This window comes from Gorilla gorilla, chromosome 4, assembly GCF_029281585.2.
Source record: "Gorilla gorilla gorilla isolate KB3781 chromosome 4, NHGRI_mGorGor1-v2.1_pri, whole genome shotgun sequence".
Taxonomy (NCBI): domain Eukaryota; kingdom Metazoa; phylum Chordata; class Mammalia; order Primates; family Hominidae; genus Gorilla; species Gorilla gorilla.
In genome coordinates, this window is record NC_073228.2 from 139,218,916 (window position 1) to 139,362,568 (window position 143,653).

General features: G+C 46.2%; 3 protein-coding genes across 6 annotated transcripts; all 3 read right to left on the reverse strand.

Moving 5' to 3' along the window:
* Window positions 1-14,100: 14,100 nt before the first annotated feature.
* Window positions 14,101-79,102, reverse strand: MACROH2A1 (macroH2A.1 histone). 4 transcript variants are annotated; one of them, XM_004042535.5, is made up of 9 exons: window positions 78,896-79,102; window positions 68,709-68,913; window positions 49,799-49,905; window positions 49,169-49,366; window positions 40,242-40,352; window positions 30,565-30,655; window positions 25,711-25,800; window positions 22,988-23,162; window positions 14,101-14,859 (listed from the first exon to the last, which is right to left on the reverse strand). In XM_004042535.5, the coding sequence occupies exons 2-9, from the start codon at window positions 68,878-68,880 to the stop codon at window positions 14,694-14,696; spliced, it is 1,110 nt and encodes a 369-aa protein (XP_004042583.1). In that variant the 5' UTR covers window positions 68,881-68,913; window positions 78,896-79,102; the 3' UTR covers window positions 14,101-14,693. The 4 variants fall into 4 exon arrangements, with proteins under 4 accessions (XP_004042583.1, XP_018883126.1, XP_018883125.1 ...); XM_019027581.4 differs by having other exon boundaries at window positions 40,242-40,349; window positions 78,896-79,098; XM_019027580.4 differs by lacking the exon at window positions 30,565-30,655 and adding an exon at window positions 32,686-32,785 and having other exon boundaries at window positions 40,242-40,349; window positions 78,896-79,098.
* Window positions 79,103-123,848: 44,746 nt separating this feature from the next.
* Window positions 123,849-131,982, reverse strand: TIFAB (TIFA inhibitor). The gene is made up of 2 exons (XM_004042538.5): window positions 131,840-131,982; window positions 123,849-129,580 (listed from the first exon to the last, which is right to left on the reverse strand). The coding sequence occupies exon 2, from the start codon at window positions 129,568-129,570 to the stop codon at window positions 129,085-129,087; it is 486 nt and encodes a 161-aa protein (XP_004042586.3). The 5' UTR covers window positions 129,571-129,580; window positions 131,840-131,982; the 3' UTR covers window positions 123,849-129,084.
* On the reverse strand, window positions 125,998-126,732 carry DCANP1 (dendritic cell associated nuclear protein 1). Its single transcript, XM_019026783.3, is given in 1 exon segment — window positions 125,998-126,732. A coding segment is annotated over 1 exon segment (735 nt).
* Window positions 131,983-143,653: the final 11,671 nt, after the last annotated feature.

Genomic DNA, 143,653 nt, shown 5'->3' on the forward strand with positions numbered 1-143,653 from the left:
AACTTGAAAAGCAGGAGGCTGGAGCCCGTGTTTGAGCTTTGTCAGGTGGGTGCTATGAAAGATTGGAGTGAGGCATGGCCACCTGCTGTGGGAAGACACAGGTTAAGAGGTACAGGGCCTGAGCCCTAACCCCTGCAAGGGAGAAGGGCCCAGCTGGCCTTGGGACTAATCCAGCCACAGGAGAGGGGCTCTGTGCTCCCTTGGCCAGCAGGTGCCCTCGCAGTCCCAGTCATCCTGAGGGCACGGGATGCTCCTTCCAAGGGTGGACAATGCTGGGAGAAAGAATGGGGAAAGCAGAGCCTCATCTACTGGATTTCCTTCTCTCTGAGAAGAGAGTGCATAGATCCCATTACCTTTCCTGATGACGACACTTCATCCATCTTTCTGGTGGTGTGAGGCACACTTATGCCCCAAGGACCTATGAGGATGTCATCATCCTAAAGATGTCCACATCCTAATCCTCAGAATCTGTGCCTGTGATCCCTTCCATGGCAAAGGGACTTTGCAGATGTGATTAAGTGAAGGACCTTGAAGCGGGAGAGTATCCTGGACTTTCCAGCTGGGCCCAATGTCCTCCCCTTGATGGGGTGTCAGAGTCAGAGAAGGAAACATGATGACAGTGGAGTGAGAGAGGGAGACGTCTGAAGATGCTCCACGGCTGGCTTTGAAGATGGGGGCAGGGGCCATGAGCCAAAGAATGTGAGCTGCCTCCAGAAGCTGAAAGAGGTGAGGAAACAGATTCTCCTAGAGCCTCCAGGAGAGCATAGCACTGCTGACGCCTTGATTTTTAGTAGAGTGGGGCCTATCGTGGACTTCTGACCTCCAGAGTGATGAGATATTTTGTGTTGTTTTAAGCCACGAATTTTGTGGCAATTTGTCACAGCAGCAGCAGGAAACTAGTACAGTCATGAAGACCCAAGGATAGGTTAGAGGAGAAAAACAGCAGAGCCCAGTCCTTGACACGCACCAGAGCTGCCTCCCTCCAGGCCCCGCTGCCGTACACAGGCCACTGTTCCTAAGCGCTCTTTCTGTGGAGGCCCGGTCCCCCCTCTTGCTGCCAGCTGGCTGCCCAACCACCTGCAGTGCCTCAGCATCTGTCTCCTTTGGAATTACACCTGACAGTGCATGGAGCAAACAGAGGGATACAGTTCACGGGGACAATTTCTGCGTCACCGCTGTGGGAAGGTGCCCCTTCTTTCCTATGGAATCACGATTGTGAGCATTGTGAGTGATTTCTCTCCATTTGGCTGCATTTCTCAACAATTTCTTGCCCCGTGGCTGTGCTCTGGAGAGCCGGGGCTCCCAGAAGGCTGACTGCCAGCCAGAAAATGGCTTCTGAGCAACATCAGGGAACAGGAAGGAGAATTCACTCTACTTTTGTCCCTGTATAGAAAGCCAAAACAGTGGTGGGATGTGTGAGCTTTTTTCAGAAATACCTTTTGGCTTTGTTGTACTCAGAGAGCCAGCACTAAACCAACACCTTCATCCACAGCTTTAAGAAGAGAGCGTGTGATCGGCAACTGACTTTGATGAGAGGGACTGTTAGGCTGTGGTGATGGACACGGGGGCAGGGTGGCCAGGGACAATCAACTTTGGTGTTCTGCTTTGTTAAGGGGGTCGGGAATCTTCCATGAACAGACCAGCCTTTGCTCATAGTGGGCCTCCTCCCAGAACCCATGGATCCACACATCCCCAGACCTTTGAACAACTTAGAAAAACAAATCACCTCTTCATCCAGAGGAATTTAGCCCAGACAATTGCCATGGGATTTGGGCATTTCAAGGCTGTTATAAAAGAGGCACAGACAGAAAGCCAAACGAGACTGTGACACCTGTCTCCCGGTGCTGACAAGTGTCGGTGATGGGCTGTGGAGCAAGTCCCTCTGCACCCTGGGCCTCAGTTTCCCTACCTGCTCCGCAGTTGTTCTCCATGGAGCCATCCATTTCTGACTTGTACAACTGGTTAATTCCAGGCTGGAACATAATCCCAGTCCTAGCTTTATACGTTAACACTGAGGACTTCTTGATGCATTCAGAGGTAAGGAGAAACTCTTTCATGAAGAGTCCCAACAAATTCCACAAAAAGGCTCAGCAGACAGTCCTTAAAATTTGCAAAGAGATCTCAGTTTCACAGAGAATTCTGGACCAGGATGTGGCAGAGCAATGACAGCTCTCTGAGGAGTCACTGGGCAGCCTTGACATCTGCCTGCAATGCTTCCCTCTCCACCCCTCCCTGGGTGCACGGCCAGTCAGAGACCTTCTGGTGGCCTGGCCTCTCAGGAGCCATGTCCAGTTGATCTGCATCCGATAAAAAATTGGCCCTAGACTCCTCTAAGCATCAAAAACATTGTAATACTACTCCTACCATCCCCACTATTGCCAACCCCAGACAACCAACACTGAACTGTGACGCTGAAATTAAAATAATCACTTTGTAGATTTGATGATTGTAAGTTTATTGACACTGAACTTTTCTCACTTATCGAGGGACCTGCATTGCTTCTCAAGCCTGGAGTGTTTTGCATGACAACGTTTAAGGTTGTGGGCTTTAGAGTCTGAGAGGACTGGGACCCAAGCTCAGTTGCGTCTCTTTGTCCCTGTGTGACCTTCAGTAAGTCATTTAACCTTCTAAACCTCAACTCCTTCATTCTCAAGAAAGGGATAATGGCATTTCCTATTTCTTAATCACAGGTTTGTTAGAGTTCCGCATGACCATTCACTGAGTACTTAACTGTATGCTGGGCACATATACCGTGCCATTTAATCTACGCAACAGTCTCACGGTGGTTGTGTGTATGTGTGTGTGGGGTAATTATTGCTCCTATTGCATAGATAAGTTATAGATTCAGAGAAGCTATGTGACATCCAAGGTCATAGTAGCAAGTGACAGAGCTGGGACTCAAAACCCAGGAACTGACTCTGATGTCTCCTTTCTGAACCACTGAGCTAATACCCACCAAGTGCCCAATCGGTGGAGGCTGCCGTTAGCATCACTCATTTGTGCCTGGCACATAGCACATTGGTACTGTGCTCAGTACCAATGACTGAACGGAAAGCTGTGTGCAGATGTATGCAAACCCAACCCTGGAGCATGTGTTGGGTCTCAGTCATAAAATCTGGGTTCCCTTGACCTTGACAGGGTGGCAAGTGGGCAGACGATGTCCTTAGGGACTGTTCCAGGACAAGGCTTGGCACGAGAATGCCCTCTGGCGTGCCCTGAGCAGTCTCTTTCTCTTCCTTCTGGGTAGGCAGGCACTTTTGGAGTGCGAGTCTGGACCCTGGATCCTGGAGGCGGGCACAGGGTTGCTTAGCTTTAAGGGGTAAGTTCAAAGCAAATAGGAAGCTCTCTTAAAAATGAAGGGCAGCATGAATGTCGGGGCCACAGGAGGATGGTTGAGAATTCCTAGTAAAACTTTACAGCTTCCGTGTTTCCCCTCCTCTAAATCTTCGCATGAAAATCATGCGTCTGGGGGGCCGTCTTGGCTGAACGAGGGCGGGAGCCACCCATTAGCCCAGCTGAAGCGGGGGCTTTCTGGCGTCATTAGTGCCCACCCATGGCCCTGGTGGACAGACAGCCTATGAATTGGGGGCCATGCTCCAGGCCCATGGGCAAGGAGAAGCAGCCACAGGTGCCCACCAGAGCTGGATGGCACTGACAGTGTCCTCCAGCCCTGCTGGACTGCAAGTGGGCAGCGGAAGCTCAGCTGCTGTCCCTTTTATGCGTATTGACTTAGTGGAGTGCAAACATGTTAAAAGTTCACTTTCTCCTTTATAGGAGTCTATAAAAAGTCTCTTAAACTGGAGCCCTAGGGCTTCAGCGAGACAAACATAGGATCAGCCTTTGTGGGGGTGCAGTGCTTCCCTCAGCCTTCAGCACAGAGGTGTGAGCCTATTTAAGATACAGCTGCGGCAGGCTCATGCCAGTGGGCAGAGGGGTCTGGATGTGAAGGCTGCTCTGAGGCTGCCAGGCTGTTTCTGGTGAGTCCCTGCTGGAGACTGACTGGCTCATGTGGCCCTCTGGGGTATGAGGGTGAGAGAGTTCTCATGCCCGGGAACATTGGGCCGGGCCTGCTGGGCCGCCTGGCGTTTGGGGTTTCTAAACAAGCAGGTGTCTGTGGGAGAAATGTCCTGTGTGCAGTACTCGGGCCAGATGAGCTCAGCAATCATCCTCCCTGGTGACTTGGGTCCTAGGGTGGCCTGCAGGGGTGAGGGAGGATGGCAGGCCTGGGGCAGAGAGGAGGGCACCTGGAGCTGTTCCTCTGGTGAACTTGTTTGGCCTTGGGAGCCATAGAGCCCACAGTTGCGCGCCTGTGGGACACACCCTGGAGAGGACGGCTGAGGGAGAGGTGACGAGCCTCATGGACAAGCCCCAGGAGGCAGTCATGGGCTTTGGAAACAGCATTTGCTCACTAGGTCTTAGTTTCCGCATCTGTCAAGTTGGAGGGTGGTCCCTACTCTGCATGTGAGTCTCTCGGGGTTGCCATGAGGATATAGTTAGAGGAGTTTGGGGATGGCAGGACAGGCGTTTTGTGGCCCAGAGCGATGAGCTCTGCAGAAGGCTACTGCAGGGTGACCAGGTGACCCCAGCAGGTGTTGAGACCAGAGCCTAACACTCATTAATTCACCCACTAGCTAATGGGTGGCCTAGTGGATGCAGGTGCAGGGCTCGCTCCGAGGGCCTGGCCACGGCCACCCTGTCCTGCTCTCCATGCCTTCGTGTGTGCCACACCATGGCGTTGAGCAGGAGCATGTGGGCCATCGCTGCTCACAGGCACGTGCGTATGCATCGGGGCATCCACCTGACATCTGCGTGCCTCTCAGCTCTGCTGACCTGACCGGTGCAGGGGGCTGTGTCACTGAATGGGTTTTGCAAGTACAGCTGTGGCCTCAGTCCATCAGCTCTCACTCCCCAGGGTACCTGGTACCTGGCCTCAGGTGGCTGAAGCCAGGCAGTGAGCAGGTCCCTCTGGAAACTGGGGATGGTTGGTGGGACCAGACTGGCCCCATTGGCCCCTTGCAGGCCTGGCTAGGGCATGAAATTCCACACCAGCCCCTGAGTGACCTTTAGCCCAGGTTCAAACAAGTCTGAGCTTTCCTGAGAGGAGGAGGTGTTCAAAGCTAAATGAAAGCCAGGAAGGGAAACACAGATGCCTTTTTAAAAGGACAGTCATCCCTCTGGGTGCACATCTATTCAAAACACAGGAAGAGGTTAGACAGGTTCTGTGCCTGAGAGGCAGGCTGGCTTTGAAGTCAGAGCTAGTTTCACGACACCGCCTTGCTGGAGTTCCTTAGCTTGTCTGAGTCCGTAAGATAGAGGTGTGTCACTCATGATAAAATCTTTTGGAGGGAGTTGAATGTGATGTGAATGTCGGGCACCCAGCACTGTGCTGGGACATAGAAATGTTCAGTCCATGGGTGTTATGGTTTCTAGCATCATAATATCACTGTCATCATTATTACTAGCATAGAACCATTTGCTTGGGGGAAATCCCTTGGTTGTGGCTTTTGCTCCATACACTGAATCAAATGATATGGAAAACATGGGGTGTCGCCCTGAAGGGCTCCATGGCTAAGTGTTCTAGAACAGAGCTAACCAGTGCAATTCCCTGCAATGCTGGAGATGTCTATAATCATTGCTGTCCAACATGGTAGCCACTAACCACATGTGGCTGCCAAGCATTTGAAGTGTAGCTAGTGTGAATGAGGAACTGAATTTTTAATCGTATTTAACTTTAGTTTAAATACACGTGACTAGTGTCTACTGTATTAGTGCAGTTCTAGAATGTTCCTTCCAAGTGGATGTTGCCCAGCTCCCCTCTGAGCTGTGACAGCGCTGCATGGAGGGGCTGGCCGATGCCTCCAGCACCCTTGGCCACATGCAGTAAAGATGGGCTCTGATGGGGTGTGGTAGTGATCGCCACCTGGGCATGAGCTGGCTGCTCTGGAGCACAGACTGCAGCCAGACCCTGGGTTTCAGATGCGGCAGTTACACAGCTTCCACCCTCCATGGGAATCAAAGTAAGAGTCGCGGTTCCCATCCACTAAGGATTTCCGACTGATGCTGTGTGGCCAACTCAATTTTACAGAAGAAAACATGCCCTGAAGAGGGGTGGTGACTTGTCCCAAAGCGCACGTGATGGTGGCCTACCTCTTCCTGCCTCTAAACCAGCTCCTCATATCAGAGTAAAGGACCAGCCGGGTTTCCTACTGAAGGAGAGCCAAGCGCAGAGGCTCAAGGTCACCGGTGCAGATGCCCAGTGCTTCCCTCACCTGGCTCCCTCCTGGCCCCCCCCACCACCACACCCCACCCAGGCCACCTCTACGGGGCCCCCTGGATGGTGAGACGCCTCCCTGTATCCTGTTATCTATTCCTGGCAATGCCCTTGACAGTGGGGTGGCCTGGGCCGTGAGTAGCTTCCCATGTTACAGCTGCGGGGATGGAGGCTCCGAGGGATGGAGCGACCTGCCTGAGATCCCACAGGGAGTTGGCCAATCTGCCTGCAGGGAGGCAAGGCCGTCTGGGGCCTTTCTGTTGCTCAGCCCAGTTCTCCCGCCAGGCAGGTCCTCCCTGCCTTGTTGGACTTCCTGTGGCATTCACTGGGTGGATGGCCACACCCGGGACACATCCCCCAAAACTGGCTTCAAGCTGTACCGTCCACAGAGGCTGGCCAGGGCCCGGAGTGGGGTGGTCCTGCTCAGAGGGCGGGTGGGTCGGCGGGGGGGAGGCTGACAGGCCTTAATGGGGACATTGTCCCCTTGCTGTGAGAGCGCCGTCCCGCCACTTCCTCACACGCGTCGTGCTGGATGAGCTCATGTCTGAGGCTGTGGGCGGCACGGGGCAGCCGAGCCGGGCTGCAGGGAGGCCCGTCCCGGAGAAGCCCGCGCGGGCTGGGGCAGGCGGAGCCGTGAGGCGGAACCTTGTAATGAGCGACGCCGGCTGGATTTATGGGGCTGCGCACGTGCGCCTGGCCTTCCTGCGAGGGCCTCCGCATGGGAACAAAAACAAGTCCTGGCCCGAGAATGGCGCGACTGAGTCTTAACAAGGGCGCACTAATTACTGGAAGGCCCGGGCCGGGACCCCAACCTGGGAGGAGCAGAACTTGGGCCCCGTTCTGTGTCCATTTGGGCTTTGCTGGGGTCCCTTGTCTTTTTACCCAGGAGGCCCAGGAGGAAGCCCAGACTCTCAGGGCCTGCCCGGGGTCCTCCTCGCTCCAGCTCTGTGGTCTTGGACAAGGTGCTCATCCGAACCTCTCCTCCTTTTTGAGGCCCTTGGGAGGCAGCATACCAGGATGAAAGAGAGTTGACCGCAGAGTCGCTGGTCCCTGGCTGTGAGTCCTGGTTCTGCCAGGTTCCTGCTGTGTGGCCTGGGCAAGTCACTTCACCTCTCTGATCTAAGCTCCCTTTACCTAGAAAGCAGGGCTGTGATGTTCCCTCGGCAGGGCTTTTAGGAGGATTTGATGAAATGATGCATGCAGACTCCTCAGCTTATTGCCCACCCACGCTGACTGGCACACAGGCAGGGATCTCTGCTGCTGTAATTCACAGGCATCTCCTGCAGACATTGCCCACTGTCTTCCCTGTTGATTGACACTGGATTTGGCATCTATCCAGGAAGGTCCCATGTCCACTCCCTTTTCAAGTCAGGAGCTTGCAAGAGCAGAAGCACTAGATGCCATGAGACCCCGGCTGTGGTTAGCAGTGGCAAGATGGGGCCGAGCTGTGGCCTGGTGCCAACATCAGACTCCACTCTGAAGCCACCATGCACCTGCTTGAAGCGAGAGGTCCAGCATGATGGGTTACCCCCAGCTGTCACCCGGGCTGACTTTCACATGGGCATGTTATTCCCATGCTCCTCTTTCTGAGTCAGGCCCTCTGCCTGCTGCTTGGCCTTTGAGTCCTGTTGTTGATTCTTAGAGCCATCAAGAGAAAACCCCTGCCCTGCCCTGTGCCCTTGGGGTGAGTCAGTGAGGGCGCAGCAGGTGTGCGGCCCCTAGCTTCTGCCTTCATGGAGGGCAGGGTCTCCTTTGCTTGTCCCCAGAGTCTATTACAGAGCTTGGCCCAGTGGGCTCATGGAATGTGTGCATGAGTGGTGCTCAGCGTCTGATGGGGCAGATGGCCACATAACCACATGACAGCTGTTCAGAAGGCACAGCACTGTGGCTGGCAGCAGTGCAGGGTGCACTGAGAGAGAGGGCACCTCCCCACCGACAGAATGGTCAGGGAGGGCTTCCTGGAGGAAGCATAAGGGATGTCTAAGAGCAGAGCCCTGCAGGGTTGAGTAGGATTACAAATGAGTGGAGGCTGTAGTGTGTTCTGGTGGGGAACTGGTGGATGCAAAGGCCTGAAGGTGAGATACGAGTAGCCCTAGGGAGGAAGTACAGTAGAGAGCATGCGAGGGGATGGTGTGAGATGAGGCTGAAAAGGACCCTCCTTTCTCCATTCCCAGGCCTGCCAAGGTGTTAGAAGGCAACTTCTAAACTTCCATGCACCTCAGATTCCTCAGCTATCAAATGGAGACACTGCCATCACTATCTGCAGGTGTTGTAGGATTACACGGGCAGGGTGAGTGTGGGTGTTTTGTATGTGTAAAGGGCTGAGTGGGGTGTGGCCCTTTGAGACGACCTGGAATGACCAGGGACACATAGGAGGACAGGAGAGGGCCCCCTGGAAAAAGATGCCCCTTGAGTGGAATCTCCAGTGGATTTGCCCATAATTAAATCCTGGAGGGGCTGTTAGTGACTGCGGAGAAATATATCATAAGCACCTTGAGCTCAGTGAAAGTTCCTTAAAGTTAGCCCAGCAGTGGCCCAAGGTGGCATTTCCCTCTAGAGGATGTGGCCTCGCGGCCAAGTGCATTCTCTCTGGGGTCCAGCGGCCTCCTTGAGGTGGGAATCTGCAGCCAGGACCTCCATGGGACCTAATGAGGAGCTGCTGGCTTTCAATTACGTGCGCGGCCCTGGCTCTGCGCCGTTTGACTGACAGCTCATTACCCCACTGCCATTTCTGGGCAGTGGAATTTAATCTCCCAGATGGGAAGCAAATCAATTTGCCCATCCGCCGCAGCTGAGCCTACTTGAACTCAACTCTAATTTATTCTCAAGCTTAGGAAGCCTTGTCGTTTCAAGGTACAGAAATATCAGGTTTCCCAGCCAGTCTGGCCAGAGAGTGAACAGAGATGAGCTGAGAGGGTCATGCCTGGGGCCCGACCTGGGTGAGCAGTGGTGGTCAGCAGGGGACGTGCCATCACCCTGTGTCAGAAGAAGCTGGGCTCTGGCCTAGCAGGCCAGGCTGGTGGACGGGAAGGGTGTATATGGGAATGGGGGATAGTGTGACTCCTGATGTGGGGATCCCGGGTGCCTGTCCCAGGGCTCAGGACAGGAAGAGACTCCCCAGCAAGGCAGATCTGACCTCCTGCCTGCATGTGTTCTAGGGCCGTGCCAGTGATCATTACTCAGTGATCATTGCTCTGGCTTCAGGGCTTTGAACATAAGATTTGGAGGGTGTCTTTCTGGGATTTTCAGCTTTTTACTCTCCTCAAGGAGCAGTTACAAACCTGAAGCCAAGGCGGTGACCTTTAACCTGTGACATTGGGACTGTTTTCCTCCTCTGGCCCAGCAGGGCCATCAGAGGGCTTCCTTGCCAGGGAGTACACGACCTGCTAGGAGTGCTCTAGGGCACATTCATGCAGACACTGAGTGTGTGCAGGCTGTGGTGGTGAGTGGCTGCTGTCCTCTGCTGTGGGTGCTGGGTCCCCCATCAGACGCTGGGGAGTCCCGGCACCCTGTTCTAAGTTAGCCAAGGGAGTTATTAGCAGAAGATCTGCAGACAATTCTGGTCACTTCACAGAGCAAACTAGGCCAAGGAGGGCCTCTCGAGGAAAAATGTCAGCTATGTTTTGTGGGAGACAGAATCCTGGCTGCTCTCTGCCCAGGTTCAAAGGGTGTTTGACTGCATGCTCTTCATTTCTATACTCTGCTAACACAGAGGGCTCTGGGGCCTCGCTGTGTGCACGTGAATGTATGTGTGTGTGCGTGTGCACCCATGGAAATGGGTGAGTGTGGAAGGGGTGGGGGTCGCTTAGTGGGGAGAAGGGGAGTGAGGAGGAAGTGCTTCCTATGGAGAGAGTGTTTCTAAGACACTCTTCTGTGAGTTTGACAAGGCAGCCCAGGCTGGGTTGGTTTCCAGGGTCAGGGAAAGGCCACTCTATTTACACACCTTTGCGGAGGAGCATGGAGGGCAGGGCGGGGGCTGGGGATTAATGAGCAGTGTTATTGCCTGTCAGGAGGCTCATGTGATATTGTTTTGATATGGGGGGCCCCCAGAAGCAAACACAACAGGCAAGGTTATAAATGGAAGAAAAGGCGAAGAAAAGGTGGCCTCGCCCCAGCCATTGAGCATTCCCCTTCTCAGCAGGGAGTGGGTCCCAGGACTCCCTCCTCGCCCCATCGCCTTCAGGTGGATCACTGGAAGGCGGCACCAAGGCCAGCTCCCAAGATAACATCGGCCAGGAGTGCCCAGCAGCAAAAATTAAACATCATAGTTGCTAATGAGTAAACTGAGCAAGCCCTTTTTCCAGGACCATTCGGGGTGATGGACGAGGCAGCCTGAGTGACAAATGAGGAACTGAGAGGCTTGCCTGACCCAAAGTAGACAGGCCCAGTGAGGGCTTCCGCCTCCTGAGAAAGGCTGACCACCCCCAGGACTGGGAGGGGCAGGACGCTGGGTGACAATGGGACACCCACCTCTTCTTTTTTTGCCTTAGTGTAAGCCAATTCCTCTGGCAGGGCTGACTGTAGTTATGACCAAATACAGTCACCTGACCCTGAATGGGAGGGGGAATTCTGCCACAGACAAATCCATGGATAGACAACTCCAAATGCTGGGGATGGCGTGTAGCGAGCAGAGGCCAGGGCTGAAGTGGCTGTCCTAGGTGGGAAGCGGATGAAGACTGAGATTCTCCACAGAGAGGGTGCAGGAGCTCCCCAGCTGGGGCTGATAGAGTAGCCTCTATGCCAGCTTGCCATCTGTTACCCATTGCTTTGCCCTCCTGACCTGGGAGATTCCAACCTTTCCTATCAAATTCAGCACTAGGTTTTCTGCTCCAAGAAGCCCTCCCTGAGCCTGCTCAGCCAGTGAGCAAAACTCCCTGCCCTGAGCCCCTGCCTTTTTAGCAGGTACTTCTCTGAGTTAGTGCTTGCTGGACAATGCTTGCTTACCTGCCTTTGTAAGAAACCCTTAATCCGAGGCCTCTTTCATAGAAAGCATTTAGTAAGTCCTTGTTGACCACTGGATTGCTTTAAATGCACATTCCTATTCATCTGTCATCCAACAAGTTCTGTTTATGTTCCCAGGGCCAGCCACACAGGAGCTCTCAGTGAGCAGGTAAGAAGCCCTGTATAACCTGAAGAACAAAATATTGGGATGGATAGCAAAGGAGAATTCAGCTCCAGGGAGCTGGTTGTAGAGTCAGAGCTGGGTTCAAATCCCACCTCCACCATTCATGGCTGTGTGACCTTAGGGAATACACTTCACCTCTCTGTGTCATAGTTTCCTCGTCTGTAAAACAGAGATAGTATTACCTACCTCATAGGTTTGCCATGAGAAGTCAATGATGTATGTAGAGGACACACACATACAGTGGCTGTTATTGTCAGTTCAGTACCAGTTGGAGCCACAGCATTGCGTTAGATCTCAGATGTCATTTAAAGGGGCCCATGGAGGAGCACTGAGAAAATCGTCTGGATTATTCAGGGCAGGGCCCAGCTGTTGAGGGCAAGAATTGTTCTTGAGAAATGAATGGGAGTGGGTATTGTCTGCCTAATGCTGCTGTTGGATCACAGGGTTGCATGGCTCTGAGTTCGGGGGAGGCTGGGGGGACTCAGCACAGCGACAGTGGATGGGACAGCTCTGTCGGTGGCACCCAGTGCAAGCCTGCCTCTGAAGGCTTACAGTGAAGAGAAGGGCTGGGCTGCAACACTTAACCTCTCTAGAACCTGCATGATTTTACCCCCTCACAAAATACTTGCATTTCTGTTAAGTTTTACTAAGTACAAACTTGTCTTTTGAATAGAGGCATGTGTGCATTTCAAGACGTTCCTTGCAGTTGCACCAATTTTTTAAAAGTAATAAGCTTTTTTCCCCCCTTAAAGCATGAGGCTGACATCAGAGAACAGTTTTTGATCCCAGTTTTAAAAACGAACTGAGTGGCTTAGCAATGGTGGGAACCCCAGGCAACTTGTTGGCTCACTTTCCCTCAGTTTCATTGAAAAGAATTTCTACAGTGTGCCCACATCACAGGGCATGATGCACTTTGGATTATTCAAAGTTTAGAAACATTTGGGTGATTATGGTAAATCATTCATGCAAACAGCGATAAATGCAATTTATTCTTTTGTGCAATCTTACAAGGGGAGCAGAAATCGCAGCCCTTTTCTCTAGTTCTCAGTCCTTTTGGCGACATCTAGTGGAAGATCTTTGAAAAACATATTTGCTTCTATGGTGTTCCTCCAAAGGTAAGCCCATCCAATTAAGTCATTTAAACCTTGGTTCCATCTACAAGTCCCTCTGTGTTTCAGTCTCCGAGTTAGAAATTCCAAGGCCAAATGGACTCTCTTTGACTGCTGGTAAGCGCGTGCCGTCCGGGACCCTATATCACAGTAGTCAGAAACTGCATTTGAATCTGGTTGTCACTTTTCAGCAGTGTGATCACCTCCAGCTAAAAAATGTATCTAATAATAGGACCTGCCCTATAGGGTTATTGCAAGGACCAAACGAAATGATACCCATGAAGGACTCAGCACAGTACCTGACATACAGTAAATATCAGTCTGACCAGCTAACAGTGGCCACAATTTTCCATTACCCTCCATCCACACTGCAGATCCTACCTGCACAAACAATGCTCTTGGGTGGAGGGCCGCATAGTATGGTTTGACTAAGCAGTTTGCTGGTATTAACTATGAAGTGGTATCATTTTAAGATCAGCTTCTTAAAAAGATAATGCAGTCCCCCACCTCCTCCACCATTCTCTCTCATTTCAAATCAAGAAATAGGAATACATAATCTAGACCCAGCAAAGATCTTGGAAAAGAAACGTAACATAACTCCTTATGTTCAGATAAAATTTTGAAAAATCATCTTTCAGGTTTAAGTTGGAAATCTTTGCCTTTCATGGAAAAGATTGGTTGTGTGATGGTCTAGGACCTTCTGTTTTGAGGAGTTTGTATTAGGCACAGTTTGGGAAGGAAAAATGATCCTTTACATTCGGCCACGATATGAAGTATACTGCATATTTCTTCCTGGTTAAAGTCTGCTTTAGACGCAGCCTTCTTTCTTTCTTTTCTTTCTCTTTTCTTTTTTCCTCTTTCTTTCTTTCAAGAGACGGAAAGAGTCTTCTGTGTATTTTAGGCAAATTTAGGTTAAGGTGTAAGTGCCCTTTGAAGCAAAAAGTGTCCATGTTTTGCTAACATATATTTTAGCTACTCTGGCTTGGCTGAGGTCTTCCTAGATAATCAGCATCCCTCAACAGCCTTGGCGGTGAGAAGGCACGTGAAAGCTGCCAGCACATCCCAGGAGCCTTGGCTGTGGCGGCTTCTCCTTGGAAAGCTCCACGTACCCTTCTGCCAGGGATCCTGTCCTGCAGGGATGACAGACCCAGCAGCCTCGGCAGAGGGAATGAGGCTCCAGCAGCTTCATCAGCAAGTGGCCAGGCCCAGCCCTAAGCCACAGACTGTCAGAAGGGGACAATGGTAGGAGAGAGCTGGGCTCAGGGTCTGGAGCCTGCCACATGCCACCTGCACGGCTTTGGATACACTCCCTCCTTCATCTGTGGAATGGGGAATGGGGATAACACCCTGGCCCAAGGGTCACACAGAACCAAAAGGTGAGACTTTATAAAAATTCTCTCTACAAACCACTGGGGCCAGCAGATGGCCCACACCCACCCAGGTTGCAGTGAACACTGTGGAGCATCCAAGGAGTTGTGGGAGCAGGGTGGGGGTTGAGGGGGATGGACTGCCCTGCCCCCACATCCTATGACTGCAGAAGCCGACTTAAGACCTGTGACTCACGGGCACAATAACTGAAACGCACCAGTCACAACAACGGTTTAACATTTTACTAAATCAACTCACACAAATTCCAAATTGCAAATATAATTAAGGACAACAGATTCTGCTTTGCCTTATTAAATCTTTCATTTTCAAATCCATCAATAAGACAAAAAGTAACCAAAAATTAGGTCTGTTGCAAATTCGTGATTCTTCTGAGGGGGGAAACAAAAAGAACATTAGAGTAAAAAGAACGCCACTGGATGTACGATAAAGCACCACAACACACGGTTACAAACGGGGCTTCCTGGCTTCGGTGACAGGTAAAAGACGCTGTTCTCCCCACTGCTGTGCGTCAATCAGGGTTTCATTAAAATAAAACTATAAAATCTCCTAGGTTACACTAAGTCAGACACGGTCTGGAACACAGTGCTTAACAACAGTAATGCCAACTATCAGTGCTAACATAAAAACATTTTAGAAGGTCAAAAACAATTAAACTGGAAACCAAAGCCTTATTTTCCCTAGATGAGCAAAACTGAAAATGAAAGGGGTCCCACCTCCCAGTAGGAGTGAAGGGGATTTTTTTTTTTCTTTTAAACTGAAGGTGGGGTACATGGTGCAGCTGGTTCTGTCGTTGCTCAGCCTAGTTGGCGTCCAGCTTGGCCATTTCCTGCACATAGATGCCTATACTCTCGCTGTCAAAAAGCACGAAGTACACCGTTTTGATGGAAGAGGACATTGTGGACACGAAGTAACTGGAGATGGCCTTCAGAATCAGCTGAGCTGCTGTCTGCTTTGGAAAACCGTTCCTGGAGAAGAGAAGACAAGCACTCAGCAACTGGGATGCCACGGGGCTGCAGGACCTGCCCCACCTTACAGGCCACCTCCCTCTGTGCTGCAGCTTGCCTTGTGTTGGGTCGGTGTCTGTTGAGCCCCGTGTCTGCTTGTACACCAGTGTGGGAAAGCCCAGTGCCCAGAAGATGGGATGGGGGACAGATAACTGGGCAGAGAGCTGGCACCTGCAGAAGGATGTGCTATGTGCTTTTAGAGAAGGCAGTAGCCAGCAAACAGAATAGTGTTTTGTGGTGTGCATTAAGCCCCCGAAGTACAGTGTAAGCTCCTGATCCTTTTTCCATGATACCTTTGACTAGCACAGTGCCTGAGCCATAGGCCAGGCTCTTGATGTCAGCCCCAGGGGATGGCTGCAGGTTCTCTGGGAAGGCACTGACCTCTATACACCCACACAGAAGAGTTACCCCTTCACACCAGGGGCCACCGCCCAGGAATCCACCCTCTAACACACACCAGCGGTACCACCCCAGAGGCCAGAACGCAGGGAGCTGGGCTCTTCAACTCAGGTCTATCGTCCAAGTTTCTAAGCCAAATGTGTTTGAATCCACACACATTTCCACTTCAAATAAATGTCGTGGCAATTTTTGGAGGTAGGTGCTCTGGACTTAAAAATGTGAAATCAGGACTGGCAAGACTGGCCCTCACTGCTCTGTGGTGTGCCTCAGGCTGCTCCTGGTCAGCATGGCATGTGGGTAGCCCAGGGGACCCAGGAGGAGATGGGCAGCTTGCCTGGTCTAGTGAAAACCTGGGTTTACAGCCAGTGGCCCTGGATTCACATCCCTTACTGGTCCCATTTTACAGTTAAGGATACTGAGGGTGAGTCTGGGGCCAGCTCTCATGGGTAGCTCTTTGTTCATTGGCAGATCTACAGTCACAGATCCGCCTGAGCCTGTGGGCGTGTTGGTGTCCAAAGCGCTGGGCCAACCCGCCTATTTCAGCTGGAGCTCTCCCTCACATGAGGCACCTGCTGCCAGGTGGAGGGGTTTCCAGAGGTGTAAGGTGGGTATCTACTGTAGTACTGCTAGCTTCACTCACTGCATGCCTGTGCACTCTGAACCTCCTGGCTTGGCCCTGGAACATCTCAGCGATCCACTGTTGACAGTGCACAGTGCATTTCACAGCCACAGGGGAAACCCTCTTGTGACTTGCTTTTGACCACACACGGCTTCACCCGGCTGGTGGAGACTTAGGAGCTTCTGGATGCCTCAGGAGTGGAGTTCACTCTTAGAGGACAGGAGATGTGCCCCCAGCCTATGTGAAGGAGCCTGCGGGCAATTAGTGGGGGGCAACCCAGGGTTCCTTCACACACAGGCGGCAGCTCCTCAGCCACAGAGCACACCCACAGAGCAGCCAGTGCATACAACTCTTCCCATGAGAGGGGTCAGAGCTCCAGAGCCGCTCTGGCCACGAGAGTGGTGTTAGACCTGCGCAGCTTCCTCCCAGGAGACCCTGGTGATTCTAGACTAATAGGTGGGCCAGGATGGAGGGTGGCATGTATAGTGAAAGAAAAGGGCTCTGCTGAGAGTGGGCAGGTCATTCCTCTGGCACCAGTGCTGTTTGCAGATCTGAAATCTTGGCCCACACCAGGCGGAGCTGCCCTGACTATATTCACAGGAGTCAAGGAGCACAGAGGACAGGTTATCTGGAATGAGCCACGTTGAGAATTGCTTGAGGAGATAAAAACTCAATCTTCCATTTTTGGGGGGCATCTTTCCAGCAGCTCAGGCTGCTTCCAACTGTGGGCTGGACTCCTTGGTCCTGTTGCAGCCTGTACTTGGGCCAAGGGGCCAAGGGCTTCTGGAGCAGGCAGAGCCCAGTCTGTGGATGTGACCTGGATCAACGGGGGCTGCAGGGTGCTGAGAGGAGCTGTGAGAAGTTGCATTTTGCATGTGAATCCCAAGACCATGCTCTGCCAGCTCCAAGGTCCCTACAGTGAGGTGCCCTCTTGCGTGTCTCAGCCTCACACGTGCACAGGGAGCTGGGCTGGGCTGAGGGCCTGTGGAGCTACTGCAAACAGCAGTTGTCAGGTGGCCTGATGGTCTGCCTAGCTGAGCTAGCCCTGGGGCAGGGCTTCTGTAGCTGCAGCCGGGCTGCATGCCCAGGCAGCTGTCTCCAACGGTTAGCTACATCCCACACAAGCTGGGTGAGATGTGGTATGATGCACAGTGTAGCCTGGCCCATGCCCATGCCATGCCATGCTGACTGGGAGGTCCCAAGGGGTCTCCCTGGAACACACCAAAAGTGTGCCAGTCACTCCTGCCTGTGACCAGTGCTTTCTGACACAGACCCCTCCTGGGGCTTTCCTTGCCTCTGCCTTGGACCCTTACAAAAGGGTATGTGACTTTCAGTGAGGAAATATTCTTTTCTATTCCTCTACATCAATAGCTCTCAAGCTTTAGCCTGCATCAGAATTCTGGAGAGCTTGTCAAAACACAACAGTTTGATTCAGCAGGTCTAGCAGCTTTTGAGAACTGCTGTTCTACAAATAGCCAGCATGGACTTCATAATCCAAGCTGGCAGGGTGGACCCAGATGTTGAGGATCTGCAAGTGGGGGAGAGAGGTCAGTATCAAATGTTTTAGACTTGCAGTGCCCACACCTGCCTACCATCCCGTTAATAGAGAGCAGACGGTTCCACCGGAATGTCCCTGGCCTTGCAAGCACTTCAAGGTTGTTGGTGGGTGAACATGAATCTGGATTTGTTTCCAGGACAACGCTTTGTTGACAAATCCATCCCTCTGTCCTAGGAAGCTACAGCCTAAGGAAGAAACCCTGCTATGGGACTGTGGCTGCTCTGGAAGAAACCCTGCTATGGGACTGTGGCTGCTCTGGACTGCGCAGGCTGCCAGGAAGGAATGGCGGAGGTAACGGCTTTCCTAACGTTTTCTGGTGGGCCTCAAAATGTCTTGCTGCCAGTTAGAATGCTTGTAGCAAAATGGAATGTGTAGGTGAATGCCCTGCAAGAGCACTCCACACACAGCCCTGCAGCCTCCAGACAGAGGCAGCGGTGGCAGGTCAGACCCAGGTCTGCCTCTGAGGCATGGGTGGCCTGACAGCCCTACTCCCTCCAGGGTAGAGAAGCAGAGTGGTTAAGAGCTCAGGATTTCCCGGAGTCACACAGGATTTGAGTTGTGGTCCCACTTCGGTGCCTTGTTTCCCCATCCTGTGAAATGGAATCAGAGTCTGGGACAAGAAAATGCAAAGCACCGGGGCATGGCACAGAGAGTCTTCAGTTAAGAGGAGCTGTCTATAAAGTAGGTGGCTTTGAAGGGTCTTTTAAAAGGCTCATGCAGTAGAAAACTGCCCCCTCCACCCTCGTCCCTGGGATAGCTGTGACTGGGTGACTGCTGTTGTCCTTGCAGTTACACAGTGCTAACAATGTTGGCCTCAGACCCCACAGAGCTGCTGGCCGTGACCGTGGGCATGCAGCAGCAGGGGCTACACAGAGGCTCCCCAGCGCAGTGCTGACTGCTTTCAGGAGCAGTCATGCCCACTGGTGTTGCATCTTTGGCTTCTCAGCTGGGTTCACTTGCTACTTGCATAACCACGGCCCCTCTGAATAGCCATTCCTGCCTGGCCTGGCCTCTGTGCCAGCCACTCTGTACTACAGCTGTGCTGCCTATCTTTCAGATCAGATGTTGCAGAGCAAGAGGGACTAAGGGCTTCCACTCTAGAGTCAGAATTGGGTTTGAATCCCAGCTGCTTTGGGCCAGGGTGTTAACCTCTCTAAGCATTAATTTCCTCCACTAGAAATTAGGTGTTTCAGGGGTCTGTGCAGCGATGACAATGGTGGTGATGATGAGGCTGCCAGTACTGCGGCCACCATCAGCCCTACCTGGGAGATGAGTGCACTGTTTGGGAGATGAGTGCACTGTTTGTTGTTTCCACTCTCTCTCTCTTCAGCCCCTGACCTGGCCTGTGGGTTGTGTTTATGGCATGTTCCTTAAGTTCCTCTGGAGTCAAGTGTTTCCTACACCATAGGGCTAGGACCTTAAGCAGACTAAAGAGACATCTGAGCTTTCCCTAAATTCACTCCAGTTGTGTCTGTAATGCCCTTTGCCTTTCCCAAGAGTCCTGGACCTCAGTTTCCGAGGGCCAGTGCAAGATGCCCTCTTGGGTCAGCCTCCTCAGTAATGGCTGGGGGGTGTATGCATTGGATGCTTGTCCCACGGTCCTGTCTGGACACGCAGGGACTCTAGGTGCACCAAGGACCACATCCCAGCTCTTCTCAGCCCTCTCCTTGAGTGGGACTTCACTAAGCACCCCTGCTCTCAGTGAGCTCACCTTCCAGGGCTGGGGCCAGGCAGGTATGCAGCAAATCCAGGCTAGGAGCTCATTAGGGACCTCAGAGAGTCACAGCAGGAGAGGCTGTATCCTGGGAGTCCAGGGAGATTTTTCTGGAGCAGACAGATTGCGAGCTTGCCCTTGACGGCTGGGGAGGAGTAGAGGTGGATTCTGGTATTCTTTGTCTGTCACTTAGGGTGTAGACATTCTTCTGCTAAGATTAGGTCCCCCTCGCACTGTGCTGTGGGCTGCTCTTAGGCCTTTACCATTTTTTAGTAATTGCCAGGTTGAAGTTGCCCCAGCCACAGGCCACTTTGATCCAAGTCATCAGGATCCTGAGCCGAGAGCAATGGTATACAGGAGGGAGAACATTCAGAAGCGATGGTGATGGGGCCACCACTCCCCTGAGCTGTGCCCCCTGCAGCTAGAGAGGGGATGGGGCAGCCCCAAAGTGGCCTCTCATTCCAGGCCCCCAGGCTTTGGGTAAATGAAAAATTCTCCCCCATTCAAAGGTCTCTTGAGTTTCTGTCCTTTTATCTCACCTCTGAGGCCAATGCTTAGGAGGGGAAAGAGGCTAATGGCTATACTTGGGCAGGTCAGGGAGTTCCCAGGTAGTGTTTTATGCACAGAGAGTACGCAGGCAGGGGGCAGTCCTATGGTGGGATGAGGAGGTGGGACCTGGGGTCTGGCTGACCAATGGAGATGGGAGGCAGGGGTTCCATGAGCCTAACAGCTCTGAAGCGAAGGGCTTCTGATCAAATTCTCACTCTACCAAGTACAAGTTGAGTGACCTCAGATGAGTTACTTAACCCCTCTATGCTTCAGTTTCTTTGCCCTTGAAAGGAATAATGCTGCTCACCTTGTAGGGTTGCTGTGAGATAATGCAGATAAAGGGTTTAGCACCGCGCCTGGGGCTCAACACATACCCATAAATAGTAGCTTGAAAAAAATAAACCAGCTTTTCCTTTTAAGCTTATAAGTCTAAGGAAAGTTTAATCAAAGCCCCAAACTAGTATTCTCTATGTACTACCCCTCTGGAGAGGGGTCACCCCTAATGTGAAACAGAGCTGAGGGAGTGGGGGTATCCATAAATATCGTGACCAGAATGGCTGAGGACAGGATGTCCAGATGCGAGGGCCTCACAGGCTGGAGGGAGCCATCACACAGGTGTGGTTATGGTCATCTTCCATCCATGTAGGCTGTGCCACTGGGCCTCAGCTAAGAGAGTGATCCTTTACCAATGGCTCTTTCCCAACATGCTTACCTTTATACTGTTTTAATTCCAACATTACTTCCGTGCCAGAGACACTGGATGCAACAAACAAACAGTTTTATTTCCCCTCCTAAAACCCACTGTGATTTACTGGCCGGCTCTGGTGTAATCCCATTTTTTTTTTTACTCATGAAAGAGAGGGCAGCTGTTTACACAGCTCTATGGGGTGAGGTCTGCCTGGCAGATGTGGCCTGGGTAGCTGTACACATGTGCTGCCTTCGGCATTTCCCCCTCTTCAAGCTTTCAATTGATTATTTTTATTCCTACTTTTTACTCCATGAAAAATGTAAATAAGTTTGTAATAACAGATGCTCTTTTATGAGAATTACTTTTATGCTTCAATTAAAAATTTCCCAATACCCATATGAAAGGGTGTGAAATTATTACCTCCAATAAAGTTTCCTATTGCCTCCCTCTGCGGAAGCACCTTTCATCAGAGCAGATCAAAGTGCATCGAAAGCACTAATTAACTGAGCCTCAGAACCATTTGTGAGGATGGGCAGTCCCTATAGCCTCACTTCCTGATAAGGCAGACCAGGGCAGAGAGGCTGATTAACCAAAGGTCACACAGGATAGGAGAGCTGAGGGGCCTCACTCACAGAACCCCAGGACCAGACAGCCCAGAGATGCGAGGCCAGGGAAGGGGGAGGCAAGCCTGCCCATAGCTCAACAACTGGTGAGGGGTTGCTGGGGAAATGCTCATTCTGCTGTTTTGCCCTTGACTGGGAGAAGTGGGGGTGGCGGGCAGTGATACAGGCTCCAGAGAAGGTTCAGGTGCAACCGGAGATCTTTCCCCAGAGCCTGGTACTGGTGGGTCCTGCCAGTCACACATGGCCTTGGCCATAGAAAGCCCTGGGGAATGGTGGCAGTGCCCATCTGCCTGTGGACAAGGCCTTTTACTAGGCAGAATGTCAAGTGACAGGAAGCCCACTCTGTACTAGTTCTGCCACCAGTACTTGAGGTGTGGGACCTCAGTGATGGCAGCATGCAGGAGGCAAAATCACGAGGCCTGCCTAAGCGGAAAATGGCAAAATCTACTCTCTATCCTCTAGAAAGTTTGGAAGGAAAGTGTTTTGCAGAGAGCAGCTGTCAGTTCAGGACATGGTTCTGAGGACTGTTGCTCAGGCTCGCCCAGAAGGGACAGCCTGCAGGGTCATAGGCAGTTGGTGCTGCACAGCCCTGCCTTCCTTGGGTGCTGGGAGGGGCTGATGGGCAGAGACCCCAGAAGGCTCACAAGCTGGGATGGGAAGCCCCAGGAGCAGTGGCAGGTACTCTGTCCAAAGCAAGCCACCTGCCAATACAGAACCCCAGGTTATGGCTCCTCTTGGGCGCAAGTTGTTAACAGCTGCAGCCTCTAAAGGCCAGTTTCTCTTTGCTTCAGTGCCCAATGCAGACCTCGAGCCTTCCAGAGGCCTTGGACTCTTGGACTTAGACCCTTGGTAGGGAGGACCCTAGCAATGGGCAGTGGGACACAATCTCAGAGGTGGCTCTGCCCTGACAGGTCGTCACGTCTGCATCATGGGACACACTTCTAAGAGGTCCTTTAATTTCTAGAGCAACCCTGAGATACTGCATGGGGGGATTATTATGCCAACTTCTCAGAATGGGGGTTAATTTACATGTCATCACTCACCGGGTTAGTGGCCAAGCCAGGACGCAACTCCAGGCCTGACCCCTAAGCCAGAGTGCAGTGCTGCTCCAACAGGCAGGAACCTGATAGGTTATGTGCTGACATGTGTGGGGTGTACAACCAGGTAGGTATTGTGGGGGTTGCCCTGAGCCCTACCTGCATCATCAGCTGTCGAAAAACTAGACTTCTCCTGTGGTGGTCCTCCGGGTATGTGTATGTCTTAGGGGCAACTGTGTTGGTCGTGAAGACCTTGGTGAGTCTACCTGGGGATTTTCTGGGACAGGAAGTGGAGTAGGGCCCAGCCCTGTTTAAATCTCACGTAATTCCCCATTCTGTTCCACCAGGTCCCATTACCTCATTAGCAGGCCAGCAGGGTTACCCTAGGGCAGTAAGACAGTGAGTCAGGTAGAGATGCAGGTTCTCAGGAGGTGAAATATGCTTGTGAGTAGAAAGGAAAGGGGCAGAGGGCTTTATCCAAAGAACACTGTGGTTTGGGGGACAGACCATAACACAGCTATAGCCTTATTCTGAGACAGCCAAGCTGTTCATTTGTATCCCTGTATTCACACCTCCAGATCTTCTCCACCCAAGTCACTGTGCCCCCTCAAAACTTACTCTCTGAGGTGCCATTTCTGTGGTCCCAGTACACACTGGGGTCCCCTTCTGTGATGACATTTGCTATCAAAACTGAAGTTTTATATCATCCTTGGGATTTGGGTCTCTCTAATTGTCCCTCACCATCATTTAATGTCTGCATTCTTCCCTGTGTTGTGCTTCTGGTCTCCTTGGTTAAGGCAGCCTCCGTGGGCCTTGCACAGAGTGAGAGCACCACAATTATGGGCCATGTGTGCGCAGAGAGACACACCCACGACCGATACGTAACAAGCATGTGCCCCTACCTGCCGCTGCCGATGGATGGAAATGCAATGGATTTCAGCTTCTTATCATCAGCCAGGGCCAAGCAGTTTTTCACTGTCTTTTCCAGAAGTTCTTCACACTTGTCTGCACCCCAAACAGGACTATTACAGTGGATCACAAACTTGGCAGGCAGGCCATGGCCTGCGCTGACAGCAGCTAGTGGTGCGGGGATGAAACAGAAACAGTGAGCTCTGGTTCACTGCAAAGCACAAGATGCCAAACACAGACCCACTCCCCTGCCACGGTATATCTTCCTGGGCCCTCCAATGACCTGTGTCTGAGGAGTTCCACAGTTGTCTGCTGCGTTGTGATTCCAACGTGAGCTGGAGCCAAGCCACAACCTTGGAAAGTTGGCATTATGATGTGTCACCACCAGGAATTTTGACCAAGTTCGTAGTAAGCCTCTCTCCACTCTCAGAAAGCATACACGGTTCTCCCAGAGGCAGAGCCTTACCCATCAAAACTCAACTGAACGCAAACTCAACTCAACGTGTCAGAACATTTGCAGCCTCAAAATAATTGTTTTGAGTTTCCAACCCTTCTTCTTCAAGTCGACTGGTGTGCTAATTATCGACTTGCACACCAATATGATGTATTTGTCTCTACTATGATGTATTCTCTAAATCTCCCAAACCCAATTCAGGACAAAGCTACTAGGAAAGCAACTGCTTTAAATGATCTGCTAAGCAACCTGACCAGCATCTCCACTCTGCCATTGTCTTCTCCCTGCTGAGGATGGCCTCACTGTGTGAATAATGGATCCTGTTTATTTGTGGCAGAATTAGATTAGTTTTTAAGGAACTGTGTTTTTCTTTTCCTAGAAGAGGGGCCCCTTTCTAGCTATACATCTCCACCAAAGACTTGCCTTTCCCTTGCCAGATCTAAGGACACAGGCCTGGGGTCTGCCACAAACTACAAAGTACCATGTCTCCCAGAGCATGTTCCAGAACCCCTGTCCACAGATGCTCTGCAAAGAAGGTTTCCAGGGCACTGGGTTTAGCTGCATGCTACGCTTCTATACAAGAGCACACTAGAGTCTCCACACCACTGCTAAAGTAAAACATCCAAACTTTTTGTATTTGGTTGGCTATTTCTGAAACTTTTTTTTTTTTTAAGGAATATCTGTCCAAGGGGTATGGTTTGTTACGGTCGTGTCATAGATACTGGAGAAGGAGCGATTTGTGGGTAGTGTCTCATGGTACTCATGGTACAGTAGAAACAGCTCAGTCACAGGGTGTGAATTTGAGTCCTGGCTCTGCTTTGTGACTGGGCTTGAGAACTCTGGGCTGACCTATAAAAACCTGACATTGGGGGGTTGAATTAAACCAGTGGGTTTGTCCCCATGAGAAGTCATGGCTAAACTATGCATAGAAAACGACTGGAAAGAAACATTAACAGTGACTATCTTTGCACAGTGGAATAGGAGTATGTTTTATTCACCTCTTTATACTTTCAAAAATATTTTAAAGCAGTTTCTAAAGTAGCCCTTAAAATCAAGAACAAAAGTATTATTGAAACAAGCAAAAATATCTTGAACCATGCTATACCTAATGGGTTTGCATCTGCTGTGGCTGAGGTTTCCCCAGCAGAGTTTGGTACATGGCAGCACCAGGCTGCCTACCAGGCCTTGTGCCAAGGGCTACCAGCAGGACTCAAGCGGGAACCCCGATGGGAAAGGACCCACAGGCTGGTCATACAGGTGTTTTAAAGGGCCTGGGGAAAGGCCAGCTGCCCCTGGCTAGGTAGTTAAAACTGTGTATGCCTTCCCTTGTACAATGTGGGACTTTGGTGGAACTGCCTGGGAGAACTTTATAATTAGTACCCTGTATGTCATGCCCCTTGCAGGTAAAACAGAAGTGGCAGAGCAGAGGTCAAAGGCACAGATCAGCAAAGGGAATCCTACTGGATCCTGAGACTAGCCTGGAAGGGGTGTCATTTGTCACTGGGAATAGAGGGGCAAGGCCTGGTGGACCCTCCGAGAGAGCTTAAGATTCATTTTTAAAACAGAGGATTTAAAAGACACAATAGGCATTGGAATTGGGTTGTAAGAAGAGAAAACCAGAGCCCCAAGTGAGGAAGTGGGTGATCTGTCCTCACACAGTTGGTGGGGGAGCTGGGCCTCCCCACTGACTGGACTCTCAGGTCCTTAGGAAGTGCTCTGTCCTGCACACCCCAAATGACCACCTAAATTCAGGCCTGAAGCAGTAAGAAGTACCCTGCCTCCAGGTCTTAGCAATAATTCTCCCCACATCAGATGCCAAGTCGTTTTCTTCCCCTTATACCAGGGAAGGTGTAATTGGCAAATGAGAAATGTGTATTTATATGTTTCCTCTTACACATACAGATGGCTGAAGATTTTTAATTTGCATCTCTCACCAGCAGTTTTGCAGATGGCTCAGTATCACTCACTCTCAGCTCTTAGATGTACCAAACTCAGCTCCTATAATTTCTTAAAATTTGTGATCTAGACATCAAACATATAGGAGCTATTTTAAGTAATAAAAAAAAATGCAAAGGTGATTTTCCCAGACAACCTGCATGTGATGAAACTCTAAGATGTAAAGCTACAGGCTGTCCTTGGCCTCCATCTTGAAGATGTGGCTGTGCTGCCACACACCTCTGAATTCTAAGCCCTCTCACAAAATGGCTTTCCTAATACTGCATGTGCCACAACCAGATAAGCACGGTGGCTTTCCCACCTCACCTCCAGCTACTTCCAAGGGCCCGTTCTTTTTCCGGAGTTCCAGGACAGCTTCCACAAACTCCTTGCCACCTTTCTTCTCCAGCGTGTTTCCTAGACAAGGACAGGGTGGGGTCAGGTTGCCATTCTGTGTCTCTGGCACACACAGACACTTAGCATGTCAGGTGATTACATACTTCAAATGATCTATTAAATTTCCATCAGGCTGCAAAACAGGAACTAAGCCTTGGCTAAGTTAGTAAAGTAAAATTGAGAAGGGCTTTGTCATCACCAGTTACTACCCTCAAATTGCTGCTTCATCTGGCTGTCTCTGCTGCCCCTTATTTGGGTCTGACTCAGGGTGATCATGGATGTGCCAGAGATGTGAAAGAGACAGGACATGCTTGTTTTTTGCAAACATGCTTGTCCTGGATGCTTTTCATTGGCATGAGATACTAGCTGGTACTGGTTTCCAAGACTAATGCCTGCCTTAGGTTTTCTTCTCTGTCTCTGGGGAGAACCCCCAAGTAAGGAGGTTTCAGCAGCATACAATGCTCCCATCAATACGCCAGCTCTCCTCCTGGCAGCAGGCCTAGAAGGAAGTGTTCATACCTGGCCACCTTTGGACCAGCATTGTTACCATGCTTAGTTCCTGTTTTGCAGCTTTGGTGTCATATGCAAATACAAAATAAAAATGGCCTCAGACGGTATTTTCTTAATTACACTAATGATTCAGAATTGTTTTCAGTAAAGAAGGGCAACATCAGAAGCAGAGCTTAAAGATTAATCTGTATTCTATAAAAAGCTTGGAAAGGAGGATGTCTAACTGCTCAGGACCAGATTTTTTACAAAAGCCAATGGAGATTGGGAGCAATGTGTTTTCTTCAATTAGGGTACTTGCTAAGTAATCAATTCCTGCTGTGAAAACCAAGTTCCCAAACAAGATCACCAACACCTATGAGAACTCTGGGTTGATGCTCATGTGGGATAGCAAGTGGCAATGAAAGTTAGCAACAAGATCAGCCTTTCAAGTTTGGCCAGAATGGGGTCTGAGTCTTCCTTAAGCTCTGATTCCTCAGTTTTGCACATTTTAAAGTACTTCTCCTCACGAGAGGACAAAATACTCCCCTTAAGATTCACATCTGTCTTGGAAAATTCCAGGTGCACCTGGCACAATTCTGGTATGGGACGGTCAAGGTGCATCGGAATGCACCAGCCCAAATTCTCTTTGGAGTCACCCTGCGATGACTAGGGTTAATTATCTTAGTGAAACTTGCCTCCTTTGAATGTTTGTTCTGCAGGGGTGAACTAACCCCGGGAGGTGTCTGGGAAGAAGAGTAAATAGCCTGGGCTTTGTCCCAAATAAGAACCGGGCTAATGGCTAGGACTGGGCCTGTACCCACCCGCTGTGGGAAACCTGGGGTGTGCAGATGAACATGACCAGCAGCCATAGCCCAGGGGAGCTCTCAGCTGTGTCCGAGAGAGGGTGGTACAAACTTAGCATCCTTGAGGTGGGATTTTGTGTTACTCTTCATGATCTCAGACTGCCCTCCTGCCTCTACCTGTCCTGGAAAGCAGCACAGGCTTTAAATGGCAGAGTGAGAATGTCACACCTGTTGCTGCTGCATGTTTCTAGTAAAGTCAGCATCAGAGGTGGCAGCTGAATGGGGCATGCACTGGAGGAAGCAGGCCGGGGGCTTAGAGCCCAACTCCACCACTACAAAGTGGATGCAACCCAGGCGAGTGAGACCCCAATACAGGTTCACCTAAACTATCCCTGCAGCTGAGAAAAAGGAATCTGGAGCCTGAACCAGCTGGATTCCACACACTGCTGCCCCTGGGGCCCAGTCTAGCCTTCTGTCTTAAACCCATTCTCCAGCTCGAGGCAGGGCAACAAAAATGCTGGAGGCTGGACTAGTTAGCGTTCTCAGTCTTTATCAGATTAACTCTTTGGTGAGAACTGAGAAATTTGAAAGGTAAAATAATGTTTTTACTTTATCATGATTACCAACTCCTTTCTAAAATATTTAAGAAAATGGGCTGATTTATAATTAAAGGTGTTTTATCTTAGGAAGAGTGTTTAAAATTTTTACTTATAAATATTGCTTTAATTAAAAGTGAAATTTCCAAGTTAAAATACACTTAAATGCATTTCCCAAACTTAAAAACTGAACCCTAGATTGCAGGCAATCAACCCAGTCAGGACTTGACTCCTACACACACATATGTATGCACATGTTCATGTAGACACACGTGTACTTTTTAACAAGAAACAGGCCCATTTTCAACCATATTGTCAACACTCTTATTGTAAGACTCTTGCTTTTTAGGCTTAACTTCAGGGTTAATCATAAAGCAATTGGCTTATTTGCCCCCAAGCATAAACATGTGTTACTCCCATGAGAACAAGGACATTATTTCATGCTTAGAAAGCAGGCATAAGTATCAGTGTTCAAAACAGCCTAAGCGAAAATTTAGGCTTGGACAAATGTCAGGCTAGGCCTGTGGTCTATTTCACTGTTAGAAAGAACTTTTGATGGGTAAAAGTTAATCACTGGGGCTAAGCATTCCTGCACTCGGATTCCTTCTTCCAGCAGTCTCAGGACTTCACACCAAATATGAGAAATGGAGTGATTACTAGCTTCCTCTTTTCTCCTCTCACACATCAAAGTGGGAGCTGGAACCAATTGAGGCCATGTAGGAATCTGGTTTATCATTGGGATTGTAAAAGATATCTGGGGTCAATACTGGTTTGGACTGGTCCGCTGGGCAGAAAAGCCCTGAAGGGCTTTGGAAGACTGGGTTCTGACCTGGCAGTCTTTCTGCCTTGGCCAGTTGGGGTGTCTGAACCTGCTGAGGATTTCTGCAGGTGTTACAGTGTCGGTGAGTGATGTGTGCCAGGGTCCTGGGCCCAGATTGCTCCTGTGGCTTGGAAGCTAATAATTCCCCACCCTGTGCCTATCAATGGGTTGTAGGTGAACATGTCAGAGGAAAAGCATTAGCACCATCCTTATTCTAAAGAGACCCATTCCAGTCACAATTCAGGAAGGACTGGGCTCTTCTGGGTGGCACAGCTGGGTCTGCCTGTTACTTCCCCAAGGCTTCAGCCCTATCTCAAAGCTGCAACTCTGCCTCCTGGCATGGCTAATCCTGCTGGGCACGGCCTTCCTCAGGCTGCAGCAGGCAGGCCAACTTTCTCCTCTCCCTGGACCTGGGTAAGATACTTTTGCCTGGAAAGTTTCATAATTCCCATTTCACCAAATGTCCTGAATGGCAGGATGAACCCAGGCCTTAGTCACTCCCAGCTATGCCAAAGACAAGCCCTTAGCTGTTCATTTATTTTTCTCTAAATAAGTACTTCCCTTCTATCAAATTTTCATTTGGTTTAAAAAGGAAGCATCTTTCCCTTAAGCTGCCTGACTTTGGAGCTCTTTAACTCCTCCAAAGTCTTGTGAAAGGGGAGTTTAACTGCTTACAGCCCGATTTCATTTTGGCCTGGCAGACTTGGCAAATTCTGACTTTCCATCCAGTTTGTCTTCCCATCCATGTCCAAAATCCAAAGTGCCCAGGAGAGTGATTAGTCCAAATTGCAGTGGCTGGGGAAGACTGAACAGCAGTCTTTGCTAGTGATGCCAAGCAGAGCCAGGCAGCCAGAGATTGTGAGCTACTGCACATCTAGCATCCAGGACCCTTGTGAAAATCCTGATCTCCTCATCCTTCCAGATGACTTCACTGTCTGCTGACTGGAAATGTAACCATTCTCTTTGGAAGCTGGTATTTGAATCCACACTCAGAGGGCTGCTCTCAGGACCAGCACATTTACTATAAAAATTATATATACACATGAGTGATACCTTACAGCAGGCACCAATCATGAGCCAGGCTTTACAAAACAAGGTGCTCTGCTTACATTTAATGTAATTCCCATCATTACCATTACTTAATAGATAGGGAACCTGAAGCACTGAGGAGTTAAGTGACTTGACCAGGCCCCATGATCAGTAAATGGTGACAGTAGGATTCCAGTTCCTTCCACCTAGCTCTAAAGCTGTGCTTTTTTTCTATCACACATGGGTGCCTCCTCCTCAGGCCCCTCAGTGTGTTCTTAAAGCAGGACACTATTTTATACTCCTGCCAGGAATCTGCAGCCTCAGGATATGGCATCTCAAGTGCCCTCTTTCTTGGCCACCCTCAGCTATTTAGCACACCAGGAATCAACCAACAATGCCTTATCAGCTGCCAAGGGAAAGGAAGGTACTTTCTGGGTCTAGGATGATGTTTCTCATGAGTGGTCTAAGGATACCATGTCAGATTGAGGTGATTTTCATGCACCTGAAGTCTGAGAACCCTAAGTGTGGGCAAGCATTTGGAAAGGGTCCTCCTTGTGCACCTGAGGCTTTAAGGCCATTTTCAGGAACAAGTGTGCTTCTGACATGGAGACAGATTGGCGGGGGTCAGGGGGGTGGGGGTGGTGACCTGTGCACAGGCATATGTGTCTGTCTGCTCTTCAGAGTGCATGGAGGTGGTCTTGGATGTCACTCGGTCCATGTGACTGTATTGTTCCTGCAGCTGAAATCATCTGTGAACCCAGTCTCCAACAAAGCTGTGCCTTGTGGGGCAGGTGAAGAAACGATTCTGCTGAACCAGTTTTCAAACCAGAAATGTCCATTTGTGAGCTGCATCAGCCAGGATGCATGACATCCTGGCTGACAGCTAGCTTTATTACTCAGGTTCACAACCCAGGGACAGGAGACAGGGTCAGGACAGCTGGAAGTGTGAAATGAATGCAGCCCTGCATAGCTGTCAAAGGATCAAGCTGTCTGCAGCGGCCGACTGACCATGCACACACACACTCGGCAGCACCCGGCTAGGCATTACCTACTTCACCACCGATGTAGAAGTCAGTGTTTGTCGGGTGAACGACAGCATCACTGTCGATCGAGGCAATGTCAGCCTGTACAACTTGCAACTATAACAGGTAAACAAATGTATATCAACTGTGTTGGACCGAGACCCACGCACAGGCACATTTACTAATGCCCCAATGGCAGGGCTGGCCTACCTGGTCGATTCCAACATATGAGCCCAAGGGGCAATCAGTCCACGCAGTGTGCGCACATGTGGATGGGGGTGAGGACAGGAGGAGGAGGAATATCAAATGTGACATGTTTAAATTAAACATTTGAATGACAAGTCCAAAAAAAGAGAAACACACACATGAGATCACTTCCAAAGGTTAAAAGAAATAAAATGAATGCCCCGTTTCACTTTGCAAAAGCCTATAAAGCTGGCATCCCACTGAGAAGGCTACTAAAACATGGCATCTGTTTTTAAAAAAAAAAAAAAAGTGGACCATCAGGCCAACCAAAACAACAAGTTTCTCCATTCTGTCTGCAGCAGTCAACTTGCAGGCTTTGATTTTTATTCTTGTGACATTTACCATTTTGTCTACCTTCAAGGGATTTCTCTTGAAAACCCAGAGAACAGTATTGATATATGTAGAGGACTGCCTTTATTTTTTCCCCTCAACATATGGGCCGATCTCTATCAATATTTTTCCAGGCCCATCTCTTACTCTAGCCTATCTTATTTTTATGGTTTAATTTTTTTTTTTTTTTTTTTTTTTTTACAGATAGGATCTTGCTGTTGCCTAGGCTGGAGTGCAGTGGCACAATCATAGCTCACTGCAGCTTCGAACTCCTGGGCTCAAGCAATCCTCCTGCCTCAGCCTCCTGAGTAGCTGAGACTACAGGCACGTGTCACCAAGCCCAGCTAAGTTTTTTATTTTTTGTAGAGATGAGGTCTCACTATCTTGCCCAGGTTGGTCTCCAACTCCTGGCCTCACTCAATCCTCCTGCCTCAGCCTCCCAAAACGCTGGAGTTACAGGTGTGAGCCACTGCACCTGGCCTTTGTATTTTAGTATAAAATGTGCTTTGGATAGAATCCTTGCTTTTTCTAGCTTGTGGCCTTTTTTTTTTTTTTTAAGTATCTGTATAAGGCAGTTGGAAAACAAGTTCAAGCTGGACACTCTTGAGTCCAGTCCTCATGTTTTCAGCCCACTGTTGCACCCAGTTCGTGTGGGTCAGGCCTGGGCCCATGGAATGAGTGTATCTCCCAGTAAGGAAGTCTGCTATCTGACAAAAACAGCAGAAGCTGAGAGCTCAAGGGATACAAAATAGATTGCAGTTGAGGGTTAGGAAGGAGGCTGCATCTGTGTGCCTATTTCCCCTGGCAAGCCTCTACATCGAAGAGCAGCAGAGCAGCCCTGTCGTGCCATTGAGCTGACAGTGCCACATATGCAAAGATAAAGCCATAGAGGCAGGACACTTGAGGGGCACCTCTCAGTCTGCCCTGAACCATCTGCCATCTTGAACAGGGAGACACCATGGCTCTGGGGCAGTTTTCCTCCATAAGAACTCACTTGGAGATATTGCCCTTCTGTTTAATACCATCCTCTAGCCAAATAATTCATGAAGGTGGCATTCAGTCATATACTGTTTTCAGTTCTAAAAAAAAGTTGAAGTGATGGTAGTAAATTGTGGACTAAAGACAGCTTAATAGCATACTGATGTGGCTTGTCTTCTCTTTCAAGCTTTGTCATTTCTAATTAAGGTTTAAATGGAGAAACTATCATTTTGTAGTTACCTGAGATTTTTCAGTTCTAAAGTAAAAACAAAAAAACAAACAAAAACCAACACGTTTAAAAATCCCTCCCCAAGTAACCAGCAGTCAGTTTGATCATTATGGAAGAGAATTCAGATGGCAATATATTTGCAATTGAGGAGAGAGTAGCCAATCACACTTAATGAAACAGACCGTTTACACTTGGAATGGCCTGGAGTAAGTTGATATTCAGTGTCTACACTCAAATATCAATCTTGGATTTGGAAATTTGGCTTGACCACTGTAATAAAGTCTGGGAAGATGAAATGCCTAAATTCTGGGTTCCATAACTTTTCATCTGACAGCTGGTGGTGCCGAACCCCGTCCCCAATTACCTAGGTCATCTTTAAGGTCAATGTCAGCATTGGTAGGATTGATTATGGCCTCCACCTCAAAGCCGGCTAAATTACTGATTTCACTGTGAATAAGGTTCAGCTGCAAAGAAAAGCATGAGGTGGGAAATAACAGGAGAGCTGGGAAGTCTCAGAGAAGGAGCCTTGGGATACAGGTAAAGGACAGTGGACACTCCAAGTGCACGAGGCACAAAAGGGAAGCAGGGAGTTGCTGGCTCAAATGAACCCATTTCAAACATAAGACTCAAATGCTGCTCGGGATGCGGGAGCAAGCAAACTAGGATGAATGTTCAGAGCCCGTGGGTGGCAGCTGGGACAAAAGGAAGCACAAGCCACAGTGGACGAGGAGGTCAGCTTTCCTTTAAAGGGACTTGTGATCTGGGGGCCAAAGTAAGGCAGCTATCAGGACCTAGAATGAGTACTCATTGCTGAGGGTTGGGGGCTGGTGGATGTGACTGTCCTCATCCTTGAGCGCTAGGCTGGTGCTAACATCCTACCTGGCTTGGGCAAACCCCTAAGGGCTCTGCCATTGTCTTCCAAGTGACTATGGGCCTTTAAGGCTGTCCCCATCACTGTGACTGCTGGCTGGCTTCCCTGCCCTGCTCAGGGTGGCAAAAAGTGAGAATAGTCTCTTGCTTAGTAACATCTAATTTACGTGCCCATTAGTCATGTAATGCTGAAGTTCCATGGTGAAACCCAGGGGAGGAAGGTTCTCCAGCAAGACAATGTGTCTTTTAAATGGTTTTCACCTTGTTGGTCAGGTTGCTCTGAGACTCAATGGGTGGCTTATTGAGCATTTTCCTTAAGTGTTATATCCACCCAGTGAATTTGTTCTTTCTGAAGAGCCACTGAATGGGTGTCCCCCAGCCACTGTTATTCTGTTACAATGGCAACCCTGGCATCTGAGTATTCGAAGAATCCTGAGTTCGAAATTCTGTCAGAGGCGCAAGGGGAATTAATGGGCCTAGGACTGCTGTCCCAGGTCCTACTATTCCCCTTGCTTTTCTTTAGGTATTGCAGGAAAGCTTGCTCTTGCACATGCTCTCACAACGACATTGCTCACTCTTCAGTAACATAAATTCCTAACACCTGCAGACAAGTGCAATGCCTGAGTAGCCCTAGCAGAGCTGGTGCTCAAGACTATGACCTAGGCCAGAATAGTGGCTGCAGTCTGCAGGGTTTACCAGGGCATGAGGCTTTGTCCAGGTGCTCACCCAGGAGAGGGCTGTGCACAAGACACTTGGCAGGGAAGCTCCTGGCAACAGAGCAAGTTGCTGCATTTCTAGGGCCAAACATTTTGTTGAAAACAAAACCAAACAACCTGGCACTCCAGAAGTATCGGAAATATAAACCCACATTTTTGATTCCCAGAAACAGTCAGATTCTCAAAGAGGGATGTGCTTACACTAAGAGTCATCCTCTGGGAGGAAACAGTTGTGGAATTAAGTTTTGTCAAACAGCCAAGGAAGAATTCTGGCCAGGGCAGTGGACTTCATTTTTGGTTAAAGACTCAGAGAAGAGGACCAAGTACTATTCATATGGACTTTCTGGGTTATTGCTCCTCGCACTATAGAGTGATTTAGAGGCCACCCACACCATTGAAGCTGAAGGAAGCCATGGGGGTGATCTCACAAAGCGAAGCTCTCAGCAGCTCAGAGCCCTGCCACCAGGACAGAGGCACAGAAAAGAGACAGCATGGGAGCTGGGGCCTGACTGCTGCCACTGGGGAGTAGGGGTGTGGGTGGGCACAGAGTGGGGGGCCTTAGGGTAAGGCAAGTGAACTCTCAGGATTTAGAACAAGGCAAAGGATTTTACTCTATTATTTAGTTCTGCATTTGGCTCCAAGCAAATGCTATTTACAAAAACTCAAATTAAGCCAATACTCCCCACCACACACCACCAAAACACACCCCACACAGTGTGAAGAGGCAGGAGGTTGGTGAGGAAGGCAGGCAAAGGAGAAAAAGACTTGATCTACTCAGTATAATGTGGATGTGTATGCTTTTAAGGCACCTATAAATTCCTATGTTTAAAACAATACATGTTCAATCCTTAAAATTCACGCAATTTTTTCCAATTGTATAGATGCTTCTGGTGTTATATTCAGAAATGTTTCATTGGAAAAGAAGCTATTTTGGCGGGCTCTGCTTCAGCTAGCCAGGAAGACCCCCTCAGTGGCCTGTATCTGACTCTCTTCGCGGGAGAACCACCTGCTTTGTCCAGGGGAATGGGATTCTCTGGGGGAAACTTGGATTTGCTGAAGGAAGGGAGCAGCTGCGAACAGAACTCAAGCTCATGGAGAATTCTCAGCTTCCTTTGGACTCACTACCTTCCCTTCTGACCAGAGGCATCCCCACTCTTGGAAGTGCAGACTACAGTACCTCAGGGAGCCACTACTACTCAGCATTGAGGATTTCCTGCCAACCAAGTGCTGTTTCACTCTTCACATCTGTGGATGAGGCTAGAGCTGTGATTTTCCAACTATGCTCTGCTATGCACTGGGGCTCAGCAGAAGTCCTCAGGGTATGTGGCTGAGCCACGAAAGTTTTGTTGCTCTAAAATGTGTACAAATATGTATTTTTAAACAATCTTGACTAGAAAGTGTGTGCTTGGGATGTGTGTATCAGGGGAAGAGAATGGGAAGGGGAGAAGACAAATTAATTCAAGTACTTTGGAAGGACAAATGGGTAATCAGCTTGGCAGGTGGGCCAGTGGGCAGAAGCTGACAGTGAGATGATCATGAACGAAGACAGTAGCTCCACTATACAGAAGAAAGCCCATGAGCATAGCGTGCAAATGGACCAGGTACACATGTGTCTGGACAGGCTCCCACTGTCCAGTCACAAATGAATAAGCGAGATAGAGCCAAGACAGAGGTCCAGTCCTAGGAGGCCCCAGGGTCCCCTCCCACCAGCCAGGGTCAGATCCAGTGGGGTTTATCAGCCAGAGGGGTGTGTGTCCATCTGAAGTACATGGCAGAGAAGTGGTCCTTGTGGGTTAGGAAATCAGATTTCTGGGAACTGTAAAAATTCCCAAAATTAGTCTGATTTTCTGGGCGGAATAAGGATCATTAATGGTTTCAGAATTTGAATAAGGTGACTGCTTCTTTGTACTGTCGTCAGGAAAGATGGAAAACTAAGTTTTAAACCACAGCATGAGGAATTTAAAGCAGCTATGAAGACTGTTAGCCACTGAGGAAAGTAATCATAGGGCACTGCCAGTTATAGAGCAGAAGGGGGTCCCCACGTGGCTGCGCAGTTGGCAGAAAGGGTCGTAGCCAAGGGACCTTCAAGATCCCTTCCAGCACTGGGATCCGATAATCCTAACCTCACTGGCTCTGCTGGGCCAGCTTCTGATACAAGCAGTACCCGAGTCTTCCCTGTGGTGAGGATGTCCGTGGAAACCCTTGTTCTTTACTCATGGTATATGCTCATCAGAGTATAATCTCTTTGAAGGCAAGAGTGGGTGTGGCCCCCTAACCCTGAGTGCTGCACAGTGCCTAAGCCAGTGCTGGGGTTCCCCTGGGCATGTAGAGTTAGAACTGAACATCAAACGTCCTCAGATATAACTCAGTTAAAATGACTGCCCCTGCCTGCTTTCCTTTAAGGCATGGTTAATGGAAATGCCAGAGCTCAGAAATTGAGCCCTGGGCCTGGCTTGTATCTGAGGTGGCTCAGAGCCAAGCTGTCCTCGCCTGGATGGGAGGCTGGCCCCCACCATTTAGGGCAGGGCAGGAGGCGGTCTGTCGATGACGACAGGGAAGGAGTGTCTGGATGGACATGCAGACTGCCTGACCTGACCTACTTGGCTACAGGAAATAGTACATTCCTTCTTGGTTCTTTTAAAAAAATATGATTAGAAACCCAATTTTAGTTAATGAAAGTGACTGTTAAAGATAGTGCCTGAGTAGTATGTTAAATCTAGCCTGTAACTGTCAGATTTTGGTGTCTCTCATTTTCTCATAACAGATAAGGAAGGAAGCCTGGCTGACCACCTAAAATGCAGTTATTTTCCTGTCCCCAAAGTTCACTTCAACGAGGGGAATGGGAAGGGCAATGTCTTCCATAGGACCCTTTCCAGTCTCCTCCTGAGAGCTGTGTCTTCCCTGGGGCACACTCCAGGGCTGGCTCCTGCCCTCACAGCTGTGCTGTGTGGCTCTCCCTGCATGCATGCATGCCCAAGCTGGATTTCTCCAGAGGCCTTGGGCCGGGCAGCAGAATCTAGTGTGTCCAGCTAGAAAGAGCCCCACAAAGATAAGGACATGGACAGATACTGCTGGATGTCCAGATGGTCGATAGCTGAGCCATTCCTTCATGGCTTTGTCAGTTTCCTAAACTGTCTCAGAAGCCAGTCCTCAGCCACAGTGGGGGGAAGGGGTGAATGGTTTTTCTCTGTCACTGATGCTTCAACTTCAAGAGCTCCCTTTCTCCTCACAGTTCTTCCAGCTCCCAGGAGAAGGGTATGTGGATCAAAGGGAGAAAACCCATGGTACGTTATGCCCACCTTGAATGGCTTGCGAGCTGGGGTTGCCATCTTGATCATTTGGGAGGTAAGGAGACTCATCACAGCCTCAGACTGCCTTCCTAACTCCTTCAAATAATACTGACTCTGACAAGGAAACTTAAATCATTTACCATTTACCATTAAGTCAGTGTTACCACTGACACATTAGACACATTAGAAATGTTTTTTCTGAAAATTTTAAAACCTCTGAAAAAAGGCTGCAAATCTTGGCTGAACACAAAGCAAAAGCATTTAGTTGACTCAGATTCACAGCACTGATTTTTTTAAAACAATTCAACAATGTGTGTGAACATTGGGCAAAATCAGAGAGTAATGGCTATGATGACTCCTGAGACTTCAGTATGTGAAATACATCATTAACATCAATGGTCAGGCTCCTAAGCTGGGCCATGCTTCCTGAGTAGCTTAGCAACCATGCCTTACAGGGCTGTAGCATGCACAATATCACCTTTCTCCACCCCAGCTTGCTTGCAATCTTCAAGCACTGGTTTCAATGTCACAGATAGAAAAATGAGATTCATAGGACACAGGGTACCATATAGTCACCATTCTAAAGTACCCCTTTTGAAACATTTCCTAAAATCCAAGTCAAAATTAATGTCTATAATATTTTAAATGTGCTTTTTGTAAAAACTGTGTGTTAGTTTCATGATTTTTGCCTTTTTTAAACTATATGCCATGATTTTCACCTGACAGTAATAGCCAATAAAAAGCCAGAAAGTAATGCTTCAAAATAATGCTCTAATGTATCAATGCTCACTCCATCTCATGCTGCAGGGGTGTAGGATTCCAGAAAGGGCAGTTGGAACCCTAGTTTCTAACACTGGTGCTTAGGCTGACTTAAGATGCTGCTTTATTTTGGAAACATGGAGTTTATTCTGCTAAACAGTGTCTGCAGCACTAGATTTTTGGGTACCTCTTCCTGGATATGTGAATCTTGGATCATAAAGTCGCAAGCACATTAAACAGGAAGGGCAGTTTCTTGGTAGCCTGGTGTTTTGTTTTCACCACTAAAAAGGGGGTGATATGGGAAAGAAGGCTAGGTGGTCTGTCTGGGTCTACATTCAGCCCCTCTTATGGCTGACCATTTTATACTGGGTGGCAGCTTAACCATTCCTTTCAAATTTTCCTTCCAAAAGTCAAGATAAGCACATTAATTTCACTGTTAAGCTAAGCTCACTGCTTTCATTCTCCATTTTTTAAAATAACATTAAATGATATGTTTGTAATTTATTATAGAGTATCAATACTTTTCTATGGTTTTTTGTATCCTCACCCTACCAACTCTGAGTAGGGAACAGTCATTATTAGCCAAAATTTTACTCTACTGTACTTTATTTTTATTCGTGTGACGCCTGGCCCTGAGACCAGATGTATCTGAAAAGGAAGAGTTGAGTTGCCGAGAGCTGACATGTTCCTGGCTCTTGGGAGAAGCTAGCAAGATGTCTGTGGTGTTTGCCGCCTCCCCTCCAGGGCTAACTAACAAACAGAGCCCAGAGGAGGCCGTGATCCCATTTCTTTCAGAAGATCACAGCAACAAGAAGGGCATCTGCATTTTGCATGGACATTTTTACAGCCATATTTGCTGCTACTTTGGAAATATTTTAGTTCATCCAGCAAGGGAGGTATGAGGAATTCTGATCTGAGGCTGCCTTTGGAGTGCCTGGTAGGAGGTAACAAGAACATAGGCAGGGGAGAGGCCAGGGTGGGAGTGCCTAAGGGCAGAGTGGGGAAAAGAGGGAGAAGGTGACCCCAAGGGCTGAACTGCTCTGTATTTCAAACGGAAGTAATGTGGATGGGTCACGTTAACTTTCAATACATTACCCAAGGAATACGTTACAGGGGTGAAAGTAGACCCAGGCAGTTGTCTTCACTGCTGAGTCGAAATTTTTAAAGGAACAAAAAATATTTTAAACAAAACCTTTCAAATCCCCAGACCTTAAGATGACAACTAGTGCTACTTTTTCTTTTGAAAAATGCATACAAAATACAAAGAATGGTTAAAAATGTAAACAGTAATGGTTATTTTCTGGAACACAGAGTCCACCACAGGAATTGCATCATGAGAGAGAGTGCAATTAGTGACAGAAAGAGGGAAAGGGGTAGGAGGAGAACTTGCAATGACGTGAGCGAGGGAACCGTGTCACTGTGATGCAAAAGAAATTGACAGTGAGGGTTTAAAAATGATGCAGCTTCAGATCCAAGTTTGTTACCACACTCAAACTAAACACAGATTAACTTGGAAGGTCAAATTCATTCCTTTAATTTTTTAAGTATAGGATTAAAAAATTAAGAAGAGTTTAATTCTTTCTTCCCACCCCTTTTTGATGTCAATAAAGAAATATTAGTTAACTCTCATTCTCAGGTCTTAAAAGCCTTTGCATCATTTTTATTTTCAATAAAAGTGAATTGTCTTTTACAAAACCATGGCGTCCTGGCAAAGTTGCATCACTGGGGCGGCTGAAAATATATTGCCCATGGTTAAAACAAACAAACAATTAGCTGGAAGAGTCATCTGGTGGTTCAGTGAAGAAACCCAGTGCACCCATCAGTACAGTCTGAAAACAATCCCCTGTAGAGCCCTGAATCAGACCTGAGGCTCTACCGTTAGTGCCCCCCAGGACAAGCAGGCTGCCGGCTAGGTTGTTCACCTTCCACCACCAAGGCTTGACTTCTGCCTGGTTCCCTGGCTGGTGCTATCTGATGACCAGTTTATCCCACAGAAGCAGCTCCTCCTCCAGACTAACCAAGGGTCCCCATCTCCCACAGGAGCTGCCTGCCCTCTTCTTTTTTACCACTGTCTCCCTTCCCCAGCTGCCAGGGTCCTCCCTCAGCATTGTGGCCTCCCCAGCATCTAGCCCTCCCTGAGGCCACTCCCAAAGCTCACAGCCCACTCTGTCTACCCACGAGGCTGGGAGTGGCCCCCGGGATCCCCCCAGCCTTCCAGTGGAGGTAGCCTGTGCCCATCTGTCCCTTGGGGCCCTCAAGTAGACTGAGGCCACGCATCTGCCTACCTTCTGGCCAAGGAAGAGGCTCTTGGTGGAGAGGACTGTGAAGCCGTCGGCAGGTGTGCCCTCGGTTGTGCTGTCGGCGCTGGCTGCTTTACTGACTTCACCCTGCTTCTTCTTGCACAGACGGAAGGGTCAGAATGTGGGCCACACAGACACAGGCATCCTAATAGAGAGGCAGCTCCCAAGCCTCACCCATAACACCCAAGGGGAAACAGGAAACTAAACCACAACCAGTTCTCAGCATTTCTCCAAGGGGGAGCTCAGACTCATTTTGAGGTACAAGAGTTCTGTGGAGTGTGTTAAGTTATATGTTAATCACTTTATGATTATAAAAAAAAACCAGCCACTTAAAGGTAAAACTTCACTTTACAGTGATCATTTAAAATAGAACCATTTTCATAAATTCAGACCAAGTAAATGTCTCTTAATTAAGGATCTTTAAGTGTCTTTCCTTTCTAGATGTCTGTAATACTATTCAAGCTTAAGAAGAAAAACTGTTCTAGGTCACTAATTCTCAAAAAGCCAACTAAGGACTATAACCCTCTAACCTTCCTGACTCCAGAAGGTCAGACTCACTTCCACCCTTCCTTCATTAAAGCCAGTGTTAGAGAAGGACGCATGTGGTGGCTGTGATGAACCATCTGTCTCCCTGCAGACCCCTTGACCCATGGTTCTTGGCTTGGTCTTCAGCTTCTTCCTCAGCATTATTAAGACTGAAATATGTATGCCCTGGAGTTCCCAAGGATCTTCTGAGAGAGGTACATGACATGGAGAGTTTAAGAAAACAACTTTCCGATCCTCTACTTCCTAACATTTTCCTACAACTGATCTGCCGTAAGAAGGATCTACACCTGTGGTCAAGGTGCCACGCCAGAGCTCCTTTCATAACTACCCTCCTCCCACTTCCCAGAGTAAATACTAATATGGCACACCACTGTGGGAGTAGGGATGCGTGTTTTTGGCATATTTCTATTAAGGACAAAGCCTGTATTAGAAATGGATACTTTGGCTAATTTGGAGATTTTCTGCATTCAAATAAATTGTAGAGTAAGGATAGTGAGAACAACATTGGTTTTCATTTAGAGACTTCACCTTTCCCTTCCCCAAATTATTAATAAAAAGTACTTCACTCCTGAGGGAGGGTCTAGTGGGAGAAAATCCAGAAAGAAGGGGTGAGAAATATTACAGATGGCCATGCCTTCCTGAAGGATAAACCTGAATAAACTCTGGGCAAGGCCTGTGTCCTATCCATTTGCCTATTTAGGATTCTAATTCATTAACATGAGCATATTAACATTTTTTACTTACAATGAAAAGTAAGGTCTAATTTTGCTAATGGCTTTTAACAATAAGGGCTGCTTTAGCAATTAGGTTATATGGCAAACATTTTTCCTAAATTTAGTGAGCTAAATCTGAAGTTCCAAGGTTATGCTATAAGTAAGAGAAAAAGCACTTTATCAAGAAATATAGTACTGGCAAATATACATTACAAATTATCGCTATTTTGATTTTCCTACTGAGTGTTTAACATTTGATGAGTGAAAGAGAAACAGGTATAATCAACAATTATATGGTAAATCTTAGTGAAGCCCTTTTTGATACACTTTTCAGGAGCCAAGAATAGGAAAGGCTGCATAACAGACTTTCACAAGTCAGGTGTTTTTAATCCTGTGCTTTCAACAAAACTGAAGCAATACCTAATTGAGTTAATAGCTGATAGATCTTCAGAAAATAGACTGGTGAAGTTAACAGTAATGGACCAGTGTTGATTTCCTTGTTGTGACCATGTGTACCACGGTTATGTGAGATGTTAACAATGGGGAAACTGGGTGAGGGATATTCAAGAACTCTCTGTACTATCTTTGTAACGCTATGTAAATCTAACACTATTCTAAAATGTTTATTAAAACAAATTGATGAGGTTACACTATGCATTGTTGGCATATATCAAAGAGTTCAGAGGACTGAATGATGTTGCTATAACAAAACCCTTTCCATTTCAATTTTTTTTTAGTGAACAAGATTTTCCAGACATTCATACCTAGAAATATATAAAAATAGGATGCTAAGCCCTGTTTCATTTCAACAATAAGTAATATTCATCTGAGGATACCTGAACTAGTTAGGGGGAAAAAAAATCCACCCAGCCCATTACAAGATGCTTTTCCAATAAAATTTTACCTTTTCCTTAACAGTTATTAGAATTTGTAATGCATTTGTCAGTTTGATCAATTGTATATTATTAATAAATGTGCTAACTATCCAATCTTGTAGAATCTACTACTTAATGCTTTTATAAAAGTCAAAAAACACTTTTTCAAAATTGAAATTTATATACATTATTTTTGTTGCAGAACTAAAAAATAGAATAGAAATGTGTTACATTAAGATGAAAGTTTGTGGGGCAAGCAAAAGAGAAATAAGGAGAAAATAATGTAAATTTTCCAACTGTTAAAAATGGTCACAGGACATAAAAGTGATAGTACTCTGAAGTTTGAACTCTGAAGTTCTGTATTTGGGTCCTGGCTCCCCCAACAGCATGACCCGAAAACTGCTCCCTTTCCCTAAGCCTTAGATTCCTTATTTGGAAAATAAGACTGGGTCTGGGAGTGGTGGCTCATGCCTGTAATCCCAACACTTTAGGGGGGGCCAAGGCAGGAGGATGCCAGCCTGGGCAACACAGCAAAACCCCACTGCTACCAAAAATACAAAAAAAAAAAAGAAAGAAAATGAGACTAAGACTGGAGAGTTCCTGATTAAACGACTGGCCTTAGAAAGTAGTAAAGCACTCCAGAGACAAGCCATCACTGCCTGGTCCTATATAGCCTGCCCACTTGGCAAAAAACTTCTGCCTTTTCCCTTCAAGGTTCCCACCCAACGGGACAACAGGGCAGGTGCTTAAGGTCGGCACAGTTGCTTATGAGGTGTTAACGCATTCAAATCATGGCAACTATGCCCAAGTTTTTCATAAAGCCTATTGTCTGAAATCATGTCTCTTCCTAATGTTTTGGTATTAAAATGCCCTTTCTTATGGCTGCATAGTGTTCCATGGTGTATATGTGCCATATTTTCTTAATCCAGTCTATCATTGATGGACATTTGAGTTGGTTCCGAGTCTGCTATTGTGAATAGTGCTGCAATAAACATATGTGTGCATGTGTCTTTATAGTAGCATGATTTATAATCCTTTGGGTATATACCCAGTAATGGGATGGCTGGGTCAAATGGTATTTCTAGTTCTAGATCCTTGAGGAATCGCCACACTGTCTTCCACAATGGTTGAACTAGTTTACACTCTCACCAACAGTGTAAAAGCATTCTTATTTCTCCACATCCTCTTCAGCACCTGTTGTTTCCTGACTTTTTAATGATCGCCATTCTAACTGGTGTGAGATGGTATCTCATTGTGGTTTTGATTTGCATTTCTCTGATGACCAGTGATGATGAGCATTTTTTCATGTGTCTGTTGGCTGCATAAATGTCTTCATTTGAGAAGTGTCTGTTCATATCCTTTGCCCACTTTTTGATGGGGTTGATTTTTTCTTGTAAATTTAAGTTCTTTGTAGATTCTGGATATTAGCCCTTTGTCAGATGGCCTTTGTAGGGACATGGATGAAGCTGGAAACCATCATTCTCAGCAAACTATCACAAGGACAGAAAACCAAACACCACATGTTCTCACTCATAGGTGGGAAGTGAATAATGAGAACACTTGGACACAGGGCGGGGAACATCACACACCAGGGCCTGTGGGAGGGTGTGGGGCTGGGGGAGGGATAGCATTAGGAGAAATACCTAATGTAAATGACGAGTTAATGGGTGCAGCAAACCAAAATGGCACATGTATACATATGTAACACACCTGCACATTGTGCACATGTACACATATGTAACACACCTGCACATTGTGCACATGTACCCTAGAACTTAAAGTATAATAAAAAAAAATGCCCTTTCTTCTATGAAATGGAATCTACTAAGTGGTAGATTATTTTCATATCTCAGTTTGGGGGAAATAAAAGTTAGCAAGCAATTCTGTCAGCTCCAAAAAGACTGTTATAATTTTATATTGTCCTACAAACCCATAAATTTCCATGTATTGGACACTCGCCCAGCTTTGTTCTGAGCAGCAGAAAACCTGTTAGGTCAGAGTCAGCTGGGAGACATTTAAGAACCTGTAGAACTGAGCATCCAGAAAGACTTATGTAAAATCATCACCCCACGTTTACCTATGTTTAGTCTCTTATTCTAATGTTTGAACAACCTAAAATTTCAATAGAAGGCCAGCAAATTTTTCTACTAGTAGCTTCTCAAACGAACCAATTCCTTTCTCTGGCTTCCCTTACCAGAACATTAATCACTCAATTTGCAGTTTAAATATTTATTCCTCAACAAGAGAAAGAGGCAGTCTACTAAAATCACCTTGGGCTTTTGCCGGGTGGTAAGGAGCAAGCCTATATTTATGATCTAGGAGGGTAGTTTTCACATGGGGATAGGGTGAGGTTTGTTGATGGTTTGTGTTTGAAAAAATCCCTGGTGAGATCATTATTTATCCAAAAGTTTGGCAAAAACTGGCTTCTTAGAGATCCCCTGAAAGTTATCCTATGATTCTTAGCGTACATCTGATGGATCTTAACCTGAGGGACGAAATTAGGCATAGTTTCCTTTGAATTTTAGGTATTTTATTTTATGCATTTGGAATCTTTATCTCGAGCAAGGGTCCCCAGGCTTCCCTCACTGCCAAAAGTATCCATGTTATAAAAACGTTAAGGATTCCACAGGCGAGTCCTATCATGTTCTCTTAAGAGGGGCCAGGCATGCTCCCACCTCAGGCCTACTTGCCATTCCTCTGCCAGGAGCTCTCTGCCCCCAGTCACTTGAATGGCCAAATACCTTACTCTGCTGGGGCTCTGCTCCAGTATCATGAGAGTAACCTCACCTCACTGCCTATGTAAAATAATACTGGCTCTGCCATCACGCCACTTTATTTTTGTCATAGCAGCTACTCCCTCCTGCCTTCTGTAATGAATCTGCACCTCCTCCCTGAACACTGAGGGAAGGCAGGGACTTTGTTCTCTGCCACATCTCCACTACTGAGAATAGTAACTAGTGCATACAGACTAGATACAAATTGGTCTAATGAATATTCATTTTTTAAAAACTCAGTATTAAATGTTAAAAAGATGAGGCGGTTTTTGAGATTAATGTAGTTAAAATGCCCTAAAAGTGAGTAATAGCCAAAGCTAAAAATATACTCACTCTTTGCCTCAGTAAGTTTACTTTGAGGACTTTATCCTATACATTTACTTGCATGTGAGGACAGAGATCCACAAACAATGACAGTTACTGTTTGTCAGAATGAATGCTAGAACAATCTAAAAGTCCACTTGTAGAAGGGTGATGATATGGTTTGGCTCTGTGCCCCCCACCCAAATCTCACCTCAAATTGTAGTCCCCATAATCCCCATGTGTCAAGGGTGAGACCAGGTGGAGGTAACTGGATCATGGTGGATGGTTTCCCCCATGCTGTACCCATGACAGTGAATGAGTTCTCATGAAATTTGATGGTTTTATAAGTGTCTGGCATTTCCACTGCTTGCTCCTGTCTCTCCTGCTGTCCTGTGAAGAGGTGCCTTTTGCCATGATTCTAAGTTTCCTGAGGCTTTCCCAGCCATGTGGAACTGTGACTCAATTAAACTGCTTTTCTTTATAAATTGCTGTCTTGGGCCTTTCTTCACAGCAGCGTAAGAATGGACTAATTCAGCTGGCTACACTGTTTTTATATATCACATAAGTGACCAGTCATCCCATGCAACACTAAAGCAGCTCTACATGCAGAGACATGGAAGGACTGCCCAGAATATGACAGGGGCAGTGAACACAGGTGCCAGACATGGTTCTATGCACTTCCATGAATTCTGTTAAGCCTCACAACCACTTGTGTTACATCTCCTTTTTAAAGATGAGGAAACTGAACACCAGAGATGTTCTGCAACCTGCCAAGATCATGCAGCTAGGAAATGGCTAACCCCAGAGCCTGCACCCTTAATCACTATGCCACACTGCTAAAATAGGGGGCTCATACGATTTTTATTAAAAAAAAAAAAAAAAAAAAAAAAGAGCAAGTAGGATGGGGAGGGATTTACATCTCTATATGCTCTTATATGCACAGACTTTCTGAAAGGAGACATAAAAACTCACTGAGTGTGCCCTGGGGAGAAGTAGGGTGAGGGACGACAGTGGGAGCAAAATTTTTTTTACTGCATACTCTTTTGTCCAAACTCATACATGTGCCCTACTCAAAAACATTATGTAATATGCATAGTTACTGAATTGTAAGGCTGGAATGGACCTGATCATTTTATAGATGGAGGTAAATTGAGGAATAGAGAGGGAACAGACTTGCCTGAAGCCACCCAAGTAGAGAGGAGCCCTAGTGTACAGCCAGGCTCTGGACACCCAGCCCCTGGTGCAGTTTGTTGCCTTCTCCAACCATTTCCACTACAGCTGACTCAGCTGTCACAATTGGAGATTTTCAAAACCTCCAAATTATGTAGAATTGTGGGAAAAATTATGATTTGGAATTCAAGTGTTGACATCTGAAAAATACCAACTCTCACTACAAGTGCTTTAGCATGTTACTAAGGCTTTCTCTGCATGTCCCTGGAAAGGTTATTTTCAGAACGTTCCACTTAAACCTAGAGATGCAGGCTTTTCTGCTATTTCTGGGAGCTGACACCACAATTTACATTAAACAAATGTTTTGAAAATTAGCTGTTCACGGTTCCAATTTCAGCTTCCCCCAGGGTTTAATGTTAGCCAAATACTGGTACAGTAAGCAGACAATGTGTTTTATTGTGTGGAAGAAAAACAGACCACCATAACAGGCTTCCTGCTTTTGTAATCAAGGGAAAAGTTGAGTGGTCGAGTGATTATTGGCATATGGTTATTAGAAACACTAAGTTCCAAATATAGCTACTAGGAGCTAAAGACACCCCCACTCCAAATACTTCAAGTCCAAAAAGTAAGATGAATTCCTAGTGTTTACTAAATTGGAAAGTTCAGAAAGTCATAGAACAAAAACTACTAGGGGAAGACTAGAGTAACAGGAACAAGATTCAGCCCAGGTTTGCCAGCAGACACTGGCATCTGAGAGACCCACTCAAGTATCAACAGTGAATGCATGAAGGAGGGTGATGGCTCAGGACACAGCCAGGGCAAAGGCTAAGCTGAGGACGTGGTCCTGCCCCTGCTGGTCCTCAGCACCAAGGGCCCTGCTCTGTGGGCAGCCAGGTCTCTGGGGCTCATAATCAAAAGATGATAGATTCAGTATCTTCGTTGCCTTTTTAACATTTTAGAAAGGGTTGCACAAGCACTTTCCTCCTGCCTTCCCTTCCCCGCCCTCCTCCCAAATGCATATGTTGAAAGGGAAAAAGAAACTTTCCAATCTGCTAATTCTATAGTTAGCAGGAATGAGCAGTGGAGCTTTCTGTGAAATCCCTGCCTGGCCTCAAGCCTCTTCCAGGACTTGTGAGCTAGATGGAATCCAAGTGTCTGGAAATAACTTACAGGATACTCCTCAATATTGGGTTTCTCTCTCAAAGAGCTGGGAGTGATTCTGGGCCTAAGGGTGGGTGGCATGTTGGCAAGAGGAATTTAGATTTTGTGCATGCAAAGAAATACAACCTCTTTCACCTCAACTAAAGAAAGCTCCACAAACAGTGTGGATGCAAGAAGGTTGGGGTTCACAGATGTCCCTGCATGCGGGTGAAAGCCAGTCTGCCTGAGGCACAGGCAGGCTCAAAGGAGAGGACATGCTGACAGGACAGGAGGAGCTCTGTTCACCTGGTCACAGCTCCTTGAGCCTGTCCTGGGAAGGTGTCCTCACTGTCTCACTCAGGTGAGAGGATTTGGGCTCATGTAGGAAGAACTTCCTGACACTGCATCATTAGATTCCACAGATGCATTTCCAGGGACTTCTTATTGAGGGTCTTGCAAAATACAGAGGTCACCTTCTGCCACGGGTAATTTCCTCCTGATCTGGCTGGAGGCCAGAAGGAGGACTCCTTAAGGGGTACCTCAGAGCAGGGCAGCCTCAAGATTCCATTTTCTTAGAGACCATGCTTTGGTGGCACTGTCCATTGTTTGTTGGCTCTGGTGGCCGTGACAACTGCTGACAAGTAGGACTGGGCAAAGAAGGAACAAAGAAAATGTATCCCAGTTGCCTTGTAGTCTCCAGCTCATGCTCAGACAGGTGAGCACAGCAATCACAGGCCTGGACCTCCGGAGGGTGCTCCTCCACACTGAGGATCATGACCTGGAGTCTGCTGGCCTTCTCCACCCAAGATGACATTAGATAACACTAATGAGAGGGTTTCCAGCACCTAGGACCCAGCCAATCCAAGTTAGGCCCAGAAGAAGCACCTGAGTAGTACATCCATTTTCCTCCTTGACAGAGGCAACCATTCTGGAGTGAACTGTCTAGAGCGCCCTGATGGAAGACATGCAGCCATGGCAACATGAGAGTTCTGCAACTGAGCATCAGGGTATGCAGGCAGCTGGCCACAGGACTAGACAGTGGCTGTCCCCTAACACAGGGAAGCCCCCTTCCCACAGGTGTGTGCATCTCCCTGGAAGGGCCAGCTTGGGAGTCCTTCCAGCTTGACACTATCCCTGAAAGCCCACCATCCATCCCCCTTGCCTACAGGGGTTCTGTCCTTCAACTGGGTCCAGACGCTGGGAGGGCCTCCTGACTCTCGCTACTTGTGTTGGACTAACCCCTCTGGAGTGTAATCAGCTCCTACATGTTCCTCCTTTATTCTCCCATCAGTGGGATGAGCCCACAGGGGGAATGAGGGGGGTGCCCTGGTAACCCTGTTTATCCATACCCCATCCTATCCCACTTCATACATTCTGGCCAAATCACATACCTTGGATTTCCGGGCCCCTTTCTTGCCTCCTGCTTTTTTAGATACAGGCTTCTTCTGGGATGGAGACTTGGCCTTTTTGGCTGGGGGTGGTGTGATGATGGCTTCCAACTTTCCTTTGGATCCCCGCTTCTTCGCTAGCAACTCGGGGTGGATGTTGGGTAACACACCCCCACTGGCTATGGTGACTCCTTTTAGCAGCTTTCAGGAAAACCAGAATAGCAGATAGTGAGCCAGATACCCTGCTTCTAACCTTCAAGAAGCCAGCCCTGCCCAGGACAGTCTTGCTTTGGGTTGGTGCAGCTCCTTCCTCCATGGCATCCTCCATGAGGATGCTGCCAGGACTCAGGCTCACTGCTCAGGGATCCAGTCCCCAGAGTCCCTCACTCAAATGGAATTTAGATCATCTCTCTCCTTTCGGGAGAGCCAAATACCTTGTATTATCCTGCTTCCCCCAACACTCCCAATAAGGCCTTGGGGAAAAACTGCCATGGGAGGCAGGGAAGCTGCTAATTAATCCAAAAGGCAGTCCACACCTTTCATAACCAGCCAACACCAAAGCCTCTCAGCTATGTTTCTTAGGCAGTATGACCACCTGCTCAAACATCAGTGGGAGATGGGAGAGGCCCATACCTGATTCAGCTCTTCATCATTGGCCACAGCCAGCAGGATGTGCCGGGGTGTGACCCGTCCCTTCTTGTTGTCTCTTGCTGCATTGCCAGCCAGCTCCAGAATCTCCGCTGTGGGGAGCAGAGATGAGTGTATGGTCATGTTAGAGGACCACGTGTCCCCGCCCCGGTCCCCACATTCACAGTGCCAGGAATGGGCAGAGGCAGCTGCTTCAGGAAGCAGCTACCCTGAGGTGAAAAGCTGTGGGCAGAGTCACAGAGGTGCTGAATGGCAAAGCTGAGTGGGACCTAGGAAGCCCCAGGTCCAATGCCCTTGTTTGGGAGATGAAGGAACTGAAGCTGAGGGAGAAGGGACCAGCTGAAGATCACTAAGTGAGTGAGTGGGAGGGCTGAGATCTGAACCCAGTTCCAGCGCTCTCATTTCCCAGAAAGGGTGCTTGCAGTTAGCACTGCAGATGTCACCAGGGCCAAACCCAAAGTCCTCAGTGTGGTCCCTGAGAGTATACCATGCCTGCTTATAGGGTTTCAAGGACAGGATGGCTTGCTATTGAGGAGGCCTGTTAAATCTTTGTTGATTACATCAATGCTGAATGCCTGCACATCTGGATGCAAAACTGGAAGGATGTGACTGGATTCTTTACAAAGTCAATGTCATAAATACATTTTTTAAAGTGTGTGTGTGTGGGGGGGGGGGGCGGGGGTTGTTGTAGATTCAAAAGGTGAAAAAGATGTAAAAGCCAAATATAATGTGTCACTCCTCGATGAAATTCTGATTCTTTTAATAAAAGCTAGGAAAGTCATTTTGGAGACAACTGAAGAGCTCTGAATGTGGACTGGGTATCAGACACACGGGATTATTTTCTTAAGTGTAATAATGGTATTGCCATTCTGTAGGGAGCATCCTTGTTCTTAGGAGATACATGCTGATGTATTTAGGGGTGAAGCATCTTGATGCCTACAACTTGCCTTCCATTCTGAAAAAGCTCTAAGGAATAAAGCAAATATGGCAAAATGTTAACAGTTGTTAAATCTAGGTATATGATTATAAGAACATTCCTCTTTCAAGGAAATTCTGTCATTTGCAACAACATGGATAAACCTGGAGGACATTATGCTAAGTGAAATAAGCCAGGCACAGAAGGACAAATATAGCATGAATTCATTTCTCTGTGGAATCAGGGACTGGGGATGGGGTCGGGGTGAATGTTGGTCAAAGGACATTAAGTTTCAGTTAGAAGAAGTTTTAATGATCTGTTGTGCAGAATAGTAACTATAGTTAACAATCATGTATATTTAAAAATTGCTAAAATAATAGATTTTAAAAGTTCTTAACACAAGGAAACAAATATGTAAGGTGATGAAATAAGTGTATTCTTGACATTCTGTATGTTTGAAATTTTTCAAAATAAAATGTATGCCAGAAAATAAAAACTAGAAGGGCTATGAGCATAACCCATAGTTAGTACTAAGTTAAGAGTTGATTTACCTGCCATCTGGGCACAGTCTCACAAGACAAGACAGGTTTTCCACAGCACCAAAGATGGTGGGAACTAGGAAGTACCCTTTGGCAAAACCTGGTTTTCTCCTTGGCATTACAGTTCTCTTGGTAACCTGTCAACCTCATCACTGTCTCCTTGTTTTCTTAGTGAGGCATACAGATAGACCCAGAATGGATCTTATATTCTCCACTTCTGCAATTCTGCCCACACTGGGATGTCATTCTAGGCTACCCTTCTGGGCCCAACTCAAGTCTGACCTCCTCCCAGTACTAAAAAATTTCTAATATTTAGTTATGTTGTAAACACTAGATTTCTCCAGCAACATCAGCACTCAGAATCATTATGAAATAACTAGGAAGAAAATTCTAGCTGCATAAAAATCATGTGTTAAAAATTTACGGTATGACACAGGGCATGCATTTTTAAGAGGTACTAACAGCTCCACCCAATGCAAATAACCTGCTGTATGTGTGTAAAGCTGAAAAATTGCTTGGCTACTCAAGGAAACTCTCATATTAGCTTTGGGGGCAGGGGCGGGAGGAGATCAGACACACTTGAAATAGCAGGTTTCCCCCTAAATCCAAGGCAGGAATTCCTTTGCTCAGTAATCACCATACTGATGACACACAACTCTGTGCTTGGCAGGAGGGACCCAAGGTACCAGGAGGCCCCTGTCTTCTCAGTGTTCCCAGGCCTGCAGGGCTACACATGCCAGTGATACAGAGAGTGATAAAGAATGCCACAGGGTCCCTTACCTGGGCTTTATACATGTGAGAGCCACAAAACTAAGGCAGGGTGGAAGGCAAGATAGCCAGTGCTTACATGGAATCTGGTGGAGGGGCTCACATTTCCCACTTTCACCCATCAGTCTCCACAAGGCTATTCCCTTCCCTGTACCAGTGTCAGCACAGTTTAGTTTACCAGTGGAGGAGGGAGATGGCCACCCAGCATTTTCACTGAAGCTTCCCTATCATTGATCGTGGTAGTGTCCCAATGCCCAGCAGTGATGGGCCCACCTTGGCCAAGCCAAAAAGGTGCCTGTGATGCCTATGTGACCTTGGGCCCTGGGTACTGTGAATGCAGAAGCGCCTGCCTGGCCAGCCCAGCTTGGCCTTCATTCTCCTGTGTTCATGGGCGGGAGACCACATCCGTAATGCCACTGTCCTGCCCACGGCCCAAGAGGATGCCAAACCAAGAGTCTAAGCCCAACAAGAACACAGAGCCTGGGAGCAATGGAACAGGAAGGAGAGTCAGCCACGATGGGCGCTGGGCAGAATCCTCATGGCAGGAAGGCCTGAGAGGCATATCAAGCACCACTGAGCTGTAGCCCACTTTGCTGGCTTCCCCTCCCTTCCACAACCTTGCCCTTTTGGAGGCCACAACGAAGTTTTGGGCCATCAGTATCTGCAGAGCCAGAATATACAGGAGGAGGCTGATGGATTACAATCTTCTGACCATAATGTGCCAAGAATGCTTTATCTGCCCCCTCATTAACAGAGAGGAAGGGAGGCAGAAGGAGAATGCCCACAGTGGTGACCTGTTTTGCTAAGTCCTAAGCCCAACCCTTTGGCAAGAAAATCGTTTGAAGGTACAGTTTCTCAGGAAAGTGGAGGTGGCCTGTTTCCTCTTCCTGCCCAAAACATTGGAGGAAGGCCCTCCCTGAGAGAAGGCTCAGTGGCCGTTGGTGGTCGGGGAGGAGGGGAGGGATGTGGTCTATATTTTCTGCAGTGCTGCCTTCACTTTTTTTTTGTGCAGGAAAAATGAGAATGATGGATAAAAAGACCTGAAGAGTGTGGTTGGGCCCCTGACTTGGGTGAGGGCAGGTAGTATGTAAAGAAGAAAAGAAAGCAATAGAGTAGCCCAGAAGTAAGCACATCGGGTTGAGAAACCTGAAAATGGATTCTCCAGGAGCTAGAGGACATTATCCCTGGCTTCGCAAGCTTTACCCCTTTATGCTCTTACTTTGTGACTGAAAAGTTCAGTAGCCTCAGTTTCTCCATTAGAGAAACTTGAAGGACCATGCTTATGTTTTGCTATTCAACTGGGAATCAGGGATGCCACACTGGACCAACCTGTAAGTGACAGTGAGTAGCAAGGTGGATAAGGAGGGGCAGAAGGAGGAGCATCTCAGCTCCTTGGAAAGAGCTGGGCAGGGATGTCATTCTGTTGCCTTCTTTACCAAGGAGCCCCAGAATCCAAGACTCTTCCTTTTTGCAAAACCCCAGCTCATCTTTTATCTGCACAAGCCAAAATTACTGCCTCTCCATACTCCTACCGCCATAGGGTGGGCCCTCAGCCCTGTGGGTAGGGAGGAGGGAGCTGTGTCAAGTAGGGATAACAAAGAGGGGCACAGATCCACCTTCCAGCTAGTTAAGCAAGAGCTTTATCTTCTGTTTACTCTTGCATTTTTTTCAGATGGATAGTTACCATAGTAACCCCATCATTAAGGGACACACAAGACAGAGCACCTCAGAAACACACCTTTTATGAGAAGTATATTCAGTGTCCCACCCCTCTCCTGTGCTGCAGCAGCAGAGGGCCGGGGCATTTCACCATGGCCAGGGAAGATGGAGGGTGCCCGACTTAACAAAAGCAGTAACCCAGAATACACACTCATCCCCTGCCAACCATCAGTAATACCCACCCTCTCATCCTTAGTCCAGGTTTAGAAAAAGCCATCGTAAAGGGCTTTCCTGGCTAAGAAAGAGTTGTCTGCTGCAGAGACAGTAGAGGTGCAAAATGCCAGCAACTCAACAAGATGGAACGGTTCCCATCTGCTCTCCAGGGCATGTTCCTATTCAGGGGGGAGCGGAGAGGGTGACTGACTGCTGAGGAATTGGGACAGGGCACACGTCACCAAAGGAGATGTCCTGATGTAGTTTTCTTCCCTGTGAGTGATCCTCTGCTTTGCAATAATATGGAGGGCAAAGTCATGGAGGCCCCAGGCTCAGCGCTGTACAGCAATGCCTGCCTGCCCCCCATGCACACTGGGATGGCCCTCACATTCCCACCAGCAAGGAGGGCTTTCTCCTAGGCTAGAACAGAGCCAACTTAAGCCTCTGCCTCAACGTGAATGGAGCCGATGCCTTCCTACAAGGGGGAGAGTGGGTTCTTGCACTCAATTCATTTCATGTTTTGGAAGGTTTTGTGAGTCTCTGTTTTGTCTGTGGCTGGTCTAAAAGAAAAGCGATTCTGAGAAAGATAACCAGGAAAACACCAGATCTATGGACACAAAAATCCTTTTCTCCAGAGTTTCCACAGCTCAGCCCTTGGATTTTCCCTTGAAGGGAATTTTCAGGAGCCACAGCCTGGAGGCTGTAACCAAAATAAATGGAATCCATAAGAAACCACAGGAAGAAACGGAAAAGAACAATTAGGAGAAGAAACAGAACCCCTTACCAGGTTCTCCACCCCATCAAGCCAAGTATTCTCAGTCGGTGACAGTCTAAGTTTTGTTACCAATGACCAATACTAGACTGATTTGAGGCCCAAGGCGCTTAGGGTCTGCTCTGAAAAGGACTGTAAGTGTGGTAAAGTTCCCAATTATAAATGGTGCAAAGGGAACAAGTTGAATGGTGAGCAAACTGGCCAGCTCATTAACTCTTCTAAGATTTTTGTTTTTCAAAACACGTAAGCCTCTGGTTCTCACTCCTGGCCAGGGCCAGTCTCTGGCAACTAGTGAGTGGCTGGCACCATCATCTGTAGTGGCCTAGATGATGCAACCATATTCCCTCTCCTCAGAGCTGCAAGCCCTGCAGGGACATCCTGGGCCAAACGTTCCCCAGCTTCATTGAACATGACTGTTTTAAGGCCGCTTGACAAAATTCCCACATCCTTGGATAACAGCATGGTTTGGCAGCCTTTTTGACTACAGACCAGCCGTCTGAACATGAATACCTTTGACAGGTCTACTTTGCAAGTCCACCCAGAGACGAAAGGCTTAGGGTCCTTTTTCTTTTTTCCAAATGTCTTGAACTAAAACATATCTGTTGTATTGAAGCATTTTGTCTATCTTCCTTCAGCAAGATGAAGTCATGGTTTGCAGAATTAGACTCCTAACAGCTAACAGGTGATGTGTTGAGGCCGAGCCAAACTCTAAACACAGCCCTTGCAATAGGAAAGAGTCAGGGGCTTTAACGGAGCTGTTTGAAGCTCTGTAAAACAGAGCTCATTTAACGAAAGAAATACTGAAAATAACAACCAGAAATCAAAGAAAAGCAAATGTTCACGTAATCCCAAGGAGAAAACATGTTTGCTACAAGGCCAACAACATGACAAGGAATCTGTTTATTGTATTTCTTTTGATTCATCATCCTTCCATCAGCAGTCCTTTGAGTTCAGAACTGTTTTACACCATCCCAGAAGGCCTTAACCCAATCAACCCCAATCGGAAGGTGACTGCTAAGAGCTTCCTGCATTCTGACCACACCACAACCTCCTCCAATTCCCTTGGTGGCTCTGAGTGTTTGCAGCCACATCCCAGAATCCACTGCCCCCATCCCACCTTTTCAGGAGGTTGAGTGGCAGGGTCTGAAGCTTGCCCAGCCATCAGCTGGGAGCTCTGGGCCATAGCAAAGCTCTCCATCTGCTTGTCCCAGGGGCCTCAAAGGAACCAGAATTCCATAGAGAAAATAAAACCTACAGCAGTGATTGAAAGTAGTATTCCAAAGATGGTTCCAAGTCTGACACAAACTCATCTACTGTTGTTAAGCCCACTGCAGACTCCTCTGAAAAGTCCAGGAGGAGCCAGGGGTCTCAGAGACAGCATTTGGTCCAGTCTTCTGCCTTCCCACAAAGTCTCCCAATAAGATGGAAATGCAGCTTAATTTGGGAATCTGTAAAGTAAGTTCCACTGACTGGAACTTTCAGCCCTATTTCAAAGTAAAAAATAAATAAGTTTACATTATACATAATAACACAAGGGAGCTATGATTCTTAGCAAACGTTACCTTAATCTAACCCACCAACCCAACTCAGTGCCCGAATATCTTCCCTGTCAGGAAGTTTTCCTCTGCCTTCCTCACCTCTGGTGCTGTTTCAGCTATCCGCTCTGTCTGCAGGGGAGGGCAGCAACCGCAAATGGCACTGTGGTGAGAGCCCGGGGTCTGCTGACAGACCGTCGGGGTTTGGATCCCAGCTCCTGCAATTATCTGTAAGATGTGGCCAAGTGCATCTAAGCCTCAGTTTCCTATTCTATACAGGGGGAGTGATACCTGAGGTTACCTCTAGGCTTATGAGATTAATGAGTTACCAAGTAAAATGCTTAGTATACTCAGTAAATTCAAGCTACTACTGTTGAGGCTACAACTGCACTGTTAAAAAAGTGCGACAAGCTTGATTACCAGGAGAAAACTGCACTTCCTTTGCCTCGATTTCCTCTATCTATAACTGGATGATTTCGATGGATGGATTTGTGCCAAAAGGAGGAAAAAAGCAACAGAAAACCTGGTGTTTCCTCTGCCAATAGTTTACTCTTTGCTGTTATGCTTAACAGTTAACATATGTTTGAAAAATGCACTTGAACTCGATTAACCTCGGTGCTGCCAGACCTGCTTTGATGGAACACAGCACCCAGGGCGCCCCCACAGGCATCTCTACCTTGGAATGAGGTCTGGGGCTTTTGTCTGACCCCAGCAGAGCGTGCAGAGCCAGCGGCTCAGGCAGTAGAAGTCAAGGCCCTGGGAAGGAGAAGGTGCCTGGGGAGGCCCTGAGAAACCTGTTCTACTCCAAGGCCTGGCTGGCAGCTGGGCAGGACCTCTGACCCACCAATCACTTGCTGTCAAGGACTATCAATTAAGTTACAAGGAAATGGTTAATATGTATGTTTGTTTTGATAGGGAAAACCACAGCCATTTGTTCTTAATTCATCTCAGGAAGGGGTGAACAATCAGTGATGTCTGCTGAAATGAAATGATTTGAAGAGTATAATGTAAAGAGGAAACTCATTTAAGGAGCCCTGTCATGGTACCATTTCCCAGATGGACTCAAAGGGAAAGAGCGAGGAGCAGAACAGTGAGTTTCGTGGGCTGCACTGTGTTGGGGGAGGAGGCGACGTCTGCGATCCGGCTACACATGTTCATCAAGACGGGGGAGCAGCTTTGCCCACTGGGAGCAGAATCAGGGACTTGGTCAGAGGGAGACGTTTTGCTCTACTCCCTTTTGTGCTGTTTGAATTTATCTTCTGCATATTTTCCTTTCAAAATGAAAATAATTATAACACTGGATAGATGAGAAGCTGCAGGCACTTCTGCTATCGGCTGCCCCAGCTGGCCTTTGGTACCACAGGTCACAAGCCCCCTTACCCTCAGACACTGTCCCCAGCCTGCTTAATCCTGCTTCTCCCAAAAAATGGTTTTGAGCATGTGAAGACTTTCTAGGTTCTTTTTTCATGGCTGTTTTTAGAGCAGTGTGAGTGTGTCATAGAAAGGGAGGCCCCTGAGAGGGGACTATAGCTCCTGGGGTCTTTACCAGCCTGGCCTCTGTGCTGTCTGCCCGTGTGGATTCCCGATGCTGAGGACTGCTTGTCTAAGGATTTGCCTAAGCTCCAACACCTAGGATTCCACCTCCTCTTCGCTAAGCGGACAATGAAAAGGACATTGGCCAAAAAGCTTCCCACTCTCCAGCCCTCCTCAGTGCCACTGAGTGACACGAGCTCCCCATACCTGACTGGGCACTGCCCTCTCCGATGCCTGCTGTGGCTCCTCAGGGCAGCTCTCTGCCCAGTACCTCGCTTGCTCTGCCACTGCTACAGCAGCTGCTCTAACATGCACCAGACCGCCCCTTCCTCGCGGGCCAGCACATGTCACTCCAGGGGACTTCACCCCTCCTGTGCTCACACCCACCTCCTGCCTGTGTGCTCTAGACTTTCCTCATCCCTGTCCAGGGCTGCCTATCCTTCAAGGCCTATCTTGCAGGACCCCTGTCCTCCCTGCCCATACGAGGCCACAGGAATGTCTCTGGCAATCACCCATGACTGTTGCAGAGTCTGTCCCCTCAGGCTGTGTCTTCATCGAGCCAGCCTTGGGGACCAGGCATTTACCAGTCTTCCTGAGGTGTATGGTGGATGCTTCAAGACAAAGGAAATGCCAAGTGGATGAAGTGCTCTGGGGTCCAATTCCTGTGACTGCTAAGGTTTCTGTGCTGTGTGATTTTGGAGAAGTTACTTAAACTCTGAACCTCAATTTACTCCTAAGAAAGCTAGGTGCTTTGAGGATTCAATGAATTACCAAATGTAAAGCATTTAATCAGTGCCTAGCACACAGTAACTGCTCAACATACGGCAGATGTTTTGGAACTTAACTGTTCCACCTTTACCTAGAATTCAGAGCACTTCCCCCAAAGTCCCTAAAACTAGTATTACAAGCCACAGTTAGAATATGAACTAGAGACTGCCAGGGCCTGGGGTGGGAGTGAAAGGGCAAGAAAAACAATGCTACTCAAGTTAAGTACCCTCATTTTCTGAATGAACAGCAGATACTGACTTTTAGCAGTCAATACTCAGATTTATAGAGGCAACATAAATGTGAACCAAAGACTACCTCAGCTACTAGTTACCACAAGGAACATCAATCAGAATATCGATGGCAAGGGAAACCAACACATTAGCCATTTCCAGAGGCCTTGGGTTTGTTTCCACATGGCTCCCACAGCTCTGCAGGGAACGCGCCTTCTATAAAATCCCAGAGTGTCCCCTGTAGGCAGATGGGGTGATGTCAACCCCGTGAGAGGATATCTCAGCACCAGGCGCTACTATCGGCCTTTAAAGAGCCCAGCACTGGGTGCCAGGGAACCCACATGTTCTAGCCACTAAATGGAAGATGCACTTGCCTAAAAAGGAAGCAGGTGGGGTGGGAAGAGGAGGAAGAAAGGGAGGGATCCAGGGTCAGAGCGTTAGGCTGAGTGGAGCAGCCTGGCAAACCCAAAGAGGTTTTATGTCATCTTCTTGGCAACCAGAACTGGAAGAGGGTGGTGGGAAGAGACGGAGGCTGACAATGATTAATACCCTTTGGGTTTGTCTTCTTGCTAGAGTTTATTTATAGCTCTGAGGAGTGGCTCTTTGCTTTCAGATTTGACTCTGGGTTGACTTGACTAGACATAGAAGCCTTCAGGCAGGAGAAAGCAAGCAAAAACACTGTAAATATGTTCTATCGGTTGCTGGTATTTTAACAGGAAGACAGAAAAGACATTTGCGGAATTCTTACCTACTTCCTTCTCCTTTCAGTGACAAAGTGTTAATAGCTCTTTTAGAATCCCGTCCTGATGGTCATCCACGGAGGACACCTGGGATGCTGGGTCCCACTCCTGGGACACTGCTATCTCTAATCAGCTGGGCAGCTCCTGACTTCCTCTGCTTTTCAAGGTATTGCCGAGACCTCCTCCGTGGCTTTTCTTGGCAGACATGAGGATCAGCCCTTGCTACATTTCTAACGCCCTCCTGTTTGCCAGCAACAGCTGCCCTGCTGCGTACCTCCCCTCACACAGGTGTGGCCCACTCTGCCCCCGTGTTAATCCTAATCATGCTTCATTTAAAAATCCAGGGGTCTAGTTTAATTTTCATCCTCATCAATTTCCTGGTAGCATCTGACATTACCAATACTCCCTCCCCCTGAAACTCATCATTCCTCTAACTGGTCTTCTTAGCCTTCAATAAAAAACTATTTACCATGTAGCTGCGGAATATCTGGCCTTGTGCTGGGAGCTGTATACAAAGGTGAGGGAGGGGTGGGGAAGGCCTGGGATCACTAATGTGGCTCTGATGTGAGGCACGTCATAGGTACCCTACAAATCTGTGGAAATCAACCATGATTCTTTTGACCCCAGCACCCCGCTTGGGACTTTGCACCTAACTCTTTCATTAATCAATCATTCCAAACGAATTACTAAACAAGTGAACCAAGCACTGCAGTGGTCAGTGGTGATTAAGGATGGCAGTGAAGGAAGGTTGTCCAAGGCCCAGGCCTAGTTTCATGTTTTAGAACACACACTTGGGTTCCGTGGCAGGCAGCATGAACTATAAAGCTATCATCCCAGGGAACGCAGCCCCAGGCTGGGCCCAGGATCCAGGCAGGCCTCAACTCACAGTCCCATGTCAGCCTCGAGGTTAGCTGAGGGGTCTAGGGGTGTTGAGGGATTAAGGGCAGATCAAAGATCCTCATATTCTCCCAAGATCTTGGCCCAAATATAAATAAGACAGCCTCTGCATACCACATGTGCCCATTATCCTTTTGATTTCCTGTATTTTTGCATTTTATTTTCTAGATTTATTTTTAAATAAAAAGGGAACAGATTATCTTTAAAGAGATATATAACATATGTAAGAACTAGTAACATGGATTATCTCCTGGGAAGAGAACTGAAAATGCAAAAGAGCCGGAAGGGCAATGCATGTCTCACTGTATATCCTTTGACAGCATGTGGATTTTACCATTGGTGTTATTACTTATTAGAGGAAAGAAGTTCAACAAAAGTAAAAAGACAAAGACCTACTGGATATGGGAAATAAGTATACAACAAGACAAACAGATAAAGCAGAAAATAAAAGTCCAGAAATAGCACTAATTATATCTAGAAATTTCATGTCTGATAAAGGTGGCATCTCAGATCACCAGGAAAAAGATGAAATATTCAATTGTGTTTGGATAACTGCATAACCATGTGAAATAAAATTAACTTGATCTCTATCTCCCACCATATCACATGGTAAATTCCAAATAGGTCAAAGTATAAATGTGAAAAAATATAAAAATATTGAGCAAAAGCATGAAGAGAAGTCTTTATAGTTTTGGAAGGAGGTAGGCTTTCCTAACAATGATTCAAAATTCAGCAGAAATAGATGCAAAGACTCCATATATTAGAATTATTTAAATAATGAATATAAAATAATCATGTGAAATATATTTAAATAAAACTTAAAATGAAGAGAAAAAAGATGATAAAGAATGGCCAAGCATTAGCCAGGCACAGTGGCATGCACCTATAGTCTCAGCTACTCAGGAGGCTGAGGTGGGAGGCTCACTTGAGCCCAGAAGACGGAGGCTGCAGTGAGCCATGATCATGCCAGTGCACTCCAGCCTGGGCAACAGAGTGAGATCCTATTTCAAAAAAAAAAGGCCAAGCAGATTCAAAAAAGAATGAAATAGGACTTCTATAAATGAAAATATGGCTGAAATTTAAAATTCAGTGACTGAATCTGTTTAATACAGCAGATTAGATACAGCTGGAGAAAGAGTAAACACGAAGATAGCTCTAGAAGACAGATGAAAAGTAATTATCCAGAAAGTAGTCCAGAAAGACACGAATTAACAACATGACTGAGATTAACAGATACAGAAGACAGAGTAAAATACTAACATATGCTTAATCTGTGTTCCATAAGAAGTGACTAGTATAAACTGTTTGAAGAAATGATGGCTGAAAACTTTATAGATGTGATAGACATGTTCAAAAACCGAAGTGGAGGACACTTATCACCAAAAGACCCTCACTAAATAAAATTCTAAAGGATGTACTTCAATAAGAAGTAAATAGATCCCAAATGGAAGGTCTAGATGAAAAGAAGGCACACTTAGTTTTGGTCACACCTTTTTCCTTGCCTGATTCCAGAAACAGGTTTTGTGGTGCTGTGTGCTTGTCCATTGGCCCAAGCAAAAGCAGAACCCTTCATATGGAACTTGTCTACCAGAAACAGGTTTTGTGGTGGTGTGTGCTTGTCCGTTGGCCCAAGCAAAAGCAGAACCCTTCACATGGAACTTGTCTACCTATCTGCAGACCCTGATGGTAGAAATAACAGTTGCATTTTGCCCTTCAAAGTGATATCATGAGACAGCAGTGAGACTCCTTTGACTTTTGAAGATTTCCAGGCACCACGGCTTATCTTCAAGATAGCAATGAGATTTTCAACAAATGGTGCTAGAACAACTAGACATCCACATGCAAAAAAGCCAAGTCTAGACACAGGCTTTACAAGCTTTACAAAAATTAACTCAAAATGGATCATAGACCTAAATGTAGAATGCAAACCAATAAAAATCCTAGAAGATAACATAGGAGAAAATCTAGATGACTTCAGGTTTGGCAGTAACTTCCTGGACACAACACCAAGGGTACAATCTATACCATAAATAATTACTAAGCTGGTCTTTATGAAAATCAAGCATTTCTACTCTGTAAAGGACATTGTTAGGGGAATGAGAAGACAAGCCACAGAGTGGAAGAAAATATTTGCATAAAGAAGCAATGAGGTCTTTCCCCTCTCAGATCCAAGTATTATAGTCTGACCGCTGGCCTTGGGAGAGCAGAGGAAAATGGGCCCATTGCTTCACAAAGTAGGCCCAGATCATGTTTACGCTCTCCTGAACAATTTCATGGACTCTTTAGAAGGACCGTGAAGAACCAGATAAAAACTGTTTTTGAGCTCTACAGCTGGATTCACATGCCCTGGGAGAAGTATGTTATCAAGCTATGCTGCACCTTCACGTCTTGGTTAAGATAGAGAAGTACTGGTAGAATTCCACCTCCTGGTGGCTTCCAGGCTCTAGTCTCAAACCCTGAGGCCTGACCCACTTGGGTCTGTTAACTTGCTGGCCATATAATACCACATCATCAGGGAAATGTCAAAGGCACATAGTGTTGAACTGATTCTTTTTCAAATGCTCAGTGAATGTTTATCCACCATCGAATCATCTATTCCCCAGGCAGACTGAAGGAAGATTGGCAACTTAGATTATGTGGGGAGCACCTCCTAAAGTACTTCACAATTTGCTTTGTAAGAGTATGCACTGTGATGTTTCTGTGACTGGCCGTCAATGAAGGTCATCAATAGCGTATGTTAATAACAACGAATAATTAGACTAAGGTCTGTCTTTTACACATACACAAAAGGCATTAAGTGTCAGCTGCTAAATCTGGGTAGTGGGATTATGAATGAGTTTTAGTTTCTCAATTTTCAAACAAATTACTCACATAACCAGAAAAGGGAACATGCACTTAAATATAGTCTGCACACTGTGAGTACCCACTTAAGTTTCAACTTCAGTGTTTTTTCTGTAGCTGTAAGCCCCTGGCTCCTTTCCTGTGTGATTAAGATAAAATTCTTAATTTTAAGAATTCAGATAAAATTCTTTAAGAATTCTTTAAGAATTAAGATAAAATTCTTTAAGAATTCTTTAAGAATTAAGATAAAATTCTTAATTGTCCCTTTCCTGTGTGATGTGGTGTGGGTGTGTGTGTGTGTGTGTGTGTGTGTGTGTGTGTGTGTGTTTTAATTTTAGGAAAACAGGGTGAGGGAAGGGCTTTGCAGAACACAGCAAATGCTGTGGCATAAGCCCCAGTGCAGCATGAGTGTCCAAGAAGGTACTAGCAAGCATTAGCTGGGTTCTGGCCTGAAGCGTCAGTTAGTCTAAGGGAGGTGCACTCATGCAAACAAGCAAGGATGTGGGAGCTCCTAGAGCCTTGGAGCATCAAAGAGCCAAGCCTGACTGTCCTCTTCTTCCTGCTCTATTTTTAGCTGTCTGAGTCCAGGACACATTTGAGTGTCCCGGATAGGAAGGTGGTAAAGAGATTTGGGACTTATTTTCAAGGTAAGTGACAGAACCAACTGCAGGCTCTGCCTACCTCAATCTTCCAAGCTTGTAGGATTCCGTCCCACATCAGAAATGCCAAGTGAGATGGATGCTGGCTGAAATGAGTATCAGTGTAACAGGATGTGCTGCTGACAGGAACAGGCTCTCTCTACCCACTTCTAGGAGATGGAGGCAGGGATGGGTTGTGGCCCTATGACTACCACCAAAGGGATATGCAACATCTGACCTGAGTTAGAGACTGGAAGTCAAACAAGCTGAAACTTGGGATGAGGACAATCACTTTGTTAGCCAAAACCAGATGGCAAGCAAGATGTATTTCTAACAACCATCCCTTTTCCTTGGGGTTTTATTTCAGGATATAGTCAAGCCCAACGGCTGGGCCTCATCCAGTCTGTAAAGTGGATAAAGATCACTCATGGGACCCACTCTGCTTCTTCCCCAGGTCAGGAGCTGGCTCCATAAACTGCACAAGGATTGGCCAAGTACCCACAGGCAGCTTCAAATTGGGACATCTGCTATCAGAGGATGCTGGGTGCCTTTTGGAGGAGTGTGAAGGCTCTGGTCATTGACAAGAGACAGGAAAAAGAACAAGATTACTGGAGACTCCCTTCCTCTCTCATACTTTAACCCTAATGTTAATAGTTAACAGCTGGGCACTTACAATGTCCAGGAATGGAATAAGGACTTCACGTGCATGCTCTCACATCAGCCTCATAAGAACCTGATGAGACAGTTACTGTGATCCTCATTTCACAGAGTATAAAACTATAGCATGGAGATGTGAGTGACTTGCCTAAGCCACAAGTAAGAAGTGGCAACTCTGGCACCAATGCCCATACTCTAAACCACCCAGCTCTAGAACACAGTGGACCCCAAGTGGTCCCCAGAGCTGGTCACCAAGGAGATGCCAGTTCCCTGCTTCAGAAGCACCTAGTCCTAGGTTGGCACTGCAGCTCAGCAGTCCTCTTAGCAATCCCTGGGCATCCAGACCCCTCCCATCTCTCCCACAGGGGCCTTTGGAAGGCAAAGGGCCTGGCCCAGCTACTTCAAATGGGCCTCCATGTGGCACATCCCATCACCATGCCTGCAATTGTCATGCCAGGTGTTAGGCTTGACTACATGCCACCTGTAAGAGTCTGGGCCATGCAGAGAAGAAAACAATCCCTTCTTAGGAACTTCAGTGACGCCTAAACAAGCAGGGCAGCTCTGGTAACTGGTTAACAAGCATTCTCCAGACAGCATTTCCTGACACCCACTTGCGGTCCTGTCTCCCCCCTTGCAGCACGGGTGGTCCTGCATCACCACAGCTTTTCTCTTGCCTATACCTGTTTCTGGACAGGAAGCCCTTTGGGGGTGGGGATGGGTTGGTGTATAGCTGTGCAAGGGACATCACAGCTCTCAGCAAGGAGAGCTTGAGTGGGTGGGACTTCCCTCAGATGTCTGCCTAGTGTTGGGGCACAATGTCGGGGTCACATCCTTGACCAGACCCTAAGCTGCTTGAAGGCTGGTACTCCAGTTTCTCTCTCTCTCTGTAGCTTCCCCATGTTCTGGGAAGGGGCTGGCCTGGCACCCAGCAGGCGCATCAAGACAGATAAGTGGTGGGCAGATCCCCTTTCCCAGTTTTTGTGGGGCTGGCTGGCACCTCTCCAGGGCTCAGCTGATTTCTCCTCCTCAGAGAAGCCTTCCCTGGCCAGCTCATCTCCAAGCCCCCAAGCAGCCTGGGCCCTCGTTTGGCCTGCTTTTACTCCTTGCAACACTTTCAGTCTCTAAACTATCTAGGTTGGCTGGCTGTCTTTTCCAGACAAGAGTGTGAGCTCCATGAAGCAGAGGCCACTCTGCCCTGATCACTCCTGCACTCTCACACAGAGCCTAGCACGGTGCCTGGCAGACAGCATGTGGAGTGAATGAGAAAAGGCCTTTAGGGAAACAAAAGTGAAGAGGAGAGCAGAAAGAGGGCCTGGACACACTTCCTTCTCACTCAAGGGCCAAAAAACAAAGTTCTAAGTGGGTGTATACCCAGAATGTCTAACATCCACGTGCTCCCACATCCCCGCCCGATCGGCTAAGGGCTGGTCCCCTTCTGAGGACAGTCAGTGTGGGTGTGTGGCACTGTTCTGAGGGGTGGAACAGAGCAGCATTCTCACTAGACATGGCCCCAGAGTCTGGCTCCTCTCCCATCACAAAACAGGACATAAGTAACCACAGCAGTGACTGGGCACCCACTAACTGCTCAGGACATCCTCCTAAGGTCAATTGGGCCTGGTTCCATGTTAGGGGCAGGCATGGTCATGCCAATGACTCAGTGCCGCATGCAGGCAGAGGAAATGCTTCAGATTCAGCCAACTATAGCCCTGCTGGAAGGTCTTCATAAAATTTAAAAATACATATTATTATTTAATATACAAGAGCTGATGTGGCTGATGCCAGAGTAAGGATCTGCTCTGAGCTACTTTTCCAGTGATAGTGATGGGCTCTCCTGGCCAGTCCTATGCCCCACTGTGACCTCTCCTACACACCCACAATAGCTGGGGATAGGGATGATGGATGTGTGAGCCACTGAGTCAAGGTCTCTAGCCCCCATGGGAATGGACTGCTGACATCCACCTCAGGAGCACTGGGCTCAGATTCAGAACCAGCTATGCCCAGACCAGGAAAACACAGATTTCTATGCAGCACCGGTAGTAGTTGCCTGAGATATGACAAAGCAATGGTATTCCCCGTTCATGCCCTTCAAAAAAGAAGAGAAAGCTAGATGGAAGAAATGACACTGAGGTTGTACTTGACCTAATGATGGTGTCTGTGAACACCCCAGGAATGGGCATCATGGCATTCGGGAGCCAGGGGCTGCCTGGGTTTGTGTAGCACATTAGCTTTCCCATTATGTGCACAGCACCTTTGGCCTTCACAGCAGCCTGGAGTTGGAGTAGGGACAGTTGACTCCATTTGAGTTGTAAGGAAATTGGGGTCCAGGGAAGTTAGGTGGCTCCCTCTAGGTCACACAGCACGTACACTAACTAGGCAAGAACTAAAATGTCTTCTGTTTCCTATCTAGCAACTTCTCCCAGTCTCCCTGGCTGACTGCCAATGCTATACATAGCTTTCCTGGGTGTGTCACCTAAGTCCTGGGCTTGTTTCCTCATCTACACAGAAGAATCATGCTTAGTTCACATTACCAGGCCTGCCACCTGTAAGAGTCTTTGCTAAGCAGAAAGTCAGAAGTCCCAAAATATGTACAAATACTTAAATCTAACACTATTACTTTTCATGCCCAGATGCTTTCAACAGAACACAAAAACTTTACCTTCCTGATGACTGTGTTTGCTATGGGGAAACCCTTGGCCTTGCCTTACTGAGAGAGCAGGGAGTGCAGGAAGCAACCCAGCCCTTCCGCTGCCTGGTTGTATCGCTTTGGGAGAGGTACCCAGTCTTACTGAGTTGCCCGTTCTGGCTGTAGCACAGGTGGCTGCAAGAATCAGAGTACTCTTTCCTGATCAGACCCACCTGATCATGTCTCAGGCAATACACAGTAAAAGCATTACGACAGGACAGCAGGATTTGGGTCTCTTCTCAACCCCTTGCAGGCCGTATACAACCCCAGACAAGTCCTTTATGCTTTGAGGCCTGGCTTTCTCATCACTAAAAATGGGGTTAGTCTCCCTCCCTTCCCAGCTGGCCTTGCACAATTGCTGTGAAACCACAAATAAGATTGTATCTGTGAACAGGACCAAGGACCCCTTGGAGAGAAGGCTGAGTCCCGGACTGGGGCAAGGGAAGTCCAGGGTAAGGCTGGAGTATCTTATTGTGTTAGAAGGCAAGGAAATGTACAGAAACTGATGGAGACATGGCAAAAGGATATCAGAACCCGCTTGAAGATCAAATTTGAGGTGATGTGACCATTAAAGTGAGTAATGAAATGAATATAACTTACTAAATTTTAAAAAATCTGTAAATTGACATTGATACTTCAAAAAAAAAAAAGAGGAAGGGCACAGGGAAAGGTTTTATTACAAAAGAATGCCAACTAAGAGATGCAGAAATACATTTTTTAAATCACTATTTTATAACCACCAAGAAATGAAAAAACAACCCACTATTTTATAACCACCACTGTAATATCAAATTCAGGTAAGATCATCAAGGGTTGCTGAAGCCACTGGGTGAAATACTGTGGTACAGGATGTGCAAAAATCCAACAGATACCACCTTAACTGAATGAGCAAGCAGAACATCTCCAGTGACGGGACAAACCATGTCAGATGCCTCCCGACGTGATGCACAGAGAAGGATGCAGCATCTCTGATGCCATTCTCCTAAGAAAATGCTCATCCTGAATCTAATCCTGAAACCAACCCACATTGGAGGACATTCTGCCAAACAACTAGCCTGGACTCTTCAAAAGTATCAATGTCATGGAAGATTTTTTAAAAGCTGGCAAACTGTTCAAAATTAAATAAGACTAACAAACTGGCAGTCAAATGCAATATATGATCCTGAAATGGATCCTGGATCAGGAAAGAAAACCAAACAAAATTATAAAGTACATTATTGGGACAGCTGAGGAAATTTCAAAATGGACTATGTAACAGCCAAAAATAAATACAGAAATATCTACACATATGCCTGCATACACACACACAATGAGGGGAGATAAGGCAGATGAGGCAAGACGTTAACAACTAGAGAATCTAGGTGAAAATGTTCCTTGTACTCTTCTTGTAACTTTTCTGCAGGTTTGAGCTGTTTCAAAATAAAAGAAACAAAAGTGGTCTTTGGAGAACTATGAGAACTTCTGCATCTAAGCCAGTGGTGTCTGGGTTGACTGAGGTACACTCACCTGTCAGGTATTCCAGGACAGCGGCCATGTACACGGGTGCCCCCACTCCAATCCTGTACTTGGGGTGGCCTTTCTTGATGTACCGCAGCATCCGCCCCACGGGAAAGATGACTCCTGCTTTGGCAGACCTGGACGTCTTGGTGGACTTCTTCTTCCCACCGCGGCTCGACATGGCGGTGGCCCTGGAGGCGGATCAGTGAGCACACTGTGAAGTCAAGAGGCACACCGGTCAGGGTGGCTGGGGACAGCACATGTCCCCTTTCCAGGTACACTCTAGTCCCCTGGAAGGTGCCAGGCCTGCCTGCAGATGCCACTGTCTGTAGCTGCGGGGCCCTCCGGGTCCAGGTGATGCACTCCACTGGAGCAGTTTGATCCCTGAAAAGAAAGGCTTGGCTTTGCACAATTTATACCATGACATCAATTTTATTGGCCACTTCCATTTAAATGTTACACTGACAATGACTGCTCTTAAGTGTCTTGCCATTATGCCACATGATGAAAAAGGAAATGGGATTTCTTGGCCACATTCTATACACTTGTTTAATAATTGCATTTTCATACACTTGAGACTGGGGCTGATAAACTTACCAAAGGCTTCATAAAAGAAAAACAGCTATGACACCTTCCCCTAAAAAGATGATGTAAAGGCAGATACCTAGATTCTCTGATGAAAGCAGTGTCTCTATCTTAGATTCTTTATCTGTGAGAGGCAAGAACAGCTTACAGGAGTCAGTACAGTGTATAGTCAGGTTGCAGTAAGAGGCCCTCTGAGCACTTCTAGTCCACTGGATGGGCCAATCTTTAGAGAAGAGAGAGAGAGGTGTTTTTTCCTTCCTTGCTCCCAATCCCCATCCAGTCACCCAGTCCAGAGGAAAACCCTCCTCTACACCTCTTGTGGGGCTCTTTCTCTCCACCTCCAGCGATGGGATCCTGGTCATCACTATTTTAATCAAGTGGTCACAAATGTCTCCTGAAAAGGTCTCCCTACCAGAGCCCCCTCTCCTCTAATCCACCCTCTACCCCATGGGTGGGGCAATCTGGGTACACACCCACCTGAACATGCCCCGGCCCTGGCCTGAAAGCTTTCTGTGGCTGCCACAATTCTCATGATAGAACCATGACTCTTGGCCTGCCATGTAATGCCCTAGAAATCTACGCCTGGCACACATGTCCAGCTTTGCCTTGGGCCACCTGTGATCTAAACTAGGACACAGGGAGCCACACAAGGTTCCCCCAAATACCCTTCCACTTCTTTTCTCCCTGCCTGGGCAGTAGCTGTTCCTTTGGCTGGGACCTCCATTATCTCTCACACTTGCCTCTGCCTTCTGCCAGCCCTCCCAAATGTTGGAATCTGGCTGTTTCATCCTCAGGGCCCCATGTGCTGCACACCACAGCATTGATGCACATGTGTCCATTCTCCCATCAGACTGCAGATGGGTGGAGGGGTGCCCCTAACTGTATTCCTACTGTAGCACCATCCAAGGTCTCGAATGTTTACTTGGAGCATCCTGTTCATTTATGCATTCACTTCAGGTATTATGCTGGGCAGATGTGGTCCCTGTGGAACTGGTGGGGAAAAAGACAATAAATAACCCCCTAGTCATTTAAAAGATAAATGTAATGCATGCTTCAAAGGGTCAGTGCAGGGTGCTGGGAGAGGGGATATGAGGGGCCTTGGCCTGTTCTGGGGCCCCCTAAAGTCTTCCCTATGAACATGTTTGCTCACTGAACCAATTGGGCAGGTCTCCCATGTACTGATAAACTGACGTCACGCTCCATGGTGTTTGGGGCCTTCCAGCACCAGCAGTCAATGCTGTGACCACTGGAGGCCACAGGGATAGGAGTCCCTGTTACTCTGATGCTCAACCTATACTAGGGACATTGTCAGGACATGCCACGGTCCACACTTAACACCTCTCTAATCCCAGGTGCATCTCAAATCATCTGGGATGAGCCACAGAGATGGCTGTGAGGACAGAAGACAGAATTCTGGGCACTCTGGGGCTAATGTGTAGACAGGCCCAACAGAGGTAAGATGGCAGAGGCCCTGGCTCTGGAGTGATGTTAGAAGAGTAAAGGCGTCTGTCATGAGCGCCCTGTCAAGGAGCACCCAGTCTTAACTGCTCACTGAGGGCTAGAGAGACCCAGAAGGGTCTGGGTTTTTCCAAAACAATTAGTTGGATCCCTTCCTTGCTGCAATGAACTCCATTTTAAAACATTCCTTGCAAAAAGGTGCCTGTGCTCACTCTGAGCAGGAAATGATATGTGTATATGTATGTGTGCCTGTGTTTTCAGGCAAGGCTGTCATTGGGTTTCCTAGCAGTCTTTTGCTTTACTACAAATGTGTTTCACAGACCAACAACCATGATGCCTTTGGACTAAGAGCTTTTAAATCGGAATGTCTCCCCCTTTCAGCAGGGGAGGCCTGTGGTCAGTGATGATTAACAGCAGCTCAGCCCTTTTCCTACTAGAGCACAGACTTCAGCTTTGTTTCCCAGCTGACCTGCTGGGCATGTCTGGGGCTGCCTATGTGGGAACTGGACAGTGGTCTCCTCCAGAAAGGAGCCGTTAGCACTCAGAGACCTGGCAGGTCCTAGACACACTGACTCCTTAAAAGTGGTGCTCCTTGTCTTTCCCTCCTCTGACTCTAGCTGAGTCTTTACATCAACATGCCAGTGACTCCCAGGTCTCTATGCCAGTGCAACACCTGGCCGCTGAGCCTCAGAGCTCTGTTCTGACTGCTGATGGCAAGGGCCCACTTACAAGTCCCATGGGTGCCTTGAACTCCTCTGGGTCTCTCAGCCTCATCAGTGGCAATGTCATGCACCAAACTAGCCAAACAGCAGTGAACCTGGCCCAGACTTCTCTGTCCACCCCACAGCACCCAAGCATTAGCCAAGCTCTGCTGAACCGCCTGCAGAACCTCTCAGGCCTCTTCTCATTACCCTCCCTGCGTTGGTTCAGCCTCTTTACTTCTGACCTATTCTCAACCGCACCAGTCTTCATCCATGGACACCAGAAGCAGCTCTGCCTACTCTGATGATTCCCCGTCAGCCTGAGCTTCTGAGCTAGCCACAAACAGCATCCTTCAGCTACTTTTGGTGGCACTGCTTCCTGTCACCCCAGCCCTGGCTCACATGCCTCAGGCCACCCCTGACTTCTTGAGCCTGTCACACTGTGTTCAGGATGTCTCTGAACACGCAGTTCTCCTGCCTGGAATGCCCTTTGTCCTCTTGTCAACTTGCTGAACTGACACTCACAGCCTCCCTCTGCCATAGAGGCTTTGTGGACATGACCACAGCCTGGAATTGCTCACTGCTCCATGTTCCCATAGTATATATATCCCAGCACATGCCTCTCCAACTTGACTGAACTGCAAGCCATTCGATGTGAGGCACTGTAGTCAACTCATCCCAAGAAAGGTCTGAAATATCACAGCTCCTCCAGTGCCACCCTGCTGGCAGAAGAACATCTTCACTTCTCATTCTGAGTCAGGCTCCTGTCCAATAAAGCGGCCTCAAGTCTGTCTCCCCACCAATGGGGTTGTCTTGCAGAGATTCTGTACTTTACCCCTCCCCATGTTCTTCCTGCACTTCTAACTATAGTTCCCCAAGCTGCAGCCACAGCTATGAAAGAATTCTGACTAAGCCATGAAGCCTTATGACATCCAGCAATGTGTGGTGGTTTTCAAAACACCCTTTTGAAAACCAACTCATAGTTGTGCAGTCTCCAGATAAACCCATGAATGTGCCAGGTCCATCCTGCTCTTCAGAGGTTTATGCAGGTGTGGGTAGCTCCAGTCAGGCACCCATGACAGGGGGGAGAGTGACTGTGAGGCCAATGGCAATTGAGCATTATGATTAAAAACTAGAAGTCCAAAGCCAGACTGACCTGATTATAACCATGGCTCTGCCACTTACTGGCTGTGCATTTTTGAGCAAGTGATTTAACCCCTCTGAACCTATTTTCTTATCTTTCAAGTGGAGATGATGCTAGTAAGGGCCTCAAAGGGTTGGTGGCAGAAGTGGATCAAAGCATCCATGTAAGGGCCTGATACTCACTCACTGGGCAAGTTCTCAGTAGTTAACAAAAACAACAATGTGAATAAGATGAAAAAAGGCCATCTTCTTGCAGAACAGATCTTGGACATTTGCGCTGAAGACATTGCTAGCTGCTGTAACAGATAAGTCTCTACAACTTATTTCTCACTCCCGAAAAATCCAAAATAGGTTTCCATGATTGGCTGGTGTTTCTTCTCCACATAGTGATTCATGGATCCAGATGCCTCCCATCTTGTGACTCTCACATCTTCAATACATGTTTCCCAGGGTTGCCATGGAAAGAAAAAGACCATGGATAATAACCTATGAGGGTTTTAAGGGGCCAGGCCTGCGAATGGGGCACATCACTTCTGACCATGATCCATCAACTAGAACTTAGTCACGTGCCCACAACTAATTGCAAGAGAGGTTGGGAAATGTACTCTGGCTATTTACTCAGAAGAAAGGAGGAAACAGCCAGTCTCTGTCACATGATAAACCAATCTGAACGCTGACCCTAACCCCAGAATGAGTTACCAGCCAAAACCTGTTGGGCCCTGTTTGACCCATGTTCTGCATCCAGCCTTGTTTGAGAAACAGACAGCCCTACATCATAGACAAAGCAGCTTCCTAAGCACTCATCATCTCTGCAGGACAGTGAAGCTGGTCACGGGAGAACAGCTATACTATCTGGTCAAACTTGACAAAGATGTGTTCTTCCTTCCTTCAGTAAACGAGGAGGCTTCACTCATGGCTCTGCATGCTTTGAAAACAATGATAGGTCCTCAGGCAACTGTGTCTGTTCATCATTGCACATTAGCTTGACTGCCCTTTTGGCTGTTACTGGCCTAGAAAATGAAGGTTCTGTGATTGATCTTGAAGGGATCTCTGTGGTCTTTATTTCTGCAACTCCTCCAATTATAAATCACAATAAACATTAACCTTGTTTATAAAACCTCAAAGCTTACCCAAAGACAAACTTTTATAGAGGAGCTGGATGGAGAGATAAGTCAGGCTACAGTGAGAAGCAAGAGAGTCTGACCACAGGCCCCTCAGCAATCGAGATGCGACTGGAGCAACGCAGTCAGTTCTTTTAGCACAGGACTAATTAGAAGGCTGACTATGTAGACCCCGTGAATAAGGTGGACATAAGAACAACAAGCTGTGTACTACTAGGAGGGGCAGTAGGGGCAAGAAACCAAAGTGCCATGGAGGCCCTGCCACACCCTCCTATCCCTTCCCAGCAGGCATCCTAACAGGCTGCTCCCTGCACTGCAAACCACCTTCATTCCCACTGGCACCTTCAGCACACCCAGCACGCTCAGTCTGAGCATCTCTCTAGCCCTTTGTCTGGAGTAATCCTGCCTACTGGTCCCAATACCTTCTCTGGCAATGATCCATCAATGTGCTCCCTATCCTGCATTCCTGCCATGGCCATGCCTTCTGTCAGTCACAGTCTAGTTTGGGGCAGCTGCATGTCCAGACTCCAACCTTGTGCACAGGCCCTGTTGACCTCCAACACATCTCTCTATTTGCAACAACCAGAGATCCACCAGGATGAATCTCTCCCTCCCAGTTCCCTCAATGGATGTGGCAGCTGCAGACCCAGGGCCCAGCTAAAAGTGCCTCACAATCTCCCTCAGCCTGCCCCTATTCTTTAATATACTCAATTATTTTTCTTAGTCTTATATACAGTACTCTGCAAATGCAGTTTCCAGCCCTTCCTTCCATCATGATTGCCAGTCACTCTAGATCCCATTTACATATAAATTCTGAAACCAGCTATCCCATTCTTAGCACTCAGTGCATGGTATCATCATTGCCTATTTACCTGTCCGTCTTGATGAAACGAACCAATTTGCTCTACTCACCACTGTATCTCCAAGCACCCACCACCCTGCCTGGCACCCGGTAGACATGCACATGCCAGCTACAAGGTAGCTGATTAGTTGGCACTGACAGTGGATAGGGAGAAAGGAGAGGGCAGCATTTCCAAAGCCCACAGGACTGGGAGCTATGGCTAGTGGGACACCAATCAGAGACCTTCTCTTGGACATTCATGTACATACACCTGGCAAAATCCCTATAGGAGCCCAGACACTCAAAATTCAGGGAGCTTGTAGAGCTACCTTGGGGATTCTCAGGAAAGGAACACTCCAATTGCCCTGATAGCTGGGCATAAGGCACACAGAGGCCTTATTATGACTCTGTGACAGTTCTATGGTTCCAGTGACCTCTCCTCCCGCCTCTGGCTCAGTACCATAGACTGCAGGAACTTAACCTTCCTCACATCTATAAGAGATTGACTCCTGTTAAAGCTACAGCACAGAAACCCCTTATACAATCAGGACATTCATGAAACCGCTGGAATAGTCAATCATGAAGTATTTTATTATCTAAACAATGAATATATGCCTATTGATCCCATGCAATATTGATTAGAACTGCTGGGGAGTTGCTAGTCAAAGAGCCCTATCTCCAGCCCCTGAGGATAGAGGAGTCTGAGCTATCAGTGCTCAAATAACTGCTGATGAGGAAGAACCACCCCATCCATTCTGGCAGCTGGATAAATGCCCGCATATCCACATGCATTTGTCACCTTCCCATCAACTCCAATCACAAAGGCCAACCTGAGAAACTTAATTCTGAAGGACAGGACACTAATCCTGTTTACGGCATTCTCTTCCCTCTTCCCTCTTCCGTTTACTCCTATCACACCAAATGATTAACGGTGTCACCCGCTGTCATGTCCCCAGAGGCATGTGGATATACTAGACAACCATTGCTCACAGAGCTGGGGTTCACAAGCTGCACTCTGATTGGCTTGGATCAGAGACCTGTTCTAGTATTCTAGCCAATCAGGAAAAATATCTCTCTCCATTCATAAAACACCATATCAAAAAGTGAGCCGGATGATTAAAGAACCTACAGTCCACTCTCAGTGAACTAGGGGACTGCAAACAGAAGAGACAGACCAACTGAGATAGTAAATAAATCATAAACCATGCATTTTGTTCCAGCAGATGTGTCTTACTCCTGTTATGTTTTCAGTGGCAGGAAGAAACAAAACACAAACACAAATGTCATTCACCACAAGCAAGAAACAGTTTTGGGGAAGCTAGTCTGGGATGGAAATTTCACCTCTGCAAACCCATTCGGTGATGTGCTTCCCGAGATGCACTGAAGGAACTGTGCAGCTTGCTACATTTTAACAGCAAGTTACTGCCTGCCTGCTTTACAAAAAAACTTTTCTACATACTCCTCTCTCTTTTAAAGGTTGTGCCAAACTCTAAGATAACCAGTCTCACGGAAGGCTATTTAGAGAAAAGTTAAAGTGTGGGCTTCAGAGGACAGGACTCTGATAAGGCTTAGCATGTAGAATCCACTCATTATTTGCCGAGCAGACGTGTTCCCAATAAGAATAAAAAGAACACCTGATCCTGTCTCTCCCCTGCTCAGAACCCTTCAGTTGCTCTTAGGATAAAGTGTGGGTCTGACCAGAATCCTTTGTGATTTGTCCTGTTTGTCCTTCCCTGAAGCCTCACCTGACTCCGCACCAGGACTCAGCCATCCCGAGCCTCTGGCAGTTCCCCACATGACCTCTGTTCTTTTCTTCTAAGATGCACACATGGGGTTCCCCAGGCCTCAAACACTTGTCCCCATCTGCCCTCCTTTGCCCAGCCATCTCCTGCTTGACCTTTCCAAGCCAGATAAGGGCTCACTCCTGGCTAGGTTACTGTACCTGCTGGGGGGCTACGTGGGGCCTTCTGCACTGATTTTACAACGGCTACTTGCCTGCCTTCTCCCAAAGTCAGCTCCCCCAGGGTAGGGGCTAGGCATTTCTTAATCACGGCTGTGTCCCCAGTGCCTGAACAGGAGCTGATTCTCAGGAAGTCTTTATGGAAAGACTCTGAGACACTGACCCGACAGGTTTGGTCCAAGCAAACAAGCTATACAACTCTTTGGAATGAAGAGTTGACTCACTCAGGCTCACTTGTAAGCGCTGAGGCAGGGCCCAAAAGACCTCTAAACCTACAGAATATGGGAAGGACCCACAGAGATCTGGGCCCCAACCACTCCTGCCCCTTCCCAGCCCATGTTCTAGGAATGGGGCTCTGAAAAGCCTGTCACAAATCCTTGGGGACACTCAAATAAAACCAGAGGCTGTTGCAATTCTGATGAACAGCACATATAGAGTCCTGTTGGATTCTTCGGCTTGAGGTTTTCAGTTTATGCTTTTATTTAAATAAATCTCCTTTAGGTGACTTGGGGCCGCATTAGCTCTGAAGGCAGGTCCCAGAACACATGCCCTCTGAGCTTCTCAATGGGGAAGGAATGCGAGGCGCTCCTCAAGTTCACCTCTCTCAGGGACCAGAAGAAACATCAGATGGAGATGTGTCACTCCCTGACACTGGCCCATTTGGTAAAAACTAAACCAGTGGCATGGTTGTATATTAGAATGTCACATGTGAAGTTCCAGACAATTCTTAAAGTTTAATAAAATGTGAGTTAAATTATGCCTCCTCCTAAAGGCCTGCCTCAAACAATTTTCATTTAGACAACCCTCTTAATGCCTTATCTAGGGATCAGCATTAACAATGGTAACAGATCGAAACCAAAGAACAGACTGGAAAGATTTCTCTCTCCTTGTAAAACTAGAAGGGGGAAGAATTTGAAGTCTTTCAAGAGTTTTGTTGTGTTTAAGAAAAAATAAGTTTAAAAACATACTCATCCTCATCAGAGAGTCTCTTGTGCAAGACTGAGATGCTGCTGCCCGACTCTAGTTAAATGTGTACAATGGGTATTAATTCCAGTTGCAGGCAAGAGGTGTCCATTTCAGAGTTAACACCTCTGACAACAGGCTAGTAGCCTAAAGGTGGCCTGCAGTAGGTGAATTCCACCTAATTTACAACTCGAGTCTCCCATTCAAACCTAAGACTGTTAAAAAATGCCCGACTCCCTGGAGCAGGGAGCTTTGGAACAAAACACTTCCCTCACCCCCTACTTTAACGGTAAAACCTCAAACCACAAAGGTGGAAGAAAAGAGGGAAGCTAGCAGGAGTGCCCCCTCTAATTGTCTATTCTTCTGTGCTGTTTACTGGGTGATTAAAATCTTACAAGGCCTTTATAGTCATTGTAATTGTTGAATTCAAGGTTTGTCCCAGTTGTTTGTACAGAAGTCTCTCACTTTGAAACTCAGAAACATTTCCGCTAACATCTTGTCTAAAAGAACCTTTCAAGCAATGTACTGACCAGCTCCTTGAGTGATCTGTGGCCCCTGCAGGAGTGGGGGTAGGGAGCGCCATGTCGCACACCTGTTGTCAGGTGACACTGCCAGCAGCATCCTGCACACTCACCTCCCCACTCCACCCCACCCCCAGCGAGGCTCTTTCCTGCTGGCCTTCTCCACCCGGGGAAGCCTACAGCCTTCCGGAGCTACCTTTTAAAAAAAGCAAACCCTTCCTACCACAAAGCAAACAAAAGGCTGATACCGAGACAATCGGGAGCAGCGGGGGTTCCCGTGGCCCCTCTCCAGCCCATCCTTGGACCACTCCCCAACCCGGTCCCCCGCACCAGCCCGGCTTCAGTCCCGCGAGTAGCCCCCGCCTTCCCCTCCCTGCAGATAGCGAGCCAGACGCCTACACCTCGGCCCCCCGGGGCTCGGGCCCGACTTATTGTGCCGGGGCCGGCAACCCGCGGGCCGGCGGGGGCCTCACCAAGTACAACTCTGCTCACAGCAGCTCCCGGGTGCCCAGGCCCAGACCGCCCAGCCAGCGTCGCGGGGCCTCCTGCGGCCTCGGGCCTGACCCGTGGGCCCGCCCCAGGAAGGGTCGCCAGGGTAGGCGCCAGCGCCGCCTTTTTCCCACAAAAGCGCCCAGGCGCGGGCAGGGGGATGCGTTTCGAAGAGAAGTTGGTTTCCAGGTTTCTTTTTTGAACAAAATCAAAGGGAATCCCGCGCGGCCCGACAAGGCCTGGGAGGACGTAGTGCACGCGCGAGGACCCGGCGTGGGCCACACCGAACCCGGCGGCCCGAGCCCGGCCCGCACCACACCGGTGAGCGCCAGGCCGGGCCGCTCCCGGGCACCCGCGGCCGGACCCGAGCGGCGGGGATAGGGAGTGCGGCAAGGGGGCCCGCGCGGCACTTACGCGGCGGCTCGGTGGCGGCGGCGGCAGCTGCAAGGTGTCTCGGCCTGAGCCCTCCTGGCCGCTCGCGCCCTTTCTCTCCGCGCTCCTCGCTGGCCCGCCCGCCTCTTCGCTTCCCGCCCGCGCGGCCCGCGCTCTCCCCCTCCGCCCGGCGCCGCTGCCGAGTGAACTGGAACCAGTCCTCGCGGCCGGCTTCCCACAATGCACAGCGCGCCGCTCGTCACATCCCTTCGCGGCCCCGAGCGTCCGGCCTCCGCGCCCGCGCCGCCCGGCGTCCCGGCCGTGACCCCGGGCCCGCGCCCTACCCGCTGACGCCGGCCGCTCTGCGCCCAGGCACCAGCCCGCACCCCGGACGCGAGGTCTGACCCATGACCCCGGGGACGCCCAGAGCCCAGTCCTTGGGAAGGGCCAGGCCCCTGGAGAGGAGCTTCTTCAGGGCGCGTCCCAGACTCTGCGTCTCGAGTGAACGCCTACTGTGTGCCTGGCTCTGAGCACGGGACTGTCGCTGCCACGGCATCCTTAGGAACCTTCCCACTAACCCAGTGGGAAGGCACAATGGCTGTTACCAGCGATCGCTCTTCCCTCCCCAGTCAATGCCAACTCCCCCCTGCCCCGCCTCAGAGACCCCGCTGTCTTTAGATACAGGCCACCGCCAAGCCCTGGTCTGCCCCAAGATCAATTACTGCGCACCCGGTTCCCCTGGGGTCCTTCAGTTAATCCTCCTCACCCCGAAGTCTGGAACCTGCCTTGCACATGGAAGCGGTTAGCTACTTCGCTTCAGCAAAAGTTCACTTTCGGACCCAAGTTGGGAATTACTAATGTAGACAGTGATTCCTTATCATCACACACGTTTTTTAAAAACTGCGGACAGGCCGAAAGAGGAGGGGCCGCCACAAAGCCCGCCACGTCTTCCTAAATTGGTTTACCGCCTGAAGGCATTGGTGCCCCATCCCGGGTACTTAAATGGGGGCCTGCCCTCTACTCCCCTCCCTCCAAAGTGTGGAGCCGGAAGCCACTTCTCCATCCAGCTGTGAGCTAAATTTGGATAATAATACACATCCCTCAGGGTTGATGTGAAGTTTAAAGTGCCGCTACTGGGGATTATGGAGGTAATTAGAGACCCCCACCCCCACCCCCAGTCCTCAGGCTGCGCGGGAATCGCAGCGGCAGTAACCTCCACCTCACCGGGATGCTTTACACCTTACTTTAAGAGTTTGCAAAACAATGTCCAATACCTGCCATTCATGCATTCGTTAATTCGATTAAGTACTGAGAACGTATTTTGTGTCATACATCGATTTGGGTGCTGGATATGAAACAGCCAAGAGAACAGGCAGAAATCTCTGCCCTCCTGTAGTTTGCAGTCTCGTGGGGGAAAGAAGACAAACGGGAGAAATGTGTCAGAGGGTCTCCATGCGGTGGAGAAAAATAAGGCGGAGAAGGGGAATAGGAAGTGTGAGATAAGAGTGAGGCTCAAATACAAGAGAAGGCCTCTATGAGAAAGTAACATTTAAAGCCTGAAGAAATTGAGGGAGCAAGCCGTGTGGATGTCTGGGGAAGAACTGCGCCGAGCATGAGGAATAGCAAGTGCAAAGGCTAGGGGTAGGAGTGTGTCCAAAATAGTCAAGACAGAGCGAGTGTGAGGTTGGAGTAGAATGGGTGAAGGGGAAAGTAACAGGAGATGGAGCTGGAAAAATGATGATGCTTATGATGCTTCTGGTCCCAAAACAAAGCATTATGGATGTATGAGGATCTCCCGAAGAAAAGATGTCAGGAAAGGTGCAGAGACCCTCCCCCACACACCACATTGTTGTTCCATCCTTCTCTGTGCCTTTGGGCAAGGACTCTCCGTTCTGTAGGGACCACCAGGTGGAATTAAAGTCTACACTCCTCCAAGAGCTGATCTTGGGGCGGCCCCACCTCCATGCCCCTCTACAGCGTGCCATTCTCATAGAACACACTAGGACCTTTGTCCTCTGGAGCTGTTCAGTGCAGCAGCTCTGACCTCATCCTTCTCCAGAAGCCTCCACCTTCTCTCCCCTCTCTCCTCCTGCGCTTTGTGTGTCCTGTTCTTCCACTCCGGTGACCTGTCTCCTCCCCTAATCTGGCTCAGAGAGGTGTACCAGCTGCTGCTGCTGCTATTGCTTCTTCTTCTGTTAAAGGTTTTTTATTTTTTTCCAATGACAAAGCTATGCTCATTCTGAAAACATGAAAAATAAAAATGCTCAAAAAATAAAACTCACTCTACATTCATTGCTAGGAGAGAACAGGCTGCTCCCATTCCAGCCTTTTTATCTATATCCACTTAACATTAAACATATAGAGTTTCTACTCTATTTAGTGATTGTCACCTGCATTTTAAACTTAATGGTTCTTTATGAGCATTTTACTGGGTAGTTGTTCTACAATAACATTACTGGAACTGTTTGGGTTTCCCTTGACCCTCTTAAAAATTACTGAGAACCCTGAAGAGCTTTTGTTTTATAGGTTACATCTATCAATATTTGCTTTATTAGAAATAAAAACTGAGAAAAAGTAAATATTTATTAATTTATTTTAAAAATGTTAACATGGAAAGAAATTATATTACATAAATAATGTATTTTAGAAAAATAATTATACTTTCCAAACAAAAATAATTAGTGGGAAGAGTGGCATTGTTTTACAGTTTTGCACGGCTCTTGAATGTCTGGTCTAACAGAAGATAGCTGGTTTCATGCCTCCTCCTGCATTCAGTCGGTCACTATATGTTGTTTTGTTTGAAGTATGTGAAGAAAATTCAGCCTTATGTAGATATGTATATGGGAAAGAATAGAGGATTTTAATCGCCTTTTCAGACAATTACAGATGTTCTTTTTTCATACCACACCAAAATGCAAGGAGTCGTTTCTTAAAGGTTAAGTGCAATGTAGAACCTGAAAAAAAAAATCAATAAACTTTTGAACTCAGTTAATACATTAAAATCCATTGGCCTATTTTATATCTTGACTGGTCCTTTAGCTATGCATAATTTGGTAAAATCATACATTGATCATTTGGGAAATATCAGTTCACTGATTTATACGGATCTTACAAATGTAAACACATTTCACTGTACAATATTAGAAAATCACATCTATTAATAGCACCACTGATCTCATCTGAAGGTTTTCGAGTATTGGGAAGTTGTCAAGCTCATGGTGGCAGATACGAGTTTCCCAAAATTGTAATTTCTGCTTGAAAGCTCAAGTTTATCACTGACAACATAATGTCACAGTGATTTTCCTAGAAATGACAGGTTCATTTCATTCATTTTCAAGAAAATGTCTACCACAAACAAAGGACCACATTATGACTTTCATGGGCCATAGGCATTTTTGCCTCCATGGGCCCTTTCCTCCACTAAAAAGACAACTGCACTGGTATAAAGACAAATAAATTAATATTGTATATTAAAACTGTGCCTCGTGGAGTATTCAGCTCTACATACACCCAATTCTGAATACCCATAGTTTGTCTGTCAGGTGTAGCTTCTCCATTAGAAACAGTACTCAGGCTCCCAGGGCTTTATGGGCCCATGAAAATGTCTTAATTTCTTTTAAAATCAGAAGAAAATGAAAGTTAGTTCTTTTATATTGAAGAAAATATTTTAATATATAATGTTAATATATTTGTCTTTCTACAAACACAGTTGTAAAATATTTTTTTCTATTGTTTTATAGAAGAAGGGACTCATGAAGGTAAAAGTGCCTAGGGCCATGAAAGTGTAATGCAGCCCGGCTGTCAGCCCTTGTTTCAAGAAAAGCTAGTGTTCCATGAGAAAAGCAGCTAGTTTAACTCACAGCTCAGTTGCACAGGTGCTTCTCCTCAAGGTGACCATCCTAGTAGAAATGCTGTATGCGTACTTCCCATTTGGTCACGTGGAATATTTTAAAATGTGTTCCAAAGGGTCAGATTTAATAAAATTAATGCTTTTTACTGTTTCATCAGGACATTCTTAAGTTAAACTGGCTCTCTCTTTTTTCTTTTTGGCTGTGAGTGCTTCATAATAAATAATAAAATGATGATGAGTACGGGATGATGCCATTGCTGATCTGTGGTAAGTCGCCAGCAGTTTTATCCACTATTGTTCTTGCACCATTTGTGCAAAGATCAACACACGGAAAAGTCAAATAATGTCTTAATGTTAACATGAAAATAGTTGTGACTTTTTGTACCTCCAGGAAGGGTCTCAGTGACCTTCGGGGGACTGCAGACTACATTTTGAGAACCACTGCTTCATAATATCCACAAGCTTGGCCATCGTTAATTTAACCAACTCCTTATTTTTTCTTCTTTCAGGCTGTTTCCAACGCTATTATAAAGACGTTATGAATATTTTTAAAGATTGGCCAGGCGCAGTGGCCCACGCCTATTACCCCAGCACTCTGTCAGGCCAAGGTGGGCAAATCCCTTGAGGTCAGGAGTTTGAGACCAGCCTGGCTAACATGGTGAAACCCCATCTCTACTAAAAATACAAAAATTAGCTGGGCGTGGTATGCGGGCCTGTAACTGCACCTAGTCAGGAAGCTGAGGCAGTTAATGCCCTTGTTTAAGATAAGTACAGGTGAGTAGTTACCCTTAATGAGGAATAACAAAGGGGCCATGGGAAACCATCCTAGAGAGTTTGTAGGAAGGAAGAAGACTGTATTACCTCTTTTCATGCCTAGAGGCATCTCTGAATTTAAATATTTTTTCCCCTGAGGTTAGAACTGGATTGAAAATACAGGTTGAAGGATTTAGGATACCTGTAGAGCAGTGAAAATGTGCTCTGCAGACCACTATGGGGTCCCTGAGACCCTTTCAAGTGATCTGTGACCAAAACTATTTTCATAATAATATGAAAGCCTTATTTGCCTTTTTCACTGTGTTGACATCTGCACTGATGACACAAAAGCATTGGTGGGTAAATAGCTGGAGCCTTAGCATGAGTCAAGGCAGTGGCCCCAAACTGTACTAGCAGCCATAGAATTCTTCACCTCATCACACACACACACACACACACACACACACACACACACCCCACAGAAAGAGAGTGTTAGTTTCACTTAAGAATTAAGAATGTCCTTAATGAAACAAATTTTTTAAAATTTAAAAGTTTGTATCTGCTACCATGAACTTGACAGCTTCCCAATACTTTTCTGATGAGACTGGTGATAGTATTAACTAATATGACTTTTTGATGTTGTATTTTAAAATCAGTCAACATTTGGAAGATCTGCATAAGTTAGCTAGCCAATATTTTTCAAATGACCCATGTAAGATGTCACAAAATTATGCATAGGTAAAAAGATCCATTCAAAGTGCAAGATAAACCGATGGATTTAATGTCACAGAGTATGAAAAGTTAGTGATGTTTTCAAATTCTACATAACTACTAACCTTTAAGAGCTGACCACTTGTTGAGTTTTAGTATAGAATCAGAGAACAATATCCACAATTATCTGAAAAGAGTACTGTAATATTCCTTCCTTAAAAAAAAAAGCAAAACGGCCAGGTGCGGTGGCTCACGCCTGTAATCCCAGCACTTTGGGAGGCCGAGGCAGGCGGATCACAAGGTCAGGAGATTGAGACCGTCCTGGCTAACACGGTGAAACCCCGTCTGTACTAAAAAATACAAAAAATTAGCCGGGCGTGGTGGCAGGCGCCTGTAGTCCCAGCTACTCGGGAGGCTGAGGCGGGAGAATGGCGTGAACCCGGGAGGTGGAGCTTGCAGTGAGTCGAGATCGCGCCACTGCTTTCCAGCCTGGACGACGGAGTGAGACTCTGTCTCAGAAAAAAAAAAAAAAAAAAAAAAGCAAAACTTTTGCATGGAAAGAAAAACACCATTAAAAAGTCAAATGACAAACTGGAAGAAAACATTGGCAAAATATAGCACAGATAAAAACTATTGTCCTTGCCTTAGTCTTCTTGGGCTGCCATAACAAAATACCATAGATTGAGTGGCTTAAACAATAGGAATTAATTTTCTCACAGTTATGGAGGCTTGAAAGTCCAAGCTCAATGTTTCACCAGTGTTTGGTTTCTGGAAAGGGCTTTCTTCCTTTCTTCCTGGCTTGTGGACAACTGCTTCGTCCTCACATAGCGTTTTTTCCATGGGTGTGTGGGGGTTTACTGGGGGGCTAGAAAGAGCATTCTTTGATGTCACTTCTTATAAAGACACTAATTGTATTGGATTAGGGCCCCATCCTTATGATCTCATTTAAACTTTGTTACCTCCTAAAGGCTCCATCTCCAATTACCATCACATTGGAGGTTAGAGCTTCAACATATGAATCTGGGGGAGACAGAATTTAGTTCATAGCACTCCCTAATATCTTCTGGCCAGGCAGAATGGCTTATGCCTGTAATCTCAGCACTTTGGGAGGGCAGATAGCATGGACAGATAGCTTGAGCCCAGGATTTCAAGATCAGCCTGGGCAACATGGTGAAACCCCATCTCTACAAAAAATACAAAAATTAACTGGGTGTGGTGGCATGTACCTGTAGTCCCAGCTACTTGGAAGGCTGGGATGGGAGGATGCTTGAGCCAGGGAGCCTGAGGCTGCAGTGAGCTGAGATCATGCCACTGCACTCCAGCCTGGGCAACAGAGCCAGGCCCTGTCTCAAAAAATAAAAACAAAAACAAAAAAAACTTCTGAAAATTAATTAATATCTTATTGAAAGATATCCAGAAGATATGAACAACTAATAGGAAGAGATATAAAAATGGTACTTAAAGTATGGAAAGATATTCAACTTCATACATAAAAGGAGTGCAAACAAAACCACACATAGAAACCATTTCTTACTTACCAGACTGGCAAAAGTTCAAAAGCTTGAACCTATACTGGCAAAGCTGTAGGAAACAGGCTCTCTCTCTAATACATGACTGGTAGAAATACAAACTGCTTCAACTCTATGGAGGGAAATTTGACAATATTTAATAAAAGTTATCTCTGCATTTACCCTTAACCAAGTAATTATGCTTTTAGAACTTATCCTGAAGATACATCACCAAGGATACAAAAATACATAGGTACAAGGTTATTCCTTGCCTCATTATTGGGAATTACAAAATATTGGCAGCTACTTAAATGTACAAGCATAGGAAATTAGTTGAATAAACTATGATATAATACATACAATGAATACTATATGCTGTAAAAAAGAACGGCGAAGATCTCTGTAAACTGATATGAAGTAAATTCCAAAAGATATTGTTAAGTGAAAAAAGCAAAGTGCAAATGAGAGTATGTGACATTTTGTGTAAGAAAAAAGGGAAATTAAGAAAACATACATATATCTGCTTACAAATACAACTAGAAACACAGGAAGGATAAACTACAAAACAATGACAATAGTTACCTATAAGGAGTGAGGGGCAGAAAGAATAAGGAAGAAAGTGACACTTATCTGAGTATACTTTTTTGTATACTTTTGACTTTTAGAAATGTGTTAATGTTCTACATATTAAAAAACTAAAATGACACCTATAAAAAGGAGCAGGGAGAAAATTCCTAAAACATAAAGCAAATTAAAACCAATGAGTCTAATTGTATTTCAAATGAATGTCATAATCCCACTAAAAGGGAGAAAAAGAAATAATCCAAGAAATTTATGACCACAGTATTTGATACTCTCAGTCTATGGTAGGGAAGAGGGACAGGGAGGAATTACAAACACATCCTGAGATTTTTTTTTTTGAGTTTTTTTTTTTGTAGTGGCATGGGGAAATCCATTCTAAAATAATTTTGGATATATTATAGGCTTTAGCAAATGAGTAAATGTGCTGATGCTATCGAGAGCCAGATTTCTCCCTGTGGAAGAAGAGACATACAACCACGGAATGGAGGAAGGCAAGAAAGTACCACATAGGGATGTACGGGAATCAGAAGTAATGATGTGAACTCATGATTTTTAAAATAAGTATATATAAATATGTATGTATATATGTGCACATATATGTACATACCTATGTATGTGTATGTATATGTATATGTGTATATACATGCATGCATTTCCTAGCTCTGTCTGCTGAAAGGGCCAAGAACGAAATACATCCCTGTAGCAATAAGCACATCTACTATTCAAATGATCTATTCTTGTGTAAATTTTGGTTAATTGTGTTTTTATAGGAATTCATTCAACTGAGTTTTCAAATTTAATGACATTAAATTACTAATAATATTACATAATTCTTTTTTCACGTTCATTGATCTGTTGTTATAGGTCTTTCTTTTTTTAATTTCTGATACATTTTTTGTGTCTTTTCTATTTTTTCTTGATCAGTTTTGCCATGGTTTATCCATTTTGTGAGTCTGTTCAAAGAACCAACTTTATTGATCATCTTTATTGTGCTTGTTTCTTAATTCATCAATTCTATTATTTTATTTATTACCTATTTCTTTCTACTTTGGAGGGGTTAATTTTTTAAACTTTTCAATTGAAGTATAATACACATGCAGAAAAGTGCACAAATTCTAAGCATGTGTAGCTCCATGAGTTTTTCACAAGGTGAATATACTTGTGTAAATAGCACCTAGATCAAGAAACAGAATATTATCAGCATCCTAGAATCTCCTCCTCTGTACCCTCTTTCAGTTTCCAGCCCCTAAAATAGACATTATCCTGACGTTTAACACCACACATTCGTTTTGCCTGTTTTGAACTTTCCATAAATGGAGTCATGCAATATGTACTCGTGTGTGTCTGGCTTCTTTGGCTTAACCTGTTATCTTTGGGTTTCATTCATGTTGTTCTATGTAGCAGTAATTCACTCTTTTTGTTGTTAAATAATGTTTTATTGTTCTAGTCTCTCTCTACTTTTGATGAGGTCCAATTTATCAATTTTTCCTTTTATGGATTATTCTTTCAGTCATAGTAAGAATTATTTGCCTAGCCAAAGATTTTTCTCCTTTTTCTTTTTCTTTCTTTTACTTATTTATTTACTTATTTTTTTTGAGACAGGGTCTTCATCTGTAGCCAAGGCTGGAGTGCAGTAGCATGATCTCCACTCACTGCAACCTCTGCCTCCCAGGTTCAAGTGATTCTTGTGCCTCAAACTCCTATGTATCTGGGACTACAGGTGCGTGCCACCACCCAGCTAATTTTTTTTTTTTTTGTATTTTTCAGAGAGACGGGTTTCTCCATGTTGGCCAGGCGGGTTTCAAACTCCTGGCCTCAAGTGATACACCTGCCTCGGCATCCTAAAGTGCTTGGATTATAGGTGTAAGCCACTACGCTCGGCCATATGTTTTACATTTAAGTTCAGAATCCATTTTAAATTACTTTCTGTATAAAGTATGAGGCTTAGAGCAAGATTTTTTTCTTTCCTATTTTATTTTCTCCTGTGTATGTCTATTTGTTTGAGTACCGTTTGCAAAAAAGGCTGTCCTTCCTCCATTGCATTGGTTTTGCACCTTTGTCAAAAATGAGTTAGGCATCCCTCTCCCTATCCCTCTCCCTCTCCCTGCCTCTGCCTCTGCCTCTGCCTCTCCCTCTCCCCACGGTCTGCCTCTGCCTCTGCCTCTGCCTCTCCCTCTCCCCACGGTCTCCCTCTCCCTCTCTTTCCACGGTCTCCCTCTCATGCCGAGTGGAAGCTGGACTGTACTGCTGCCATCTCCGCTCACTGCAATCTCCCTGCCTGATTCTCCTGCCTCAGCCTGCCGAGTGCCTGCCATTGCAGGCGCGCGCCGCCACGCCTGACTGATTTTCATATTTTTTTGGTGGAGACGGGTTTCGCTGTGTTGGCCGGGCTGGTCTCCAGCTCCTAACTGCCAGTGATCTGCCAGCCTCGGCCTCCCGAGGTGCTGGTATTGCAGACGGAGTCTGGTTCACTCAGTGCTCAATGTTGCCCAGGCTGGAGTGCAGTGGCGTGATCTCGGCTGGCTACAACCTCCACCTCCCAGCCGCCTGCCTTGGCCTCCCAAAGTGCCGAGATTGCAGCCTCTGCCCGGCCGCCACCCCGTCTGGGAAGTGAGGAGCGTCTCTGCCTGGCCGCCCATCATCTGGGATGTGAGGAGCCCCTCTGCTCGGCTGCCCAGTCTGGGAAGTGAGGAGCGCCTCTTCCCGGCCGCCATCCTGTCTAGGAAGTGAGGAGCGTCTCTGCCCGGCCGCCCATTGTCTGAGATGTGGGGAGCGCCTCTGCCCGGCAGCCGCCCCGTCTGGGAAGTGAGGAGCGTCTCCGCCCGGCAGCCGCCCAGTCCGGGAGGGAGGCGGGGGGGCAGCCCCCACCCGGCCAGCCGCCCCGTCTGGGAAGTGAGGACCCCCTCTGCCCGGCCGCCACCCCGTCTGGGAGGTGTACCCAACAGCTCATTGAGAACGGGCCATGATGACAATGGCGGTTTTGTCCAATAGAAAAGGGGGAAATGTGGGGAAAAGATAGAGAAATCAGATTGTTGCTGTGTCTGTGTAGAAAGTAGACATAGGAGACTCCATTTTGTTCTGTATTAAGAAAAATTCTTCTGCCTTGGGATGTTGTTGATCTATGACCTTACCCCCAACCCAGTGCTCTCTGGAACATGTGCTGTGTCCACTCAGGGTTAAATGGATTAAGGGCGGTGCAGGATGTGCTTTGTTAAACAGATGCTTGAAGGCAGCATGCTCGTTGAGGGTCATCACCACTCCCTAATCTCAAGTACCCAGGGACACAAACACTGCGGAAGGCCGCAGGGTCCTCTGCCTAGGAAAACCAGAGACCTTTGTTCACTTGTTTATCTGCTGACCTTCTCTCCACTATTGTCCTATGACCCTGCCAAATCCCCCTCTGCGAGAAACACCCAAGAATGATCAATTAAAAAAAAAAAATGAGTTAGGCATATTGCTGTGGGTCTGAGTTCTCTATTCTGTTCCATTGGCCCATGGGTCTGTCCCTCTGCCAATATCAGTCCATGTCTTCATTACTGGAGCTATATATTAGGCCTTAATACCAGGAGAGTGGTTACTTCTGCTTTGTTCTTTTTTTGTCAAGATTGTCTTAGCTATTTTAGAACCTATGAGTTTCTATATAAATTTTAAAATAAGCTTGTCTATATCTACAAAAAACCCTTGGGATTTTGATAGAAATTTCATTAAACCTATAGATCAGTTTTGGAGAAACGGACATCTTTACTATGTTGGGTCTTCTGATCCATGGACACAGTATATCTCCCCATTTATTTAGCATTCTTTGGTTCTTTTATCAGTTAATTGTTTTTTGATAAATAGAAATTTCTAGATTTAGTGTAGTCCATCCAATTTATTAGGTTTTTTTTATGATTAACACATTTTGTGTGCTGTTTAAGAAATCTTTGCCTACCCTCTATCAGTCATCAACCTTTGAGTAAGATGAGTAGGTCACGGCAACCCAACATTCTTACTGTGACAACATTTCACTGTGACATTTTTACTGTGTAAAAAGTTGTGTACTTTAAAAAAAGGCATCAAAGGGCTCAGGAAGCAACAAGTACAATATGAATTTAAATTGCAGAGGGGGTGAACTGATGATTACTAGCAGCTTCCTTCCCTAGGGGCCTTTTCCGATTATAGGCTCAGACTGAAGTTTGGATCTTACTCATGCAGAGAGACTGTATTGAAGGAATAGAACCCAGCAAGGCTTTTGGTGGCTGCACAGGATTCATATGACAGATTGGAGACTTGCAGAGCCCCCAAACATGTTTGCATTTCCCATAGAACACTTGATAAGTTCTGAGGCTTGTGTGTAGGAGGCTGAGAAGTCCGGCAGAGTGTTTCTAACAGGCAAAATACAATTTCCTGTAGTTTGGTGCTCAAGAGACAAAGTCCTGCTAGAGGAAGAGATCCTGTCTCAAAAACCCACCCAGTCTAAAAAGGCTTCACGACATTTGTCAGATTTTGCAGTTGTATGGAGCATGAGGATACAAAATTAAACTCAACACTTTCAAAGAGCTGAAATGAATTTCCCACAGTCTTTCAAGGGTAAGACAACAGAGACCCTCTAGATCTCAATGAAAAAAATAGGCAAAACTTACTTATTTTGACAGTCATAATAGTGATTTTTTTTGGCGTAACTGGAAGGGATCATGAAGGATCTTGTTGGGTATATGAAAACTGTCATCAATTTTTTAAGACTTGTGTACTTTACTGTATATAAGTTATAGCTCAATTAAAAAATAAAAACACTTTTAAGAAGAAAGCAGAAAAATGTATCTTTCACACTTTGCAATCCATCTGGAATACAAAAATATGATACAAGATATCATTTTATCTAATATTTCCAGCACCAGTTAATGTATAATTATACTTTCCCCGTTGCACCATAGTGTCATCGATCAAGTGACAGTGGATTTGTTTCTGGACTCTCTACTTGTCTTAGTTTGCCTGGACCATCATAACAAAACATAAACTAGGTGGCTTAAACAACAGAAATTTATTTCTCACACTTATGGAGACTGGGAAATGCAAGATCAAGATGTTGGCTTATTCAGTTTCTGTTGAGGGCTGTCTGGCTTGAAGTAAAATTGTTCAGATACTCTCTTACCCTTTTAATACAGCATTTGTAGTGCTGCCTTCCTTGTCGTTACTGGTACTGATAACCTGGGATTTCTCTCTTTTGTCTCAATTGATATTTCTAAGGGTTTATCAGTTTTTCAAAGAACCTACTTTTGGCTTTATTTAATTTCTCTATTAAAATTTTTCTACTTAATTAAATTTCAGCTCCTCTTTCCTTCTTTCTACTTTCATTGGATTTAACACACTGTTCTTTTTACATCTTATTAAGATACAAGCTTAGGTAATTGATCTTTTTTTATTTTCTAATATATGTAGTTAGAATTATAAATTTTTATCTGATTTTGTTGTATTCTATAAGTTTTGATACATAGCATCTTCATTATTATTAAGTTCATAATATTTTCTCGTTCAGCTGTAATTTCTTCTTTAAACTATATATTATTTTTGAAGTACATGTTTGATTTTTAGACCTGTGGATTTTGCTATTTACTTCTAGCTTAATTCAGTTGTACTCAGAGATTATACTATGGATGCTTGTAAACACTGGAATATTGTTGAGCCACTTTTTGCTTCAACTCATGGACCTATTTTGTCACAAATTTTATGTACATTTGAAAATAATGTAAATTCTATCATTGTTGGCTGCAATGATTTATATATGTCAATTAGCTCTAGCTTTTTTAAATTGTGTTTTTCAAACTTTGAATGTCCATACTGACTTTTTTGGTCTAGTTATTCTATCAGGTTTTGAGAATAGTGTGTTAAAGTCTTCCATTGTGACTGTAGGCTTGTCTATTTCTCTTTGGGTTCTGTCAGTTTTGCTTTAATATATATTGAAACCATATTTTACACTGGGTTCTGTCAGTTTTGGTTTTATATATACTGAAATCATATTATTAATTATATACTGGGTTCTGTCAGTTTTGGTTTTATATATACTGAAATCATATTAATTATATACTGCTATATGTAATATATGTGTGTGGCATACTCCTAGTGAATTGATCTTCTTATCATTATGAAATTTTCCTTTTTTGTTTTGATAACGTTTCTTGAAATTGATTTGGTCTGATGTCGGCATTGCTATATCAGCTTTCTTTTAGGGTTTGTATGGTCTATTTTTCCAGTCATTTGTTTTAAAACTTTTTGTGTCCTCATATTTAAAGTTTGTCTGTTGCAGTTGGATTAATATCGCCATCTTACCATTTGATTTTTAATTGACCCAACTGTTTTATTTTATTTGTTATTTATTTATTTATTTATTTATTTAGAGACAGAGTTTCGCTCTTGTTGCCCAGACTGGAGTGCAATGGCACGATCTCGGCTCACTGCAACCTTCGCCTTCCAGGTTCAAGTGATTCTCCTGCCTCAGCCTCCCGAGTAGCTGGGATTACAAGCATGTGCCACCATACCCGGCTAATTTTGTATTTTTAGTAGAGACAGGGTTTCACCACGTTGGGCAGGCTGGTCTCAAACTCCTGACCTTAGGTGATCTGCTTGCCTCGGCCTCCCAAAGTGCTGGGATTACAGGCGTGAGCCACCAAACCCAGCCAACCCACCTGTTTTATATTCCTTTTTCTCATTTCTTGTCTCCTTTTGGATTAATAAAATATTTTTAGTATTCAAGTTGCATCCTTAACAGTTACCAAAAAATAGTAATTTCAACACTTCAGAATATTTACAATAAGTATGTAGAAATATTTTAACTTCATTATTCTCCCAACTTTTGCATTGTTTTCGTGAATCCTAAATCTACATATATTTTAAATTCCATAAGACATTACTTAGGACTATATTGTACAATTATATAAATTTATGTTTATCCACATATTTATACTTTTTAGTGCTCTTTATTCCCCCTTGTGTATGCATGTCTTTATGTGAATCATTTTTCTTTTTCCTGGAAAATTTACCATTAGTGTTTCCTTAAATAAAGGCTTGCAGGCAAATAATCTCCTAGTTTTTGTTTGTCTGAAACTTCTTTATTTCACTTTTGTTAACAAGAAATTTATTATGGAAAAATTTAAACTTATACAAAATGAGGAGAACATAACTAACTCACATGTATTCATCTCCTAGCTACAACAATTCTCAAATTATGCAATTCTTGCATCTCTATACTCCAACAGCTCCTCCACTTGATGATGTTGATGATGATGACTTTTAGCAGTTCTTTTATTTTAAGGTAGAATGTACATACATGAAAGTGCAGACATTTCAGCTGTATACTTTTGACAAATGGATGCACCACTTAATGCCTCCTGTGTCATGATACAGAACATTTTCGTTACCTCAAAAAGTTCCCTTGAGTACCTTGTCAGTTAATCCCCACGCCCAGAGGCAATTACTGTTTTAATGTTTTTTGCCTCAGATTGGTTTTGCCTATTTCAGAACTTCAAATATATGGAATTATACCGTATGTTTCTTTTGCGCTCAGTTGGTTTTGTCCAGCATAATGTTTAGGTCAATCCATGTTGCTGTGTATATTAATAATTCATTTCTTTTTATTCTTGAGTAGTATTACATTGTATAAATATACCATGATTTGTTTATCCATTCTCCTGTTGACGGATATTGGTTTTTTGTTTTTTGTTCAAATTTTTTATTATTGTGAATAAAAATGATATGAACATTCTTGTACCAGTTGGTTTGCAGACATATGTTGTTATATCTCTTGTATAAATGACTGAATTGGAATTGCTGGGTCAAAGTATAAATGCATATTTAACTTAATAAGAAATTATTAAAGGCAAACAGAATGGAATAATGAACATCGAAGACTCAGAAGCAGGCAGGTTGGGAGTGGGGGTGAGAGATGAAAAACTGTTTGTTAGGTACAATGTACACTACTCAGGTGAAAGGCGCACTAAAATCCCAGACTTCACCACTATAAAATTCATCCATTTGCATATTTTGTTTATACATCCATTTTGTTTATACAAAAACCATTTGTACCCTTAAGGCTATTTAAGTTAAAAAATTAAATTAAAAATAAAAAATTAATTTAAAAAAGAAAAATTGCCAAAGAGTTTTCTCAAAATGGTTGTACTATTTAAGGTTCCTACTAACAACATAAGAGTTTGGGTCACTCCACATCCTTGCCACTTTCCTGATGCTCTATAGTATTGCGCACTTTTTCATGGGCTTATTGGCTATTTGAATACTGTCTTTTTTGAAGTATCTGTCAGGTTTTTTGCTCATTTTTATGACTTTTTTGTCATTTATATTATTTGGTTGTAGGAGTTTTTATGCATTCTGTATACAAGTGCTTTCTCTGTTATGTATCTTGCAAATAATTTCTTCCAGTCTGTGGTTTGCCTATTTCTTTTCTTTTTCTTTTCCTTTTTTTTTTATTATGCTTTAAGTACTAGAGTACATGTGCACAATGTGCAGGTTTGTTACATATGTATACATGTGCCACGTTGGTTTGCTGCACCCATTAACTCATCATTTACATTAGGTATTTCTCCTAATGCTATCTCTCCCCCATCCCCCCCCAACCCCAAAACAGGCCCTGGTGTGTGATGTTCCCTGCCCTGTGTCCAGTTCCTACCTATGAGTGAGAACATGCGGTCTTTGGTTTTCTGTCCTTGCAATAGTTTGCTCAGAATGATGGTTTCCAGCTTCATCCATGTCCCTGCAAAGGACATGAACTCATCCTTTTTTATGGCTGCATAGTATTCCGTGGTGTATATGTGCCACATTTTCTTAATCCAGTCTATCATTGATGGACATTTGGGTTGGTTCCAAGTCTTTGCTATTGTGAATAGTGCCACAATAAACATATGTGTGCATGTGTCTTTATAGTAGCATGATTTATATTCCTTTGGGTATATACCCAGTAATGGGATGGCTGGGTCAAATGGTATTTCTAGTTCTAGATCCCTGAGGAATAGCCACACTGACTTCCACAATGGTTGAACTAGTTTACACTCTCACTAACAGCGTAAAAGCATTCCTATTTCTCCACATCCTCTTCAGCACCTGTTGTTTCCTGACTTTTTAATGATCACCATTCAAACTGGTGTGAGATGGTATCTCATTGTGGTTTTGATTTGCATCTCTCCGATGACCAGTGATGATGAGCATTTTTTCATGTGTCTGTTGGCTGCATACATATCTTCTTTAGAGAAGTGTCTGTTCATATCCTTTGCCCACTTTTTGATGGGGTTTTTTGATTTTTTTCTTGTAAATTTATTTGAGTTCTTCGTAGATTCTGGATATTAGCCCTTTGGCAGATGGGTAGATTGCAAAAATTTTCTCCCATTCTGTATGTTGCCTGTTCACTCTGATGGTAATTTCTTTTGCTGTGCAGAAGCTCTTTAGCTTAATTAGATCCCATTTGCCTATTTTGGCTTCTGTTGCCATTGCTTTTGGTGTTTTAGTCATGAAGTCCTTGCCCATGCCTATGTCCTGAATGATATTGCTGGTATCTTTTAATAAACATAAGATTTTAGTTTTGATAAATTCAATTTTCATCAATAAATTTATTTCTTATTATGTGTCTCTGGTTTTATCCAAGAAATCTTTGCCTAGCCCTAGGTGATAGATTTCTATATGTATTTACACTTTTAGCTTTTACATTTTGGTCTATGATCCATCTTAAATTAAATCTTGTACAAAGTGTGAGGTTAGGAAGTCGAGCTTCATTTTATTTCAGATGGATTTACAGTTGCTTCAGCACCATTTGATAGAATGACTTCTCTTTTCCCGTTGGCTTGATGTGACACCTTTATTGAAAACAAATTAACTATATAAATGCCATTCTATTTCTAGGCTGTCTATTCATTTCCATTGCTTTTTGTCTATCCTTGTACTAACACTAAACTTTGTTGATTGCTATAACTTTTTACTAAATCTTGAAATTAAATAATACAAGTGCTTCCGTTTTGTTCATCTTTTCTGGATTATTTTAGTTATTTTAGGTCCTTTGCATTTCATATACATTTAAAAGTCAGCAGTTAATTTTTATTTTTTTAAATAGCCCACTATTATGACTAAGACTGTGTTGAATCTATAGACTAATTTAAGGAGACTTAATAACTTAACAAAATTGAATTGGCCAATCTATGAACATGGAATATCCATCTACCATATTATTTAGGTCTTTTATTTCTTGGTGCAGTGTTTTGTGGTTTTCAGAGTAAAGATTTTGCACAGCTTTTGTTAAGTGTACTTCTATGCATTTTAAGTTTTTGGTGCTATTTTAATGCAATTGATTTTCATTTTTGTAATTATTTGTTTCTAATATGTAGAAATACTATTGAATATTACATATTAACCTTTTATACTAAAACTTTGCTAAACTTATTTATCATATTTAGGGATTTTATTGTTGGTGTTAGTTTCTTAGATTTTTCTAGGTTAAAAAATATTGTCTGAGAATAGAAGCAGTTTTATTTCTTTCTTTCTAGTGTGAATACAATTTATTTCTTTTGCTTGTTTTAATTCACTGACTAGGTCCTCTAATATAACATTGAATAAAACTGGTGATAGAAGCCAGTTTTGCCTTTTCATAATAGAGGGAAAATGTTTAGTATGATGTTAGCTGTTGGTTTTATGTAGATGTTCTTTAGCAAATGGAGGAAATTCCCTTCTCTTTCAAATTTTCTGAGAATTTTTATAATGGCAATGAAATTTGTCATATGCTTTTTCTGCAGCGCTATCATCATATGATTTTACTCCTTTATTCTGTTAGTATGGTGGAATTTATTAACTGATTGTTAAATGTGAAATCAACCTTATATTCCTGAAAGAAACCTTACTTTGCCATGATATACTACCCATTTTATATGTTGCTGGATTTGATTTACCTATGTCATGTTGAGGGTTTTTTTCCATATCAATTATTATGAGAGATGTTGATTTATAATTGTATTTTATTCTTTGATAATATTTTGGTTTGGTTTTGTTATCAAAATTATTCTGGTCTTATGAGTTGGAAAGTGTTTCTTCTTTCTCTATTTTCTGAAAGGGTTTATGTGGGATTTGCATTAAGTCTTCCTTAAATGTTTGATAGAATTCACCAGTGAAATCATCTCCTTCTAGAGAGATGTGTGTGTTTATAGAGGGGTTTGATAAGAAATTCAATTTCTTTGACAGATTTAGAGTAGTAAGATTTAAAATTTTTTTTGTCCTCTGTCAGTTTCTTAAATCATTTTTTAAGCTGTAGAAAAATAAGCATAACATAAAATTTACCATTTTAATAATTTTAAGTGAAAATTTTAGTGGCCTAAGACGTTTACATTGTTGTGCAACCATCACCACCATCTTATTGCCAGAACTTTTTCATCTTCCCAGACTGAAACTCTGAACCCATTAAACAATAACTCCCCACTCTCTTCTCCCCCCAAGCCATTGACAACTACCATTCTATTTTTTGTCTCTATGAAAATTTGCGTACAGGGTGTTTTTAAAAATATATCTTAATTTCATCTAAGTTATCAAATTTGTTTGCATAAAGTTATTCATAATATTCTTTTTTTGCCTTTGAATAACATTATAATTCAAAAAAAATAGAGAATAACATTCTCTTTTTTTCCCCTTTGAGTAAGAAGTATAGTAATATTACCTCTTTCATTCCTGGTATTAGTAATTGTGCTTTCTCCTCTTTTTTCTTCATTTGTCTTGCTAAAGATTTATCAATTTTATAGATTTTTTTTCAAAGATACCACTTTTGGCTTTGTTAATTTTCTCTACTCATTGTTTTCAATTGCACTGATCTTCTGTTCTTATCTTTATTGTCTCCTTTCTACATACTTTGGGTTTTATTTGCTTTGTCTTTTTTCTAAGTTTTCTAAGGTAAAGACTTAGATCGCTTATTTTAAGTTCTTTTTCCTTTTTTTAATACAAGCAATAAAAGTGTCCTCTCCTTCTGGGAATCCAGTTGCATGTCATATGTGTGTTAAACCAGTAAACCACTTGATCTTTGGCCACAATGTCTCTGAATTTCTGTTCATTTTCTTCATTCTTTCATCTCTCTTTTCTTTAGATTGGATAACCTCTCTTGCTGTGACTTGAATTTCAATGACTCTCATTTCTGTCATTTCCAATCTGCTGTCAAGCTCATCCAGTGAATTTTTTCATTTTTGTTATTGTACTATCCAGATCCAAAATATTCATTTGGCTTAAAACAATTTTTTTCTCTATTGAGATTCTCCATTAATGTGTCCATCATCTTCTTTAAATACTTACATTTATTTATGATGGTTATTTAAAGACTTTATTATTTGCAACATCTGAGTTTCCATAAACTGATATTCTTCTTCAATGTAGGTCATATTTGTATGTTTCTTCACAGTTCTGTTTATTTTTGATTGAATAGTGAACAACATGAGTAGTGTTTTGTAGATTCTGAATTCTGTTATGTTTCTCTGAATAATTTTTATTCTAGGAAATGGTTAACTTTGAGTCCTTTAAGTTAACTTTTCAAACTGTTTCTCTTTTATGCTGGACAGCAACTGGAATCTTTGTTTACTTATTTCAAGATTCCAGCTGTTGCTTTTTTTCTTTGAGTCTTCTAAATTTACTATTCATCTGTTACAGTTCATTTTTCAAGGGTGGGATTACATCTAATTTCTGTCTGGTTTATTCAATTTTCAATACCCTCAAATAATTATGTTTTAAAATCTGTCTGTGTTTAAAAGGTTGTTATCTGCAAAAGTGTTAGTCTCACCAGAAGCCAGAACTCCTCATATTTATTTTTCAAGAATATTTTCACTGAATGCAGTATTCTTGGTTGACAATTATTTTATTTTAAAAATTCATATTTTTTTTTTGAGATGGGGTCTTGCTGTGTTGACCAGGCTGGCCTTGAACTCCTGGGCTCAAGCCATACTTCTGCCTCAGCCTCCCAAGTAGCTGAAACTACAGGTACATGCTAACATACCTGGCTTCTTTTAGCACTTCAAATAAACATTATTTCATTGGATTTGGGTTTTCATTTCTGGTAATAATTTCTCTCTCCATCTTACTGAGATTTTTTAGGGTGGTGTGTCCATTTTCTATATCTACTTTCATGATTTCTCTTAGTCTTCATTTTCAGTGGTTTTATGGTAATGTGCTTAGGTGTGGTTTTCTTTGCATTTATCTTGTCTGAGTTTTACTAGGTTTCTTGAGTCTGTGGTTTGATGCCTTTCCTAAGGCTTGTAAAATAATTAGCCATAATTTTTTTCTAATAGTGCTTCTGCCTCATTTTTTCTCTCCTCTTTTGTTAGTTTCAGTTACACAAGTTAGGCTTTAGGGGCTGTATTCTTTAGGTTGCTTACACTTGGTCCTGGTTCCCCCGTCCCCCCAACCCCCATTCTTTTTTTCTCTGTGATTCAGCTTGGATATTTTCTATTAATCTGTCTTCAAGTTTATTGATCCTGTCTTCTGCTTTCTTACTTTGGGTTCCTTTAGAAGTGGACCCTGATTTTGAATTTGAGAACAAATTGTTCATGTAAAATATGATCCCAGAAAACACTGGTAATGGAATGGAGAAGTGAGACAGGAGAGCAAATACAGTTAACTAAGGGTTCATTATCAAGCAAGTTCTCACTGTAAGTAACTGGAGTTTTCTCTTGCTTGGGAATGCTCAGCATCCATGTAGAATACATGCTAAGAGTTTGCCCATCTGACAGATGAAGGTGTGGAGATATTTACTAATTAGCTCTCATTAGTCATTGATTGAAGGCTGCTCACAGGAGACATTGATTCTCTGACTCTTCTGTGTGCATGTGTAGAGTGGGCTTCAGCATCCAGAATAAAGCCATCAAACTGCTGGAAGTCAGGTCACTGTGTACTACAATGATATGGCCCAAAGGAATCTGATCAGTTCACTAATAACATTTACTACAATTTACCCATTATACCACTCAGTTATACTTACGGCACAAATTAAGTTCAATGCACTTTACTTCTGGTTTGTCCCTGTTCAAGGTTGTGGCTCTCCAGAATTGAGACATGGATGTGTCAATTTTTTTTTTCTCATCCCGTAAAGACTATGGGAACTTTTCGCTCTGCTTTTCAGAGGTTTTTGGCTTAAATTTTTAGCCTCCTACCTTGAGCACTTTCAGAATTTTGCAGTCATTCTGAAAAGGAAAACAATGTAGTTGAGGCTCTCCAACTACCTCAGGCTGGTTTCTCAGTTCCACAGCAGCAGGCTTCTGCCAGGTGCCAAGACTGGATTCTTGGCCTCCAGGCAATGCCCAGTTGCTAGGAAAGGGAGTGGGAGATTGTCAGTGTCAATTATTATCATTCCTAGGGCTCCTCATTGCTCACTCCCCAGGCAGAATTTTGTCTACCAAGCATATTAAGACTGTAGAAAATTCTCAGCTTCCCGAGATTTGGGATTAATTATTTAGCCTCCTGACCTGTAAAGTTTGAGATTTCAGCTAAGGTCTTGGAAAGGAAACCTGCCATGTGTCTGAAGCCCCTCAAGTCTCCAACTGTATAATTCTAGTCTCATGTGACTTTCTAAAACTCTGCACCTAGGAGACCCCTGTGACAGGTCCCACCCCAGATTCTCAATCTGTGGCCTGTGCCCAGGATCTACTAATACCCCAAGGGTAGATACCTTCAGCTTGACCCTGAAAGGTTCTCCTTTCAGTGGAATTTTATTTCCTCTAATCCATCATTTCTATAATTCTGATACTTTTGAATACATAATTTTTATAAGTTGTCTGATTTTTCTAGGTCATTTTAGCAGGAGCGTTGCCTTTCCACTATCTGCTTCGAAATTTAAAAAGTGGAACTCTTTGAGTTTAATTTGCTGTCATAATTTTAACTTCCTAGGGATAGATGCTCATTCCTCTTTTCCCTTGTATGAATCCTAGGGTATACATTTCTCTCTAAGTCTGGGTTTACTGTATCTCATAGGTTTTAGTATGTTGTATTTTTATTGTTATTCAGTTAGTTTCTTCTTTCCACTGTGATTTCTTCTTTGACCCATGATTTACTTAGAAGTATATTGCTTAATTTCCAAATATTTGAGGATTTTCTAGTAACTTTGTTATTTATTTCTAGCTTAATGCCACTGTGGGTAGAGAATATCTTCTGTGTGATTTCAGTTTTTTGAAATCTGTTGAAATTTGCTTTGCGGCTTAATGTATGTTCAATATTGGCAAATTTTCATGTGCAGTTAAAAAGAATGTATATTTATTCTTTCACTGCTGGGAGGTCACACTCTAGATATGTTGATTAGATCAACTTTTTAATCATATTGTTCAAATCTTCTAAATCCTTGCTTATTATTTTCTGCTTGTTTTATCAATTACTGAGAGAAATGTATTTAAATCTTCGCCCATTTAGTTGTAGATTTATCTTTCCTTTTAGTTTTGTGAATTTTGCTTTTTATATTTTGAACCTATGAAGTGCATACAAATTGGGAATTGTTGTATATTTGTGGTAGATTGATCCTTTAAACATACATTACTCCTTTTTATCTCTAGTAATGCTTTGTTTTAAAGTCCCCTTAGCTACATCAACCTTTTAAAAATTAATGTTTGAATTAAATTTTTTTTTACCCAGTTATTTTAAAGTAATTCTGTATCCTTATATTTAAGTATATATTTAAAGCAGGTTTTGGTTGTCACTGCTATTGTATCTAATCTAATTACACTTTTATTTTGAGCACTTCATGTATGCTTAATTTTATAACGTATTTGGGTTTCAGCATTATGACTTACTCTTTATTTTCTACTTGTTTAACCTCTTTTAAGCTCGACTTCCTTTCTTACTCCTTTTTGTATTATTTTTATATTATATTATTATAGCTTTCTTCTTTATTAGTCATTAGTTACATTCTACTGGTGATGAACCTAGAGATTACAGTATGCATTTTTGATTTATTAAAATCTAATATAAATTAATATTTTTACAATTTTCCAGACAATGCAAGGATTTTAGAACATGCTAGCTCCATTTATTCCCTTTGTGTGCTATTATTGTTGCATATTTTAATTACATGCATAATTGTATATGCTTATATTTATTAAGATTTAATATGTAAATAATGTAATTAATAATTTATAATTGAATAATATAACAAATAACACATTTATTATGATTTAATATATAAATCATAATAAATATGTTATTTGTTATAATATGATTTAATTATAAATAATATCAAACATATATTTATAATCCCCCCAAGACGTTATTATTGATGTTTTCAACAGTGAAAATTTATTTGGATTTACCTGTTTATCTTATTTTTAAATCAAAGTTTTATTTTAAATAGTTTTGAACTTACAGAAAAGTTGAAAAGATAGTACAGAGAGTTCCATGTATATTGGACCCAACTTCCGCCATGGTTAAAAATTTACATTATTATGGCACATTTGTAACAACTAAGAAAACAGCATTGGTGCATAACTCTTAACTAACCTCTGTACTTTCTTTGGATTTCATTAGTTTTCCCTAATGCTCTTTTTGTGCCATATCATATTCAGCCTTTGTGTCTCCTTAGGCTTCTTTGGTCTGTGACAATCTCAGACTTTCTTTGTTTCTCCAAATTCTCAGACCTTGAGAGCTTTGAGGAGTACTGGTGTTTTGTAGAATGTCCCTCAGTTTGGGTTTATCTGATGTTTTTCTCATGGTTGGGGGAAGAAGACCAGAGGTGAAGTGCCAGTCTTATCACATCATATCAAGGGTACACGCCATCAACATGACTCGTCACTGATTATCCCTGGGCTGAGATAGTGCTGGCGAGGTTTCTCCTCCATAAAGCGAGTGTTTTCCGCCTCTTTGTACTCTACTTTTAGGAAGCAACTCAATGAACACGGCTTACATTTGAAAGTGGAGAGGAGAGTGAAGTCCACCTCCTGGAGCAGGGAGTAGCTACATAAATTATTTGGAATTCCTTGATTTATTTATTCAATAATTTGTATCAGTATGGCTTCATGGATATGTATTTTACACTTGGGGTTATAATCCAATACTGTAATTTCATGTTGCTGAAATTGTTCCAGATTTAGCTGTTGAGAGCTCTTGAGGGTTGGCTCTTGAGTCATGTCCCTATGGTTTTGCTTTTTTTGAGCACTTCCTTATTTTCTGGTACTACAAGATGAGCTTCAGGCCCAGCCTTAGAATCAGCCATTTCTCCAAAGATCCCTGCGTGCTTTTACCAGAAACCAAGATTAGGGCACTGGGCATCCTCACTGTTGCTAGAACATCATCGCTCCTAGGCCCTCTCAGTAGACAGAGCTAGGAAGTATATGTACATATGTAATAACCCACATATATATTTATGTACATACATGTCTGCAATTATTTCTGTCTCTCTCCATCTGTATCTATTTTAAGCTACTCATGAGTTCATACTGCTGTCTGCACTAATCTACAACCACATGCTTCATTCCAGCCTTCCCCACTTGCGTCTCTGCAAGCTTTAGCTCTAACAGTGGGAAACCTGGCTTCCACCACCTCTCTCTGTTTCATTTACTCATTTGTTCATTCCCATCATACATGTGCAGCAGGTTCAGAATTGTTAACCTATATCCCTGTGAGGAACAGCTTCACTAAGTAAAGTTTCTTATTTCTGCGCAGTTCCTTTTGTCATTAATCTTGCAGTTTCCAATCAAAACACCATTTTCCAAACATTTTGATATTTCTTTGTCATAAATATTTTGCATTAATTTTGAGTTTTAAAATATTGCAATTATAGATTATTTATGACAAGTATTAAGTTTTTTTGAGCCCCCTTGCATTTTGCACCCAGAGGGAGTCCCTCACTGGACTTTATCTTAGTCTTGCCTTTCCAGGGGCAGATCTCCATAATCCAATCAGAGATTGAAATGATTTAATATTGGAAGCTAGATTTGGCTAGAGTTGGTCTAGTTCTTTTCCACTCGTTGTATCAAATACCTCTTACATTCTTTCTCAGATCCTATGAGTTTCGCCTGTCTTTAGGGCTATTGGTTACCTGTTCAGCCCTGGCCAACACAAGGATTACTGACTCTGAAAAAGGCATTCAAGTCAGCATTATTCTAACACACGAGTCTGCTGTGAAGTGTCTCTGGCTTCCCCTGCAGCTTTTACACCCAGATGTAAAGGGTGTGGGATATGTCTGTCTTGGGACTGCTAAAGGGATTGGCGTATAATATGGAAATGTAGGAGTTAACCCTCTATGGAGTGAACTTTTACTCTAGGGGACAAGAGATGCAAGGCACTGGCAGGAAAATTCTCAACCTACATACCCTTGGAAGGACTGTTCAGAGACACATAGCATTTCCCATGAAATGGAGCAGTCAGCTGTGCTTGTTGTAAAGCTCAGTGATCCACTTCCTTATATATGTTCATCCTACTCTGCTTCACTCACCTTTCTTCCTCACTCCAGCTTCCCTGCAATTGTATTTCCTAGGAAGCATGCAAGCTTTTTCTTTGGGCTCTGCATTCTAGGAAACCTGGGCCAAGATTCTCTTATTCCTATGCTGTAGATATTCGAGATCCCAGCTGAAAACCTGAGCTGCTTATCATAGCCTCTCCTGATTGGCAAATCTTGAACTCTAATTTTTGTACCTGCACCCAGGTGAGAGATGGCCAAAAGTTCTTCTCAGCTTCTCAGCTGGACCTTTCTGACCAGCTTTTCAACCAAAAAGATTGAAATGGCAAATATCCCAAGGAGAAGGACTGCTGAAAATTGGGCTTCCTTGGCTGGGCGTGTTGGCTCACGCCTATAATCCCAGCACTTTGGGAGGCCGAGACCAGGAGTTCGAGACCAGCCTGGCCAACATGGTGAAACCCCATCTCTACTAAAAATAAAAAAACTAGCAGGGCATGGTGGTGGGCACCTGTAATCTCAACTACTCAGGAGGCTGAGGCAGGAGAATTGCTTGAACCCGGGAGGTGGAAGTTGCAGTGAGCTGAGATTACGCCATTGCACTCCAGCCTGGGCAACAAGAGTGAAACTCTGTCTTAAAAAAAAAAAAAAAAGAAAAAGAAAGAAAGAAAGTAGAGAAAATTGGGCTTCCTTCTCCCCTAGATCTTGTTTCTGGAGGTCTGTCATTACTCTTCAATGCCATCACACAGATTAAATGACATATTTTTGTCCTTTTCTAGTTATTTTCAGCTAAAGGCTTGGCCTGGAAAAAAGCTAGCTCCCCATTCTAGGAAGCAGAACTCTCAACCCTTGGTTTTAACAGGAAACCACAGGGTAATGCTGGAGAAACTGCTGTTTTCTTGTAGACTCTTGCAGGCCCCAGACCCAACAGAGAACAAAATGGGGCCTGTCCCGTTGTGTGCCTGTCTTCTTCTTTCTGTTTTTTCTCAGTGTCTTCATTTTCTAACAGCTCTACGTGTTTGGATGTTTTGGTAGGTGGTAGCTTGAGCACATTTTTTCCTTGCGTTATGCAAGCAGGTCTTTCAGCTGGAGAATTTTTATACGTGTTGGAAAAATATGGGCAGAGTTAGTTGTGAGGACAATTGCAAAGGAGATGGAAGCTGGGGGGTAGGTGTGAAAGGAGCTTTCTGTGCTGTCTCCCATCCTATTGTCCGGGAACCTGTCCACAATTCTAGTGTCTGCCTCTAGCCCCTTTCTATAAATGTTGACCCCATTTCTCACTGTCATGAGGATTCAGGTATTATGTGCACCAGCTATTACATAGTATCGCCCTCTGGTGGTACAGAACTGTTAGCCCCTGTATTAAAGGGGTCCAGAACGTTGCTATTACATGCTCTTAGTCAACAAGGGAGGAGACAGAACAATAGTTTTTAAAAAGGACTACCAAATCTCACATTTTATAAGAATGAATCTTTCTCCATTGATCTGCTGCCCTAATGACCTGGGAAAGAGGTGAATTGCCCTTGTTAAAACTGTTTCTGATTTATGAGTCAATAGGTAACAGGCAAGAGGCCACTGTAGCTTCTCAGATTTTTAAAAATACTTTGGGGCTGACTTTAGGTTGAGAAGATTATTTGCCTAATTTTAGAATGGCTCTTGTATTATTCAGAGTAGGCCAACTGCTGCCACAAATAAGTTATGCATTTCGATGCTTTGCATAATAAAGTTTATGTCTTGCTCATGCAGTGACCCATCATAGGTCTTCCTGGTTAGGTAACTCTCCTATGTTGCTCTCCTCCGTGTGATGTCATAGGGACACAAGCTCCTCCTAGCTAATGGCTCCACTCTCCTTAAGGCTTCAGAGAATTTTCTATTTACTCAGTAGACTGAAAAAGGCAATCAGGGGTTGTACAAGGGAGTGTTTATGGGCCAGACTTGGAATTTGCATCCATCACGTCTGCCCACTTTGGGCATTCTATTGGCCAGAATTCAGTCTTATGGTTGTGCCTACATGAAGGGGAGGCTGGGAAGTGTAGTCTAGCTGGTTGCCCAGGAGGAAGATGTAGTTTGTAAACAACTGTCAAGTCTCCGCCACAGGTGTCATTTGTGTGGGTGCATTTCTGCCTCGTGAAGTAAAGTAAAAGGAATGTCTCAGCTTCTGTCAGAGCCCTTGAACCTTCTTGGCCTTTTCATCTCCAAGTCTACTTAATTCTGGAGTTGACAGCAGCACTGGATACAGTTTTTTCAGCCTCTTGAGATTAGAGGAAGATACCTTTCAATTAAAACATGGGAATATTTTTCTGGTCTTGGGGAAGGTGTACGGCCAACATTATTTTTAAGTAAGATTTTTTTTTTAATTGAAGCATGACATAATACAGAAAAATACAAAAAAAAAAGAGTAAGTGTCCAGCCCAGTGAACTTTCACCAGGTCAGTATAGCCAGGTAACTCTCATCCGGGTCAAGAAATGGAACATTACCACTGTCTCCAAAGCTGCCAGCAAGGAAGGGCAGGTAGAGGGGTTCTCGGTGATCAGAGGAATTCAAGGGGTGCTCAGTTGCTGGCCCATTATTTTGGGCTATAATGCCTCTTTTTAAAAATGTTAGCACCAAAGTTGAAGTGAGGATGAAGAGGCCCGGGTTATGCCCTCCCTGATCCCAGCCATGGGAATTATCTTTGGCACGTACCTTCTTAGAGTCTCTGCTTCTCCATCTGTGCAATGGGAAGGTTGGACTAACAAGCCATTAAAGTTTCTCAAGCTGGAGAAATGTGGTTTCAGGACTTGCCCCAGGTCTCACAGGACGAGGTGCAGTGGAGAACTGCATGATGGATCTGGAAGCAATCACTGGTAGAAAGAGATGGCCTAGCCCCAGGTGGTTCCCGGGCCTGCTGGAGCCCACTCCACTGAGTTCTCCAGACTGGAGTCAGGGGAGTCAGTGACCATGGCTCTGCCACAAACAGTTTCCACCCAACTGGTGGTCAGCCTTTTTGGACTAGTCCAGGTTTTTGTGTGCTCTGAGAGGCTGCCAGAACTTGTAAGGTCAGGGAGGTATAGACATGGCCAAGGGCTAAGAATTTCAGAATATGGACGGAAACAACAGACTAAGGGGCCAACTCTGGCTTTACCACAGATGGTCTGTGTCACAGTGGACAAGTCATTCTACCTCTCTGAGATGCAATCTCCTCATATGAAATTCAATGGAGATAGTTGCCTCCTTCATAAGTTGTTGCGTGGATGAAATGCCCTAATCCATGACACCTAAATGCCAGTAAGACTAAATTGTGAGTGTTGCTCTTCCATGCTTGTCCTTCAACAATGATGCTGTAAAGCTCCCCAGGCTGCCCATGGCTGGGGCTCCAGAATCTGGAGCCTGGAATGGGGATCTAGGGGAAAACAGGTTTGCTCTGCACCTAAATCCAGACTAGACCCATTTATTTTCTCTCACCCTCTTTACCCCCTCTCCCCTCATACTGGAACAATTCATTTGTCACAATTGCCCTAGTCGAGTCATTATCTCTAAAATTCAGAGTAATCCACTGGGAATTTAATCAGATCAAATAATAACCATCCAATATAATTATAATTAAAAGGAATGCTTAGAACATGTAGTATGCTTTTTCTCCTAAATTCTCTGGAAAGCAATGGGAAGATCAGGCTTCAGAGTCCTACAAACTTGGGCTCAAGTAATGGCTCCACTACCAACTGGATGATCCTGAGCAAATGACTTAATCTCTCTGTACTCAAATGAAAAATGGGGCTGCAAGGCCTTCTAATTCTCACTTCTACTCTCCTTCCTTGGGCAGCCTGGAAAGCTTTCTAGACTCCCTTGCAGCTAGGGCTCTGGCTGGAAATAAATTCCACTAGTCATGGTTCTTGTGAGAGGTCTATAAGCCAGAACTGAGGGACACCTTCTTCCTCCCTCTGAGGTTGCTGGTAAACTTGGTTGTGGTGAGTTTAGAGGCAGCCAAGGAAGATGGTCACTAGCTTCAAGGATGGGAGAAGTAGTCGTGACAGTAGCTTGATGGCAGCTACAGCAGCTTCCTGATAGCTCAGCTGTGTGATGTGTCCACATATCCAACTGCTCATTGTCACCCCCCTGCACGTGCTCCTCCAGCCCTAACCACAATCTTATAAACATTTGATTCCCTCTATGAAAATCCTCTTTTGCTTGAAATACTTAGAGTGACTTCTGTTTCTCACACTGAACTTGACCAACACGGGGTGATAATACTGCTAATTTTTCAGGATCATGAGGATTAGGCAAGCTATTAAATGTAAAATACCTGTTGCAGAAGAAGCGCTCAGTCAATAGTAGTCACTAATCATTACAAGAAGACTAACTGTGTACAGAACCAGTCCTGTAAATTGCATCTTGCTGCCCACCAGTGTTAGCAGGATTTTTTCCCACTTTGGTTTTTCCAAGCAGTCAGCAGACATCTACAACAAGAAGAAAATGATCCTCGGCTAACGTTGCTTTCCCCTTGTGTTCTCGCCAACAATTCACGTTGCCTTAAGAGATTAGGCCTTTTTATTGCTTGCTTCACTGCCCCGCTAGCTGTCTGCACCAACGTTACATCGTGGCTGGCTGGGCGTGTCCTTCTGATGGAGTCCAGGCCTGCTGCACAGAGAGCAAGGGGGTTATTTGATCTCTTGGCTGTGGCTCTTACAAGTCGCATTGAGAGTGCTCTTACCCACAGAACTCTGCTTTGCTAATTGTCCCAGTGTAGCCAAATAAGCACAATTACACCTAAAGCAATGAGCGTTTCTTCTGGCAGGATTTGGGATTTGGAAGAGAGCAGCCTCTACAGGGGCTCAGGGGTCAGCTCTGGGTACCACGCAACCCTTCCCAGACCCTCAGAACCCCCATGACTAATGGGCAGCTGATACAGGGTTATGAGGAGGCATCCCCCGCTTCCAGAGAGATTTATTACTCAGCCTGGACCAGGGTCCTGGAATATAAGAAAATCCCTCTATTTGGTGTCTGTCAAGATGGGCCCGAAGCCTGGTATCTTCCCCTCTGAGTCCCGTTGCACAAATTGTGTTGGTGGGAAGGCAGGGAAGTTGTTCTTCCACCCCTGCCTCAGATGACTTTATTAAAAAGCCAGTTGGCACTTTTCCTATTGTGCATTCTCATTACAGTGCTTCCAAAAAAGTGAAGTTATCCCACAAAGCCGACTCATAAAATTATTAGACCCTGGAGAGATGCTCAGATTCAATCCCTTTCACCAGCGAAAGCTTAATGAGAGTGCAGCCCTGCCTATAGGCTTTCACAGCACCATTGTCACCCGCGCTGGCCCGCTGCCCTGCTGCCCCGCTCACGCAAGCCTGCCTACAGCCTCGCAACTCTAAATCCAGTCTTTGCAGCCCCCAAACTCTTCAAATTCACTTCAGGACTATGGAATGCTCTCCATTGGCCACTGAACTCAGCATTAGCAACCAGCATTTGTTTTTTTAAAAAATGAACTCTTTGAAAAGTGGCAAAAATCCCCTTCTCTTTACCCTGGGTCCCTGTCTCTCTGCTGAGTGTTCTGTTTTATTGACAACAGAGTTCTTCAACTTTAGCATGTGTGAGAATGATCTGAAGAAAACAACAGTGAGATTCCACTTCGCACCTACTGAGATGGCTATACAGTGGGTCCTCCCATAATGTCCATTCATCCAATGTTGCTTCGTTATAAGATTGATGAGAAAAAAAAACAATCAATTCCGGCCTGGGGCCACTGTCTGTGTGCAGTTGGCACATTATCCACATACCTGCTTGGGTTTTCTCTGGGCACTCGGGTTTCCTCCCACATCCCAAAGCTATGCACATTAGACAGAAAAAAAAAAAAAGGAAAATAACAGGCACTGGTGAGGATGTGAAGAAACTGGAACCCTCATGCATTGCGGGTAGAAATAGAAAATGGTTCAGCTACTGTAGAAAACAGTATGGCAGTTCCTCAAAAAGTGAAACATAGAGTTACTATATGACCCCGCGATTTCACTTCTAGGTATACACACAAACACAAAAAGGAAGGCAGGGACTCAAGTAGATATTTGAACTCTAATGCTCATAGCAGCATTATCCATAATAGCCAAAGGGTGGAAACATCCCAACTGTCCATAGATGGATAAATGCATAAACAAAATGTAGCGTGCATACATACAATGAAATATTATTCAGCCATAAAAAAGAATGAAGTTCTGTTACATGATACAACATGGATGAACTTTGCAAACATTATGCTGAGTGAACTAAGCCAGAGACAAAAGGACACATATGGTATGATTCCACTTAGATGAATATCTAGGCTAGGTAAATTCACAGAGACAGAAAGTAGATTAGAGGTTACAAGGGCTGGGGGAAGGGGAAAACATTATTACTTAATGGGGATAGGGTTTCTGTTTGGGGTGATAATGCTGGAAACCGGCCCAGTGTGGTGGCTTACACCTGTAATCCCAACATTTTGGCAGGCCGAGGCAGGCAGATCACCTGAGGTAAGGAGTTCGAGACCAGCCTGGCCAACATGGTGAAACTCTGTCTCTACTAAATATACAAAAATTAGCCAGGCGTGGTGGTGGGCACTTGTAATCCCAGCTACTCGGGAGGCTGAGGCAGGAGAATCACTTGAACCTGGGAGGCAGAGGTTGCAGTGAGCCTAGATCGCGCCGCTCCACTCCAGCCTGAGCAACAGAGTGAGACTTCGTCACACACACACACACACACACAAAATGTTGAAAACAGTGAAGATGTTCGTGCAACAATGTGAATTGTAATTACACTGAGTTGAATATTTAAAATGGTTAAAATGACATGTTTTATGTTTTATATATGTATATGTGTATATATATGTGTGTGTATATATGTATGTATATGTGTATATTTTGTGTGTGTGTGTGTGTGTGTGTGTGTGTGTGTGTGTATTGCCTGAAGAGCTTATTCAGATTCTGATTCCTGGCACTTGCTCCCAGATTGGTTGAGTCAGGAAGTCCAGTGTGGGGCCCCAGTATGTACCTTGTTAACTACATCCGAAGTGCCTCTGATGTAGGTAATCCATGGCCACTTTAGAAATACAGATAGGGTATGCCAACTGGCTTTCTTGCACAAAACGAGAAAACAAAACAGTTCATGCTGCTTTTCAGAGCTTGTCCTGAAAACGGAGCACTTTCCATATTGCGAGGAGGAAGGTATGCCACTCCATGCAGGGTCCAGGGGCTCACTGAGCCCCAGTGAGTCTGAGAGTCTGGATGGGCACATTAGTTTATCCAGGCTGAGTCTGATTATGGCAGTCTTGGGGTCAAAGGACTAGCAGTGACTCTAAAATCAACCCGGTGGCCCTGAGATCTGGGGCCCTGCAGTGCCATCTACCCATCTCTAGGGTGGCCTCAGAGCCCTGTCCTGGTTCCTTCTCCGCCCTGCATTTCTCCAGCCAGCCTCCTCTGCTGGGTCCAGCAAAGGCCAGAGGCAGGAGGTGACTCTGGGTTCTGGCTTTTTGTTGAAGATGGTCGTGCCTTAATGATGAGAGAGAGATGGTTCTCTCTCCCTAATCTTCCCAGTGCCAGGGTCAGGTTTGTACTTCTTCCTTCAGTGGTATATGATCTCTCTTCCAGTATTCCACTCCCAGTAATCGGCACAATATATTGTATATTTTGAATAAGTTTTTCCTTGCATGTAAAGTAAGGAAATTGCTAGACTATAATAATGTCTAGTAATAATTACTAGACTAAAATAATGAGACTGTCTTGGGCAATTATGAAATATCTTCTGGGCTCATCTTTGAGAATGTGTGCCAGTGTCTTCTTGCTGCCTGGCAACTCAGGTATTGTTTGAGATTGGTTTGCACTTTCACCCTGAGTCCCTTAGACACATTTTCAAAAACTATTCTAATATGTCCCATCCAGGGAAAAAGACAGAAAAGAGCCTGGCCTAGAAACTCAAATGTAAGTACAGGTCATCTTCACAAGCAAGGGAGGAAAGAGGGAGGGTCACTTTCATCCCACTGATTTTTACTGAACCCCGACCAGGTGCCAGGTCTGGACCAGCCCCCTGGGAAATGGAAGTGAACAAGACACAGCCCTTCCCTGGCCTCTACCTGCTGGATACTGGTAGTGTCCTCTCCCCAAGCCAGACATTGTGAAATGTCCTCTGGGGAGAGGCAAAATCCACTCCGGTTGAGAACCACTAAGTTAAAGCATGATGTGTCCATGTGGTGGCATAGTATACTCATCAGGATAGTTTTTAGAAGTCATTAAAGATGTGTACAAAAATCTTCACAATATGACACAAAGAAAAAAGTTAGATCTATAATTTTACATATAAGAATAATACTAAAAGTACCAAATATACATACACAGTACATGGAAAGAGGTGGGAAGGAAATATAATAAAACATTACAAGAATTAAGCTGGATGGTAGGATGGTAGGATGGTTTCCAATTTTCTATTGTAAAAAACATTTTTTCAATAAGGATCAATGTTTTATATTTATTTTATGCATTTTTTTTGTTGTTGCAATTTTTAAAACCAGGCGGGTCCTGAACTTCTGGCCTCAAGCAAGCCTCCTGTGTCACCCTCCCAAAGCTCTGAGATTACAGGCATGAGCCACTGTGCCTGGCCCAATGTTTCATATTTATTTATTTGTACATACAATGTTGCTATGAGCCTGACCATTTATTTTAAGGAAATTTATTATTGGATATAACAGACATACAGAAAAGTGCACAAGTCATAAGTGTGTGGCTCAGGGGATTTCACTACGTGGTCATACCCATGTAGCCAGCACCAAGATCAGGGAACAACATCACAGGCGCTCTTACCTCCAGTGTCAACTTCCAGTCACCACCCCCCAGGGCTGACCCATTTCCTGATTTAAACACCAGAGATTCTGTTTGCCTATTTTTAAGCTTCATATAAATGGAATCACACAGTGTGAACTCATTTGTGTCTGGCTCGCTTTGCTCAACATTGTTGAGCAATGTTGTTACTGTATGTAGTTGCAGTAGAGCACGAGTATGGATCATTTAAAAATCATAAAGCTATTTTTAAAAGAAGGCAGATTTGAAACCCTGGGACACTTTTTGCTTCCTGGGGAGTGCTACACAGTCCTTCTGCTGGGAAGTCGGCCCATGGCCTCCAGCCCCATCTGCTGCCCTGAAGATCCCAAACGTTCTCTTGTGCAGTTGCTTCTCCGAAACTAAGGAGGATTTGTGCCAGTATTCCTGACCCTGCCGGCTCGCCCACCATCGCCAGTCATATGTATTTGGGCCCCTTGACAAGGAGGCCAATCAGATAGAATGGAGAGGGGGACATATGTGTCTCACCATGGTGGTGCCGGACATAAGGCTGACAGGAAGTTGTGTCCAGCAGGGGTTCAGATCCTCCTGAAGGGAGGGCCATCTCTTCCTGCTCCCGTGGTGACTGTCGCTGATAGGCCACAGGCAGAGAAGCAGAAGCTCTCTCTCAAAGGTCGCCCCATCTGGCCCTGGCTCATCACATTCCTCAGCGTAAAGCACCCTCTGCCCTTGTTCTCCTTGCAGCAACCCTATGAGGGTTAGGGCTAGGGGGGCTACAGTTATTTTCCATTTTGTGGACCATGAGGCTGAGACTGGGGAAAGTCAGCCTGCAGAAGGGCACAAGCTGGGCTTCGTGTCCAGGACTCCATGACTCCCAAGCCCAAGTTCTTAGCCCTGGATATTTGCCTCTAAAGGCCACCTCCCTGCCCCTCCCATGTCTGGCTGAGGTTGGGAGATGGGGGTCGTGACTCAGTCTCTGGTGATGGGCTCAGCCTGGAGAGCTGCTCCCAGCCAGCTGTGTGGTCAGGCAAGTCATTCTCCCAGAAGATGCTGCAGTTTGTTTGACCATAAAGTGGGCAGCTCAATACTTCTCGTCTTCTCACTCCAAGCCCCTCCTTCCCAAGCCTGCAGGAATCTCTGGAAAAATGTTCTGGAAAAACGGAGGCATTTTTACAACTCTCTCCTCACCTAAACCTGCTGGGCCAGGACAGAGCCCAGACCCTCGGGCTCTGACCGTTATCCTACACTTTGGACCCGGGCAGCCCCTGGCTTTGATGTTGTCTTGCTAAATGTCCCCGAGTCACTGGTGGGCTCTGATCTCTCCAGCACCTAATAATTCAGTCTGAAGTAGTGAGCAGCTAATCAGCTGGGCAACTCTTGCAGCTGCACAATGAAGTTGAAGGGAAAGGGGGTCCCTTTCATTCTTGGGGTCTCATTCTACAACCCGATGGCCAAGGCAGACAGCACCGTCCGCTGGCCAGGGGGTGGGGTTAATTCCTGCAAGGACCTGGGTGAAGGTCTGCCTGGCCAAGGCAGCCAGTTGCACGGTTTGAATCATGGCTGTCTCAGCTGGGCCATCGGGTGGGAATTAAAATTTAATTTAGAAAGTCCTGTCTCTGCGGCCCTGGTGGCCGTCGTCTGGGTGATTGACTGGCTGGTTTCTTTCACCTTTGCACGTCTTGGGTTTTTACTGGCAGAGGAAATGAAGGCTGAACTGGGGCAGGAAATTCCATGTACACAGGTGTTTCTGATTAGCCCCGTGCACCTCACCCAGGGGCACAACCAGGGGCTGAGATGCCTGCACGAGCCCCCGGGCCCCTCTCTGGCTTGGCAACTGTGGCAGCTTTGCATCTAGGGAAGGCTGGACAGGGCACTCACACCGTTGCAGGGCAGACAGAGGTGCCAACCAGTGGTCCGCTGCCTGGCCCTGGGAACCCGGTGACATTCTGCCATGGACACGAGATCACACAGCGCCCTTGGCCAGAACCACCCCAGCCTCTGTGTCTGCAGTGGGTGGCTGGTGGCACCAGGGCCTGACCTGGAGATTAGCATCGCCCTGAGGTGTGTTTACACATTGTAGCTGGCGCTTCATGTGGCTGACCTGCCCCCATTTTCACATCTTCAGAGGGGCTTAGAGATCCAAAAACCACCTCCTCCTTTACTTAAAGGGTCTCTGGAGGGGTCGGGGACGGCAGCCCTGGGCTTGGCTCAAGATGGCCATCTGTAGCAGTGGTTTCAGAGGCTGAAGAAGCAGCTTTCTTCATCCCATACCAGCTTTTCGCTGCCACTGAAGCATCCCACCATTGTTATTCACTGCCATGGGTAAAGGCACTCGGGGCTCCCGTTACACTTAGAGTATACCTGGAGGGAGGGGCATTCCAAGAAATGACTCATGGAGACACGCTGGTTGGCTCTGGGCAAATGTCCACTCCAACCCTACCCACCTCGGTTTTCCCATCTGTAAAATGGGCATCATAGGAACAAAGTCTGCTGGATCAGCACATGGATTAATGAGATAGTCTGCAAAACATCAGGCACATAGAGGATCCACAGAGCATGCAGCCCCTGGGAGCATTCTCAAGGGAATTGTTCCAAAGAAAAAGTATTTTATGAATACTTTGAAGTATTACATTAACCATTGCAAAAACATTTTAACCAGTTAAAATGCTCATTGGTTAGTTATAGACTAAGGTGTATTGTGACATAATAATGTGTAACCAATAAGCTCAATATGACAAGGATGGAGCCATATGAAATTCCAAGAAATAACTGAGGAAAATGAGTCTGTGTAGCCTGATTACAACTGTGAGAAAGTGTGTACCCTGAGGAAGATTGGAGGGGCATGTAAGCAAATGTTTATTTAAATACATTTCAGTTATCCACGTAGTTAAATGCATATTAAAACACGAAAATTAAATAAGAGCAGAGACAGATATGAATGTGTCTAAGTTATCAAGTTCCTACTAGAAGACTCCATGTCGTCAGTCCAGGACAGAATGTATGTGGTCCCAAACGCTGGAGAAAAGCCTGTGGCTGAGCTTTTGCCCCATAGGGAACATGGAAACAGAGTCAACAGAATGCGTGTGGCCACCACACGAGGTTCTGGTCACCTGGAGAGAGACCTGGGCTCCTGAGGAGGGGCTGGGAGTGGAGCCTCACCCACATCCTCAGGACTCTGAGTGACACTCTGCTGACCCTGTTAGCTGCAGAGTAAGAGAAATGTGTTTTCATTGCTGTTACGAGTTCCCAGGCTGGGCAGCGGACAGCCCCTTTAGAAAGGACCTCTTGTTCTTAGTGAAACACAAATAAATGCCTGTCGTGTGGGGCTATGTGAGCTGGGAGGTGGAGGGGGCTAAATGGAGAACTCAGAGAGCTGGCTACCTTGTCCCTGGGCCCCTGCCCAGTGGGCAGCAAGGCATAGCCGGTGGCTGTCCCTCTCTCTCAGCAGACGGCCCATCCTTCAAGGTATGACTTCATCCCTGCCCCGCTCAGAAACCCCTTCTGCCCAGACCAGCCTTTGTCAGGTTGAGCTCAGAGTCCTTCTGGAATCTGGATGTGGTCCTGGGTCCCCGGAGGGCAGAAGCTGGGCCTCACCATTTCTGTGCTGCACCCGCCACAGCCCCCACACCCAAGGCTCTCAGGATGAATCTCGGTACATTGCGACTGAATTGCCATGGATGAAAATAACGGTTGGAATGGCAGCAGTGGCTTGTGAATTTCAATTCCTCTTCTAAAACCACTTGCAGATATTTCTGCCGCTTTCTTCCCCTCTCCCCTCCCCCCTCTTCCCTCCCCTGAAACAGGAATTATGAGACAGTAACGCACACTCCTTTTGCACTTGCGGCTCCCCTTGTGGCCATCGGTATGGTTCCTTCAGGGACTGAGCCTGCTGTGACTCACTTCCCAGTCCCCCAGGCCCCAGTAAGCGCCATCAGATAGGAGGCTTGTCACCTTGGAGGGAAGGGGGCAAAAAGATAATTTCCAAACATTGAGGCCTTAATGTCGGTCGAGCACGGTGCAGAGTCCTTCACAGACACCCCATTTTATCCTCCCAGACACCCTGTAAGACCTGTGATACTCCTGTTTCACAGAAAGAGGAAACTGAGGCTGGGAGAGGTTGAGCTCTTGCCTAAGGTCACAGAGCCAGTGAGTGGTAGAGCTGGCATCCAGACTTTGGCTGTCTGAGTCCAAAGTCTAGGCTTTTCTCTGCTCTAAATCCCTCCACTCAACTTGTCTTTTGTCTGAGGAATTCTAGGAAGTGTTGGTTCTGTTTCTCATCAGTGGGGCCTGATGCTCCCCATGGTCTCTGGGCACTTGCACGTCATCCCAGAGGCAAACCTTGGGTATGCAGAGCCTTGTCCCAGGGTCCAGAATGTTCAAGATCAGCTGGAATCAGATGCCTTCTGGCTCCTTGCCCTGCCACGTGGAAATGCCATTTGTAGTGAGCCGGCTGTCGTTGGAGAGCTGCCTTTAGGTGCAGTGAGTCAAAGGACCACATGGAAATACTTTAGCCTGAGGCGGCGCTAGGAGCAGCCCTGGCTTGTAGCCATGAACGGCAGCAGGTCCAATAACACTGAGTTCCAGGTATGCATGTTGCCAAGAAGGGAGAGCAGTTTGGAGACCGACCAGCTCCTCTGGCTCATGCAAAAGCCCCTACACAGTGCTAGGCACGTGGTGCTCAGTAAACATAGGTTCCCGTTCTCTGTGAGAGGAAGGCCTTGTTCCTGTGCACTGAGTGTCCTGGTAATGGAATGCTCTACGCTCTGGCTCTCTTGGGCTGGGGGAAGAGGGAGCATCTACACCAGGAAACCATGGGCTCCTGAGGTTGGATGCAAGTTGCGTGTGTTCCTATGTGCAAAGAGAAGCCATAGCTATCATTTTCTGAGGTGTCCAAGACCCACAAAAAGCCAAAGACTGCACTACCCGAGAGACTGCAGCAGGAATGAGCGGATTAAGCTGTTCAGCATGTCCAGACATACAAAATCACCGGGGACAGCTGGCTGAGGGAGACAGGCCAAGCTAGCACACGCATGTGAGGAAGAGGAATGGGCACTCAGGCCAGGCCAGCTCTCTGAGCAAAATGGAGCTCCTTCCTGCTTCCCTTCCCGGCCTGACCACACAGGCTGCAGAGCACAGGGGCCCGCTTAAGGCCTTCAGGGAAGATGGCCTCCCCCAACATCATCTGTGAACCTCATCTCCAAGCTCAGAGCTTCCTCCCAGGTGGGGTTGCCCCTTCTCAGAGCTCCAATTTCCCCATCAGCCTTGGGCCGTATATCTTCCCCTTCTTTCTACGGGCTGCTTTATAGCTTGCTGGAAACACCTTCCCTTAGCACTTCGAAATGTATCACTTGAAAGCATCTTAACGTTAATCAATGTGATTCTTTTTTAATTTGAAGGGGCTTATTTCTCCAAATGGCTTTCCTGATCTTATAGGAGGGCATGCTCTCTAATATTAAACTTTTTCTTTAAAAAGAGCAAAAAAAAAGACTCACATCTGTTTGATATTTAATTCAAATTGAATGGCAGGACAGGAACGAAATTACACTGCAAAGGGCCATAAAGCGTGATGTTTAAAAGAGCCAAGCATACCAAACCTACATGCCAGAAAATTTGAAATGACAAAGGATTGAGGGGGTGTGGCCTGGGCAATGGAGTATCTCCTACCCAGAAGCTGGAGGGGAAGTAGCCAAGCTAGGGGAAGGTGGGAGGTGGGAGAAGGTCTCATTTTGCACGGGAGGACTTTGTGGGGGCTGGTTTCCAGCCACATGTGAGTTTGGGGGTCTGGGATCTGAGCCCCAAGCAGAGGTCCTGGAATCCAGTGCTGGCTGCTCCATGTTGCGGGGCGGGGTGGTGGCCTGTCTGGGGATCTCCAAGGGGCTGCTGGGTAACGCTGCATGCAGCCTGGGTGGTCAGCCAGGCACTGTCCAGCTCTCGGTGTCCAGGAGGCCTTGGGGTTTGGCTACAGCTCAGAGAATTGAGTTTAAAGCCCCTCTGCTGCCTTCTGATCAGTTTAGCAGAGACACCAACATCCCTGTGTCCCGGAGGGCAGAGAAATGGGTGGATCTCAGAGAGCTGTGTTTTCCTCCAATCTTGGAAGGAAGGCACCCTCTGAATGTCACTGCCCCCAAGCTCTGTGACAGAAGTCCTAGGAAAGAAGTGAGTGTGACCTCTTACTTAATATTCCCTTAAAGCCAGAGGGCTGAGTCCAGGCCTGGCACAGGCACTCCAGTTGTGAACCGTGTCTGGCGATGCCTGTAAGGTGAGCTTTGACAGTGGAGTGCAGTCAGAGCTTGTGTGCTGGTGTGGGCTGCCCCTCACCAAGGCCACGAAGGGAGGGGTGGAGACAAGAGAGGGGTTTAGAGTAAATCAAATGCCAGCTGAGTGGGCTTGGCCTCCCTTTCCCTCTCTGATCCTGTTTCCTCATCTATACCATGGAATGGTTTAACATCCTCAAAGTTATTTTAAATATCTAGTATGATAAGTATAAATGAATTCACTTTTAAATAACAAAATATTGTACGTGTTTCTTAGAACGGTAACTCTAGCCTTTCCAGGGCTTCTGCTTAGGTACCATGTTTATTTCCAAGGCATTAACTTCTTTTTCCAGCCAGCACTTGAGCACGAGGGTCTGGAACTTTTTCCATGCAGTGGTGCGCTGGAGCTGTCTCACACTGTTTCATAAAAGCTGATTGTTAAATGATTAAATTATATTTAATCACTAACTAAACTGTTAAATTTTTAATGTAATTAAGTTATTAACAATTATATGAACTTATGGTGAAATGATATTAAATACAAAGTGAATAAATAAATCAAAATTCACTGCTTCCTAATTATTTTACTATACCTTACTATATCTATGGCCTTGGGGCTATTTACACTGATTGTATCTGTGTGGTGGGAATGCCACATGATGGTGGGCTTACTGTGCGTCTCTTTCCAATTCCACATTCAGTGATGTCATTTTGATACCTTGAAGTTGACTGTGGTAAGACAATTTACATCACGGACATCAGCAAACACTACAATCAGAGCGCCTCTGCCACTCAGAGAGCTGCTAAACATTTGCCAGCACAATTCTGACTGTAGAGATGGGCAAAATGAAGTGTGCAGAGCTCCTGGTGACTTTCTCAGAATCGCTCAGCCATGCCGAACGTCTTCCTTTCAATCCAGTGCTTTCTTCATCAGACTTAGCTGTTCCAGCCTTCTCAGGAACTTGTGGCCAGCTCTTACAGCATGCATCCCTTTATCCAGAACACTCTGACCTTCCCAGCATGCTCCCCTACCATTCCTCTAGTGGGGTTGCTTCTCTGCTTCTGTTTTCCCCTGAGCTGAGCCAAAATATTCACTCTGGTGTGTAAAGCGGGCTGAGAATCTCAAGTGGAAGTATTTTCCCTTTCTTTAACTGTGGAGCAAAACTCACAGCTCATAATTATCATGTGGTTTTCTAACCAACACTTTACCTGGGGTGCTTGACAGAGCCCAGAGGCAGGTGTGTGTGTGTATGTATGCATGTGTGTATACAGGTGTGTGTGTGTGCATGCAGGTGTGTGTGTATGCATATGTGTGTATGTTTGTATGCATGTGTGTATGTATGGATGGATATGTGTATGCAGAGGTGTGTGTGTGTGTGTGCGTATGCGTGCGTGTGTGTGTGTGTGTGTGTGTTGGGGAATGGAGAGGGGAAGGAGAAGTCAGACCACATGAGGCTTTCTGATGTTTTGGCTTGAATTCTGCACTGCAACCACAGACCCTGTAGGCCCAGGGGAAGAGGAACGTAAAACTGAAAGACAGAGACCCCCGAGGGTTAGCTTCCTGCCTTGGCCTCCAAGAGTGTCCACAGGGGACGACCATGTGTTCCCCAGTAATGAGGCCCAGCGCTGGATCTGGAAGCCTCTAACGTCAAGCTTCCAGCCTGCCTGCTTCTAATACTCCCGGGGCAGCTCTCCAAGTTTGGGAGCTCTGGACCTTGTGCGTGTATTTCTGAGTGGTGAAGGGCTGGGTGGTCGTGTCGCACCAAGGAGACGAGGCCCATCTGGAAACAGGAAACCCTGTTGGCAGGTAGCAGAGGGATGGGGTGTGGGGCCCTGCATGGCCCTGCTGGAATTTGCCATGGGCTTCCGGGCTCAGGGTCCCCTGGATACCGTGGTTCCATTCACTGAGCAAGACCACTGACCCTTCCTCTTCTCACTCAGAGCACTTATTTATTTAAAATATATTTTCCCCTTTTTGTCAGGAGCTGTATTGTGGTTTGACTGAGGTTCTTCTCAGAGCTTTGACCCTAGTGGTCTGCTTTCACCCCACCCAAATTCTTCCTCTCAACTCTCTCTTCTGTCAAGAGAGCCCTGACTGAGGACCTACTGTGTGTAGGTGGCTGCTCACCTACAGACATGTCCAAGATGGCTTCTGCCACACGCAGGGCTCTGCCTGCCAGTGGGAGGTTCCAGCCAACTGGCATGTGAAATGGGCCCAGCCCTGTACCTGGCACACTCATGTTGTGTTTTTCATCTTCACAGAGGTGAGATAGGTACTCATAGTATCCCCATTGTATAGGTGAGGGAAAAGTGGCTTGGGGGAGGAAGGAAGTTTCTGGATTCTGTAAGTGGAAGGCAGTGGGATTTGGGCCTGTTGGCTTCCTGAGGACAGGTGTCTCTGCCCTGCCCTCCGCCTATCTCGGGAGCTGGTGTTCGAAGCAGGGCATCTGGGTGAATTGTGTGTGGGCCCAGCCAGGTTGTGCCTGGGTCTTCTCTGTGCTTCATTCTGTGGTACTTGCCCTCCTCCCTCCCTCCTTACAGATGCTGAAGGTCACATAGGTTGGGGTGACAATGATGGTGGGGATCTATGTTTGCCCCTCAGGAGTCCCTGCAGGGTGGAGTCCTCTGCAGTGTGGCCTCTCCTTCCTGCTCTCCCTACTTGGTGGCCACCCCAGGGCCCCAGGCGAGGCTGAGGGGCATTGACATGGCCACGGTCTCTGTGCTGGCCATTTGGCTGTTTGTCCTCAGGTCCATGATTCTCTCTTTCATCCCCTGCTCTGTACTGCGGGGAAGTTGACCCCTGGAGGCTGCATTTCTCAGGCTTGCCAGTCAGCTTGCCTCTGGCTGGCTTCAGCCAATGGGGTTTGGGGGGCCAAAGAAGGAGAGAAGCCAATGTATTCATTCCTCTGTCAGCCTGTCAAGTGGAATCACCTCATCAGCTGCTGGTGGCAGCTGCCTCTCCTCTGTGGCTCCTCTCCCTCTAGGTCCCAGCTACCATAGGGGGCCTCCATGGTATTCTAGCCCTGGGCTGGACATTCCCCACTGTGACTCCAGTAACACCCCCTCTCAGTTGCGCTCCAGCCTGGAGACAGCAGTGGGAGCAATCTCTGTTAATCTCTGAATTACATTCCCTATTTGGCTTCTCAGTGATTCCATACCCAATTCCCTGAATTACATTTTTTGCATACTTAGACTGGCTTTTGTATTTCTGACTGGATCCTGAATGATAGGCCTCCCCCTAAACAAGGTGACTTAATAGGGTCCATGTTCAGCCCATCTGTAGCAAGCCCTCTGAGCAAATGACATCATGACAGCCCTTGATCCCTCAGAGAAGCAATTATGGAAACCTCGTGTCTGGCTGCCTGGCTGTGCTCTCGCTCCAAAGGCCTATGCCTCTGCCTTATTCTGAAAACTCCCACCTCTATCCCCTGCCTCCACATCTTTAAAGGAAAGCAAAGCAAACATCGCAGCCAGGCCCCCTTCCAGCAGTTAGAGTGCTTGGCTCAGAGCCTGGGCCCTCCTGCCAGCCTTACTTGGGACCTGCTGCATGTGAACTGTGTTGTCAGGTAACACACAGGGAGGGTCAGAGAAACGGGAGAGGGGGAAAGAGAGCCTAGAGCCTCCTCTACAGCCCCAGTCTCCACAGGTTTTCTCCTCATTCCTGGACTGATTTGATTTGGATTCAAATCTGCCTGTACTCGGACTCCTTCCTGGCCAAATGCCTGGAGCTGGGCCCTTTGCTGCAAGCACCCCTTAAAGAAGTGGGCATGGTTGGGGAATGGAGGGCATTTCTTCTGGAAAGAAAAGGCAGAGGAACCAGTAATGGCCCAGGAGTGCTGATATCCTTACTGGGATGCACATTTTTGTGAAATGAGCCCCCTTGCCAAATAGAACTCTAAAGTTCCTTCAATTCACATGCCTAGAGAAGAAAATAATCAAACTCTTCTGTCAGGGATCACCTGGCTCCCCACATCCTCTCACTTAGGATGTTTTATTCCCACTGGAGCATGTGATTGGAAAACAAAGGTAAATAGGAGCAATTGATTCCCGGATCCCTTTTTTCCCCCAGCAGGATTAAAGCTGCCTCAGCCATAAAGAGTTTACAAACTCTAAAGAAAGATAATAACTTCCCTTCTCATGGCCCAGTCATGGGGAGGCAATGCATGTTTCCAATCAGCTGAGACTGTAACTCAAATGGTAGGTTTTATTTCACTTTAATCCGCCTGTGAGTTCACGTTAAAGGTAAGAGGAATCACAGCCCTGCAATTCAAATAGGGTTCATTAAATTCAGCATCTCCTCTTAACTGGGCTGGGTTGTTTACTCCTCCCACAGTCTTGGATGGGTTTTGAGGGTCTGGTGCGGTGTCCGGCGAACAGCTGCAATGCAGGTGAGGCTGCTACCATGAGGGAAGCTGGAGGGAGGACCTGTTAACCTCATGGTACTGTGGCAACATCAGCCACCACTACGTGTCACGGGGTGGATGCTGACAAAGAGAAAACAGAGCAGAGCTGGAGAACTTCGTACAGTAGATACAGTGGAAGACAGGTGGCCCAGCTGGCAGCCCACTGCAGGGGTGGTGGAGGTCGCAATGCGCTGTCCCCACCACATGGAGCTTGCTTGCCTCTTCACCTCTTTGCTGGCTGCAGCCTTGCTGCTCAGTGGGCGGTTGTGGAAAGAGTCGGTTCTCAGTTCTCATCCCAGCTCTGCTATTTAGACACTGGGAGACCTGGAAACAGCCCCTTGACAAAGTCTTGCTCTACACGTTTCTGTAGTGACCGTCCATTTGAAGGGATAGGGAAATATTCCCTCAGTGTCCTGCTGTGAAACTGTTAAAGCCACCCATCCTATGAAACTCACTCCTTTGGGTTAAGTATCACGTTCTCAGTCCTTTCCTGTGTGGATGGAGTGTTGGCACAGTGAGGCGGGTGTTGCAAGTGGACGCGTCGCTGGTGGTCTGCACGGGCTGGCCTGCGTAGCCCAGGGGTGGAGAGAGGGGTCAGACTAGAACCTATGGAGACTCGGTGGGCAACAGGCCTGGGCTCAGTCCAGCCAGCCCAACCTCGGATTGCTATCCTCAGAGCCCCTCCAGGGTCTCCTTGGCAGGGGCTGTCCCCTATGAGCCTCTGCAGGGGACAGGAAGTGCTGACTGAGAACTGTCTCTCTGTGACATGCACCCTGTCAAATCCATAAACCTTCCTCAGCAGTCACCACACAGAATCCCAAAACCCCAGGGTTCTGCTTGAGTTAGAGCTACAAAGTCTCAAGGACTAGAAGGAACCACCAGCCTTGTTCTGCCCCAGCTAGAGGGTCTGCGCTGCCCCAGCCAGAGGGTCTGTGCTGTCCCTGCTGAGGCCTACAGGAGGCAGAGACATTCACCTCCACTTCCTGTCTGCCCATGGCTTCGCGGCCTTCTCACCCCAGCTGGCCAACTGGCTTCCCACCACTATGGGCCTCGCACTGCCCATGCCGGGCCTGAGGGGCCTGGCTCAGACTTTAGTATCCAAGGGGACTGCTGCCTTGACCACCAGAGCCCCCCCGTCTGTGCATCTGTCCTCTGTTCAGCTCTGCGAAGGCCACCGGGAACACAAGAGCCAACAACGCATGGCCTTTGTCTGCAAGGAACTTGAGGTCTCACCGGGCAGACAGGCACGGAGTGAGTGCTCCACCACGGGCCTCCCTTCCTCCAGGCTGCAGCCAGGACTATGCTGTCTAGCGTGTCTGCTGTGACTTCCTCATGGCAGAGCCCCACACTGTGGCTGTTTATGGAGCATTTGCAAGTCTCCCTTGAGGGGAGCCCGTGTCTCTCACGGACAGCTTGGCAAGATTCACATTCTTGGAAAAGCAGAGGAATGTGAGGGTTAAAATACCTTAAAGGGCAAGGAGATGATTTCTAGATTTCCAGACAATGTCTCAGAGAATTGTAGTGCTCTGGGATATGCCTGAATGTAACCAATGTAGCTCCTTTTGTGCCTGAGTGTAGACTGGGTCCATGTGCCTACATGCATTCAGTTCCTCCCACCAAACTGGACAGTGATAGCTAACCCTGTTGACCCTTATGTCTGGGTGCCTTAAATTTGTGATGCCTCAAACTGACCTTCACAATGACTCTAAGGAGGTAAGTACTGTGATCTTTCCCGTTTTCTACAAGAAGAAACTGTGGCACAGAGAGATTCAGTCACTTGTCCAGGATCACAGAACTATAGTAAGTGGTGGCGGGGGACAAGAATTCTAACCCAGGCAGCAGTCTGACCAGAGGGCCCTAGCTGGGAGCAGCGTTCATGTGCACTGTATGTTCGTGTTTAGTGTGTGTCTGTGCATACTTGCGTGTGTGCACACGCACACATGTTCACTCAGGCACGTGGGCTGCCCGGCGGTGGGAGCTGAGAGAATGCAGTGGAGGTTGTTGGGAGGAACTCACCCGCCTGCTCTGGCTGTCTGAGCAGGTGAGGGATAGTGATATCAAGTGCGAAGACCAGGCCCTGAAGCCAGCCTGACGGTTCCAGCTGTTAGGAGAAAGTGAAGGTGGGTGCCATGGATCTGATGATTTCAGTGATTTTCTACTCAAGAAAAATGAAGTCTCGGATGGGCAGAGCTTAACTGCCTTAAAAACTTGGTACAGGGCAAGGTGTGAGTTTCCCAGGGAGACTGTGTGAACTGTGAACGGGTAGAGTCTGAAACTACAAACCAGATGTTTCCTGGCTCCCTCCCGCCTGGTCTGGCCTGTCTTCCTTCAGCTGCTATGCAGTTCATCCTGGGTCCCTGAGGGCCTCGCAGATGCTTCACTTGAAAGATCGGAGTTGCAGAGTCCCCTGTGGAGGAATTGAACTTCCCCCTCTCGCAGGACCCCAGCTGGCAAGGGTTTGTTCCTCCCTGGAGGGGAGAGACCCTCACTGAGGCCCTGGAGAGGGGCACTCAGGGGCAGCAGCTCATTCCCAAAGTTCTCTGGTGGAGCTGGGGAGTGGCACCCTGGGGACTCTGGGGTTTCCCCACAAGCTCCTCTCTCCAGTCTTTGGTGTCCAGGTATAGTCTCCAGGCCGTGGCTTCTCGAGTTCTGTATGTGGGTTGCTGTTCTGTAATGCATAGTTGGGGGACCATTTTGGTCAGTGACAGATCACTGCTGCTTTTCATCAGACCAAAATACATGTGGCTTCTTCTCCTTGCCAGCCCTACCAGGGCATCTCCCATTGTACTAACCCTGCCTATTGGACCTTCTGATGCAAGGAGCAGATTAAAATCCCCTCCCTGTTGCCTACCAGGTCTGTGGCTACAATTAAATCCCTAGTTGGGGAATCACAGAGCACAGGTAAGCCCTTGGGTTCTGGAGCCAGCTTACTGGGGTGTGAGTCTTCCTTAGCTCCGTGTGGATGGCGAGCCCTCCTCTCTCAGGTCTCATGATAGTAGCTAACCCTTATTAAGTGTGTGCTGGGCACTGACTGAATGCTTTACAGGTGTCACCTTCTAAGACCCTCGTAACTCTAGCAGGTAGTACTATTATCTTACCCATTTTCCAGAGGGAGAAATAGAGGCAAGAGCAGACTAAATCACTTGCCCAAATCACATAGCTACTGATGGTGTGATGTTGGGCAAGATATGTAACCTTTCCAAGTCTCAGTTTCCTTATCTGTAAAGTGCAATTAATACACACAGCACCTAGCAGAGTGCTAAGCACATGGTAGGCACTCAACAGGCAAGGCCACTTAACAAGAGAATGTGAGCCCAGCTGGAGGAGAGAGAAAAATACAACGACTATAGCACTAATCATAGTAGTGATCAAATAAGTAATGCACTCCTGAATGCTTGACTTTCCTGAGTGCAAGGTAAACTCCCTGAGGGAGTTTGCCTTATTCACTTCTGGTTCAGTTCTGTGGCTTTGCACAGATCTGGCACAAGGTGGGTGCTTGGTGAAGGTTTGCTGAATGAATGAGGAACTGCTTTGGGGGTCCCAAGGGGTCATTCACAGCATCAGACAGCCCCTTCCTAGCAGCCCTGCTCTCCCTGCCTTGTGGCTGTGATCTGAGTGTTTTTGCTTCATCCCTATTGGAGAGGAAGCTTCCCACACCAGGGCAAGCCTGGGTCTTGCCCACCTCTGTTTTCCTGATGGAGAAGATGCTCAGGGCCTGTGAGTGAAGTTGGACCTCCTTGTAGCTTGCCCTGGGTGCAAAACGATCATCCTTTTGGGCAGAAAACAGAAATTGTTGACAGCTACAGACCCAGAGATTCGAGTCAGCCAGGGGAACAGGGCTGTGCCCTTGGTGCCTCAGATTCCCTGGAGAGTGGGGTCTGGGATCATGGTGACCATGTAGATCCCTCCCTGCATCACACTAGTGAACGTTGTTTCTAAACCACACTCTCCCCTTCTCAGCATGGCGTGGCAAATAGCTGCTCCCCTTGTTCACCGAGAAAATCCTCCCGCCCTTGGCGCACCTGGCTCCTAACGAGTCCCTTATTTGGAAGGAATTCCCCCACCCCCATTGATGTGTGACTCACCCTGAGCGAAATAACTGCTGGGCTGAGTTCTTACACAAACCCCCACCCCATCCCCTCATTCCCTAAAGACCTTGCCCTCAAGTCAACCAAGGCCTTGATCCAGAAGTGACAGAGAATGCGGAGTGTGAGGATGAGGATGATAATGGGGACAATGAATTTCCAGGCAGGCCCAGCTCCCAGCTCCCAGCTCCCATCCTCAGGAAACCCTGAGCTCTGCCTGCATCCTTTCCAGAAATGTGAGTCCCACCTTTCCAATTTCCTCTTACACCTCGTCTATATTTCCCACTCCCAAGTCTGCATGACAGCATGGCGTGCATGTGGCCCATCTGGGGATCAGGGAATCCTATTGGGTGTGCCAGCTTAATGAAATACTTGCAGTTTATTACACTCTGGCTTTCCTAAGCCCTGCGTGCCTGTGGGTATTTGAAAGCTGAAGGTAACCCCAAGCTACCACAAATGTAATTGTTACATGTGTCCACGCATTCCTGGTGCAACCTCAAACTCCTGCTCTTAAGCAGCACACAAAATGAACCACATAAAGTAACTCTTAGTCAGACAAGAGGGACAAATGTGTGGAAATGCTGAGAGAGGCTCCCCAGAACCCCTCAGGGCCTCTAAAAGTATATGATGTTCCAATTACATTGCATGGCTCTGGCCACAGAGGGTGCTTCTCCACCCTGGGCTATTTGTTCGGTGTTTGCAGAATTGGTTCATTATGAGCAAGGCAGCCAGTGGGTTTTGCTTGTCAACCTTGCATGATGCAGCTCAAGTATTTCAAATCCTGTTTCATCTAGCACAGGCTTGCTCTAGTGGCAGGGCTAGCAGAGTGCACTGTCTGGGGGTTCCCTCTGGAGCTGTATTTCTGTTCCTCCTCCAGGTCTTGGCTGGAGAGGGCTGTCCCAAGTCTGGGAAGGGCCGTGGAGAAACCCCAGGCAACCTGGATCTGCTACCCTGAACCAGGGGGAGGCTGCTCCTGGGAGATGCCTTCCCATTCGTCAGTTTCCTCAGCCTCAGGTCTGTAAATCAGGGGTGAAGGGCTGACATGGAAATAGCAGACAAAAGCCTCCAGGGACGTGCCTTCTTCTACGCGAACCAGCATCTGGATGCCTGAGAAGGAGACCCTGTTGATGGTGCTCAGGGGGACCTGCTCCAGGTACCTCAGCGTCAGCCCATTGACCCACACACAGCCCTTGCGGCTCAGGGCCTTGAGGCAGAAGGCCAGCAGGGCACTGCCTTTCTCCAGGTAGGGCTCCAGGGACAGGTGACGGCGGGAGAGGCGAGGGAGCTGCAGCTGGAGGTGGGCGTCCTTCCCCCGTCCGAGCAGCAGAGGGCTGGTATCATGCTGCAGCCGTGGTGGGACATTGGCAAAGGCAGATGGGCCCAGCGTGGGATGATACAGGCTCACTCGCAGGACGGTGAGGGGCTTCTCCATGGAAGAAGTCCTGGGAAGATGGAACATGGACACACAGGCTCAGCTTCAGTCAGAGACCTCTGTGGCTCCCTGAGCCCAGACACACTGGCCCACCTCAGGGGCCCTGTGCCTGTTCATACAATCACTCTGCCCAAGCCAGGATGGAGCCAAGGCTGGAATTGGTGTGGAAGGTCATGAGCTTAGTCTCTCCCATACTCTGAATAGAACATGCCACCCACTCTCTCTGACTTTTGGATTTCTGTAGTATAGATATATCTGTCCTTGTCTATGCAAGGGATAAGGCATGCTGGCTTGCAGGGTGGGGATTTGGTAATCTTTCGGTTATTTGGAGACAATTTGGCCCTGCTTCTTGGAAGGGAAAGGGTAGACAGATTGGCTACATCTTCCTTGTATCTGACAGTCACACAACAAACTCTTGCTGAGTCCTCCTTTGAGCCAAGCAGGGAACCAGCTGCTGGGGAGAAGCAGATTCAACAACGAACAGAGCCCTGACTCTTGGGAGCACCCACTGGTGGAGGAGAGAGGTGTTTCTAGCGTCAAGATGTGTGGAAGGACACAGAAGGAGGATGCTTAGCCTAGTCCTGGCCACCAGAAAGGCTGCCTAGAAACCCTGGTGAAGAGTAAACAGCTAGCACATTCCGAGTGGTTACTACGGGCACTTGCTGGAAGGCCACTCACAATGGCCAGCTTTGTTCCTGCATGGGTTTGAGGAACACAAACTCTGCTATGTCCACCAGCGCCCTGTGGCCCAGGACCTGCCGTCATCTTCAACAGGAACCAAGGGTTGAGTGGATTTGAATAACTAATTATACATTCTCTGGGTACCAGACTTTTGCTTACATTATTTCTCTCCTAAGAATGCGTCTTCCATCCCAAACTCTGTGTCCAAATACTGCCCACGGTTCAAGGCCCTGTTCAAGTGTTACCTCCCCTGTGAAGCTCCCTTCCCTGGGGAAGGTGAGCTTTTGCTGCCTTCTGACTCCCACAACAGGGAGAATCCCCCAGGACACCTGGCCAACCTTACTCTCCATTCATTCCATCTTTGCATTTCATGCCCAAGTTCTGTGGGCCCTTGTCCTGTCTTCCCTGAGCTCCTCTCTTCCTGCCCCTGAGGCCTCCCAAGGGCTGGGTATGGTCTGGGCTGTGGTTCTTGCTGCCCCATGTCCCACTGCCCCATACAAATAGGGCCTGGCCACCATAAATGTCCAGGGGCACATTTGCCAAGTGGCTAAATGAGAAGCCCACACACACACATGGTGAAATCACCCAGAGAGACCACAAATGGGATCATGTCTCAAAGGCTGTGGGACAGCGAGCCTGTTGCAGGTGGCTTGAACTCAATGTCCCTCCAGGTCTTGAACCTGCTACCCCTCCTGCCTTTTAGATGCAGTAGGTTAATGGTTGGGACCTTTTAGTCTGATAGTGAGGGCACCCTTTCACTATCAGAGGCCTGAGGGCACCCCCTTTCCCCTAAGGCACAGACACACATATGCCTCTACCCACACCCCATCTGGCCATAGTCTGCAGAAAGCCTTTCTTTTTTTTCTTTTTTTTTTCTTTTTGAGATGGAGTCTCGCACTGTCACCCAGGCTGGAGTATAGCGGCATGATCTTGGCTCATGGTAGCCTCCGTCTTCCAGGTTCAAGGGATTCTCCTGCCTCAGCCTCCCCAGTAGCTGGGATTACAGGTGCCCGCCACCACGCCCAGCTAATTTTTGTATTTTCAGTAGAGACGGGGTTTCGCCATGTTGGCCAGGCTGGTCTCGAACTCCTGACCTTAGGTGATCCGCCCGCCCCGGCCTTCCAAAGTGCTGGGATTACAGGCGTAAGCCACCACGCCCAGCCAGAAAGCCTTTTCTTGAGGTATGCGTTACAGGCTGAGCCCAGGACAGGTGGGCTGGGCAACCCATGCTGTCAGGCCTGGCTGGAAACTCAAGAGTACACTCCCAGAAACTAATATCACGGCACAGAGACCCTGAAAGAATCCCTCGGGAAGAAAGATTCACTGTTGCTGTGTGGCCTTACTCTCTGCTCCATCCAGAGCTAACAGAAATCTCCCACCAAAGAGGAGCCCGTCCACGACAGGCTGTCCTGTGTCTTTTGGATCCCAGGTGTTCTGGGGAAACAGAAACCCAGCCCTACAAATCCAGCCTTTGGGATGGGGCAGGAGGAAGACACTCCAGAATGTGTGTCTCAGGGGAACCCTCCTCCCAGCCCCACCAGGCCCTCCCTTCTCCCCATGGGTTCAAGCCCCTTTGGCTTCTACTTACCTTATTGCCAGGGCACATCTGGCTCTAGTCCTGCAGCTGTGAGCTCTTGAGAGGGAGTAGGCTGGTTTGGGTAGGGCTGAGAGGGCTCTTATGGCTGCAGTTCAGGAACGTGGCAGAATATACTTCAGTTTTGTTGCATTCTTCCTTTTTCCCTTTAGGAAAGAAAATAGAAGTGTAATTTTTCATTGCAGAAGTGCAATTCCACTGCTGAGAGTTTGAGAAACCCCAGTGTGGGGCCCCTTCTGAGATAGATGGCGTGCCTTCCTGGGTTTCAGTTCTGCCAGCCTCTCCTACCCCACCCCCAGGGACCTTAGGACCTGCACCCAGGGTATCTGCGAAGTTCCTCTCCACCTGCCAGTAGGATGGGGTCAAAGCAGCCCAGGCATGTTAGAAAAAAAGAGCCTTTTGGGACAGAAGGCTACGGGACAGGAGAGTCCCCTGAGTGTGGGAGAATGAGGAGAGCATTCTGGCTGGATAGAGGTTGGCCAAGGAAACTGTAGGCAACATGGCACTTCCCTGAGGGTCTCAGGAGAGGGCAGGGCCTGGGGACGGGGAGGATGGAGAGGGCAGTAAATGGCCACTCATAGAACATGGTCTCTCCTGCAGAACAGTGAGAAGGTGGTCTCTCATGCCCACTCCCCATCGCCCGAGCTCTGCCTATTTGCATGCAGTTTGGAAGGGGTGAAGATGGTCGCTTGTCCAGCACTGCGGGCTCTGGCTGCCCTGGAATGTGAAGGTGCTAACCCTTCACGTAGCCCAGCATTTCATAGTCCACCAGTGTGTTCAAGTCACCTGCGTTATCTCCTAGGAGGTTTATAGTTCTATACGTACATTTTAATTTTTATGACATGTGTAAGCTTTGTGTCTAGATTTTTTTTTTTTTTTTGCTTATAGATGTTCAGTTGTCTCAGCACCATTTTCCGAAATGACCAGTTTTTTTTCCTTCAGTGTTTTCTCTTTACTCCTTTGTCAAAGATTAGTTGACTGTATTCATGTGGGTTTATTTCTGGGCTCTCTACTTTGTATCATTGATCTATTTGTCTATTTTTTCACCAATACCTTACTGTCTTGATTGCTGCAGCTCTGTAGTAAGTCTTGAAGTTGGGTACTGCCAGTCCTTCAATTCTGTTCTTCTCTTTCAATTTTGTCTTGGCTGTTTTGAGTTGTCTGTCTATATAAATGTTAGAATCAGTTTGTTAATAGCCACAAAATAACTCGCTGGGATTTTGATGAGACTGCATCAAATCTATCAATAAAGGAGGGAAGAACTGACATCCTGACAGTATTGAATCTTCCTATTCATGAACATGGGATATCTCTCTATTTGTTCAGTTCCTTGATTTCCTTCATCATAGTTTCATGGGTTTCCTCATATAGATCTTGTACATGTTTTGTTAGATTTATACAGAAATATTTCTTTTTTGAATATTAATGGAAATGGCATTGTGTTTTTTATTTCAAATTCCACTTGTTCATTGCTGGCATATAGGAAAGTAATTGATTTTATGTATTAATCTTGTATCCTGCAATCGTCCTTTAATGACTTACTAGTTCCAGGAGCTTTTTTGTCAATTCCTTTGGATTTTCTACATGGACAATTACGTCATCTGCAAATAAAGACAGTTTTTTTCTTCCTTCCCAATATGTATACCTTTTTCTCCTTTTTAATCTTACTTCATTGGTTGAAACTTTTTGGTTAAACGATGTTGAAAAAGAATAGTGAGAGGAAACGTCCTTGTCTTGCTCCTGATCTTAGTGGGAAAATTTCTGGTTTCTTATCAGTAAGTATGATGTTAACTGCAGGATTTTTGCAAATGTTCTTTTTCAAATTGAGGATGTTTTCATTTATTCCTGGTTTGTTGAAGATATTTTGCTCTAAAGTAACCACCAACCTAGAATTCCATGCCCAGATAAAGAATCCTTCAAAAATAAAGATGACATAAAGTCAGTTTCACACAAAAACTGAAGAATTTGTCAACAGTACACCTACTCTAAAGTAAATTCTAGTGTTCTTCAGGCAGAAGAAAAGTAATCCCAAATGAAAGCACAGAAATGTAGAAGAAAATGAAGAGCAATGGAAATGGATATATTCATATAAATCAAAGTGAATATTAACCATATGAAAAACAATAATAATGACATTTTAGTTTTGAAACTTATTTTAGTTTCAGGGGCACATGTGAAGGTTTGTTACATATGTAAACTTATGTCATGGGGGTCTGTTTTACAGATTATTTCATCACCCAGGTATTAAGCCCAGTACCCAATAGTAATCTTTTCTGCTCCTCTCCCTCCTCCCACCCTCCACCCTCAAGAAGACCCCAGTGTCTGTCGTTTCCTTCTTTGTGTTCATGGGTTCTCATCATTTAGCTCCCACTTATAAGTGAGAACATGTAGTGTTTGGTTTTCTGTTCCTGTGTTAGTTTGCTAATAGGACGATGACATTTTAAAATGTATTTAGAATATATGTATAATCAAAGTATATGACAACAATAACATCAAAAGTGGGAGGGGTAAAAATGTAATTATAGTGTCCCAAGGTCCTTGCATTGTCCAGGATGCAATAAAACTACAATTTAAGGTAGACACTAATAAGTCAAAGGTGCATGATATAATCTCTAGGATAATCAGTAAAAGAATAATAATGTCTTAGTGACAAGCTAATAGATGGGAAGTGGAGTAATACATTAGCAATGACAATGAAGGCCGAGAAGCCTTGGAAAGGCACAGTGGAACAGGGAGGACATCCAAGTAGGGAGGATGAGGACAGCCCCAGACCAGGCCTGCACCTGGGTTGGGTAAAATTGAAGGGGAGAAGAAGGGCTCCAGCACTGGCTCTTCCTGGGCAGATACCCACTCCAGTAGCTCACCTCCTGCTTTCTTCTAGGCTGAGGCACTTGGGACCCTTCAGCATGGTGGCCTTGGAGGCTGTTTCCTGTAAGGGTCTCTGAGTCTGTTCTTCTCCGGGCGGTGGGCTGCTACTCTGGAGGCCTCACTGGTTACTCTTGGGCCTTTTCTGACCACCCTGAGATCCTCAGGGCCAGATGCTCAAATAACTGACCTGGAAGCTCAGCGAAGGGAAGTGACCAGCCAAGGTTACACAGCAAGTCTGTAGCACAGCTGGGTGAGGACTTAGGTGAGCTGACTTCCAGTCCCCAGGCCTAGCCACAATACACCTCCATGGTCCAGATAGCTTGATAGCTGTGCCACATACTCCCTCTGGGTCATACTTGGGGCCAGTCATATGGGTCTGGAAACAAGTGTGGCTCCTGGTCCCTCGATAGCAAGCCAAGCAGAGAGGTGGGGGATCTGGGGGGAGGGCAGTGAGGGGCAGGGCTAGCCCCCAGAACCACAAGATCTTTGGTGGCAGACCAAGCAAGACAGGTGACTGAAGCTCAGTGAAGTCCCCATCATGGTCTTTGCATCTCTCCAATTGCCTTTTCTTGTATCCTTCCCCCATCTCCTGTACCCTGGCTCTTCCTGGTACTGGGGAAGGGTGGGGAGCAAAGCTCAGATCACTGAGAAAATCCTCTCCTGACAATTCTTCGGGACTTGCTATGACTCCTTCTCTAGAAACCTATGGAAGGCAGTAGTAACCTAAAGGAGTAGTTCTAAGAGCATGCCAGACCTGCTGCTTGCTCTGTGCGGGAGAGAAGCCAAGTGCAGGCAAGGTAGCTAGAATGATCAAAAACCCGAATGGCCACTCCAAGGTGGGAGAGAAGCCATGTGTAGGCTAGGCAGCTAAACTTGATCCCAGGCCTCTTGCCGGCACCACATCCCTACTCAAGGCAGTGATAGACAGATGAATGACCGAAAACCCAAATGGCTACATCAAGGCACTTCAAGGGCTGCAAAGGCACATAGATGGGGCTGAGCCTACTGTGCGAAGGTGGCTGGCCATGCTCCAGGGCCTTTCCTGTCATCAGTCTCCCTGGTCCAAAGACCACCTGGCCTGCTGAGCATCCCTAAACCCTGGGCAAGGGCCTCATCTTCAGGGCTCCAGTCTGGGCAAGACCTCAGTGATCCCAGTTATTTCTGCCCACCAGCAGAGTAAGGTAGTGGGCAGAAGCCTGGTAGGGAGCTTTGTCATCTCTAGATATGTGACCTCAGGCAAGTCCTATCTCTTCCCTGGGCCTATTTTCCTCCCACTGCCTTCTGTTGTAATCGTGAGTCATGAGGCGAGGGCTATGTCCGTGCTCACAGCCCTGGCGTGGGAGGGTGACCGGCGAGAGGACATGTGTTCATGGTGCCTGTGTCCTTCATAACTTGGGTCACAGCAGTTTCCAACAAGAAAGAGAACTGAAACAACCAGGGAATTCCCTGGCAAGGAGAAGTCCTGCCCAGTCTGCATCTTTCAGAAGCCAGGAGGAATGCCCCAGGTTTGTGGGTAGGAGTATGCATACACAGTGCTGGTTGTTGGCTTTCCGGAGGCAGATGGGAGCTGGAAGTCTCACGAAGGGAGAGTAAGAGCCCGAAGGGTAAGAGCTGGGGAAGTGCCGGTTTCACTCAGCCTGGCTCCCTTGGCTAGGACAGCCTCTGGTTGGGTGTTGGGCATCTGGTGTTGGGATCCTGGGGCATATTACATCAGTTAGCAAATGTTCCCCCATCATGTGCTCAGGGAGGGCTCAGGGACAGAACAATTGCCTCCCCAGGCAACCCCTGAAACTCCCACCTCCAGGGCTTTCTCCAACATTAGACCAGTGAGGCTTCTGCAGCCAGACGGACTCAGGTCTGAGGCTTGGCTCCTACGTGTAACAACTCAAGCAAGTTATGCAGCCTTTCTGCACCTCAGTTTTCTGCTCTGTAAAATGGGGACAAATTGCTGTTGTTGTGAGGACTCAATGAGATATGTGGAAAGTGCCAAGCACGAGGTGAGAATTGATAAGTGAGAACTGCTCTTAGTAGAACCCTTGACGGTAGAGCAAAAATGCACCCTGGGGATACGGGCTGTCAGAGGAGACTTAACAACAGCACACACAAAACCTAAGTTTTCAGACAGCTCCAGTTTTTGCTTAAAATAAGCATGGCTTTAGAGTTGAATTCCTAATGTGCATGAGTTTCCTATAAATTCCATTTTATATTATAATAAAGTAAAAGGAAATCTCCAAGTAATTGCTGGGACCTGTATCCTTGACGTCCAGGAAGGCTCTCCATCTCACAAATGAGGAAGCTGGGGCTCAGAGCAGGTAGTTGATTTGCTCAAGGTCATCCTTCTGGGAAGTTTCGGAGACAGGATTTGAACACAGTCTCTGAGACTCGGGTTTAACCATGAAGCTTTCAGGCCTCAAAGGTAGGGTGTCTCTGGAGTCCAGCTGCCTGGCCTTCTCAAAATGTGTGCTCCAGCCCGCTGGCCACCAGTGACACTCAGCGGAGAGTACCTGGTTCCAGCCCTAGCAAGCTAACGTGGCTGGCCGCTGAGTCCCGATAGCCTGTGGCCACCAGGTGGCAGCATCCCTAAACCCACTGATCCTCTCTTGGGGCCCAAGAGGGAGGATAGTTTGAAAGGTTGGGAAAGCCATGGCAGGAGGCTGCGCTGGAGGAGGGAGAGGGGTCCTCCTTTCTCTGACTCAAAATGCCCTGAATGGACCCCAGGTGAATCCACACCCAATCCCCCTCCCACTCATAATGAGCATGGAGCTAAGAGTAGGAGTCAGAGCAGAGGCAGGGGAAGCAGCCATCGCAGTCACTGGTGCTGGGACAGAAGGCTCAGAGAGGTGAAGCGACCCGCCTGAGGATGCAGATTGCATGCCTGCAGAGCGAGGATGCACAGCCACTACCTGTCACATCCTCCCCAGAGAGAGGGACCCAGTGGTGAGATGCACCTCAAGGCTCAGCCCCGGCTGACCTGGTGCATGGGAGGCTCTCAGCATGTGGATGGAGCTGTTGTCACTGTGACCATCAGGACAGAACGCCGCACCCTGCTCCAACCAGGCCCTCAGGAAAGAGAAAGAGCTTTGGTAACTCAGAGGGATGGGGGTTGCCATACACAGGACTGTGGACCCCAGGAGGGGGACCTAACCCACCAGGGATGGGAGAGGTCACCAGGGAAGGCCTCCTGGAGGAGGAGAAGCTGGTGCTGGCTCCTGCAGATGTCTAGGAGTTGGCCAGCTAGCACTGCTGGGATGTGGGATGGTGCCCGGTGGAGGGAGGTCCCGCTTCTGGAAATGGCTGTGCCTTGCCGCCCTTGCCTAGTAAGACTGGTGACCACAGTCAGGGTGTGTTTGAATTTGAAAACAACAGTAAAGTCCCACTTAGTGACTCCTTGCTGTGTTCTGGCAAGACTCTTGTAGGAGTTATCTTGTCAAATCCCCACTACAACTCCAAGATAGATTCTGGTAGTAATCTGGTTTCACAAGTAAGAAAACTGAGGCACAGTTAGGGAAGCAGCTTACTCAAGATAATCCAGATATTAAGTGGTAGAGCTGTGTCTCAAACCCGGATTTGATCCCCAAATCCTTATTCTCAACTCCTGTGCTCCATGGCCACCTTAAGGGGCAAGCCCTTTCCCCACCTCCTTCTGCTGATGGGGCTGGAGTGGTGATCACTTGGGGTTTGATCAGCTCTACCACGCTCTGGCCTAAGCTACGGCTGGAAGCATATGGCTATCGAGGTGGTCCTTACTGATGCATTCCCCTCCAGAACGCTGGCTGGGCCTCCTTGCAGAGGTGGGGCTGGCCAGCAGGACCTGTGTGGCCTCTACCTGCCAAGGAGCCAGGGATGGTGGGGGGAGAAATCCCTAGGAGCTGCTGCCATCTCAGCCCAGGCTCCCTCCCCTATTCTAGGCTTCATTGCTAAGCCCAATTTCATTATAGTGCCAAATTGCTAATCTATGTCAATTTCACTATTAATAAATGCCAAATCCAATAATGACTGGAGCCCTGACTGATGCCTGGGGTAGGCCTGGGGAGGGGATGCCTGAGAATTCTCACAGGAATGCTTGGCTTTTACCTTGGGTTGGGGAGGTCAGGCCACAGGAAACTGGTGCCCTTTAGCCCAGCAATGAGCTCATACCTCCTTTTGTCTACTGAGCTAAAGAGGAGACTCTCAGGCTGCCTGAGGAGCAGGGACTTGGGAGAGAGGGAGGCATCCTACCGCCCTGCCCTTTGGGCGGTTTCCTCCACCTTCACCCACAGCATCCAGATCAGCAGAGGGGCCAGAGGGCAGGAAAGGAGCCCTCATAGGGAGCCCAGCTCCACCTCCTCCATGGAACATACTTGGTGGCAAGTGGCTTTACCTCTCTGGGTCTCAGTTTCCTCAGCTATGGAATGAGGATAATTGTGCCTGCACAACCTCCCTTGCCCTATAGCCAACTTCTCCATTAAACACTTTGAAAGGGGTTCACTTTCCCTTGGTCAAAAGGATTTGCAAGAGCTTTTTTCTTTTTCAGTCAAAAACTTGGATTGAAGCAGCAGCTTGGGTTTATTTAAAGGATGCAGCTAACCAGGAAAGATGGTCTCAATACAACATAACACACATTGAACATGGGCTTTTCATTTTTAATTAAGTAAGGTGAAGCCTGGCATAAATGCATTTTACCAAAATTTAGGAATAAGGCATATTCTGGAATTAGTGTGTGTCTTCAAAGGCAGATTTCTAACATACGATGCAAGCAAACCCTTTGTGTGGAGAGTTAGGTGGTTCCAGTGCCTGTAAGTACCGGGTACAGATCTGAAAGCAGGAGGAGAAGAAACCACTGTCTCTCTGCAAATAGTACCTTTTTGTTTCAATTATGGTAAAATATACGTAATATAAAATCTACCATTTTAACAATGTTTAAGTGTGCAGTTTAGTGGTATAAGTACATTTGCATTGTTGTACAAGCTCCAGAAGTTTTTCATACCCATTAAACAGCTTCCCACTCCCCCTACTTCCGGTGACTACCATTCTGCTTTCTATGAGTTTGACTTTTCTAGATACCTCAGGCAACAAAAGTTAAAAACAGATGAATAGGACTCTATCAAAATTAAAAACTTTTGCCTCCAAGGACACAATCAACAGAGTGAAAAGACACCCACTTATGCAATAGGAGAAAATATGTAATAGACTTTATATATGTAAAATATAATTGGAATCATACAGTATTTTTCCTTTTGTGACTGGTTTATTTCACTGAGCAGAACATCGTTAAGATTCACCCATGTTGTAGCATGTATCAGAATTTCATTTCTTTTCAAGGCTGAATAATATTCCATTGTAGGTATGGACCACATTTTGCTTATCCTTTCATCCATTAATGGACACTTGGGCTGCTTCCACCTTTTGGTTATCATGAATAATGTTATGCACATGGGTTTACAAATATCTGTTTGAGTGTGAGTCCCTGCTTTCAGTTCTTTTGGGTATATATCCACAAGTGGAATTACTGGATCATATGGTAATTCTATCATTAATTTTTTTTGAGGACTTTGGGAGGCCAAGGTGGGCAGATCGCTTAAGCTCAGGAGTTTGAGACTAGCCTGGGCAACATGGTGAAACCCCCTCTACAAAATATATATATATAAATTTGCCGGGCATGGTAGCATGTGCCTGCAGTCCCAGCTACTTGGAAGGGGCTAAGGCAGGAGGATCACTTGAGCCCAGGAGTCGAGGCTGCAGTGAGCTGAGATCATGCCACTGCACTCCAGCCTGGGTGACAAAGTGAAACACTGTCTTGAAAAAAAATTGTTTTCCTTAGTGGCTGCAGCATTTTATAGCCCCACCAACAATGCACAAGTGTTCCAACTTCTCGATACCCTCATCAACACTTGCTATTTTCTGTTTTTATTTTTTGGACAGTATACTAATGGGTATAAGATGATATCTGATTGTGGTTTAGATTTGCATTTCCCTAATGTTTAGTGATGTTGAACATCTTTTCATATGCTTGCTGGCAATTGCAGATCTTCTTTGGAAAAATATCTATTTAAGTCCTTTACCTATTTTCTAATTAGGCTATTTTGTTATTGTTTTTGAGTTGGAGGAGTTCTTTAGATATTTTGAATATTAACCCTTTATCAGATATGTGAATTATGAATATTTTCTCCTATTCCATCGCTTGCCTTTTCACTATGTTGATTGTGTCGTTTGACACACAAATGTTTTTAATTTGGATAAAGTTCTATTTATCTATTTTTAACTTTTTTTGCCTGTGCTTTTGGTGTCATTTTTAGCCAGGAAATTATTACTAAATATAATATCATGAAGCTTTCCCTCTGTGTTTTCTTCTAAAAGCTTTATGGTTTTAGGTCTTTAATGCATTTTGAGATGATTTTTGTATATGGTGCAAGGTAAGTGCTGTGGTTTGAATGTTTGTGTCCCCCCAAAGTTCACATGTTGAAATCTTAACCCCCAAAGTGATGGTATTGTTGATAGGAGGTCGAGCCATTAGAAGGTGATTAGATTAGTGCCCTTATAAAGGAGACCACAGGCAGCTCGCGAGTCCTTCCACCCTGTGAAACTGCAGTGAGAAGTTGCCATCTATGAGCCAGAAAGTTGGCCCTCACTAGAAACAAAATCTTCCAGTACTTTTACCTTCTTTTCTTATATCTCCAGAGGCTGGGATAGCAGAAAAACAAAAACAAGCTAGGTGATGAAGGTCTTTTGTTTTCCTGTCTCTGCCGTTCCTAGCCTCCGGAGCTGTAAGAAATAAATTTCTCTTGTCTCTAAGTCACCCAATTTACGGGAGTCCAAATGGACTAAGTAAGGGTGCAACTTCATTCTTTTGCATGTAGATATCCAGTTTCCCTACAAACAGTTAAGATTTATACTTGAGGATCACAATTTACCATATTTGACTATATTTGGTTGAGTAGAATATTTTACATACATTGGTTACAATGCAAAATAAAAGCATTCAAATTCACTTTGCAGGTTTTGTTAATTTTATATTCCCATCTTTATATTGTATAATAGGCATACTCCTTTTTCTTTTTGAGACAGAGTTTCGCCCTGTCACCCAGGCTGGAGTGAAATGGCACAATCTCGGCTCACTGCAACCTCCGCCTCTCAGGTTCAAACGATTCTCCTGCCTCAGCCTCCCAAGTAGCTGGGATTACAGGCACATGCCACCACGTCCAGCTATTTTTTGTATTTTTAGTAGAGACAGGGTTTCACCATGTTGGCCAGGCTGGTCTCGAACTCCTGACCTTGTGATCTGCCTGCCTCGGCCTCCTAAAGTGCTGGGATTACAGGCATGAGCCACCGCACCAGCAATCCACACTCAGCAGTGTGGATTGTTTGTAACAGCATAAATCTCAGGGAAGTGTTAACGAGAGGATCGATGAATCTTCTATGTCATGAGCTCCCTGCCAGGCTTGGATTCTGCCATTTCCTGCCCATGAACTGGATTCTGTGCCACTCGCTCACTGAACTTTCCCAAGTATTCCTGGTGTCAGAAATTTTGGGGGCAAGGGTTATGTGATTATTATGTTTCTTTTTCCCCCACCATGGGCTTCTACATAAAGCTGTGGCCAGACCATCACCACCAAACACTGTTTCTAATGAGTTTGGGTCACAGACTCAAAGCCCACGAGCAAAGTTCTGCGTTCCCAAGACGGTAGGTGCACAAAACCCAGAGGGTCCACAGCATTTCTGGACTTTTGTATTGGCTCCTCATTTAAAACTTTTTCCAGAAAGCCGATTCATTACAATGCTGGCTAATACCCACAGGAACACTGAGCTCCACTGTGTGGGAGCTTGAGGGGCCTGTGCTGTCCATGCAGAGTGTCCACCATCTCACACTGCTTCTAACACTTTCAAGCCATCTCCTGAATCTGGAATAGTCATCATGAGCTGGAGGCTTCCTCAGAAGAACCCTAAAATCAAGGGGGATTCTGGTGCCAAGAAAAATAGCCCAACCCAGCTTCACAGCTGTGAGCCTCCAATGCACCCCAGGAAGCTGCCATCACCATGGGTAGCGCGACCTGGCTTGATTTTGCCAAAACAAAGGAAAATTCCTCCAGCAATTTCTGTGAATTTGTTTTGCAAAACTGAATTGTCTGCTTTTAACTCCCCTATACCAATTAAATAAAAATTGGAATTTAAAATCCAGTGAATGACAGAAACCTCACTTTGGAGTGGATGACTGACCCCACGCAACCTGGGGTCTGGGGTAGAGAAGTGAGATGCTGGGACCTTCCAGGGAGTGGCGGCTTTGGTGGCAGGCTCCCTAGGTTTTGGGGCTCCTGGACCATCCTTATGTGTACATGTGCTCTGAACCCATGCGACTAATAGCTGACCACGAACAGAACAGCAGCGAGGCAGGAGCCTGATGCTTGCCAGATTTCAGCTTCAAGACTCTGCCCCACATGCCTCTAAAGCCAAATTCCTGTGTGTTTATTTGTGTTTCCCATGGGGCTCCTGGATCTCTTCCCAAGGAGGAGGCTAGGCCCAGAGAGACCCTGGCTTCCTCTGCACCCAACCCTGGGTGGCTCTGCACCAGTAGGGCAAGTGCCATGGGAGGAGTCCTGGTGAGCTGCCAAGGCATGCCTCGGGGTGGAGGAGGGCTTCCTTGAGGAGCTGATACCAATGCTGAGTCTTAAAGTACCGGTAGGAGTGGCTAAGTTGATAAGGAGAAGAGGACATTCCAAGAGGGGGACCTGCTCGAGCAAAGGAGCAGAAATGTGGGAGAGCCGGCGACCCCAGAGGACTACAGGGAGTTGGATCAGGCTGCTTCTTCCCAGGCTGTTGCAGAGGCACTTGAGGTTTCTGCTGTATTAGCTCCGAGCCCTCTTGGGTCCTCCCTCCAGTCTGTCCCCGACTCTTCCAAAGCCCTAGAGGCCGGATGATGTGGCATGTTGACCTTCATCACCTAGTTTGTTTCCCTGTCTCTGCTGT

What these genes read in the sequence shown, in the direction of transcription:
- MACROH2A1 (XM_004042534.5), bottom strand. Translation starts at nt 68,880, where the DNA reads ATGTCGAGCCGCGGTGGGAAGAAGAAGTCCACCAAGACGTCCAGGTCT. An exon ending in TGACCTTAAAGATGACCTAG is followed by an intron (nt 25,801 to 32,685) that starts GTAATTGGGGAC and finishes GTCCTTGTCTAG; the next exon opens with GAAACACGCTGGAGAAGAAA. An exon ending in CCATCCATCGGCAGCGGCAG is followed by an intron (nt 14,860 to 22,987) that starts GTAGGGGCACAT and finishes TCTCTTCTCCAG; the next exon opens with GAACGGTTTTCCAAAGCAGA.
- TIFAB (XM_004042538.5), bottom strand. Translation starts at nt 129,570, where the DNA reads ATGGAGAAGCCCCTCACCGTCCTGCGAGTGAGCCTGTATCATCCCACG.